The following is a 144179-nucleotide window of genomic DNA, read 5'->3' on the forward strand; positions in this document are numbered from 1 at the left end:
CAATTCAGATTTTCTTTCACTAATTGGTCTTCTGACCAATCAAACCATCTCCGAAAGAGATCTGATGTGAAGATATCTGATGTGATTGGTCAAAAGACCAATTAGTGGGAAAAGAATCTGAATTGGACTGCCTGTCTAAATGCAGCCTAACCCTAATCTACCAAGCAGACCAGATAAATGCACTGCACGGTTGTCCGTTCACATTTTCAAAAGATACTCAGCAAGTACAAAGCACCAACATATGCTCTGGGAAAGCTATTTTAAACACTAAAACATTTAGGGTAATAATGGTGCTGTTGAGCATTATGAATCATGTGTGTCTATACGATGAGCTCTTTTACAGCATCTGGATAAATCAGCACAGGTAGCCAATAGTGATATCAAATTCTGACTGAAACCGATATCAAGTATTGCTCAATAAGTTTAGGACCTGGACATCAGTATACGTATAGAGGACTGATTGAGTGCTTTAGACACATCAAATACAGGTAATGTATTTACCTGCCTACACGTACATTTCTTGTCAGTACATCACTGGGGCCACGCTTCCTGCCATCTAGGACCTCTATACCAGGCAGTGTGAGAGGAAGGCCCTAAAAATTGTCAAAGACTCCAGCCACCTTAGTTATAGACTGTTCTCTCTATCGCACGGCAAGCGGTACCAGAGAGCCAAGTCTATAGGTCCAAGAGGCTTCTAAACAGCTTCTATCCCCAAGCCATAAGACTCCTGAACACCTAATCAAATGGCTACCCAGTGTCACGCTCGTTTAGAGATGGATTGGACCAAGGTGCAGCGTGGTAGGAGTACATTTTAATTTATTAAATGAACACCGAAAAACAACAAAATACAAAACGAACGTAAAGTTCTGCAGGCTACACAGCAACTATGCAAAATCAAGATCCCACAAACTAAAGGTGGAAAAAAGGCTGCCTCTGATTGGGAACCATACCCAGCCAACAAAGAAATAGAAAAACTAGAATGCCCACCCAAATCACACCCTGACCTAACCAAATAGAGAAATAAAAAGGCTCTCTAAGGTCAGGGCGTGACACCCAGACTATTTGCTTTGTCCCCCCCCCTCTCTTTTATACCACTGCTACTCTCCATTGTTATCATCTATGCATAGTCACTTTAATAACTCTACCTACATGTACATATTACCTCAACTAACCGGTGCCCCCACACATGGACTCTGTACCGGTACCCCCCCTGTATATAGTCTCGCTATTGTTATTTTACTGCTGCTCTTAATTACTTGTTACTTTTATTTCTTAATCTTATCCATATTTTTTTTAAGTGCATTGTTGGTTAGGGGCTCGTAAGTAAGCATTTCACTGTTGTAGTCGGCACATGTGACTAATAACATTTGATTTGATATTTTCCCTGTAAAGAAATACAGTGAAAATGACACCATGTCTGGATTATTTTCTAAAAAATAATTTTATTTCCAGAGTAAAATAAATTATATTTTGCCATACAAAAAAGTGTAAGAAAAGGGACAATGCTAAAACTTTTGCTGTAGAGAAACTGTAAAAGAAGTTAGGTGTGCCATCAGGCCTTGAGGGTCTTCAAAAAAATATGTCAAGGGATAACAAAATAAGAATGCCTATTACCTTGTTGTAGGATTATCAGCCATTGCATATAAATTACTCCCAGTACCTTTTGTGTGACTTCACATGCAGATTCTGCATGCTCTGAGGTAACAAGCAGTTCTGCTCTGCCCTACGCAAAGCACTGGTGTAGTTGGCTTTGAACTTTGTTTCTTATTCCTCTCTTGTTATGACATTGGCTCCCATTTTATGTGTGATGCATATCACAACTAAACATTTTTTAAATAATTCAATCTCAAATTTCTATATTATCATCTCAGTTTAGTTAATTCTAATACAACATTCTGAACCTCACATATACAGTACAAATATATAAACTTGAATCTTCATTGTTTAGCTTGAAGAGATGTCATTATAACACACACAGAAAGACATGTTGATTTTCCAATCTTTGCTTTTCTACTATGGCGCAAAAGCCCCCCTCAAAACATAAATAATACTTCTTATCTGGATAATCCCTCATATTAAGACATATTAGGGTTAAATAAACTAAGCAAATAAAACATGTAAATAGAAAATAAAATAAACGTTTACAACATTCAGAAAGGACTCTGCAAAAAGACAGATTTATCTCTTTCACAATGATAGAAATGTATATGAATAATATAACATTTGAACCCATAGAAAGACAAACTCAATTCTATGTTTATAGTCGTAAACAGTGTCTGTGTTCCAGTAAGAGTACTGTTTTTGTACAGTGTATGCTGACATTAACACCATTTCAGCTACTACCACTGAACTTCATTCTGACACTGAATGCATACAGTAACGTTAGACCATCGTCCTATAGAAGCGCTCTACTTTCTCCACTATATAGTACATGAGAAAGCTCTCTGTTTGTTTCATCAAAATAAAACGTATATTACGCAACACAGAATGACACATCTCTTTATTTATATATTCTTGGCAACGTGGAGAAACGTCCTATCATTTATACTTATGTCTTGGTTCCATGGTGGAAGGGAACGAAATGTAACACATAGTGAAACTGACCAAACATGTCCTGCCATTTTCAGTGACTGGATCCATGTTATACTCGAGCGGGTAGAAGTATGGCGCCTATAACAGTAGCATAATATTGACCATCTAATCACCTAGGAGCAGGACAGAGCCAGACAGTAGTTGTCTTCTACTAACAATCACAACAGAGTTCACTGGTACTGAACTATACCCTTGCTGATAACACCTCTACAAACAAAATGGCCTCTATCAAAAGTTACCAAGGAGAAGAGAGCAGCAACAGTCTTCCAGGGCCTGTATAGGACTTCAGATAGAAAACATTCTAATGTTTAATTAAAAAAAATATAAAGGAGGATGATCGTCATTTATGATCTTATTTAATAATGAATGTAGCATAGTCCTTTGGATGGTTCAGAAACTATAAAACCGACTCCATGTTTTCGCACAACTCATGTTCCTCTAGGTTGTATATAAACGTTGTCCTGTTTGGGTTCTGACTCCCATCCTTCATGTTGTCCATTGTGAGACTGGAGGGGAACAGTTCGGTTGGCGTCGTATAGCCCTCATGATTTTTGATGTATTTCTTATAGTTCTTGCGTAAACAGTACCAGGTAGTGGTGTACAGAATGAAGGCGGTGACCTTAAGACCAATGGCCAGGCTCACATACAGATGTCTGTAGGCGATATTGTCGTACAGCAGGCAGGCTCCCTTATCCCCACACTCTGTACTCCAGAAAAGGCAAGTTGAGTCAATCCCAGCACCAAAGATCAGAGGAGGGGGGATGAATCCTACAAAACAGGTGAGGAGAGGAATACATCAGCAGCACAAGCTTTTCATCTCTACAACTGGAGAAATCAATACTTGAGCCTTAACATTACACCAGTACTGGTCAACAAACTGTAGCATCTGAAACCCCAGTATGTTTGATTTATAAACAAAGTAATGTAACAGTGCAACCTGACTAGTTCAGATGTAAGTGTAATGGTACTATAACTTACCAAGTAGTCGCAGCAAGAGAAACAAAACTCCAAGAGCATATGATTTCAGCTCAGGGCTCACAGTCCTAGGAAGAGAAGGAGAAACAGTATTTGTTACACACAGGAAAGAGAAAGATATCTGAGTAAAGTAAACACTCTCTACGTTTTGACTGGGTTCTATTGGGCATGTTATGGCATGGTGTTAAGGTGAATTCCAGTGGTGTTACCTAATGAGGATGATGACGGAGGGTGTCTGAGCCATGGAGCCGATCATACAGCAGGCACAGATGACACAGAGGAAGGTGAGGAAGGCCTCCTGGCAGCCTGGACTGGGACACTTCCCTGGGACAGCTGTGGCCATCTCACTGTCACTGGATATACATGTACACCCTGTCAAATTCTGAAGACAAGAGAATAGGTATTTCAGCATTAGTGTAACGGGTGTCGTCTTCCTCCTCCTCGGACGAGGAGAGGAGAGAAGGATCGGTAGACCAATGCGCAGCGAGGTGTGATGACATAATGATTTATTGAAAAAACAGACGAACACTGACACGAACTAGACTTCAGAAATACAAAATAACAAACGGACAACGTAGACGAAACCTGAACATGGAACTTACAATAAAAGACACGAAGAACTCACGAGCAGGAAACAGACTACATCAAACGAAATAACACCGAAACAATCCRGTGTGGTGCGCAGACACAAACACAGGAGACAATCACCCACAAACAAACAGTGTGAACAGCCAGCCTATATATGGTTCCCAATCAGAGGAAAACGTAAACCACCTGTCTCTGATTGAGAACCATATAAGGCTGATTAACAGTGATCTAAACACAAAACATACAATGCCCACCCCAACTCACGCCCTGACCAACTAAACATATACAAAAATAACATAAAATAGGTCAGGAACGTGACAATTAGTATTACTTTATGTGACAACAAGCCAAATGAACACAGATACAACACGGCATTCTCACATCTCTTCCATCTCTCTATATGTAGGTTGTTGGGGAAATGTAAAATTACGAATGGTGGCGACTCTGTTTGTGCAGTGATAATAACAATACAGATTTCATATGTAGAAAGGTCACTGCTCTGACTACACACAGTAACACAGAGAAAATACCTATGATTCATAAAAGTGAGAGGAGTGTGATAAAGAACATTCATCCACAGCTTGCTTGTCACAGCATGTGGCGAAGCATCTAAATACAGAGTAACTTGTAACGATGAAGACCATCTAGATGTAGGATCTCTAGATGCAACATTGCCATTGAAAAGCTATGGATTTGTCACAGTTTGATGTGCATGAAGGCCATGATGGAAGTCACTTTGGTTTAATTAAGGGTAACATAACATCAGGGTATCTGTATGGTACATGGGAGCATTGGAGACAACATATTGTACTGGTCCACCGTTGCTCATAAGACAGAACATTGTGTCCTTTCCAGGGATTCTATTTCTATGATGGCTGCTCTGTTCTTTAATGATCTAGCATTTGGGCTGTGGTGAATGCCTCTATCTATCACAGGACATAATGGGATGCAGAGCGATGAGGGTGGAAGGCTTCCAGGGTAATGACCTGAGCCGGAGGGGGGATGCCTGTGCTCACTGTTGTAGTGCAGCCTGCAAAGCAGGAGGACAGGTAGGTGACTCCATTGGAGCCGCACACTGGGCTGACTGAGGAGGTGTAGCAGTTACAGTTACTCATGCAGGGGACCTCTGGTTTCTCGCCCACCCGCAGTGTCCTGGAGAGAGAGGGAGAGAAAGAAAGAGAAGCGAGAGAGATACAAACAGCTGTTCAGACTATACTGTGTACATATAGGAATGCTACTATGTCCCTAAATAAACAAGTTAAACAGTGCAAAGCACATTTCCAGTTGGTGAGTGTAGGGTAAGTTGAGCCAAATCTGTTTCTAGGAAATCATAGACAAATGAATCATTTGACCAAATATTTAGAAAGGGGTCATCATTTCATGGAGTTTGTGAAGGAAGAAACCACAAGGACAAATTGGTAAGCAAGTTAAGTCCAAAAAACAGATTTTCACAAAGTCAAATACATTTTTTTGTGTTAGATTGTTCTATAAATCAGTTGGGGTCTCTATAAGCTTCAATATGAGGTCCTAACCCTAGCATGAAAGTGCATCCTTGTAGCTGTGTTGTAATATAATATAGTCAAAATGTTTGCCTTTGGGTAAATTGAGCCAAAGGCCATGGGCTAAGTTGAGCCAATGGTTGAGCAGATGGCAAGTTGAGCAAATTGAAGTGTTTTCTTCCCAGGCGTAATGCAAGGCATTATGAAATGAGTTGCAAAATGAATAGGAAATATAGTCAAGATGTTGACAAGGTTATAAATAATGATTTTTAATTGAAATAATAATTTGTGTCCTTCAAACTTTGCTTTCATCAAAGAATCCTCCATTTGCAGCAATTACAGCCCTGCAGACCTTTGGCATTCTGGTTGTCAATTTGTTGAGATAATCTGAAGAGATTTCACCCCATGCTTCCTGAAGCACCTCCCACAAGTTGGATTGGCTTGATGGGCACTTCTTACGTACCATACGGTCTAGCTGCTCACACAACAACTCAATAGGGTTGAGATCCGGTGACTGTGTTAGCTGGCCACTCCATTATAGACAGAATACCAGCTGACTGCTTCTTCCCTAAATAGTTCTTGCATAGTTTGGAGCTGTGCTTTGGGTCATTGTCCTGTTTTAGGAGGAAATTGGCTCCAATTAAGCGCCGTCCACAGGGTATGGCATGGCGTTTCAAAATGGAGTGATAGCCTTCCTTCTTCAAGACCCCTTTTACCCTGTACAAATCTTCCACTTTACCACCTCAAAGCACCCACAGACCATCACATAGCTTCCACCATGCTTGACAGATGGCGTCAGGTACTCCTCCAGCATCTTTAAATTTTTTCTGCGTCACACGAATGTTCTTCTTTGTGATCCGAACACAATGCATAGTCCGGGTAGCCATTTGATTAGCTCTTCAGTAGTCTTATGGCTTGTGGGTATAAGCTGTTTAGAAGCCTCTTGGTCCTAGACTTGGCGATCCGGTACCGCTTGCCATGCGGTAGCAGAGAGAACAGTCTATGACTGGGGTGGCTGGAGTCTGACAATTTTTCAGTCCTCCTTTTCCTGTAGTCAACAATTATCTCCTTTGTCTTGATTACGTTGAGGGATAGGTTGTTATTCTGGCACCACCCGGCTAGGTCTCTGACCTCCTCCCTATAGGCTGTCTCATCGTTGTCAGTGATCAGGCCTACCACTGTTGTGTCGTCTGCAAACTTAATGATGCTGTTGGAGTCGTGCCTGGCCATGCAGACGTGGGTGAATAGGGAGTACAGAAGGGGACTGAGCATGCACCCCTGAGGGGCTCCAGTGTTGAGGATCAGCGTGGCAGATGTGTTGTTTCCTACCCCTACCACCTGGGAGGGCCCATCAGGAAGTCCAGGATCCAGTTGCAGAGGGAAGTGTTTAGTCCCAGGATCCTTAGCTTAGTGATGAGCTATGAGGGCACTATGGTGTTGAACGCTGAGCTGTAGTCAATGAATAGCATTCTCACGTAGGTGTTCCTTTTGTCCAGGTGGGAAAGGGCAGTGTGGAGTGCAATAGAGATTGCATCATCTGTTGATCTGTTTGAGCGAGAATACAAATTGGAGTGGGTCTAGGGTTTCTGGGATAATGGTGTTAATGTGAGCCATGACCAGCCTTTCAAAGCACTTCATGGTTACGGATGTGAGTATTACGGGTCTGTAGTCATTTAGGCAGGTTACCTTAGTGTTCTTGGGCACAGGGACTATGGTGGTCTGCTTGAAACATGTTGGCATTACAGACTCAATCAGGGACATGTTGAAAATGTCAGTGAAGACACCTGCCAGTTGGTCAGCACATGCCCGAATCACACGTCCTGGTAATATGTCTGGCCCAGCGGCCTTGTAAATGTTGGCCTGGTTAAAGGTCTTACTCACGTCGGCTACGGAGAGCGTGATCACACAGTTGTCCAGAACAGCTGATGCTTTCATGCATGCCTCAGTGTTGCTTGCCTCGAAGCGAGCATAGAAGTGATTTAGCTCGTCTGGTAGGCTTGTGTCACTGGGCAGCTCGCGACTGTGCTTCCCTTTGTAGTCTGTAATAGTTTGCAGGCCCTGCCACATCCGATGAGCGTCGGAGCCGGTGTAGTACGATTCAATCTTAGTCCTGTATTGGCACTTTGCCTGTTTGATGGTTCGTCTGAGGGCGTAGCGGGATTTCTTATAAGCGTCCGGGTTAGAGTCCCGCTCCTTGAAAGCGGCAGCTCTAGTCTTTAGCTCAGTGTGGATGTTGCCTGTAATCCATGGTTTCTGGTTGGGGTATGTACGTACAGTCACTGTGGGGACGACGTCATCGATGCACTTATTGATGAAGCCAATGACTGATGTGGTGCGGAGTCAATCACCACCTTCCGGAGACACCTGAAACCCCACCTCTTTAAGGAATACCTAGGATAGGATAAAGTAAAATCTTTACCCCCCCCCCCCCCCCCCTTAAAAGAGTTAGATGCACTATTTGTAAATGGTTGTTCCACTGGATATCATAAGGTGAATGCACCAATTTGTAAGTCGCTCTGGATAAGAGCGTCTGCTAAATGACTTAAATGTAATGTAAATGTGTACTCCTCAATGCCATCGGAGGAATCCCAGAAACATATTCCAGTCTGTGCTAGCAAAAACAGGCCTGTTGTTTAGCATCTGCGTCATCTGACCACTTCTTTATTGACTGAGTCACTGGTGCTTCCTGCTTTAGTTTTTGCTTGTAAGCAGGAATCAGGAGGATGGAATTATGGTCAATGAGGGGGCGAGGGTTGCTGATAATGGGCCTCTGTACGCCTATGTAGATATTTCATTTGAAAAAAATCTGTAGTTTCCAGCTACAATAGTCATTTACAACATTAACAATATCTACACTGTTTTTATGATCAATTTGATGTATTTTAAAATGGACAAAACATTTGCTTATCTTTCAAAAACAAGGACATTTCTAAGTGACCACAAACTTATGAACGGTAGTGTATGTAGATATCTTTGTTAGAAAGAATAACTATATTTTCCTTGACAGAATGAGCTGAATAGCTCAACTTACCCCACTTTCCCCTACAAGCTATTATCCTATAATTGTTATTTAAAAAATTTAAATTAAAAATCGGTGAAAACAGATTTAGTAAAATGTATATTCTGACAAATGTTTCCGTAGTCAGAGTGTGGCTTTGTTCCCACTTTCATCAAACACCCTGCCCGCAACACGAGCACTGCTATTACATATGCTAAACCAGTGTATGTACAGGCTGTTCTTACTCGTTGCCATAGGGGGAACGGGTTTTTTCCCGGTTTCCCCAAAAAACCCCCAGCGACAGGCCCTGTGTCACAGCCAAGGAAGAGGAAGGAGACGTAGCAGGCGGTGGAGATCAGGTTGACCAGCATGGCCATGCGAATGGCCCCCAGGGCTGAGAGGTTCAGCTTCTTGACCAGAAGCCCCCCCAGGAATATCCCCAGACAAGCACAGGGGATGGCCGTCATACCTGGAGAGAGTTAATACCACCAGGTTAAGCTAATCTCCTTCTCATATACTGCACTGATGCTTCTCATTGTACTGCTCTCTGTCTACTGTGTGGCACCAGGGGGTCTGGGGCTGTATGTATGTGTGTGTATGTGAGAGAGAATGTGTGTGTGTCGTGCATGTGCATGCCACTCACCTAGTAGTTGATTGGCTGAAGAGGTTGTGAGGTTAAACTGCTGCTCCAGGTACTTCCCCAGGAAGGCAGCGAAGCCAGCCACTACACCAATCTCCATACAGGCAGCCAGCGTGATGCAGGTATACACTGGGTTGGACAGGAGGTGCTTGGTCACTTTAGGGATCACTGAAAAGAGAAGATCCTTAATATCAAAGCATCACATGGACACAGACATCTCTCTCTTGCTATAAATAAAAATCTGCCAGTTACACTAAACTGGTGTAAGGTTAATATAAAAATCTGAAAACATTTTGTAATTTGTATGTAGAATGTATTTTATTCTTTCCTCATAACTAGTAAAAAGCTACATCATTTCAGTGGAAGCAGAGGATTTAATTCCCTTGCTTTCTTTTCTCATAACAGACAACATATATCGTACACTACCCCAGATGACTTATCAGACAAAACAGTCCAGACTTTACAAAACAGAATCTGGAACTGTGTTTTTCAAATCGCAGTTTTGAGAATAAACATTTTCATAAAATAAAATAATCCTACAGCAATGGGAAATGTGAATTATTATGTGGATTATAATTTATTTTAAAAAGTTGTGAGGGTAGATACATTTTTCGTTAGGGCAAATCAAGTCTGACATTTTTAAGTGGAAATTACTAACCTTAGAAGCCTTTAAAAACCTTGAATATACTACAAGTTTGCATAAAATTCACAGCAAAAAAAGTGATCAAATTAAGATCCTACATTTGCACCTACAATTGAAGTCGGAAGTTTACATACACCTTAGCCAAATACGGCACAATCTCCGTGGCGGAGATCTTTGAGGGCCATACTCGGCCTTGTCTCAGGATGGTAAGTTGGTGGTTGAAGATATCCCTCTAGTGGTGTGGGGGCTGTGCTTTGGCAAAGTGGGTGGGGTTATGTCCTGCCTGTTTGCACCTGTCCGGGGGTATCGTCGGACGGGGCCACAGTGTCTCCCAACCCCTCCTGTCTCAGCCTCCAGTATTTATGCTGCAGTTTATGTGTCGGGGGGCTAGGGTCAGTCTGTTATATCTGGAGTATTTATCCTGTCTTATCCGGTGTCCTGTGCGAATTTAAGTATGCTCTCTCTAATTCTCTCTTTCTCTCTGAACCCTAGGACCATGCCTCAGGACTACCTGGCCTGATGACTCCTTGCTGTCCCCAGTCCACCTGGCCGTGCTGCTGCTCCAGTTTCAACTGTTCTGCCTGCGGCTATGGAACCCTGACCTGTTCACCGGACGTGCTACCTTGTCCCAGACCTGCTGTTTTCAACTCTCTAGAGACAGCATGTGTGGTAGAGACACTCTGAATGATCGGCTATGAAAGCCAACTGACATTTACTCCTGAGGTGCTGACCTGTTGCAACCACTGTGATTATCATTATTTGACCCGGCTGGTCATCTTTGAACATTTGAACATCTTGGCCATGTTCTGTTATAATCTCCACCCGGCACAGCCAGAAGAGGACTGGCCACCCCTCATAGCCTGGTTCCTCTCTAGGTTTCTTCCTAGGTTTTGGCCTTTCTAGGGAGTTTTCCCACTGTGTGCTTTTACACCTGCATTGTTTGGGGTTTTAGGCTAGGTTTCTGTACTGACTTTGTGACATCAGCTGATGTAAGGGCTTTATAAATAAATTTGATTTGAAATACATTTCAACGCAGTTTTTCTACTTAGTTTATTAATACTTCTGATCCACTGGAATTGTGATACAGTTTGTAAACAATTGTTGAAAAAATGACTTGTGTCATGCACAAGGTAGATGTCCTAACCGACTTTCCAAAACTATAGTTTGTTAACAAGAAATTTGTGGAGTGGTTGAAAAATGAGCTTTAATGACTCCAACCTAAGTGTATGTAAACTTCCGACTTCAACTGTACCTACCTCAATTACCTCATAGCCCTACAAATCAACTCGGTACTGGTAACCAGTGTATATGGACAAGTTGTCCTTTTCAACATTTTTCTCTCTGCATTGTTGGGAAGGGCCCGTAAGTAAGCATGTCACTGTTAGAATGGAATTAAGAAATATATAAATATTAGGATGAGCAATGTCAGAATGGCATTGACTAAAATACAGTAGAATACAGCATATACATATGAAATGAGTAAAGCAGTATGTAAACATTATTAAATCAATCAATCAATCAATTTTATTTTATATAGCCCTTCGTACATCATCTAATATCTCGAAGTGCTGTACAGACACCCAGCCTAAAACCCCAAACAGCTAGTAATGCAGGTGACCAGTGATTCCATTTCTATGTACATAGGGCAGCAGCCTCTAAGGTGCAGTGTTGAGTAACTGGGTGGTAGCTGGCTAGTGATGGCTATTTAACAGTCTGACAGCCTTGAGATAGAAGCTGTTTTTCAGTCTCTCAGTCCCTGCTTTGATGCACCTGCACTGACCTCACCTTCTGGATGATAGCGGGATGAACAGGCCGTGGCTCGGGTGGTTGATGTCCTTGATGATCTTTTTGGCCTTCCTGTGACATTGGGTGCTGTAAGTGTCCTGGAGCGCAGGCAGAATGCTCCAGGTGATGCGTTGGGCATACCGCATCACCCTCTGGAGAGCCCTGCGGTTGCGGGCGGTGCAGTTGCCGTACCAGGTGGTGATACAGCCTGACAGGATGCTTTCAATTGTGCATCTGTAAAAGTTTGTGAGGGTCTTAGGGGCCAAGCCAAATTTCTTAAGCCTCCTGAGGTTGAAGAGGCGCTGTTGTGCCTTCTTCACCACACTGTCTGTGTGGGTGGACCATTTCAAATTGTCAGTGATGTGTACTCCAAGGAACTTGAAGCATTTCACCTTCTCCACTGCGGTCCCGTCGATGTGGATAGAGGCGTGCTCCCTCTGCTGTCTCCTGAAGTCCACGATCAGCTCCTTCATGTTGTTGACGTTGAGGGAGAGGTTATTTTCCTGGCAACACTCCACTAGGGCACTCACCTCCTCCATGTAGGCTGTCTCGTCATTGTTGGTAATCAGGTCTACAACTGTTGTGTCATCTGCAAACTTGACGCGGCCCATCAGGAAGTCCAGGACCCAGTTGCACAGGACAGGGTTCAGACCCAGGGCCCTGAGCTTGATGATACGCTTGGAGGGTACTATGGTGTTGAAGGCTCAGCTATAGTCAATGAACAGCATTCTTACATAGGTATTGCTTTTGTCCAGATGGCATAGGGCAGTGTACAGTGCGATGGCGATTGCATCGTTTGTGGATCTATTGGGGCGATAAGCAAATTGAAGTGGGTCTAGGGTAACAGGTAAGGTGGAGGTGATATGATCCTTAACTAGCCTCTTAAAGCATTTCATGATGACAGAAGTTAGTGCTACGGGGCAATAGTAATTTCTTTGGTACAGAAACAATGGTGGACGTCTTGAAGCAAGTGGGGACAGCAGACTGGGATAGGGAGAGATTGAATATGTCCGTAAACACTCCAGCCAGCTGGTCTGCGGATGCTCTGAGGACGCGGCTAGGGATGACGTCTGGGCCGCAGACTTGCGAGGGTTAACACGCTTAAACATCTTACTCACGTCGGCCACAGAGAGCTAGAGCCCACAGTCCTTGAATGCTGCCATCTATCCACTGTTTCTAGTTTGGGTAGGTGTTAATAGTCACAGTGGGAACAACATCCCCTATACACTTCCTGATGAACTCAGCCACTGTGTCCGTGTATACGTCAGTGTTATTCTCAGAGAATACCCAGAACATATCCCAGTCCGCATGGTCAAAATAATCTTGAAGAATGGATTCCGATTGGTCAGACCAACGTTGAATAGACCTTAGCATGGGTACTTCCTGTTTGAATTTCTGCCTATAGGAAGGGACGAGCAGGATGGAGTCGTGATCTGATTTGCCGAAGGGAGGGTGGGGGCAGGCCTTGTAGCCATCCCGGAAGGGGGAGTCACAATGGTCGAGAGTTTTTGATGCGCGAGTACTTCAGACAATGTTTTGATAGAACTTCAGTAATGTTTTCCTCAAATTTGCTTTGTTAAAATCCTCAGCAACAATAAATGCGGCCTCAGGATATGTGGTTTCCAGTTTGCACTAAGTTCAGTGTAGTTCCTTGAGGGCCGTCGTGGTATCGGCTTGAGGGGGAATATACTCTTGGGAGGTTATACGGTCAGCATTTGATTTTGAGGTACTCTAACAAATCATGGTGGGATACAGATGGAGAACAAGTGATGTGCTACACTATATACAATACATAACAAGTGTTAATTTAACTGAACAAATACTAAATGCAATATAAAGGGACAGAAAAAAAAATCCCCCCTCACCTCTGAGCTGCTGAAAGCAGGTGGGGCCGTTGACAGGCTCATGGTTATTGTGTACGACCCCGTTGCTTGACTTGGGCATCTCATTATAGTCCAGGGGCAGAGAGGTAGAGGGGAGCATGGCCTGCTCACTCTCCCCTCCACCGTCCCTGTCCTTCTCTCGGTCTGACAGGGTTTGGGGGAAGCCAAACATGAAGAGGGATGAGAAGAAGAGCAAGGCACCACACAGGAGGAAGCCCCCCCACCAGGCTCCGATCCACCGAGGGTCATCAGAAGTGATGTCCAGCTTACCTGTGCAGACAGAACACTTTTATCAGACTAAATATTGAGAGGAAAACATTTGCCTCTTGACTTATATTCAACTACTGAGGAATTCCAATGTTAGATTCTAGAGGGAGAGTGTTAATTTAACAATTAGATTATAGGCTCATAATTCAATCATAATACTATAATGTTAATAAACCAAATTAACATTATTTTGGCTTACCTTGAATAACAAAGTACTTAGCTCTAATTATGTGTTGCTAGGTTAATGGACTTCTTAATTGCTTTTCCATAGAACAGTGTTGGGATTGATGTGAGGTTGTATTTCCCAGTAACTCACTGGTGTCGATGAAGAGGAAGTCCACATAGAACTTGGTGCAGAGGGACCCCAGGAGGAAACCACAAGCAGGCCCAAACACCAAAGTAGAGAAGACGATCCCTGGAATGACATGGAGACAAGTAGAGAGATAAGGCTTTATAGTAGTACAGTAGACAACACGTTATCCATCTCATGGATGAAATGTAACAATTCTAAACTCAACCACAAGGTGGTGAACCATGTTCACTAATCCATGGCTTTTTCCAGAGGGCAGTATGGGGCAAGCTTTATAATGCAGAGGGCCGTAACCAAGGAACTATTTCATTGTAAGGACAAATCTTGTAAAAAAAAAAAAAAAAAGCACAACCATGAAAATCTTTCAAACATGTCACTGAAGCAGAGCAAAAATGTTGTGGTATATTTCTCAAACATGGGATTTTTAAAAGCATGGGATTTCTTAAAAATGTGTAAAAATATCATAAAATGTACAAAATCAAATGAATGCTATGTAAATAATTACGCCCCCAAAAATGCGCCAGAGTCAAGGAAACTGTATTGAACTGCACTTAAACATGTGTATCACCTCTGATCCCAACCAGACAGATTTTGACAATCATCAACCCACTGATGCCATACAATAATGAGAGAAATTATTGTTGCTCATACTGTACATATCGAAGAAGAAAAAATACTTGATATAAAAGAGACCTACTATAAAACAGTCAAAATCTACAAACTGCCCAGCTCTAATAGTGTGGCCAGCTGGAGCAGGACTGTGGGACCACACATCCTCATTAAAGTGTTATCTGTCAGAGAGTGGGTGAGAGCCTGGCACACGGAGTCAGACAGACAGAGGTGGACAAAGAGCCAGCGCTCATGAGGACCTGGGAGGCTTTATTTGGTCACCTAATCTCCTTTTATCTTTCGACACATTGTCTCATTTAATGTAAACTGATTCATTGAAAGTGGAAACAAAACATCACATTTGAATGTGTTAGTGAGCCAGGCATTGGATATTATGGATAACGTGTGTTAAAGCAGTAAGCAGCTCCTGGACCAACTGACACTCCCCAGAGCCTCTGGCTGAAGCTTAGGCCAGTCAGGTCTTGTGCTGTGGAGGCTCAGAGCCCATGGCCATGTTATTACTGAAATAAAATGACACTTAGCGTAACACTGAGCTTTGGCAGGTGCTGTTTGAAACGCCTGATGGGCAGACAGACAATGGGAGGGGGTTCGACAGGCAGCACTTCACCCAACACAAGTTCATTCACAGCCAAAAAAAACACAGATACTGTAAATGTCAGAAGATAGAAGTGTGTCTCTTGTTCATCAGGCCTGCACAAGATAAAGTATGTTTGCCTTTTCCCACTAGTGCATGGTAGTCAGATTATGCATTATGGGTGCATTATGGGTTTAAACCCTAAAATAGTAATGTTTTAATCCAGCAATGAGTTTACTGGAATTACACTTTACTTTAAAATGTGCGAACAAAGGACAAACAAAATTATTACGAAACAGTGCTATTTCGGTTGAATCTATTCAGTTGTGCAACTGAATAGGTATCCCACTTCCCTTTCTAGAGTGCAGAGAACACTTAAGCAGAGGTGTGATATTACGCCCTGGTTGACTAATTGTGATGATTTAGAGATACACAAAAGCGGTAGCACTCCTTGCTATCCCAGCTCCCTTTGCAGTTGTGCTCCATTAAAGCGAGGGGCGGAGAGAGGAAGGGAAGGGAAGGGAGCAGGAGCACCACTGAGTGGAGCACCCGCCTGACATTTGCCGTGCTGGCTCCGGGTCAGCCCTAGCACCGATGGGAATCCAGCTCCAGTCAGCATGACAGATGTTATGCATATGCCTCGAGCAGCCAATTAATGAGCATGTATGGAAAAAATGAGTCAGTTTCACCATTCACTAAATTACACTGGCTTAGATCAAAGCTGTATATACTAGGGATGTACCGATATGTCATTTTTGGCCGATACCGATATTTTCCTTGCCAAAAAAAACGACACCGATAACCGATATTTAACATTTTAGCAGCGTTTTAAGCATTCGAGTACAGTTAAATAGTTGAAACACACACACACCACACACACACACACACACACACACACGCGCGCGCGCGCGCACACACACACACACACACACACACACACTGACCACAAAGTTATTTTTTTGGCATTTACGTATGTCCCCATTACCAGTAAAACATAATAAAAACCTATTTCTTTCACTTACTTGCTGTGGTGTTTCGTTGTTAATTTGTTCAGTCTCACCAGGATTTCATCATATATCAAGCAGTGAAGTTTCAGCTCTGTCTGTCTGTGGCCTCTCTTCCTCGGTGTGCACTGTCACTATGTCCGTTTCCATCCTGTCCAGCTGTCTGTAACATTTCACATAAACCCTGTTTCTTGTCTGCATCGAAGTAGCGGTCCTTGTACCTAGCGTCGCCATGGTGGCGACACAGTAGAGGCTCAGAGAGAACGCCACCGAATCGCTTGTTCACAGCCTCTAGTAGAGTACTTTTCCACGTTAACCCGACGGTCTGTGTTGGCATTTTTGTTGAGCAGGTGTTTCAACGCCATGACAGGGTATCACGTCTGCTGCAGACAGTTGAGCTTATTTCTCGAGTCAGTTGTTCGAATGGAGCTAGGAGTGTTCATGTTTCCAAGTTTCAAACATGTTCTCAAATGCCATTGAAATGTCAGCAGCGGCATGAGAACCAGCACATTCTTGAGCATACAATACGGCTTTCCTCAGTAGGAAATCCTCGTGGACCCACTGTGCTGTCAGAATCATAATGCTCATGGGGCTGACATCGCTGGTACAAATGTCAGTCGTGAAGCTAATAGCAGTGACGCCCATATCAAGTAGCTCATGGATGCTGTGTAACTCCGGTAGGGCAGCATCTGAAAAATAAAGCACTTGGTAGTGTTTACCGGTGCTCGACCAGTCGGCAAAAGCCAACATCATCCATGACAGAGAACGGTTGATTGTCAAGGGCAATGAATTGCATTATCTTGGCATTAATGGATTTCATCTTTGAGTTGTCTCGCTGAAATGTTCTTACTCTTTCAAATGACTGCTCGACTTGTTGACTGCTCAATCCACACAGCAGACATTGTGGGCTAGGTTAGGAATGCTGTGTTGCATGTGTAGCGCTATATTTTTCGTGGTGTCATTACGTCATCTATCTACGTTAGATAGGTATGCACGTCAGTTTTGACATCGGTTTTGCACATCAGCATTAAACTAGACATCGGGCCAATGACGATGTTGGCATTTTTAGCTAATATAGGCCGATTCCAATATGCTTACCGATATATCGTGCATCCCTAGTATATACATGTACATCACTGTGAATACTGACAATGAGACCCTGCTTCCTGAACATACCACCATATCACCCAAACCTAAGTAGGGAATTAACATGCACATTCAAACACATCAGTTTTAGTGGTTTTTGTATTCCATAGGCTATATGTTTCACATTACTGGCTTGTAAGGTTTTTCTCTCAGTTAATGACTGTTTCTCCTAGGCAAGGCACAGCAATAAAGTACTGCACATTGTTCCTGTCATAACACAGGACAAATCAGGTCACTTTGTCTGGAGAGGGAGGAGAGGGAGAGAGGGAGGTCTGGAGTGTTTGCTTTAGGGTTGTCAAGCTGGGAACAAAACATATTGCTTCTTCCTGAGACCTAGGAAAAACCCTGGTTGTCTGGGAGGTTGGCAGTAAGGCCAGCATGGCCTGTTGGTTGAAGGCAAATAGAGACACAGCTACAGTGAGCTCCAAAAGTATTGGGACAGTGATACATTTTTTGTTGTTTTGGCTCTGTACTCCAGCACTTTGAATTAGAAATGATATAATGTATTTGGGGTTAAAGTTCAGACTGTCAGCTTTAATTTGAGGGTATTTATCTATATCGGGTAAACCGTTTAGAAATTATATAGATGATAGTATAGATGATATAATAGTATAGATGATTTCAACGTGATGCCCGAAAAATGATAATATCGGTCCCATGACTTGAATAGGATTTGTGCCACAAAATGTTAGCATGTGGAAACAGTGCCAGGGAAACTAAACCAAAGCATGGATTGCCGTCATAGTCCATAGACTGCTTACAGGGTAAGGAAACCAATATGGCATTTTGTAATTCGGGTGAACTATCCCTTTAAATAATAACGAGTTACTATTGCAATATGATTTCCCTTTTTCTTTGTTGGCACAAATTAAAATCACTACCCCTATCCTACATTCGGCATTGTTCGCACTCTTCCTGTTTCTGCATGAACGTTGCAGCATGTAGCTGGCATGGCAGCTGGTAGCTAGATAGCTAGCAAGATGGCAGAGACAATAGCCTTTATCGTGGAAGTATTCACATTACTTTAAATTGGTAGAAGAAAAGGACAGATGTTACCCCTCAAATCTTGACTGATGCTACTTGCAGGATTCACACGCAAACACAGGATCATCGGGTTCAGGCGATTGACCCATTTATTGTCTGGTAATAAAGCAAACAACGTAGCTAGGTGATCAAATTAGGCTCAGTTGATAAGAAATTACATTTCTCCAGCTCTGTCTTCACAATAAAAGGAAGGGGCACTACAATTACACAATGTGATCGTATAGTTTTACATAGAACTCTCTGGCCAGTTCGTATGTGTGTAAAACAGTAGCCTCTTGTCCTTGTATTTGAGCTCTCCCTTTACTGCCAAGTTGGTTTTATATTATTTTTTTAAAGTATTGTAAAGGAGATATGGCGTCTGTCTTTATTACTTGAGCTGGTATAGCCCAGAGTTATTGATTAGGCTATGGACGGTAGGATATGCAAGCCATTCAAAGATAGTCAATTGGGCATAAGAATGAATGACCAACACGTGCAAGGCCTCTTCAGAGGGTTTTCTGTTTTTGGTAACTCAAAAGTAATGTAACTAGTTACTTTTCATAGTAAGTAACGGTGTAACACAACAAGTTACTTTTAAAAGTATCGTTCCCCAACACTGCTCTAGGATCAATCACTTTGTCTGTAGTCTTGAACCAGATTCCAGTAGTCTGTCATCTATTTCTCCAACCAGCTGTAACAACAATTGTTGATCTCTGACTGTGATTGAATAGCCTATAAGTCAATTCCAGTGAAACAATAACGTATGCACTGAATGATCACTCTTAGCTTCACCATGGTGTCCTACAGTAAGTCATTCCTGACAGACAAATAAAATACTACATGGAACAAAACTATTCCCAAAATAGTACACAGAGTTGTAAAAATGTAATAAAAGCAGGAGAGAGAAAGCAAAGGGAGCAGATTATGCCAATAAAGTTGTCATGCACGCTGACAGCGTTTTCAGGAGAAACTCCAGCACAGTTTCCATCTTGTGTATACACTAAATGGCCTGTTGTGCATCAAATGAGTGCTGTGCAGTCACTGTTTCAAGCCTTTCCTTAGAAACAGAGTGTTGTTTCCAAATAGCAACAACGCCACCATTGTTCTCACCACAGGAAACATCAAAGACAAACTCAGTTAGTGATATCACCTTTCAGAGGCTTGCCGGTTAAGGCGTCAGCATGCTTCAGTGCCGAACGAGTGTGCTCGCATACTCCCTTAAAAGCAGCAATAGTACTGTTTGTCCATTTTGAGACACAGTAGCCAGTATATGCTTCCTCAAAATAGTCAGAATTAATCTAAGATAACGCCAGAAATCTGTCGTTCATTTTGACGTTTTTGCCGAAGAGATCGTAGTCGTGCAATTTTACATCTAACTCCGAGCCTCGGATTGCCTTCAGAAAAAATGCTGTGTTCCCGAACAGCCGGAAAAAAAACATCACCGAAGTCCAAAACAAACAAAAACGTCACAGAATGACATCATAATATATGCACAAACTCTGTCAAACTGTTTTGGCTGGGAAGCATGCTGACGCCTTTAAAGTAAGTCCATAATCACTCACTTACAGGCTCAAAGTTTAAACCAAACTCTGTTTTCAGAAACACTATCTCCTTGGTAATCACACTCAACTATCCTACATCTGTTGCACAAGACATGTCATAAACCTAATATATTTCAACATTCAATCTTTTTAAGGACCATGCGTTCTGTGCATCTGATAGTGAGAAAATGAGAGGCATATGATTTTATTTTTATTTACCCCTTTTTTCTCCCCAATTTTGTGGTATCCAATTGGTAGTAGTTACAGTCTTGTCTCATCGCTGCAACTCCCGTACGGACTCGGGAGAGGCGAAGGTCGAGAGCCATGCATCCTCCGAAACACAACCCAACCATTCTTGACACAATGTCCATCCAACCCGGAAGCCAGCCGCACCAATGTGTCAGAGGAAACACCGTACACCTGGCAACCGTGTCAGCGTGCACTGTGCCCATCCCACCACAGGAGTCGCTAGTGAGCGATGAGACAAGGATATCCCTGCCGGCCAAACCCTCCCTAACCCAGGCGACGCTGGGCGCCTCCCCATGTGTCTCCCGGTCGCGGCCGGCTGCGACAGAGCCTGGACTTGAACCCAGAATCTCTAGTGGCACAGCTAGCAATGCGATGCAGTGCCTTAGACCACTGCGCCACTCGGGAGGCCTGGGGGGCATATGATTTTGCTGTCATCCTGCAGGTTTAAGCGTTCCAGATGAGGAAAATAATGCTGAGACTTAACATTCCATAGCAGTGAACGCAAGACATTCTTAGTGATATGAACCTGGGACAGAAGCTACCCAGCCCTGCCTGAGTCACAACAAACACAGAGCTGCAGGACTTCTACAGTGCTTCTAGCCATTCCCCCCTCATTTTGTCTTATCTGGAAGACATGACATGGCCAGCAAATAGGTCTAAGAGATGTTTTATTTTTAGAGCTGTCAAAAGAAAAGCTCACTCTAAGGACAAGCAAGAACACCCCATGTTTCTCTCTCCAGGCAGGCAGGTGCACCACATGAACCTACCCCTCCCCTACTGAGGACAAACAGGCAGCCCCCACCTACTCCCCTCTCTCTCTCTCATCCTCATCTCAGGACAGTAGGTACAAAAGCAAGTGATCATCTCCCCAGTTCCTGACATCAAGCGGATAGGCCCCCTTTCACCTTTTCCATTTCGCTCTCACACTTTTCTGAGGAGCTCAGGTTAATACACTCTGTGGGATAATGAATGTGGTGTGGCCGTATGTGAGAGGTTATTTTGCATGGTTCATTTATGAGATTTCCTGCTAGGCCACCACTGACAGGCTTGGTTGCATTTAGCATGGCCTCTGGTTATTCCCCAACCATCTTGTGGATGAATCAGTTCAAATGTTTTCAAACCTCAAGTCTTTCCACTGATCTCAGCACAACTGGAACTGAGCATTGCTAGATGACAGTGATAGCAAGCATTTTACTCTGCATGGGGAGGTTCCAGTACAAGCAAATGAGAATGAAAATAAGACATGCCTTAAACAAAAAACGACTTTCATTCATTTCAAGTTCTATAAAAACAGTTAAGACAAAACTGCTATATTATACTATGCAAGAGAAATAATGGACATTTTCATTTAATGAAATAAATCTTCATCTTAATTAAGGCCATAACCTGAGCCAAATGGTCTTGTTGGTAATCGTCCAAAATATTTCCCTTAATTGCCTCTGAAATCCCATTTTCTTCCAACAGTCCTGTTATAGAACAAGTACAAAACAAACTAATTTGTTCCTGTTGTACTTTGCTCGAGCATTTAAGTATCCCGTGAATTATACTCTCTGTAGAGCATGTCAGACGTAATTCAATAAAACCGCTGGGCTCTAGTCTTTCTGTCTTCCACTAATTTGCTTAGAGAGCAACAGAACCAGGCTGCACTTCCTGCTGTCTATAAATCACATCCTTTAGTGATATTACTTAACCCAGTGGTCCATCCCACTGACCGACAGCACAGAATGTTAGTCTCTATGCTCTGTTGTAATAAATGCTGCATCTATGAACATAAAACAGGGGAAGGTTTGCATATCCCAAGATAATACCTAGTACTGGGTAGTTCCAACAAACACAGATTCAGAAGTTCTAGATATCTGCTGAGGAGGGCTTTTCTTTCAAAGAGGTAGGTTTAATAGAGATGCAATAGAAGTGGCAATGTCATGTCAACATTGTAACCCTGATCTAAAGGCAGGAGAGGCCTTTTCCTCCACTAATGTGTGTATTGAGTCAAGCAAAGTTATATTTTACAGGCACCTGCAGTTTATAGAGCTCCCTCTAATGGACCTTCCTAACACAATACAGACATTAAACCAGAATGCAGGCCATAAAAGACAGTGACCAGCCTTGCACTGTTCCTGGCACCATCACTCCAGAGCCTAATGAAACCTCTTGAGAAAATGGTTTCAAAGCTATTCAACCCATCAAACACATAAGCCTACATACAAGCACTCCATATCACAGGTGTAATGCTACAATGTATGGCCCAATAGCATGTTCTGTGCACGGGACAGTATGCACACTATGCTATTGGCATATGCAATGAAATACAAAGTGACAGAGTTGTGTAACCATCCAAAATATATTAACCATGTATATTCTAAACAAAGACTATGGATCATTACAAGTTGCAGGAAAAGACAAGGAAGTGTGAACACAATAATGGCTGCTGAACCTCAGCCTGTATAGCATATGTCTTAACCCTCAGTTAATTTTCTTGCTTTTCTCTCTGTGCAGAGGGATTCTTTGTTCCCCTACATTAATCCTGCTCAAGTTTACTAAGCATCTAGGAGAGTAATCCTCCAGAGCCCAGTGAGAGTATAAGGACACAGTGCAACGTGGGAGGCCAAACAACTGCCTGCCCACCCCAGGCCACTTTCACAGAGGGCCAGATTGAGAGGCAGAGACCATCCTTAAACTAGTGCCAACTGCTAGGGTTTCAGAGTCTCAGACCTTTTTGGGTTACGCTACACACTGACTGGGTGTCACAAAAAACAACACCACAATGTACAGGACAGGAAGGGTAGTAGGACATTCATACAATGTAACGGGTGTCGTCGTCGGATGAAGAGGATTCGGACCAAAGCACAGCGTGGTAAGTGTTCATTACTTTTTATTTAAACTGAACACTAAACAAAAATAACAAAGTGAATAACCGAAACCGAAACAGTCCTGTCAGGTGCAAAACACTAAACAGAAAACAACTACCCACAAAACACAGGTGGGAAAATGCTACCTAAGTATGGTTCCCAATCAAAGACAACGATAGACAGCTGTCCCTGATTGAGAACCACACCTGGTCAAAACAAAGAAATACAAAACATAGAAAAATTAACATAGAATGCCCACCCAAATCACACCCTGACCAAACCAAAATAGAGACATAAATAGCTCTCTAAGGTCAGGGCGTGACATACAACTGCAGGCCTGGACACAAAACAAACGTTAGTTTACTGTAACATTGTTTGTGTTAGGCTTTGGCGGCATACAGTATATACCAAATAACCACGGGATGGTTTTTCAATACTGTTAAAACCATACAAAATATTTATTTGAATGTTTTCAATACATTTTAATATTTGTAGGTACTTTTTAAGTAAATACCTGCAGTCAATTTGTGCAATACGTTAATAAGAGATAAAGCAGATCACGTTCTTCATTTCACCTGTCAAATAATTTTACACTATGAAGCTTACCATAGTTCCCCAGAACAGTTGAGCCAGTCACATGTTTGTTTGTAAATAGCACAATGAGAGAAAGCAGGAGCAGGTGAGTCCAGCTGTGCATTGCAGGGGTTTTATATTAAAAGTCAACTCTGTTTTCTTCACTCAATAGTGTTCAGGGTTTCACAGAATATACATTAGTGGAACACAATCGGCAGAAAATAGCTTCATTTTCATCAGATGACAACAGAAGTGACGCTATTTGGCTGGCAGCCAAACAAGTAAGAGCTTACAATGAAAAAGCAAGGTATTTTTTGCAAAAACGATGCGTGGCCATCATATTTCTAATGCGTATCATAGAAAGAGTGTAGCCAGCTACATTTCCTGATGTTTTGCATTAACCTTGCATTTAATCTAGCATTTTACTGGAGAAAAGTAATCTGGCTACAACTAGAAAAGTACCAGAGAAAAGTAGCTACACATCAGTCAGATCGCTGTCTAGTGATAGAATGCCTGTTTGTGAATTCTCATCTGAGAAGGGAATTGCAACTGAAGCACAAAATGAGTCTGATGCCGAGCAGAAATGACAAAAATAAGCATTTTACATCAGCGTTTACAAAACGCAGCAAGATATTTCTTATGCATTTTATCATTTTTTCCCGTGTAAAAAAACGCAGAATTCTGTGTTATCGCGACCCCGAAGTTTAACTTGCTAGTTATATAAGTGGCTGAATTAATAAGGTGAGGGGGCATCATATTGTGTTAGCTTTCTGCCGTGTTTGAGAAGTCAAAGCCATTTGGATGAGTTATTTGTACAGCTGTCAATATCTTGATTTCCTTTAGTTTTTTCTCCCTTTGTTCTCGGCTGGTCTTCTCCTCGCCCCTCCGATCAGAGCATGAAGGCCTATTGCCCTAGCGACTCAGGACTCCATACAAACACTGTGTACACATGCTGCTCCAGAGCCAGTACGGTTCTTCCTTCAGACAAGCACGCATCAAAACTTTGTTCAAATGCACAATATCTCTCGTTCACATTCGCTTGTAAATGTCCAAACTCACCAAAAATGACATTCGGTAGCTCCCACCCATATATGTATTATTTTATGAGCTAGATTGCCTGTCTTTGTAATTTGTTTATTTTATGTTGCACTTGTTAGCATTTAGCTAATAGCCTCCATTGATATTCGCTATTACCTGTGCTAACTTTGTTAGCATTCTGGGCCGCTGCTGCCTGGAGTGATTAAAGACCAAGACCTTGGGTAGGAACCTGCTTAGACTGGGCCGTGTGCACACTGGTTCAAAACAAACATCAGATAGCCTAAAGAGAATTTAAACACTAACTAACTTGATACAGTTGAAGTCGGAAGTTAGCCATATACATTTAAACTCAGTTTTTCACATTTCCTGACATTTAATCCAAGAAAAAATTCCATGTCTTAGGTCAGTTAGGATCACCACTTCATTTTAAGAATGGGAAATGTCAGAATAGTAGAGAGAATTATTTATTTCAGCTTTTATGTCTTTCATCACATTCCCAGTGGGTCAGAAGTTTACATACACTCAATTAGTATTAGGTAGCATTGCCTTTAAATTGTTTAACATGGGTCAAACATTTCGGGTAGCCTTCCACAAGCTTCACACAATAAGTTGGGTGAATTTTGGCCCATTCCTCCTGACAGAGCTGGTGTAACTGAGTCAGGTTTGTAGGCCTCCTTGCTCACACACGCTTTTTCACTTCTGCCCACACATTTTCTATGGGATTGAGGTCAGAGCTTTGTGATGGCAACTCCAATACCTTGACTTTGTTGTCCTTAAGCCATTTTGCCACAACTTTGGAAGTATGCTTGCGGTCATTGTCCATTTGGAAGACCCATTTGAGACCAAGCTTTAACTTCCTGACTGATGTCTTGAGATGTTGCTTCAATATATCCACATAATTTTCCTACCTCATGATGCCATCTATTTTGTGAAGTGCACCAGTCCCTCCTGCATCAAAGCACCCCCACATGATGCTGCCACCCCCGTTCTTCACGGTTGGGATGGTGTTCTTCGGCTTGCAAGCCTCCCCCTTTTCCCTCCAAACATAACGATGGTCATTATGACCAAACAGTTCTATTTTTGTTTCATCAGACCAGAGGACATTTCTCCAAAAAGTACGATCTTTGTCCTCATGTGCAGTTGCAAACCGTAGTCTTGCTTTTTTTATGGCGGTTTTGTAGCAGTGGCTTCTTCCTTGCTGAGCGGCCTTTCAGGTTATGTCGATATAGGACTCGTTTTTACTGTGGATATAGATACTTTTGTACCTGTTTCCTCCAGCATCTTCACAAGGTCATTTGCTGTTGTTCTGGGATTGATTTGCACTTTTCGCACCAAAGTAAGTTCATCTCTAGGAGACAGAACGCATCTCCTTCCTGAGCGGTATGTCAAATGCGTGGTCCCATGGTGTTTATACTTGCGTACTATTGTTTGTACAGATGAACATGGTACCTTCAGGCATTTGCAAATTGCTCCCAAGGATGAACCAGACTTGTGGAGGTCAAAAAAAAAAATCTGAGGTCTTTGCTGATTTCTTTTGATTTACCCATGATGTCAAGCAATGAGGCACTGAGTTTGAAGGTAGGCCTTCATACATCCACAGGTACACCTCCAACTGACTCAAATGATGTCAATTAGCCTATCAGAAGCTTCTAAAGCCATGACATCATTTTCTGGAATTTTCCAAGCTGTTTAAGGCACAGTCAACTTAGTGTATGTAAACTTCTGACCCACTGGAATTGTGATACAGTGAATTATAAGTGAAATAATCTGTCTGTAAACAATTGTTGGAAAAATGACTTGTGTCATGCACAAAGTAGATGTCCTAACCGACTTGCCAAAACTATAGTTTGTTAACAAGAAATTTGTGGAGTGGTTTAAAAACGAGTTTTAATGACTCCAACCTAAGTGTATGTAAACTTCCGACTTCCACTGTATATACAGAACAGTGAAATAAACGAGACGACGTAGAGGCGTTGGACTATAAATCTAGAAAATGTTCAAACAATATCCTCTCTTTACACTATATCAACCCTGGCCAAAATACCCTCCCTCCTTCCCTTCTTCCTTTCCTCCAGTAAACTACACAGACGATAGGGTCTGCCCGTAAAAAGGCTTTGACGAGTCTTCTAGGGAGGATCCAAAGGAAAAGCCCTAAATGGAGAGAAGGCATTGGGTTGTCAGACTCAGCACTGGCCATTCTCTGTGTGCCCAGCAGAACAAACTGACAGGGAATAACATTCACACTGAAAGTGTATGAAATGGATTGGACAGTTCTGTGATGCCCCTAAGGAAGGGTCAGCAACTTGTTAACGCTGAGCAACGTGAGGCGACAAAGCTCAATGTCTTCTAGACATGTCACATATAGTCTACACAATGTGCTCCCTGGTCTCGCCCAACAAGTTTCCTCTTCCCTCTCTCTCCACTGAGTTCAATGTGCACTGAAATAGCACCTTATTGTTCTGTCAAGGCAACTTTTGAAGGGTAGTTTAGGATGGGGGGAAATGTAACTGAATACATTACGAGTGTTAACTTTTCTGACAAGGGAAGGCGAAGCAATGGGGAAATGGGCAGTCGGCCAAACTTCTCTATTCAACAACTGCTAAAGTTACAGTATCTCTCCAACAATGCCTTACCTATGAAGTCATATGTAGTTAAGCAAAACATCTCCACCAAGGTTATTCACATTCTGACAAGGGGAAAGAGATATTGAATTATAGTACCTAAAAAGCAACTATGACTCCTACCTTGAGTTAGAACGCTGTCCAGTGAAGGAATGCCCTTCCATGAACTCTCTTCTGAGTGAAGTGAACTGAAGCACAAAATTAGCCTGATGCCGAGCAGAAATTACAATAAGAAGCATTTTATAAGAAGAAGTGTTTCAAAATGCAGCAAGATATTTCTTGTGCGTTTTATAAATGTTTTCCTGTGTGAAAAAACAAAAAAAACTAGCAAGTTAAAGTTATGGGTGGCGTTATTCCCCCTTATCTCCGAGCAGGCAGGCTGTTGCCCTAGCAACTTCAGACTCCACACAGACACAGCATGTGTAAACATCCTGCTCCAGAGCGAGTACTGTTTTTCCTTCAGACAAGCATGGGTCAAAACTTTGTTAATTTGCACAATGTCTCTCATTCACATTGTAAATGTCCAAACTCACCAAAAATGACATTCGGTAGCTCCTACCTCTATATGTATTACTTTACGAGCTGGATTGCCTGTGTTTGCATTAAGTTTATTTTCGTTTGAGCTTGTTAGCATTTAGAAAACAGCCCCCATGAAAATTCACTATTACTTGTGCTAATTTTGTTAGCATTCCGGGATGATGGAAGGACGGTATGACAACATCAAATCTGGATACCGCCCAACCATAGTTTGCATCAGTAAAATCACTTTCTATTGACCTTCAAATAAAGCCATGTGTGTTAAGAAAAGTAGACCAAAATACCCTTCCTGCCTCCAGTAAACTGCACAGACTGTCCCTTTCCCCATTGTTATTGGATAATTGTCCTCAAACTCTCCATTTCTACCTGGCATATGCTATGTCCTGCTGCAAAAATACAGAGCAACACTGCAGTGCAATAACTTTGCAACATCTTAGGTATAGTCTATTGCCAAGAACGATAAAGCTAGTAACCTAAATGTTTAGGTAAACTTTACTTCCTTCGAACTTGGACCATTAAAGAGATGGGGGGGTTTTACAGTTGCTTGAGTCTGTTCCATTCACTGGGGATTGGGTCAGCATCAGGCCAACTGAAACATGGGTCTGTTTTCAGAGCACACCACTGTACTAATAGATGCAAATCACACTGACTTTGATTTATTGTCAGAAGGAGTGCATATACCAGTGGTCACCAACTCCCGATCGACTGGTCGATCTTCAAGATATTCCTCGTCGATCACCAAACATTTCTGTAAAAAACCCAGTGAAACAGCCTTGCGTCCTTATTTTTTTTTTATTTTTTCGTGCTGTTGGCAGTAGGTGCATTTGATTCAACAGCTCTAGCGCCGGGAATGCAGTGTTCCCATTTTGAACCTTTTCATGTGTCTGAGGATAGAACTCCGCCTACCCGGCAGGCCCAGAGAGCAAATCAAGTGCACCTCCAGGCCTACCCTTGGCCAATCAGATAGCTCAGATCACAGAGTCTGCACAGTTTCCTCGAGCCATAGACTGTAACAAGAAGCCTTGAGCGCAGCCTGCACGCGCACTTGCGCGTGCAGTGGAAAAATAAGAATGTGAACTATGATGAAGGCCATTGACAAAAATGTGTCTGAGACTTGCCGGCGCCAGGGCCTATTGTGATGATTCAATCCCAATTTATGACATTGTCCGGATGGCTGGCCATATGTTTGCTATCACAGGAGTCAAACACACCTTATCCGTGGCTTTCTCTGTGGCGGGACGCTCCCATGGAACACTGGGAGTACGGACACCGTCAGAGGTGTGAAGTCAGATGAAGACTTGAATCATCGTAAATAATGTTACTGTGTGAATTAAACTGACATGTTTGGATTGTTTCAAGACTTCATATAGAGCTGAACATTTTGATATGTTGTATTGTACTGTATGTGTTATGGATTTCTGACACAGAGGTGCGCTCCTATCATTTAGATTGAGTTGTGATGATTCAATTTGAAAATGCGTGTGATGTTTGTTTTCTTGTTTTGGGCCAAGCAAAGTGATGGTAATTAAAAGATGGGAGTTATTGAGATCGAGTTCCGCCGTAGTTAGGATAAAAAGTGTTGAGTTGTTTCATTCAGGCAGTCATTGTAAAACAATCTATAGTGTGTTTTTATACTTTAGACTTATTCAGATATTTTGTATATTTTGACATTGAAGAGTTCTGGTATGTACTATTTGAGAACTGTATTCTTATTGTATATCTGTAATAAATCTGATAACTTTTAAATTGATACGTACGGTAGTCCTCATATTTCTTTGAATTAGTCTTTGATCTAATGGTCTATGAGTAAATGTTATTACACTACACATAGTGCATCTCTGGGCTAAGGTTAACTCAATCAATTAATGCTAGGACATGATTGCAAGGTATTAGTTCTTTGTCTCTTAGACACTTAATAATTGCATAACGGTGAACCTAGACAAGTGTGACTTATAGTACTCCGAGTGGGGACGATAAGACTTGCTATCTTACTATCCATCGGATACGTTTAAAGGCCTTTAGCAATATTTACATGATAATGGAGTCAGATTGAATATTATATTATGGTCATATTCCTCCTGCACTAATTTATTTATTTAATATATTTATTTTTGTTTAGTCATTTTTCCCCCCTTTTTTCTCTCCAATTTAGGGATTACGATCTTGTCTCATCGCTGCAACTCCCCAATGGGCTCGGGAGAGGCGAAGGTCGAGTCTTGCGTCCTCCGAAACCATGACCCACAAAGCCGCGCTTCTTAACACCCGCTCACTTAACCCAGAAGCCAGCTGCACCAATGTGTCGGAGGAAACACCATTCAACTGACGACCGCCACAAGGAGTCGCTAGAGCGCGATAAGCCAAGTAAAGCCCCCCCGGACAAACCCTTCCCTAACCCGGACGACGCTGGGCCAATTGTGCGCCACTCCATGGGACTCCTGGTCACACCCCAGGCTGTAGTGACGCCGCAACACTGCAATGCAGTGCCTCCTGCACTAATTTCTGTCATCCTCAGTCAGTGTCAATTCTTAATAATCTACACACATTCACGTGCACCTCCCCCATACGCATAGCCACTTCGATCAAGCCAGCAAGGCGAAGTATAGCGAAGTGCTATCTGAACATGCACCACAATATGTTTGGAGTTTGAGCAATTTCATACATAGAATGGAGAGGTGTGCCTAATTGTGTTTGTTTGTGTCTGATTTCGAGGCTTGACACATAAAACAAATGAAATTCCTCCCAAATGAAATGTTCAACTGTAATTGAGGTTTATATCTTGTTAATTAGAATTTTTTCTTTTAATGTTTAACATGAATTGCATTATTGAAGTCACGAGTGTGTCACGAAGTTGATGGGTTTTTTGATCCCCTCGCCACTCTATGAAAGTCGTCAGCAACACGTGACAATAGAGGGCTATCCGTACAAGTTGTAAGGGGTGAGGGGCTAGTTTGTGATTCACCATGAGACTGTGCTGCCCCTAGTGAGGGAATTCAGCAGCAACACTGTTTGATAGACAATGATTTCTGATTGGGCTCTCTCTGTCTGCTGCAGTTTCGGGAAGTCTCATGGATATATTGGGAGATTCCTTGTTACTCATTAGCCATGCAAGGTTCACCCAAAGGATAGTTATTCTAATTATAACAGGAACAGAGATCTTCATCTCATGCCCTGCTCAAGGACATGGTACTTAAGAGTAGCCACGCTATCTCGCACAGTAACTTAAATGGCTTCTCTGCCTTTCTGTAACCTACTTGACCATTTTACACAAACAACCAACCTGTCTAAGAACAGACTGAGAAAGAGTCATTGAGTAGTTTGGAAAAAAGCAAAGCAGTGAATTTAGCTGTATTATGTAAACAGAGACAGCGCAGACCAACCAAACAAGACAAATAACGGACAAACTCACAGAGTAAACTTAGGTGAGGTCTATTTTCATTGAGTACACCGTGTAAGAGAGGATTAGGGGATCTGCATCCTGCCCACCAGCCACAAATAACAGCATTATCCTGCCTGGACTATAAATCCTTCAGAGCATGGTGTATCACAATGTCAACATGTTCTTCTGCAGGCATATCCGCTTCAAACAGAGATAAACACAGGTACATAACTGTACATCTTACTGATGTGTCCGGATATGCCTCCAGACACATACAGTGCATTCGGAAAGTATTGACTTTTCAAAAAATGTCTTACATTACAGCCTTATTCCAAAATGGATTAAATTGTTTTCCCCCCTTATCAATCTACACACAATACCCCATAAAAACAAAAACATTTTTGCAAATGTAAAAAATAAATAAAATGAAATATAGTATTTACAGAAGTATTCAGATCCTTTACTCAGTGCTTTGTTGAAGCACCTTTGGCAGGAATTACAGCCTCGAGTCTTCTTGGGTATGATGCTACAAGCTTGGCACAGCTGTATTTGGGGAGTTTCTCCCATTCTTCTCTGCAGATACTTTCAAGCTCTGTCAGGTTGGATGGGGAGCGTCGCTGAACAGCTGTTTTCAGGTGTCTCCAGAGACATTAGATCTGGTTCAAGTCTGGGCTCTGGCTGGGCCACTCAAGGACATTCAGAGACTAGTCCCAAAACCACTCCTGCGTTGTGTCAGGGGGACTGATAATGTCGTTGCTGACGCACTCTCTCGTGCGCCCTTTTCCTGAATGTCCACGTGACTGACCACTGTTTATTTTTGTGTTTGGTACTGTCCTGTTCTATCGCACCAGTTGGTTCCCTTCTGGTCTCGTTTTCTTCTTTCCTCTTAAAGGTTGCTTCCTGTGCGCAAAAGTTGCTGAGATCTGGGGAGGACGAGGTTGGCTGGGGCAAGTGGAAGTGTGAAACCGTAACCTCTCATGGATTTAAAAGGCATGGATGGTTCAACGTGGGATGCAGCCTGGGTTCTCTACTAGGATCCAGGGCAGTATTTTGTTATGTGTGACTGGTATGGTATTCCGGGGTCCTTGTTGGCTGTGTGCTTAGGGTCGTTGTCCTGTTGGAAGGTGAACCTTCGCCCCAGTCTGAGGTCCTGAGCGCTCTGGAGCAGGTTTTCTTCAAGGATCTCTCTGTACTTTGCTCCGTACATCTTTCCCTCGATCCTGAATAGTCTAACAGTCCCTGCCAGTGAAAAACATCCCCACAGCATGATGCTGCCATCACCATGCTTCACCGTAGGGATGGTGCCAGGTTTCCTCAAAACGTGACGCTAGGCATTCAGGCCAAAGAGTTCAATCTTGGTTTCTTCAGACAAGAGAATCTTGTTTCTCATGGTCTGAGAGTCTGGGTGCCTTTTGGCAAACTCCAAGTGGGCTGTCATGTGCCTTTTACTGAGGAGTGGCTTCCGTCAGGCAACTCTACCATAAAGGCCTGATTGGTGGAGTGCTGCAGAGATGGTTGTCTTTCTGAAAGGTACTCCCATCTCCACAGAGGAACTCTGGAGCTCTGTCAGAGTGACCATCAGGTTCTTGTTCACCTCCCTGACCAAGGCCCTTCTCCCCCGATTGCTAAGTTTGGCCGGACGGCCAGCTCTAGGAAGAGTCTTGGTGGTTCCAAACTTCTTCCATTTTAGAATGATGGAGGCCTCTGTGTTCTTGGGGACCTTCAATCCTGCCGTAAAGTTCTTCCCCCCAGATCTGTGCCTCGACACAATCCTGTCTCGAAGCTCTATGGACAATTCCTTCGACCTCATGGCTTGGTTTTTGCTCTGACACGAACTGTCCACTGAGAACCTTATACAGTGGGGCAAAAAAGTATTTAGTCAGCCACCAATTGTGCAAGTTCTCCCACTTAAAAAGATGAGAGAGGCCTGTAATTTTCATCATAGGTACACTTCAACTATGACAGACAAAATGAGAAAAAAAAATCCAGAAAATCACATTGTAGGATTTTTTATGAATTTATTTGCAAATTATGGTGGAAAATAAGTATTTGGTCACCTACAAACAAGCAAGATTTCTGGCTCTCACAGACCTGTAACTTATTCTTTAAGAGGCTCCTCTGTCCTCCACTCGTTACCTGTATTAATGGCACTGTTTGAACTTGTTATCAGTATAAAAGACACCTGTCCACAACCTCAAACAGTCACACTCCAAACTCCACTATGGCCAAGAACAAAGAGCTGTCAAAGGACACCAGAAACAAAATTGTAGACCTGCACCAGGCTGGAAGACTGAATCTGCAATAGGTAAGCAGCTTGGTTTGAAGAATTAACTGTGGGAGCATTATTAGGAAATGGAAGACATACAAGACCACTGATAATCTCCCTCGATCTGGGGCTCCACGCAAGATCTCACCCCGTGGGGTCAAAAATGATCACAAGAACGGTGAGCAAAAATCCCAGAACCACATGGGGGACCTAGTGAATGACCTGCAGAGAGCTGGGACCAAAAGTAACAAAGCCTACCATCAGTAACACACTACGCCGCCAGGGACTCAAATCCTGCAGTGCCAGACGTGTCCCCCTGCTTAAGCCGATACATGTCCAGGCCCGTCTGAAGTTTGCTAGAGAGCATTTGGATGATCCAGAAGAAAGATTGGGAGAATGTCATATGGTCAGATGAAACCAAAATATAACTTTTTGGTAAAAACTCAACTCGTCGTGTTTGGAGGACAAAGAATGCTGAGTTGCATCCAAAGAACACCATACCTACTGTGAAGCATGGGGGTGGAAACATCATGCTTTGGGGCTGTTTTTCTGCAAAGGGACCAGGACGACTGATCCATGTAAAGGAAAGAATGAATGGGGCCATGTATCGTGAGATTTTGAGTGAAAACCTCCTTCCATCAGCAAGGGCATTGAAGATGAAACGTGGTTGGGTCTTCAGCATGACAATGATCCCAAACACACCGCCGGACAACGAAGGAGTGGCTTCGTAAGAAGCATTTTCAGGTCCTGGAGTGGCCTAGCCAGTCTCCAGATCTCAACCCCATAGAAAATCTTTGGAGGGAGTTGAAAGTCCGTGTTGCCCAGCAACACAGCCCCAAAACATCACTGCTCTAGAGGAGATCTGCCGCATGGAGGAATGGGCCAAAATACCAGCAACAGTGTGTGAAAACCTTGTGAAGACTTACAGAAAACGTTGACCTCTGTCATTGCCAACAAAGGGTATATATAAACAAACTATTGAGATAAACTTTTGTTATTGACCAAATACTTATTTTCCACCATAATTTGCAAATAAATTCATAAAAAATCCTACAATGTGATTTTCTGGAATTTTTTTTCTAATTTTGTCTGTCATAGTTGAAGTGTACCTATGATGAAAATTACAGGCCTCTCTCATCTTTTTAAGTGGGAGAACTTGCACAATTGGTGGCTGACTAAATACTTTTTTGCCCCACTGTATAGACAGTTGTGTGCCTTTCCAAATCATGTCCTACCAATTGAATGTACCAAAGGTGGACTCCAATCAAGTTGTAGAAACCTCTCAAGGATGATCAATGGAAACAGGATGCATCTGAGCTCACTCGTGACACTAATTTAAAAAAGAATACAAAACTGAAATACCATATTTAGAGTAAAATCACTCCAAGCTGCAGTAGGATGAAAACAGCAGTTTATCAAATGGAACACATGAATCTGTTGGAGCTCTGGGATGTTATCATGACAATAAATACTCTTTGGATCGATAAAATGACCCTGTCTCCTGAATTCATTCACAATATGAGTCCATTGCATTAAGATCTGTGATATTAATGTACTTTGTCTGAGGCTCCCTTTAAAGGAGAATAATAAGTATACAGGCCAGAAGGATTATGTAGCACTTCTTAGAAACGGAGGACGGAAAACAGGGTAAGAGAATGTAAGCAAAGGTAAACACTGTCAATTTGAATTTACAGCTGAATTCCGTTGCACAGTGAGTAGCAGGCACCTATTGTCTATATCAAGTCTTTGCTATGATTAGAATTCACCTTAGGGTTAACATTCTAAACGATGACTGTCATTAACACTTAACAATCTTAACTACAGGGATCTTTGTTCCAGTTTGGGAGAAGGCAGAGCTTGACATCAGCAACACGGCCCTGTATAACCAGAGGCCATTTAAGGACAATAGCTTGCAGTCCTAAACCTCCCCTCCCACTTCACTGATGAAACCCAGCTAAGAAATTGGTACCCAGAATGTTTCTGTTTGGTTAGAGATAACCTTCTGTGAGACGCTGTCTTATCATCCATACACCCGGCTGAGGAACGGGAGGGATGACTGGCTGCGGAGCTGAAAATGAGTCACTGAAGTGTCATCCTGTGTGTTAATCCCTAAACACTGACCTGTATGACAGCTCACTAAATGTCAGGTGCATAACAGCAGAGCTCTGTCTTGTCTTGTGTTTATCTAGTCTACTGCCTGCCTGCACTTTAGAGGAGTTATTTCAAACAACACAGATTACCTTATCGATTGGAGTTAAGCGCATCTTTGTAATGTAGTCATCTGGAAGAGTATACATGTATACTAAACCACATACTGTAGTTCCTAACATGGTATTTAAAAAATGAGTCATACATCCATGTCATCGTTCATGTTTTTAGTGTTAATTAAATATGTGTTTGTCTATGTGTGCGTGCATACTGTATGTGTGTGTGTGTTTTTGTTTTGTTTGCCTACGTACGTGTGAAGAGGTCTATCTTTTTCCACTGCTAAACGCCGTAAGTCACCAGCATTAGTCTACCTGATCCTGACATGTAGTTGGATAATCTGTGGGTCTTAACCTTGTGTCACCACACACCATTCCAGGTAGGACAGAATCCTCATTAGCCTGAATACCTACATTAGGGAGATAAATTAGGAATCTGTGAGTGTTTGATGGAACTGACACTAGTGCAGTACTCAGTACTATGGGACAGCCTGTTCATTATAGGCTACATATCCACTTACTGCCACACAGTATTCTTGATCACAAGGAACTGCAGTACATTTTCTTTAAAACCTGATATTAAGTAACCTTAATGATGGATTCCTCAATGTGAATTTGACCTGATTGGCATTCATCCCTTTAAATCCGAGAGTGGGTGAAGCAGTGGACTGCATTCAGCTTGTCATATTTATTCATTAGTCGTCATTGTGCTTGAGAGCCAACATGGCCAGGGAAGGTCCCTGCTGAGAAATTAAAAGAGAGATATGTCTACAGTCTGTGATTTGCAATTATTTCAATAATGCTAAGTTACAGCCCTTTCATAATGGTAATGATAGCCAGGTCAGGGAGGGAGGGAGAGCAAGAAAGAGAGCAAAAAAGAGAGAGAGAATGAGAGAGAGAGAGAAGGGAGGAGGGCACAGTCTAACAGCCATAGCAACCCTGTATTGTAGGGATTAACACCGGTAACCAGGATCCAGGGATTGTCCCGAGACCACTCTTCACATTTCTCAAAATAAATTATGACAAGATCTGGAAAATTACTACATTTTCTCCCAATGTAGCACTAATGCAATTCCACAAAATACACAACATGCGCAGCAGCAGATTGGCATCATTTTTTATGGCACATTATCCAAACAGGCTGTCGCATGGAAACCTTTAGCCTAGCATATTTACATCACACAAAGTCGCCATCAATTCAAAGGTTCTTCCTTTTAAAGTTTTGAGCTTATGCCGCGATCGTTTGTGGTAAATTGCGTCATTCTGTCATTGCACCACACGATCACAAGGGGGAGTTAGAATGCTGATCTATCGGTATGAGGAAACAGCCATTGGGCCTAGAAAAAGTGCAGAGAGAGGAAAACACCTTAGTTATGATCAACTGAATTATGAAAATATTGGAATAAAGTAGGCTAATGCAATTGAAGGCATGTATCAAGCTTGAACTGAAACTCCCAAAATCATATCCAACCATTATACTAATTTAAAGCACCTAGATGATCATTTCAGCACCGTTTGATTGGAACTGTGCCATCGCGCTGCTTTGAGACAGGTGTGGGGAACTCGTCTAGATAAATCAATCAATGTCCATTTTTGTTTTCACTGAATCTCCGTTTCGATATTTGGCAACAATTAGTCTTGGGAAATGTTAGCTAAGTTGAGGTGAGTGCTAACGATCATCTTTATTCTAGTTTGCTCATATATTAGCTGATCAGAACATTTTCCTAGCATGTTTTACAAGTCTGCTTGCTCTTCACTCGTGTAGTAACCTGTCCTACTCCAGATCAAAAGACAGTAACTCGTCCGATAATCAATCAATGTGATTTAGTTTCACTGAATTTCTGTCTCTATATTTGGTTAGTTGATCTCTGGCTGGACAAGTGGAAGTGGCTAATTTATTTGTTTACTCATCTATCACTGATCAGAAACATTTAACATGCAATAATGTAGCCTAAATCAAGTGCATTATGTATCTCCTGACTCACGTAGTAGCCTTATATAGCCTTGTATAGAGCCTAGGCTATTGTATGTAGTTCTGTCTTTGAGCACTTCTTGTCTATTGATGTTCTGTTGCCCCATAGAAGGAGAGGTGGAGCCAGAGCAGGGTAAAGAGATCAGCGACTGCCTGTAGCTGGTAACAGCTCCTTCAGCAGGTGGCTTGGCCCAATTACCAGGCTAGAGACGACAACAGCAAGGCTCCTCATTCCTCAACAAGGGAAATATAATGAAGTATAATGAAATATAATATAATCTGCCACAAATAAGTCTTAATTGTTCTTAATCCTGAGGAAGTGGATAAATTGATGGGGTTTGCCAAATGTGAAGCTTGTTCAATGGAGAGGGAGAGGTTGGCAGTGATCTATAATGTGGAGAGGATTCGATTTGGAAGTGAAATATGGAAGTGATATCGTAAGAGGCAAGAACAGAATATTTTACCATGAGGCGTTATTGAATGAAAAATAGAAAGACCTACAGCTCATCAAGTTTTGTATCAGGTAATCATTTTTCTTAGAGACATAGTGATTAAACAAAGGGTGTTTCTCAATATGCTAACAATTGTGCTCCACACTCTCATGCTCCAAGTTCATTCCCCGAAGACGTTCTCTTGAGTACGTTCTTGTGAGGACGATTATGGAGAATGCATAAAAATGTACATTTGAGAAGCACTGCGCCCTCCCGTGCTACTGCATTACCTTTGACCAATACAGACTAAACAAGATAACTACACTGAACAAAGAAATAAACGCAACATGTAAACTGTGGGTCCCATGTTTCATGAGCTGAAATAAAAGATCCCAGAAATGTTCCATATGCACAAAAAGCTTATTTCTCTGAAATGTTTTGCACAAATTAGTTTACATCCCTGTTAGTGAGCATTTCACCTGGCCAGTGTGGTATATCAAGAAGCTGATAAAAACAGCATGATCATTACACAGGCCACTCTAAAATGTGCACACAACACAATGCCACAGATGTCTCAAGCTTTGAGGGAGTGTGCAATTGGCATGATGACTGCAGGAATGTCCAACATGTTGTTGCCAGAAAATTGCATGTTTATTTCTCTACCATAAGCCACCTCCAACGTCATTTTAGATAATTTGGCAGTACGTCCAACTGACGTCAGAACTGCAGACCACGTGTAACCATGCCACCCAGGACCTCCAGTACCAGCTTCTTTACCTGCGGGATCATCTGCGACCAGCCACCCGGACAGCTTGTGAAACTGTGGGTTTGCACAACCAAAGAATTTCTGCACAAACTGTCAGAAATAGTCTCAGGGAAGCTCATCTGCGTGCTCGTCGTCCTCACCAGGGTCTTGACCTGACTACAGTTCGGCGTCGTAAGCGGCTTCAGTGGGCAAATGCTCACGTTCGATGGCCACTGGCACGCTGGGGAAGTGTGCTCTTCACGGATGAATCCCGGTTTCAACTGTACCGGGCTGATGACAGAGCGCGTATGGCGTCATATGGGCGAGTGGTTTGCTGATGTCAATGTCGTGAACAGAGTGGCCCATGGTGGCGGTGGGGTTATGGTATGGTAAGGCATAAGCTACAGACAATGAACACAATTGCATTTTATCGATGGCACTTTGAATGCACAGAGATACCGTGACGAGATCCTGAGTCCGCCATCACCTCATGTTTTAGCATGATAATGCACGGCCCCATGTCGCAAGGATCTGTAGACAATTCCTGGAAGCTGAAAATGTCTCAGTTCTTCCATGGCCTGCATACTCACCAGACATGTCACCCATTGAGTATTTTGGGATGCTCTGGATCGACATGTACGACAGCGTTTTCCAGTTACCGACAATATCCAGCAACTTCACACAGCCATTCAAGAGGAGTGGCACAATATTCCACAGGTCACAATCAACAGCCTGATCAACTTTATGCTTAGAAGATGTGTCGCGTTGATGTGTCGCGCATGAGACAAATGGTGGTCACACCAGATACTGAATGATATTGTGATCCATTCATCTACTTTTTTTTAAGGTGTCTGTGACCAAGAGATGCATATTTCTATTCCCAGTCATGTGAAATCCATAGATTCGGGCCTAATGAATTCATTTCAATTGACTGATTTCCTTATATGAACTGTAACTCAGTAAAATCTTTTAAAAAATTGCATGTTGCATTTATATTTTTGGTCAGTGTACATAATGCAAACATAAGCTTGTAACTTCCTAATTATCAACTAGCTAGCCAGCTAGTTTTAAATGTAAAAAAATACCTATAAGAATGTCATGAAAGGTAGATGGCCAACGTTAGCTACAAATTATTTGTGGGTAGCTAGCTAGCAACCAATTCTTTGTCAGTTAGCCTGCGATCACAGCAAACTACAGTGGATATTTTAGGCAGGAAAACATGCCAAAGTTAACACAGGGTGTATTTATTAACGTTTCAAGATAAAATATTGTAGTCTGGCAACATATGAGACGAGAATGTTTTCACTACATTTTGTCGTTGCGTCATATTACGTCAACAATCCTGAGAATGTATTGTTAAAGCTTGCATCGATCCATGTTTCAAAATATGTACAAACGGTTTATTCACCCGAGAAGTGCCCTTCGTGCTCCGTTTCGTATTCTGTAATTTGAACTCATACACCGACCATTGCGTGCTCCAATGTGCGTGCTCAGAGCACGGTAGTCTGCATATTGAGAAACACAAATAGTAAACTCCTGTGAATTCATTGAAAACCTAGAGAATACAGGATGCCAGCGAGAGGGACCTCCTGACCCTGGCTATTTAATAAAGGTTGATTCAATCTACATCTGATTGTTTGTAATAATCACTTCTTACGCTATTGATCCAAGTCCATTTAATTAGGCAATGTTATCCTGCGCTCCACGTCAGCATTGATACAGGGATAAAGTGCTGAACATGCTACTGGGTAATCCTAGGAGCCCTCAGAGCCACTACTTATAGACCACTCAATCAGTGATGCTGGGGATTTGTGCTAATGCCAGGAGAGGAGAGTGAATCTGCACATTTTGAGCACTAAGCACAAGGTCAACCTAACCTCAGAAAATGAACAGTTACGGTGCATCCAGAAATAGTGTGGATCTTGCATTCTTCTAAAGAGGAAGGGCCAGTTCCTGGGCCTTTATTTGTGAACACTTCTCTATGTCACGGTGTTGTGATTGGAGGCTCGCCTCTCAGATCAGCCTGAGCCTTCTGACAGCTGCCTCCTTCCCAGCAGGCATAGGGCCAGAGCCGACGGCCGTGTCAGGGGAAAGGCTGAGCATCTAAATCTAATAGTCAAAACCAGCTAGACAAACAGGCCTTTCCGTGGCAATGGCTTGCTGATGTTTTTGTGTTTATGATCTGCCTCCGCCTACTCTTATTCCCTTGTCCCTCCCCTGACTGGAAAAAAATCCCCTTTTTAATCAGCGTCGACAAGGTCTGACCCAGATTTCCTTGAGAAGGTCGCACGATGCCGGGTGTACTGAGGCCACAGTGATTGGAGATAGAGAGGGAGATGAGGAGGTTATGATGACCACCCTCTGCCTAGTCCAACACACATCCACTCTACCTTCCCTAAGCATTCAGACAAACAGATAGGCCAGGCTATACAGTAGCAGGGTTCAGATTGGTACAGGAGGTGCCGGGCTGGGCCGGGCCGGAGAGGGGTGGGGTAATTTGGGGGGGGCAGTGTCTCTGGGTGGGCAGTGGACCAGGCCACTGGCCCTACTCTCTGGTGCTGCAGATGGCGGGCTGTACTGTACGGTGAGTGATATGTTGAGAGGCAGGCCACGGGCGGCAGGCAGCACACTGCTCTGGTGTTACCATGTTAAGGCCTCCCTCTGGGGCTCTGGGCCACGTCTGTTATCCAACACTGACCCACTTCATCCAGAGGTCTGACATATTTTGAGGCTTCCAAAATCAACCTTCACGTCCCTCTCTGGTGAGCCCAGCTGGAAGGAGCGGATGCACAATGCTCATCTGGCTAGCCTAGCGCCCGTGAGCCACAATGCAGCTTCTAGGCTGGGTAATGTGCTCAAAATTCTTAGAGGTCCACACTCTCCAAAACAGAGCTAAACCAAGGCACATGGGCTGCAGCATGACTGGTCCAGCTCTGCCCTCTGCTCTGATGAAACTACGCTGCCAAAGCACACACATGGGTCAGTGCTCATGGCTGCAGAGACCCTGTTAACACCAGTGCAGAAACATTCTCTAGTTAGTTAACTGTAACACTTCCTGGTTGACTAGACTCCAACGCAAATGATAGGAGCAGGTGCAAGAACTATGAGGGAAATGACAGTATCTGGCACATAGACAACTCTTTAGCATAATTCTCTAGCATAATTCTCAGGACTGATAAAGGACATGCTCAGCTTTTAGATACATCGCTACAAACATTGGCGATAAAGGTGCTGTATTATATTGGCATCAATAAAGATACTGTAAAATACTTGAATAAAGAAACCATATAGCTCTTATCCCTCACCTTTAGCTAAAGTTTCCACAGAGCACTGAGACATCACTGTTTGGGTGACAAGTTTATGCCCTCATTTGTCATTTATTCATGGCCACTCAGAAAGTATAGCCTTCACACAATGTGGTGTCACATCGGGGTCAACAGGAGAAAGCAGGTTCATATAGCGGAAACAGGCCTTACTATTGTAGCTAGCCCAGCCTTAATCACATACAGAATCTGTGTATTAATAAGTACGCAGCAATACTGTGTCCAGATGCCCAAACAGCACACAAAGGAATTTAGTGACACCATATGATATTTAACTAAGAGCAGGCAAATCAGACACATAACAACAGCGTTGTGCCATGGACAGCAGTAATGACTGGCTGGTATAACCATAGTGTTGGACAACTGAAGGATAACATGAGGAAGGCCCAAATGGAAGTTGCTACAAACTACATTAGCCTGTTCCTGCTTCACTGATATAGAGTACAGGAGATGACTCACTAGCAATGCATGGCATTTGTTTTGCTACATCAGCAGACAGCATTGATAAATGCTATCATTAAGTTTAAATAACGACAGCAGATTATAAGATCCGCCCACTATAATTTTACTACGACGCTTAATAATGGCTATCACTTATCAATCAGTGTGGTACAGGTTGCCATTTACCAGACTGTGTGCTCTTTTGGGTACAAGGTCTCCCGCATCTAATTGCATTAAACACATTATGTGATTTCTTTCCATGATTAGATTTTCCAATGCATATGCAGCTGTATTTCTCTGCACTCTCCAGACATGCTAGCTTGTTGTTGAGCAGTTAGATCCAATTGACACGGCTCAGTAAGGCCACTGTACTCTGACATGGTGTATAGCTACTATAGCTGTGCCTCTGAAGCATCCAGGGAGTTATGCTGCCAAGCAAGTGATGCCAGGCCTGCTGTCAGGCAAGTGGAGGGACAGGTCCACACACCACAACGATGAAGAGAACTTCTCTGCTGCCTGTTAATGAATCCATGTTGTTGATGGTGTTGCTAGGGCACACTCAGCTTGGAGTTTATCGCAGAGATGGAAAAACCCATTTAGAATCGAATCCTTCAAGATGACATTACAGTGCTGAGTTTAAGTAGCTTATAAACACACCTTGAAGCCACTGTTTGGAGTCATAACATTTTTGTAGAATGTTGACGGGTCTCTCGAGGATCTATGTCACTGCAACAACTACAGAAGGCTCCTTACAGAACCAAAGCTGAAGTGTCCATCCTACCCTGCCTTTCTAAAGTCTTCAAAAGCCAAGTGAACAAACAGATCACCGACCATTTCGAATCCCACCATACCTTCTCCGCTATGCAATCTAGTTTCCGAGCTGGTCACGGGTGCACCTCAGCCATGCTCAAGGTCCTAAACGATATCATAACCGCCATCGATAAAAGACAGTACTGTGCAGCCGTCTTCATCGACCTGGCCAAGGCTTTCGATTCTGTCATTCACCGTATTCTTATTGGCAGACTCAACAGCCTTGGTTTCTCTAATGACTGCCTCGCCTGGTTCACTAACTACTTCAAAGATAGAGTTCAGTGTGTCAAATCGGAGGGCCTGTTGTCTGGACCTCTGGCAGTCTCTATGGGATGCCACAGGGTTCAATTCTCGGGCTGACTCTCTTCTCTGTAAATATCAATGTTGTCGCTCTTGCTGCGGGTGATTCTTTAATCCACCTCTACTCAGACGACACCATCCTGTATACCTGTATACATCTGGCCCTTCTTTGGACACTTTGTTAACAAACCTCCAAACGAGCTTCAACGCAATACAACACTCCTTCCGTGGCCTCCAACTGCTCTTAAATGCTAGTAAAACTAAATGCTCAAGTCGAGCCACACTAGCCAGAGGAAGCTAGCTGGCTGATTATAACGTTAGCTTTGGACAACAGGGTTAAGTAGCTGGCTAGCTATTTATTTTCATGAACTGAAGTTCAATTTCAATAGGCGAACAACAACTGGCTACCTAGCTAATACTTACTCACAATGACTCCTAAATCATTGCTAAGAATAGTGAAAATGACTGCAGTTTCTACTGGTCATTGTTTTCAGGCTGGTTGTATTGGTGCTAGCTAGGTACCAAGCTAAAGCTAGCTAGCTACCCAAGAATTTGCAGTTGAACAAATAATGCTTTATTACCAACGCGGTATTGTAAACACATCTTCGTGGCCAGTGTTTGCTTGTTTGCAGACTTTTTTGTACAGCTTTGACAGTGCTACTGATAGTAGTGGTGAAGCTTGGTTTGCACGTACAAATTCAGAACACACAACATTCTATAATAGAACTGTGTTATTTGACGTGTCAAATTAAAAGCTTATTAAATGCGTCAAATAGTGTTATTTGACGTGTATCTTTTTTGACACGCAAAGATCCAAATGGCATTCCATAGTATGTCGTGAAGTTAATAGAAGTGACGCTATTACTAAGGAACTCCGGTAGGGAACAGTAACGTTAGTGTGTACCGGTGCTCGACCAGTCGCGAAAGCCAACATCACCCACGACAGAGAACGGTTGATTGTCAAGGGCAATGAATTCCATTATCTTGGTGTTAATGGATTTTGTCTTTGAGTTGTCTCGCTGAAATGTACTCTTTCAAATGACTGCTCGACTTGACTGTTCGATCCACACAGCAGACATTGTGGGCTAGGTTAGGAATGCTGTGTTGCAGGTGTAGCGCCAAATTTTACGTGGCGTCATTACGTCATGTACCTACGTTATATAGGTACGCACATCAGCTTTGACATCATTTTTTCACATCGCCGTTAAACTAGACATCGGGTTGATACCAATGTTGGCATTTTTAGCTAATATCGTCCGATTCCGATATGTTCACCGATATATCGTGCATGTTAAATAAAACAAAAACCTCTCGTCTTCATAATGATCATCATACAGTATGTAAGCATGTCCTTTTTTCTCTTTGGACATGTCTTGAAGTGACTTATCCCAGGACTTTTTGAAGTAAAGTCTTGAGTTTTAATTTCAGAAACTGTAACGTAAGGGGCTACTGTGGGAGTGTCTGCCAGTAAGCACAGGCAAATTGCATTAGGCTGCAAAACTGTTCAGGTAAGAATTGCATATTTGTGGCTTTCCAAAGGAGTGGGCACTTGTCTTGTCTCTGGCCATAATAAAAAAAGAAGGACCTTTGTGTGTTCCCCTCAGTAGCTAGTCTGTCATATATAGTTTGGATTGATTTTATGACAGATCCCAGGGTCTGTGTGTGTGTCTCTCTGTGTGTGTGTGTGTGTGTGTGTGTATGTGTATGTGTGTGTGTGTGTGTGTGTGTGTGTGTGTGTGTGTATGTGTGTGTGTGTGTGTGTGTGTGTGTTNTGTGTGTGTGTGTGTGTGTGTGTGTGTTGCCTGCACAGCTTTGTGTTGGCCAGGGAGAGACTGGAGTACTTTATACGCTGGAACATACAGAGCATTCTTCCCTTCTCCTGCTCTGCTCTGCTCTGCTGGGACCTCAGACTGTTGCCGTCGGTACATGAAGCCTCAAACGTCAAAGTTTAACACCAGAGTGCTGATAAATGGAATTGCATTTCAAAAGGCCACATCTTTGACAGACGCTTCTGTTCAAATCTTCTTTCACTATTCCTATCTTTATCAATGACAATGCAGGAAGCACTCATTTAAAATAGAAAAGATCTAGGCCTGATCAATCTATTATGGCCTCTCCCCACATCTAGGAAAACATTTCTGAAACCTGTGAAGTTAATATGATATTAAATTAGCTGATGCAGAGCAGTAATAACAATTTTCCAATCATCAAACAATGATCTGTTACAGACCCCAGATCCTAGATATACAGCCTTTTACACGGGTGGCAAAAAGCACATCAATAATTGAGCCGATCATGACCACTTCATACATTGACACTGAATAAACAAATGTGATCCTTTCAGTCTGCAGGTCCTCTCATGTTACAGGAGACTACCCAGGCTTGAAAAAGCCTTAAAAGCAGTGAGTTGGATGGGTAGGGTTAAGACCTAATGGTTTTTGGAGGGAGCGTCATTGCTGAACCACTGTATATGTATGTGCTGTATGGTTTTGCAACCTGAGGCCCTGTGGGAAGAGCCATAATTACAACTATACGGTGAAAGAGCAGTGGGAATGGAGGGAGATCCTGTTGACTAACTCTCTAATCATATTTGCTCCCTTCGGCCCAATTGAGTGCCTACGTCTAGACATGGAAAACAAAATAATCTCGTAAAACACAGTGTTTATCCGCAGCACCACTTTTAACATCAAGTCGTGATGGAAGCAATTTCACCCCTACCTAGAATAATCCTTTCAACCCTTAGTATTGCATTTGAGGAAAATAATACAATGTTCATCGCTCAACATGATTGGATCCACAAGTTCAACAGTGACAGATCCCAAAACTGAAAGTAAAACCAACTGGATCAGCAGTGGTCAGACTCTAACCTTCAAGCAGGCCTACTTCTCCTGAAAAGTCAGGCAGTTTGAGAACACTCTGTAAGTGCTGCTATATAAAAAAAATGCTAACATCGTTTCAATCTGTTTTTATCTGCCGATTAGTACTATAAGTCCTGCCTGGCAGGGAGAGACAGCCCCAGTCCTTCTGCCCAGGCCAGCCCTGTCTCCGAGTCAGTAGGAGCTGTTTTTCACATGTGGTATGCATGTGCAGTCAGGCTGCTCAGACGCACCTCATGGCTAGCTGGTTGGCATTCCTGCCTCACTCTGTAATTATGGCTTTACTCCTACAGACCACTGCTCTCTCTGCTCCTCTCTTCTCCACAGCCCACTCTCACATTTTCACAGACCTTCCACTGATGTCATACTGCCATTACCTGAACAGTTTATACCACTGGCTAATTAAAATAATATGCTATGCATGAGGCTATAGGCGGCATCTGCCATCATCTTCAACATCACCATCAACAACAAAAGCTTGTGATGATGAACAATTAGAAATGAACATATCACAGAAGAACATAAATCTGAGCAGAGACTTCTACCAACGGTGTGATAGTAGTAGTATATTAGTCTAATCACCACAGTCTCACCTCACACCCTGTGTCTCACTGCATTATACAATGAACTGCAGATGAATATTCATGCCTCCTGACACATTGATGTACAGTATGAACCTGGTTGTGTCAGAGTGAGAACACAGAGATACATTTCACAAGCAGTGTTCAAATAGTGCATACGTCTTCATCACCCATCACAAGGATCATATTGTATACTGTAGTTCTGCTCTCTATTTCAGCAGGAGTCCCATTGTCACTCATTGCTCTCTGACTGCCTATAGGCCAACTACCACTTCTTCCTGCTCTGTCAACCGTTTATGCCTTTTAAATGCACCGCACTGATCCATCCATTTTATGGACAGTATGTGAGGCTGTTATTTCAGGTTATCCTTACAGCAGTAATGCATAGTAGTGAAATATAAAGAGTCAAATCTCCCATAGCGAGCATGTAGTGGAATTATTCAGGCCGGACAGACGAAAAACAGACAGACCCCTTACGGAAAAACCACATGAATTTCACATGAAGTGTTCCAAAAACACTTTTGTACATGATTTCATGTGAAATTTTATGTGAAATCATGTGATTTGTCTGTAAGGGACAGACTGACGGCAGACTAGGAGGCTAAAGGGTAATCACTATGCTGACAGTGTCTGTTTTAGTCATTAAAAATACAGAATCAATTAGGCTACCATAACACCAGCTACTAACCTTCATCATGGGCCTTTGGGACGTATTAAGCTCATATAAAACAACATATTCAACCTCCCCAGGCATGTACAGTACAGTATGTTGGGGTGATTTTTCTTTACTAATGTATCTATGGGTGTGTTTGGCCTGCATTGATCAAAAATAATATATTTCTGTATCTGAAAATATAGAAGCATCTATTTCAGCTTTTTGAGACTGGTTATTACAAGGCAGTGGAAGTCAATGCTGTCATGCTGAATCAGGACTGTCTTGCAAAAGTGTTAGAAAAATAGTTTGCAGAGGAAAAATACTGCAAAACACAACTTAAGTACAACTTTATCTGATTACTGTCACAATGTGTACGTTCCCTGCATATAATGTTTCATGAATAATCATACAATACATTCATAGCCACGGGAGGATGTTGGGGGGGTGCTGCGAATTGTTTTTTTGGGGAGGGCTATAAATGCCCGTGGTACAGACAGCTATATCGGTCCGCTAATACAGGAATAGTAAAGGCTCAGTGCACTTCTTTTGTGGAAAAAAATGTTTCTCCCAAAAATACATAAATATTCAGATTTTTCATGGGGGTGCTACAGCAAATAAATCTTACAGAGATTCAGACAATCTCCTCCATTCATGCTGTTACCAGCACATGACATGCCATCAGAATGGGGATTAGGATGATCAGCTGAGCACATGCTCCCAACTCAATGCCACATTGTTCTCTGATGCTCACCGCTTGTTTTCCTCCAATTCTCCTTGCAGCTTATGAGGAGAACAACACCAAATCTCCCTCTATGCCTGCAAAACTTTAATCAGTCCACTTCCTACTGTACAGTGCTAACAAGGAGCTGCAGTTGTGCCTTACGTCAAAGCTGTTCTGTGCTTGTTTGCTTCTGTCGCTTCTAAACAAAGCAGAGCACATTGTGAAAAATAGCTAGGACTAAGAATGAAAGTTGGGGAGGTACAGTTGAAGTCAGAAGTTTACATACACTTAGGTTGGAGTCATTAAAACTCATTTTTCAACCACTCCACAAATTTCTTATTAACAAACTATAGTTTTGGCAAGTCGGCTAGGACATCTACTTTGTGCATGACACAAGTAGTTTTTCCAACAATTGTTAACAAACAGATTATTTCACTTTTAATTCACTGTATCACAATTCCAGTGGGTCAGAAGTTTACATACACTAAGTTGACTGTGCCTTTAAACAGCTTGGAAAATTACAGAAAAGGATGTCATGGCTTTAGAAGCTTCTGATAGGCTAATTGACATCATTTGAGTCAATTGGAGGTGTACCTGTGGATGTATTTCAAGGCCTACCTTCAAACTCAGTGCCTCTTTGCTTGACATCTTGGGAAAATCAAAAGAAATCAGCCAAGACCTCAGAAAAATTATTTTAAACATGGTTAAAAAGTCTGGTTCCTCCTTCGGGAGCAATTTCCAAACGCCTGAAGGTACCACGTTCATCTGTACAAACAATAGTACGCAAGTATAAACAACATGGGACAACGCAGCCATCATACCGCTCAGGAAGGAGACACGTTCTGTCTCCTAGAGATGAATGTACTTTGGTGCGAAAAGTGCAAATCAATCCCAGAACAACAGCAAAGGACCTTGTGAAGATGCTGGAGGAAACAGGTACAAAAGTATCTATATCCACAGTAAAACGAGTCCTATATCGACATAACCTGAAAGCCCATTCAGCAAGGAAGAAGCCACCGCTCCAAAACCGCCATAAAAAAGACAGACTACGGTTTGCAACTGCACATGGGGACAAAGATCGGACTTTTTGGAGAAATGTCCTCTGGTCTGATGAAACAAAAATAGAACTGTTTGGCCACAATGACCATCGTTATGTTTGGAGGAAAAAGGGGGATGCTTGCAAGCCGAAGAACACCATCCCAACCGTGAAGAACGGGGGTGGCAGCATCATGTTGTGGGAGTGCTTTGCTGCAGGAGGGTCTGGTGCACTTCACAAAATAGATGGCATCATGAGGTAGGAAAATTATGTGAATATATTGAAGCAACATCTCAAGACATTAGTCAGGAAGTTAAAGCTTGGTCACAAATGGGTCTTCCAAATGGACAATGACCGCAAGCATACTTCCAAAGTTGTGGCAAAATGGCTTAAGGACAACAAAGTCAAGGTATTAGAGTTGTCATCACAAAGCCCTGACCTCAATCCTATAGAGAATTTGTGGGCAGAAGTGAAAAAGTGTGTGCGAGCAAGGAGGCCTACAAACCTGACTCAGTTACACCAGCTCTGTCAGAAGGAATGGGCCAAAATTCCCCCAACTTGTTCTGTGAAGCTTGTGGAAGGCTACCCGAAATGTTTGACCCAAGTTAAACAATTTAAAGGCAATGCTACCAAATACTAATTGAGTGTATGTAAAATTCTGACCCACTGGGAATGTGATGAAAGAAATAAAAGCTGAAATAAATCACTCTACTATCACTCTACTCTACTTCTCTCTACTATTATTCTGACATTTCACATTCTTAAAATAAAGTGGTGATCCTAACTGACCTAAAACAGGGAATTTTTACAAGGATTAAATGTCAGGAATTGTGAAAAACTGAGTTTAAATGTATTTGGCTAAGGTGTATGTAAACTTCCGACATCAAATGTATATGCTGTTGGCCTGAGATCAAACAAGACACTGAAGGCCTTTGGTTTGAGTTTGACCGACACATCAGTGTTACACTAACAAATGTCATCCCCATTACTAATGTAGTAAATATATCAGGAAGGACCTTGTCTCCCAATCAGCCATTCTCACATTCTGTGGTGCTGCTTAGATATCAAACAAGGCCATGCATGTAGCAGCTGATTCATCAAGCCACGTCACCTCTATCCCATCAAAGGCTAATGTGCATCCATGGACACCACGTTACGGCCAGCCTTTATCAAACTAGGAAACCTGGCTGCTTTAATCAGGATTTGTGGCTTTATCTAACGATATAACAATGCTCTCTCTCTCATTATCAGCAAAAAATAAAGAAGAAAGAGCACATGTTGCACGGAAATGTCCAATTACCCCTCAACGATATCTCTTTGTAACCTTGACAACTGTAGGACTTTAAAGCGTTGCAATCATAGACATGATTTTTGCTTCATCTCGACTTGTGAGATGACTGTGAATTATCTCTCCAGGTGGTCTTCCTCTGGCAGCAGATTTTAACCAGCAGCCAGCATCTAGCCTAAAGGCTGTGATGTCATGTAACATGCCCTGTGTACGCCCTTCAGTCAATCAGAATAAATATTTAACAAAGTTATGGTGTGTAAACACACAAACACAGCAACACAGTCATGACGAGGGCACGATAACGCCTCTTCCCCCTTGTAAAGATTTTACATGGGCCCTCAGACCCTCAAAAAGTTCTACAGCTGCACTATCAAGAGCATTTTGACCTGCTGCATCACCGCTTGGTATGGCAACTACTCGGCATCTGACCATAAGACTCTACAGCGGGCAGTACGCACGTCCCAGTACATCACTGGGGCAAAGTTTCCTGCCATCCAGGACAACTATAGCAGGCGGTGTCAGAGGAAGGCCCTACAGATTGTCAAAGACTCCAGCCACCCAAGTCATAGACTGTTTTCTCTGCTATCGCACGGCAAGTGGTACCAGAGCTTAAAGTCTGGGACTAAAAGGCTTCTGAACAGCTTCTACCCCCAAGCCATAACTGATAAACAGTTAACCCCCTTTTTTTTTGCACTGACATTCTTGCACTGACTCTACCCACATACACACTCACACATACTACACTGACACTCCAACACACACATACACACTACATATGCTCACACACAAAACACACACACACACACACACACACACTACATATGCTCACACACACACACAAAACACACACACACACACACAATGCATATTGACGCCATACACACACTCACAGATAGACACACTTTCAAACGCTGCTGCTACTCTGTTTATTATCTATCCTGATTGCCTAGTCACTTTTACCCCTACCTACATGTACATAATACCTCAATTACCTCAACTACCTCATACCCCTTCACATTGACTCACATCATTATTGTTATTTTATTGTGTTACTATTTCCTTTTTTTTGTTATATTATTATTTTTTTTACTATTTAAGTCTGCAATATTGGAAAAGGGCTCGTAAGTAAGCATTTCACAGTAAATTCCACACCTGTTGTATCTGACGCATGTGACAAATACAATTTCATTTGATTTAATTGTGGTTATACAAGGGGGGCTCATGACACACATATACTGAATGCTCAATGTGCAAGGCAGAACAACATTAGGGTGTTGTCAATACATTGGCCTTTACAATCAGCAGAACAAATACGTCAGAGCCAGACAACCCTTAATTTTGAGAAGTTTGTTGGGATGACTGACCACAGTTTATCTTACCAAACATCAGTGAAATATATTCAAAGATGCAGTAAGGCACTGCAAAGAGACAGTATCCTCAGGGTACATTCGCAAACAATCATCTGCTATTTAAGGTTAGCTCAGAAAGTGCTTTGAATACACTGTTAAACCTTGAAAAGCTAAGTCAGCAGTTGGTCAAATACCTGTGTGAGAGCGCAAGCCAGCTGAGTGGAGACATTTTGTACTTTTATGCTCCTGTTTCCTCCCAGGCATCTGCACTTGACTGTGACTCCAGCACAAATGTAATGGAGATAATAAACCCCTCACAGATCTGCTCACCTGGCAGTCACATGGGCCAGATTGTGCTTGGGGACAAAAGAAAGACTGAGCACAACACAGAGAATACATTCATGCTGTATTGACTCAAAGGCAGGGCTGTGTACACACTGCACCTTCCGGCAGTGATCAGAAGACAAACACAACCACTGTTTGTCCTCCCACCATACAGATGGGCCAATTTGGGTAGTCTTATGAACCCGTTGGCACTGGAACAAATAGATTGTGAAATGCTAGTGTGATAACAATCTCCTTCTCTTAAATAATATTTCAATATAAAATAGCTATATGGCATTTAGTAGACACTATCCAAAGCAACTTACAGTTATGCATGTATATATGGTCCTGGGAATCAAACCCACTATCCTGGTGTTGCAAGAGCCATGCTCTACCAGCTGAGCTACAGAGGAGCACACTCAATTACAGAAAGAAATTGAATATATTGCAGTGAAATGTCCAATTATCCCTCAAAGATGTCTCTGTCACCTTGACAAAGATCTCATTGTGTCATTGTGATCCTCCATTTCTATTTAACTGTAAGGTTAAACTGTAAAGTTAAATAGAAATGGAGGCTCACAATGACACAATGAGATTCTTCCCTCCTGAACCTTTATTAAATCTCTATGGTCCACCTTTTCTGTTATATTTCCTCATTAAAATGACATGTGTGAAGTGGTCTCAGTGTGTAGTAATTCTGGTTTATAGTGTATTAACATATCCTGTAGTGTAGCAACGTATTCCCATAGTGTATTAATGCATCTAACTAACTTACCTATATACAGAGAGGAGTCTTTCCTCTTCACATGGTCGTCTATGTAGGACACACCCAGGGGCTGAACTGGGGTGGCTCCAATCCCCAGCAGCATCTGGGCCCCAATCAGCAGCAGGTACATCATGTTGGTGTTTGCCTTGTTGGAACACAACTCCTCTATATATTGCCCACCATTCCTGGTACTGTTGGCGCACCCATTCCTGCCCACCTCAGTCCTCCATGTCTGCCCTGGCTTGTTCTCGTATTGGTTGGTTAGAAACTCTGGCAGTGCTGACAGAAGAGCTCCTAGCGCCATGACGATACCCCCACAGCCAATCAACCTTGGCCGGTTTGCTTTGGCCCCGAAGTAGCTGACGAATAGGATAAGAGCTAGATTGCCAATCTCAAAGCTGCTGGCGATCACACCCACATCGGCACTTTGGAGGTTGAATCGTCGCTCCAGGGTGGTCAGGACACTCACCTGAGAAAGCAACAGCAGAGGAAATATGTTGCTCATAAATGGCAATCATAACTAACTTCCCATAACTGATTAACTTCGTAAATGACAGGGTATCATTACGAGGCTAAAATACTACCAGGCGTAAAGCCTAATTGTTTTCACACTAGCTGAGAAGTATGTAATTGAGAGGAAAATGGGGGAAAACACCTAGCTTACAAATAGCAATTAAATAAATACGGCATGGATCATGGTTACTGTTTTACCACAAGAATACTTGCAACATTTGATGCAGTTCAATGAATGGCCTTTGGTATACTGAATCACATCTCAGATGGGTGCAGTATTTTACAATTACCATTGAAAACCAAGTAACCAAGACTGTAGGCCTAAACATTGAGAAAAAATAATGTGTCCTAAATTAAGGTTATTTAAGTGACATATCATTTTGGTTATTACAGAATAAACAACTATATATAAGACAAATTACATGTTTCTATAGTAAAAATCTCTGAAAGATGTGATTTTCCCAAATGAAATACAAAATAATTACATAAAACTCTAGATATTGGAATTAAAAGGATTAACATGCCAATGGGTTTCCAAACTTCAGGTACATGCAAATGAGAAAAAATTTTGATATTGTTTTCACGGTGGAATTTTGAATTAAGTTGCATGCAAGAGGGTTCAGAGAAATATGACATGGCTATGAAAATACCATGTTATTGAGGTTGTGCCCTTGTAAATAATCCCTTTCCTTTGGATATACTGACTCACATTGAGACCTCTTTCAGATGTTTCTCATTGTGCTCTGAGTAAAATCATCTCTCTGCCAAGATGGAGCCCTGTTTTTGATTAGCTGGGCACTGCATCAGTTACTCGCATGGCTTTATGGAAAGTGCATCCTCCCCAAACGCTCTCGCTCTCTCTCTCTCTCTGAGTTAATGGTGCAGCATTTAACGCAAGTAAAAGATAAGAGCATAACACTGTCTCTAGATGGAAGTTGGGGCAGCAGGGTATTTTGCCTCCCCTCTGCCATTGTTGGTAAAATACATGGAAGTCAGACATCATGGAATGCATTTCAGTTCATCAGACAGGATCCTAACTAAGTATAACGATCCTAACTACGTCTAATGATTAAATTGATCTCTATCTAATTTAGATTTTTTCATGTGATTATGTACCCCATCACAGACTTACCAAACCCCATTTGTAACTGCTATGAAGGCAAGTTTTTGTAAGACGTAGATGATGTAGTTAGCTAGCTAGCTTTCACAACCTGGCCAGTTAAAATTACTACTAGCTAATGTTAGCTAGCTAGCTTTTTAAACTCTGATTTGCTAGCTAACGTTAGGTAACTAGCATTCGAGGGCTGACTGTTCTCATAAAAGTTTATTGTGCAGTGCAAAAATTAATGAAGGAGCCAGCTTTGGTGGTAATTTGTGCCATGTCTGACTCTGTACTGTTGTCCATGTGCTAGGTAACGGCAACAAGCTCAGACGAGCTAGCTAAACGTGGTGTCAGCATCCAGCTGTGATCAGCTGGTGGTTGCATAGTAATGGCGTCACCAACCCGAAATCTAATCGAGCTGGCATTAGTTGTGAAAATGGTCTGCGATGTTCCCGGTTTCCCCTGAATGGGCTCTAATTTGAGAATTCTATTTGAGCCAGCCCTAATTCTAAGTGCCAGTGGAAATGGGGCTTTGCTCTGTAGGAAGTACAATAGGCTGCCCCTTCTCAAAGGAGTGGATCCTCAGATGTATCAAATTAAATTGTTGAGTATTGTTTAGAGAGTTCATAAAAAATAATGTGGGTTTGCAATGTCTGGGAACCAACTGCTGAGCCATATCCCACCTGTCATATTTTCACAACTATTATCAAACTATTTTCGGATGTGTCCCAAAATGTCCTTGAAAGGGCACGGTCCTCTTCCATTTAGACAGTGATGTCCAACAGGCTAACATGCTAAACTAAGCTCCTCTTAGGAGCCGTGGGGACAGGAAAATAACAGCTAACTTAGAGAAGGATGCCATTGCCAGTAGGAAAAATGATCTTCTCTCTGTGACTTTACAAAGTGATTACTTTAAATGGCAGGTGTGACTGAGAAATAACTATACTAATTCAACTACCTACACTTTGATTACATTTGAACACGACCACAGGTTGGGCTTCTGAGTGGTGCAGTCTAAGGCACTGCATCTTAGCGCTAGAGGCGTCACTACAGACCCTAGTTCAATACCAGGCTGTATCACAACTGGCTGTAATTGGGAGTCCCATAGGGTGGCGCACAATTGGCCCAGAGTCGTCCAAGTTAGGGTTTGGCAGGGGTAGGCCGTCATTGTAAATAAGAATTTGTTCTTAACTGACTCGCCTACTTAAATAAAATAAAAAATGTTTTTTAAGTGTTATAAATCAATGTGGTGATGTCAGTCATCCTATGTACAAGGCCTATCAGCAGACACCAGCACAGACTCCTGAACCTCCACTTCACCACCACACCACAGCAGAGGAATGGCAGCCAGGCCAAGCAGACCATATCATGTCATCTCTTGCCCAGACTAGACTCGGGCACCAGTGGGCCTGACAGCAGTGAATTTAGAAGAGCACCCGTCCCCCAAATTCCATGTGTTGTATATGCACTCTGCCATCAAAGCATTTTACAAAAATATACTGCATTTCTAGACTCAATAATTGACAAAAATATTTATAGTTAGGTCTATGTTATCTAAAAAGACTGTATACATTGCAGAGAGATGAGTAACTCTAGCTACAGAAAGCTAGTTAAGATACACCTGGAATCTTGAACTCAAAAGTAAACACAGTTAGTCAGGAAGGTTTGGTGTATTTATTGCAGCATGGTTACAATGCAAACTTGTCTGGCTGTGTTTTCGTGGACAATGTGACCGATTAGCCTCAACATTACCTCACCTGTCCAGAATGAGAGGATCCAAGCCCCACACCCTTTTTTAACAAGCGGATGAGGCTTGTGTAAGCACAGTTTATGACATAACTACAGCCCTTTGCTAAATAAAACTGTTGAAGTGCGTCTCAGGTTCCTATGCTGTCTAGACGCCCTTTCAAAAGGGCAATTCAGTGTCTGCCAGAAGCCTTTACAGAACCCTGTCTAATTCCAAAATATTACGTTTTGGCAAGTTGCAAGATTGGAGAGGGCGAGGTAGTAACACCAAACTTTAACTATAGCTTAACCTGAACGCATGAAAGTCTCGAAAACTTCGTGTAGAATTAATATAATCAACTACTAATGTTGGGTTTGAAAATCTAATATATGCAGGGGAAATGATAAAGTACATAGACAGTTCAGCCTGTTTTGCCATGCGTAGATGGAGCACGTAACAGCAAACAAATTCACCACTGTCACTCATCACCACAACATTCAACGTGGGCTGAAACCACAGAGTTCTGTTGAATTTCCGAGAACTAAGAACTTAAGGTAGGTTTACACACCATTTCCAGATCATTCTCAAAATGAAACTAGGGAAGCTGAGAGTCATACCACAACCCCATAGTGTTGAGAGTAATTGTCTATGCAGGTATGTGCACTGACTGTTTACCCAGAGACTATGTTGCCTGTAAAAAAGTCCATTGTAAGCTGCTAACGTATAGCAAGAGCATAGGCCATGACCCATGACTTCCAGGCTGGCTCCCTGGTTACCAGCACACACTTTAAGTTGCTTCACCCTATCATGTATACAACAATAGCTCAGACACAGGAGGACCTCAAAAAAGGTCATGACAGGGTCATCAGCTTGTCCCTGTAGCTGGTGCCTGGTTTCCAACCCATGCAAATGGAGCAGGTGCCATGTGAAAGAGACTACCTGTGCTGACAGCGATAGAGCATGGTTGAAGGCCTGTCATGCGCTTCCCTCTCAGATCCATAATTTGCTAATCTTTACTCACCAGTATAAAGTGTACCCTTATTAGTTAAATGTGTGTTAACCTTCTTTAGAATAAACTCCTGGAAAGTGTAGTTGAAAACATTTACATAGTCAAAGTGAGACAGGGCTTTAAATGGTAGTTATACCGTAGGTGTAAACATTCTAGCTAAGCTAAGCTATAAGTGCCTATGTATAAAAGCCATCAGTGTCCCCTGCAGCCACTGCTGCAGATGAGACATCTTCCGTTTCAACTACATTCAATTCAATGAGACAAAACTAGACCAATTATCACACAGAGGTATCCTGATAGACCCATTCCTTCCACTGTGACCGGCGAGTCTGTACATAGCAGAGAGACACATCACAGAAAAATGTGTGCAATGTTCCATCCAAGTCAGAGCGAAAAGGTTGGAGACTACTGGTTGTAGGCCCAATTTGATGATAACGTTACTTGGTTCACAAGCAAGTAGTGTTAGAAAGTTAGTCCATCTAAATAGATTTTAAAAACATGTTATAACAATATGTTCTAAAAATAGAATAAAATAGATTGAAAAAACTAAGTACAAAGTACTTTGGAAAACATTCCTCTCAATAATTTGGGCTCATTAAACTTCATATCAAAGGCAGGAAGTGGTGAATTCTTGTTAATTGTACATTTGACTCAACAATCCAAGTCCACTCCTTACAGAGGAAATTCTGACTGGATACCAACATGCCTAATCCACATAGGCTACACTGTTCCCATGGTCAGGAGGAGGCTTTTGGTTCAGTGGCACAGAATAGATAACACGTTCCACTCCAAATAAGGTCAAAGCATTTCAGTTTACATCTCTGATTTCCCTGGGAAGTGGCACTAGCCCACCATACCACTTTGTGACTTAAAATACCCTACTATAAAGGAATTCATTCACTCATCCACAATTTGTTGTTTCATTCCATAAGCGAACTGTTGAACATCATCACGAGACAACTGAATTTGAGAAGGGAGTATAGAAAATATTTCTGTGAGGAGGACCTATTAGGACTAAAACGATTTAAACGGTTCAAAAGAGTAGGCCTATAGCATATCAGAAGCATCAGGTGTGAACTTGAGATAAAAGAGTTGAATAGGCTTGTCTGCTCTTCTTAAACAAGATAGCATTGCTTTCAAGCCTGGCACTCTGATAATACAGGCAGGGGCCTATAATTTCACTTATCTAGCTACATCAATAGATTGTGTTATTGCAGCATATTACATGTATATTACAGCTATATGGGCCATTTGCCGCATAAACTAACAACTCACCTGTAAATGGTTGTCCTCTACGGAATCAGTGTTATTTTGGGTACTTGGATTATTTAGGTGCGGCATTAGGAGAACAAACCATCATTAACAGGTTTGTTTTGACAGAGGGAAAATAGGCTATGTTAGCTGTGGATATATGGACAAGGTTAAACTCCTCAACCAACAACGAAAATTAGTTTCGAATTGAATATTGAGTCCACATGTGGGCTAGCCTGGCATGGGCACTGGCTACTGCGTATTTAAAACACCGGTGTATGTCAAGCCTTCTTTAAACCGGCTAAAATGTATCTCATTATGTCATTGCTTTTGCCCGTTTCATGACAGATAGCCTACTTTGCTTACATGCTCAATACTGGCACGGAGTTATAGCTAAGATAAAATGGCCCAAAGTATTAGAATTCATATGAAACCTGAGTCTGGACAGATGTTCTCATGAGAGACATCACAGACGTAATGACACAGCTTAAAATGTTTCACTTACCAGGTAGGCTCCAACAGTGCCCTGTGCCAACATCAGCGCACATTCCGATATCAAAAATATCTTGATGTTTGAGAAGCATGATGACTTTTTACGGGTACCCTCTCCAGTGCTCGTGTCCGAGCCCCTCTGTTTTTTCACCTGCATCCTTTGGAGCCGCTACTTTGTATTATAGCGAGAAAATAAATCCAGAGGGTAACCGGCCCCTGTAGGCTACATTCAGCACGTGTCTGACGCACGGTCTCTGTCTATTTTCTCGTTCAACCTATGCTTTACATCTGACTAACTATTACAGTAAATATTCAGCCATACTCCAAAGGGCTGCCCCTCCGCAAGCTCTAAACATTGCCACTTCGTCGAATAAGACACATGAACTCCACGACGATTTTCTCATATGCATACGAGAACGAAAGACGCCAGGTTTTCTCTCAAATAGCATTTTTTCAGAATCTTGACGTTCGTTCCCGAATGTTAAGCATAACAATGCGTAGATTCTAAAAACAATCGATAAGAATCTTGCCACGCTGTCGCTGCTCCACCTTTACTTGGCATGGTCTTTGGTCATGTAGCCTGCTATACAGTATTTAAGCATGCACTCACTCCCTCCACCACAACTTGTGTAGCCTATGTTCTGACTCTGCGCCTCTTCCAACCACTGACAGCCTTACAGTGGCGCTGTGTAGCATGCACCAAATTCTGGGTTGCAACATGGTCTCAGAGCATTTAGTATTATTCCGTATGTAAATCCGAGACACTTTACTTAGTATGCTATGTTACGTTTCGTATGGTATGTATTAATTTGTGGATGTCCATCACACATTTTTTATGAAATGTTACGAATTACAATTCGTATTAAGTTATGTTACGAATTGAAAAACGTATGATATGTTACGAATTCTGGCTAAGTGGCTAACGTTAGCTAGCTCGCTAACATTAGCTAGGGTTACATTTAGGAGTTAGGTTAAAGGGTTAAGGTTAGGGTTAAGGAAAGTGTTAGCTAAAAGGGTAGTTAGGGTAAGGCAAAGGGTTAGCTAAAAGGGTTAGGGGAAGGGTTAGCTAACATGCTAAGTAGTTGCAAAGTAGCTAAAAAGTAGTAAGTTGTTGGAAAGTTGCTAAAATGCTAAAGTTGTCCTTGATGAGATTCAAACTCACAACCTTTGGATTGTTAGACGTTTGCATTATATGCTTACACACCCACCCTGACCAACCACCCACTTTTAATTTTGCCTTAAGGAACCATCTGTCTTATCTAACCATACCAGACATAACATATCATACTAAATGGAGTGGCTCGGATTTACTTACAGACTCTGTCTCTCTCTTACTCCCTCTCTCTCAATTTCAATTTAAGGGGCTTTATTGGCATGGGAAGAATATGTTTACATTGCCAAAGCAAGTGAAATAGATAATAACCAAAAGTGAAATAAACAATAAAAAATTAACAATAAACATCACACTCACAAAAGTTCCAAAAGAAAAAAGACATTTCAAATGTCATATTATGTCTTTATGCAGTTTTGTAATGATGTGGAAATAGTTGAAGTACAAAAGCTAAAATAAACAAACATAGGTTATGTACATATGTTTTTAATTTAACTAGGCAAGTCATTAAAGAACAAATTCTTATTTACAATGACAGCGTAGGAAGTGGTTTAACTGCCTTGTTCAGGGGCAGAACGACATATTTTTACCTTGTCAGCTGGTGGATTCAATCTAGCAACCTTTTGGTTCCTGGCCCAACGCTCTAACCACTAACCTCTAACCTCTCTCTCTAACCACTAACCTCTCTCTCTCTAACCACTAACCTCTCTCTCTCTCTCTCTAACCACTAACCTCTCTCTAACCACTAACCACTAACCTCTCTCTCTCTCTCTCTCTCTCTCTCTCTCTCTCTCTCTCTCTCTCTCTCTCTCTCTCTCTCTCTCTCTCTCTCTCAACAAGGCACACATGCTAATTGAAATGCATTCCAGGTGACTACCTAATGAAGATGGTTGAGAGAATGCCAAGTGTGCAAAGCTGTCATCAAGGCAAATGATGGCTACTTTGAAGAATATCAAATATAACATATATTTTGATTTGTTTAATGCGTTTGAGCCAATCAGTTGTGTTGTGACAAGGTATAGGGGGTATACAGAAGATAGCCCTATTTGGTAAAAACCCAAGTGCATATTATGGCAAGAACAGCTCAAATAAGCAAAGAGAAACGACAGTCCATCATTACTTTAAGACATGAAGGTCAGTCAATCCGGAACCTTTCAAAAACTTTGAAAGTTTATTCAAGTGCAGTCTCAAAAACCATCAAGCGCTATGATGAAACTGGCTCTCATGAGGACCGCCACAGGAAAGGAAGACCCAGAGTTACCTCTGCTGCAGAGGATAAGTTCATTAGAGTTCCCAGCCTCAGATTGCAGCCCAAATAAATGCTTCACAGAGTTCAAGCAACAGACACATCTCAACATCAACTGTTCAGAGGAGACGACATGAATCAGGCCTTCATGGTCGAATTGCTGCAGAGAAACCACTACTAAAGGACACCAACAATAAGAAGAGACTTGCTTTGGCCAAGAAACACGAGCAATGGACATTAGACCGGTGGAAATCTGTCCTTTGCTCTGATGAGTCCAAATTTGAGATTTTTTGCTCCAAACACCATGTCTTTGTGAGACGCAGAGTAGGTGAACGGAGGATCTCCGCATGTGTGGTTCCCACTGTGAAGCATGGGGGAGGAGGTGTGGGGGTGCTTTGCTGTCGGTCATTTATTTAGAATTCAAGGCACACTTAACCAGCATGGCTACCACAGCATTCTGCAGCGATACGCCATCCCATCTGGTTTGCGCTTAATGGGACTATCATTTATTTTTCAACAGGCTAATGACCTAAAACACACCTCCAGGCTGTGTAAGGGCTATTTGAACAAGGTGAGTGATAGAGTGCTGCATCAGATGACCTGGCTTCAACAATCACCCAAACTCAACCCAATTGAGATGTTTTGGGATGAGTTGGACCGCAGAGTGAAGGAAAAGCAGCCAACAAGTGCTCAGCATGTGTGGGAACTCCTTCAAGAATCAAATCACATGTATTTATATAGCCCTTCGTACATCAGCTGATATCTCAAAGTACTGTACAGAAACCCAGCCTAAAACCCCAAACAGCAAGCAATGCAGGTGTAGAAGCACAGTGGCTCGGAAAAACTCCCTAGAAAGGCCAAAACCTAGGAAGAAACCTAGAGAGGAACCAGGCTATGAGGGGTGGCCAGTCCTCTTCTGGCTGTGCCAGGTGGAGATTATAACAGAACATGCCAAAGATATTAAAAATGTTCATAATGACCAGCATGGTCAAATAATAATAATCACAGTAGTTGTCGAGGGTGCAGCAAGTCAGCACCTCAGGAGTAAATGTCAGTTGGCTTTTCATAGCCGATCATTAAGAGTATCCTACCGCTCCTGCTGTCTCTAGAGAGTTGAAAACAGCAGGTCTGAACAGGTAGCACGTCCGGTAACAGGTCAGGTTCCATAGCCGCAGGCAGAACAGTTAAACTGGGCAGCAGCACGGCCAGGGGACTGGGGACAGCAAGGAGTCATCAGGCCAGGTAGTCTGAGCATGTCCTAGGGCTCAGTCCTCCGAGAGAGAATTAGAGAGAGAGCATACTTAAATCACACGACACCGGATAAGACAGGAGAAGTACTCCAGATATAACAAACTGACCCTAGCCCCCCGACACATAAACTACTGCAGCATAAATACTGGAGGCTGAGACAGGAGGGTCAGGAGACACTATGGCCCATCCGATGATACCCCCGGACAGGGCCAAACAGGAAGGATATAACCCCACCCACTTTGCCAAAGCACAGCCCCCCACACCACTAGAGGGATATCTTCAACGACCAACTTACCATCCTGAGACAAGGCCGAGTATAGCCCACAAAGATCTCCGCCACGGCACAACCCAAGGGGGGCGCCAACCCAGACAGGAAGACCACGTCAATGACTCAACCCACTCAAGTGACGCACCCCTCCTAGGGACGGCATGAAAGAGCACCAGTAAGCCAGTGACTCAGCCCCTGTAATAGGGTTAGAGGCAGAGTATCCCAGTGGAGAGAGGGGAACCGGCCAGGCAGAGACAGCAAGGGCAGTTCGTTGCTCCAGAGCCTTTCTGTTTACCTTCACACTCCTGGGCGAGACTACACTCAATCATATGACCCACTGAAGAGATGAGTCTTCAGTAAAGACTTAAAAGTTGAGACCGAGTCTGCGTCTCTCACATGGGTAGACAGACCATTCCATAAAAATGTAGCTCTATAGGAGAAAGCCCCGCCTCCAGCTGTTTGCTTAGAAATTCTAGGGACAATTAGGAGGCCTGCGTCTTGTGACCGTAGCGTACGTGTAGGTATGTGCGGCAGGACCAATTTGGAAAGATAGGTAGGAGCAAGCCCATGTAATGCTTTGTATGTTAGCAGTAAAACCTTGAAATCAGCCCTTGCCTTAACAGGAAGCCAGTGTAGACTATTGGAAAAGCAAGTCTCGGACCAAAAGGCTCCTTAATTAACAGCTTCTACCCCCAAGCCATAAGACTGCTGAATGACTAAACTAATCAAATGGCCACCCGTACTATTTAAATGGCCACCCATACTTTGTTTTTTAACTGCTGCTACTCGCTGTTTATTATCTACGCATAGTCACTTTACAAATTACCTTGACTAACCTGTACCCTCGCACATTGACTCTGTACGGGTACCCACTGTATATAGCATCGTTATTGTTATGTAAATGTATTGTGTAACTTTTTGATTGATTACATTTTTTTACTTGATTTTATTTAGTAAATATTTTAATAACTCTATTTCTTGAACTGCATTGTTGGTTAAGGGCTTGTAAGTAAGCATTTAACGGTAAGGTTGTATTCGGCGCATGTGACAAATAACATTTTATTTAATTTTATGTGATTCCCAACAATACATGGGGTAACTGCTGGCTTTTTATGAGTAAAAAAAAACAGGCTTATCTGACACTCCAGCAACTCCTAACTTCTACCTTTTCACACTGTTATTATGTGTTATACACAAGCCCCCATACAGTGGACATCTGTTTGTCCACCAGGGAGCCATATAACTCATCTTTCACATGGAGAAAGACAGGTAATAGTCTTCAAAGGAAAAATACATTCTAGATCACTGTTGGTGGTTCTATAAACCTAATGTATGTTAAGGCAATATAAATACTTGTCTATAACACACTGCATCTTGTCTATAACACATTACATAGATTCCAAGATGGTGTAGCAGTCGGACGTTTATTTGTCTTGTTTCGTCTGTTTGTCCCGTCCCATGTATATTTTTCTTCGTATATATTTCGTATATATTTGGAAATATTTTTTAAATCTCAATTTCCATCTATGGACTGAACATACTCTCCTGCAACCCGCCTCACCCAATGTGGTACGGATCTGCTATATTTTACACTTTAGAACCGGAACCCCCATCAGCAGCTATCCAGCTAACTAGCTACTAGCTAGTAGTCAGTTAGCCACTGCTAGCGGCATCACTGTTAACTTGGACATCAGCCAGCCTCATCCTGGTCAATTCCTGCCAGTCTGCACAACGCGATATCAACCCAGAGCATATCGGACTGCTTTTTCTCTACCACATCTCCGGATTCTTACCGCAAGCTCTGAACCTTTACACTGGATCATTGCAGCTAGCTAGCTGCTATCCGAGTGGCTACTCCTGGCTAACGTCTCTGTCCTAAAGCAAGAGATCCATCAGCCAATTCTTGGGCGACAATACCTATTTTGCCAATTGGCTAGACCCTTTTAACTGCCTACACGGAGCCCCACCGATCCGTCACGACTGGTCTGCCGACGTAATCGCCCGAGGGGGTTTCAACAGGCTCTTCCATTGCGACGTCCCCCGAAGAACCATCTGCTGGCTTGCTAGCCCCGGCCCGCTAGCTGTCTGAATCGTTGTGTCTTCAGCTCGCCTAGCTACTCACTGGACCCTATGATCACTCGGCTACACATGCCTCTCCCTAACGTCAATATGCCTTGTCTATTGCTGTTTTGCTTAGTGATTATTGACTTATTTTACCGTAGAGCATCCAGCCCTGCTCAATAAGCCTTAGCTAGCCCTTTTGTTCCACCCCCCACACATGTGTTGACCTCACTTGGTTTAAAAATGGTGCCTCTAGGAGACAAAACTTCTCTCATCGTCACTCAATGCCTAGGTTTACCTCCACTGTATTCACATCCTACCATACCCTTGTCTGTACATTATGCCTTGAATCTATTCTTCCACGTCCAGAAATCTGCTCCTTTTACTCTCTGTTATGAAAGGCACTAGACAACCAGTTCTTATAGGCTTTAACCATACTCTTATCCTACTCCTACTCTGTTCCTCTGGTGATGTGGAGGTTAACCCAGGCCCTGCAGCCCCTAGCTCCAATCTCATTCCCCAGGCGCTCTCATTTGTTGACTTCTGTAACCATAAAAGCTTTGGTTTCATGCATGTTAACATTAGAAGCCTCCTCCCTTAGTTTGTTGTATTCACTGCTTTAGCACACTCCGCCAAACCGGATGTCCTAGCCGTTTCTGAATCCTGGCTTAGGAAGGCCACCAAAAATCCAGAAATATCCATCCCTAACTATAACATTTTCCAACAACATAGAACTGCCAAATGGGGCAGAGTTGCAATCTACTGCAGAGATAGCCTGCAGAGTTTTGTCATACTATCCAGGTATGTGCCCAAACAATTGGAGCTTCTACTTTTAAAAATCCACATTTCCAGAGACAAGTCTCTCACCGTTGCTGCTTGTTATAGACCCCCTTCAGCCCCCAGCTGTGCCGTGGACACCATATGTGAATTGATTGTCCCCCATCTATCTTCAGAGATCGTATTGTTAGCTGACCTAAACTGGGATATGCTTGACACCCCGACCATCCTACAATCTAAGCTAGATGCCCTCAATCTCACACAAATGATCAATGAACCTACCAGGTACAACCCTAAATCTGTAACCATGGGCACCCTCTTAGATATCATCCTGATCAACTTGCTCTCTAAATACACCTCTGCTGTCTTCTCAGCAATCATTGCCTCATTGCCTGTGTGCGTAATGGGTCCGCGGTCAAACGACCACCCCTCATAACTGTCAAACACTCCCTAAAACACTTCAGTGAGCAGGCCTTTCTAATCGACCTGGCCCGGGTATCCTGGAAGTATATTGACCTCATCCCGTCAGTAGAGGATGCCTGGTTACTCTTTAACCTTTTCTCAATATAGGGGGTGCTGTTTCAACGTTACCATTTATCGTTCCCAAATTAAACTGCCTCGTACTCAATTCTTGCTCGTACAATATGCATATTATTATTACTATTGGATAGAAAACACTCTCTAGTTTCTAAAACCGTTTGAATTATTTCTCTGAGTGAAACAGAACTCATTCTACAGCACACTTCCTGTCAAGAAGTGAGATTTCTGAAATTGAGGTCTCTGTTCCAGGGTCGGTTTATAAATTCCCTTATAAGCTATGGGGCTACATGCACTGCATACGCCTTCCCCTAGATGTCAGTAAGCGGTGAGACTTTGAATGGAGCGGATAGCACCATCTGGGGGAGTATAAAACCTCTTGGAACGGAAGTACCGACCTTTTCGACGCGGGGCCTGACGCAGGAGGGACACCAAGCATGGCGTCCTGAAAAGCTTTCGGTTTAGCAGTTCCATATCTCCGGCTCTGATTTAATTAGTTTTTTGTCTTAAAAACTTCATAAGGTAGTTAATTTAAACCGAGTTATAGCAGTTTATATCAGTTTATTGCGATTTTCTGGAATTTCTTTGTCATGCGTCGTCGCGAGTTGGACACCTCTCCGGCATATGGCTAACGTTAGCTGCTAATTACACGGTTGAAGAGGACATCTTTCAACCAAAAGACGATTGTTCTGGACAAAGGACACCTTGCCCAAGATTCTGATGGAAGCTCAACAAATAGTAAGAGGTCTTTATGCTATTAATTCGTATTTATGTTGAAAAATGTGAAAGCAAGATTCAGCCATTGCAATGGTAGGCGGTGTCGGTCTCCGGCTTTAATTAAAGCGCGACTGCTGTATATTCATAGTAACGTTAATTTTTAAAAATCTAACACAGCGATTGCATTAAGAACTAATATATCTTTCATTTGCTGTCCAACCTGTGATTTTTTTGTCAAGTTTATGAATTAGTTATCGCATTAGATTAGGTGCCTCTCCAAGATGGCGCGGACAGATGCTTGAAGTTGACTACTAATCACATTGTATAACCACGATTTGTGCCGTTAAATATGCACATTTTCGAACAATCCTATATGCATTGTGTAATATGATGTACAGGACTGTCATCTGATGAAGTTATGAAGGTTGTCAAATTATATATCTTTTGCTGGTTTGTTAGGATCGCTAACCTTGCTGCTGGTAAACGCTTGTGTTTCTGGCTATTGTGGTAAAGCTAATATAATGCTATAGGTGTGTGTTTCGGTGTAAAACACTTAAAAAATGCTGCAAAATTGGCTGGATTTCACAAGATGTTGGTCTTTCATTTGCTGTACGCTGTGTATTTTCAGAAATGTTTATAGTGAGTGAGTATAGGAGGTATTCTGGTGTCTGTAATTATTCTGGCTGCTTCAGCAGCACTATTTCAGATTGCAGCTGCAATGTAGAACTGTGATTTATACCTGAAATATGCACATTTTTTAGCAAAATATGCATAACATAAATATGTTATCAGACTGTGTCATTTGATGAAGTTGTTTTCTTGGTTAGTGGCATTTCTATTCTTTATTTGGTCGAAATTGTGATAGCTAACCTATGCAGGAAAAATGGTGGGAAAAAAAGTTGTGTCTTTTGCTATCGTGGTTTAGCTAATAGATTTACATATTGTGTCTTCCCTCGTAAAAATTTTAAAAATCAGAAATGATGGCTGGATTCACAAGATGTGTATCTTTCATCTGGTCGTCTTGGACTTGTGATTTAATGATATTTAGATGCAGTATTTACTTGTGACGCTATGGCTAGGCTATGCTAGTCAGCTTTTTTTACTGATGGGGGTGCTCCCGGATCCGGGATGAGTACCAAGTAAAAGTTAAAACGTGCTTTCCTCACATCTTAAATAAGCATGCTCATTCAAAAAATGTAGAACTAAGAACAGATATAGCCCTTGGTTACAGCTCATGACTTTGACTGCCCTTGACGCAACACAAAAATCCTTGTGGCGTTTTTGCTTTAGCATCGAATGCGGTAGGAATTTTTTCTATGGCTGGCATGCTTTCCACCTGGCTACCTACCAACCGGCAACATCTCAGCACGCCTGCAGCACTTGCCCAAGCCCCCCCCTCCCATTTCTCCTACTCCGGCAAATCCAAGACAACATGATGATCATGACAGAGCTGCAAAATCTGGCATTCCCTCATCAGGTGCTGGGGCTATTCAATCTGGACCCTTTCTAAATTATCCGCCGAAATTCTTGCAACCCCTATTACTAGCCTATTCAACCTCTCTTTCATATCGTCTGAGATCCCCAAAGATTGGAAAGCTTCAAAGGGGGAGACACTCTAGACCCAAACTGTTATATCCATCCTGCAATGCCTTTCTAAAATCTTCAAAAGCCAAGTTAACAAACAGATCACCGACCATTTCGAATCCCATCGTATCTTATCCACTATGCAATCTGGTTTCCGAGCTGGTCATGGTTGCACCTCAGCCACGCTCAACGTCCTAAACGATATCATAACCGCCATCGATAAAAGACAGTACTGTGCAGCCGTCTTCATCGACCTGGCCAATGCTTTTGACTCTGTCAATCACCGCATTTTTATAGGCAAACTCAATAGCCTTGACTTATCAAATGACTGCCTTGCCTGGTTCACTGTGTAAGAGTTCAGTGTGTTAAATTGGAGGGCCTGTTGTCCGGATCTCTGGCAGTTTCTATGGGGGTGCCACAGGGTTCAATTCTCGGGCCGACTATTTTCTCTGTATATCTCAATGATGTTGCTCTTACTGCTGGTGATTCTCTGATCCACCTCTACGCAGACTACACCATTCTGTATACATCTGGCCCTTCTTTGGACACTGTGCTAACAAACCTCCAAACGAGCTTCAATATCATACAACACTCCTTCTGTGTGATAAGGTGCGTCTCGGTGAGAGGTGTAGGAGTCAGGCGCAGGAGAGCAGGGATACTGAGAAGCGTGTTTAATATAATAATTATATCTATATATAGTCCACCAATACAAAATTGGCACAGATCCCTCTATATAAGGTCTCACAGTTCATAGAGCAGATCAGTGAAAACAAAACCGAAACTCGTGCCAAACGCACGGAGGAACAAACTCAGTTCCGAAAATAAACTACATGTGCGTAAATACGAGAACAAGAAATATCAACGATAAACGAGCGCAAAACCCCCACACAAGCTTAATCCCGCACGAAATAAGGCAGGAAACAAGTGCCCTATATACACACAGAAATAAACGCAATTGAAACCAGGTGTGAAAATGAACACAGACAAAAAAAACAGAAAAGGAAAAAGGGATCGGTGGCGGCTAGTAAACCGGCGACGCCGAGCGCCGAACGCCGCCCGAATCGGGAAAGGGGTTATCTTCGGTAGAAGTCGTGACATTCTGAGGCTTCCAACTGCTTTTAAATGCAATTAAATCTAAGTGCATGCTCTTCAACCGATTGCTGCCCGCACCCTGCCGCCCGACTAGCATCACTACTCTGGACAGTTCTGACTTAGAATATGTGGACAACTACAAATTCCTAGGTGTCTGGTTAGACTGTATCTCCAATCCAAAATGTAATCTAGAATCAGCTTCCTATTTCGCAAAACAAAGCCTCCTTCACTCATGCTGCCAAATATACCCTCGTAAAACGGACTATCCTACCGATCCTTGACTTCGGCGATATCATTTACAAAATAGCCTCCAACACTTCTCAGCAAACTGGATGTAGTCTATCACAGTGCCATCCGTTTTGTCACCAAAGCCCCCTATACTACCCACCACTGCGACCTGTATGCTCTCGTTGGCTGGTCCCCACTACATATTCGTCGCCAAACCCACTGGCTCCAGGTCATCTATAAGTCTTTGCTAGGTAAAGCCCCACCTTATCTCAGCTCACTGATCACCATAGCAACACCCACCCGTAGCACGCGCTCCAGCAGGTATATTTCACTGGTCACCCCCAAAGCCAACACTTCCTTTGGCCACCTTTCCTTCCAGTTCTCTGCTGCCAATGACTGGAACGAATTGCAAAAATCACTGAGAGAGGGAGATATAAGACTCCAGCTTAACTTTAGGCATCAGCTGTCAGAGCAGCTTACCGATCACTGTACCTGTACACAGCCAATCTGTAAATAGCACACCCAACTACCTCATCCCCATATTGTTACTTATCCTCTTGCTCTTTTGCACCCTAGTATCTCTAATTGCACATCATCATCTACACATCTATCACTTCAGTGTTAATGCTAAATTGTAATTATTTCATCTCCATGGCCTATTTATTGCCTTACCTCCCTACTCTTCTACATTTGCACATACCGTACATAGATGTTTCTATTGTGTTATTGACTGTACGTTTGTTTATGTGTAGCTCTGTGTTGTTGTTTTTGTCATACTGCTTTGCTTTGTCTTGGCCAGGTCGCAGTTGTAAATGAGAACTTGGTCTCAACTGGCCTACCTGGTTAAATAAAGGTGAAATAAAAAATGTATTAAAAAACATCCAAAATTGTTATGAAACCTGCACATTGTGCATAACAAACATTTTATACACACATTGTAAGAGATAGTTGTCTTAACATCCTAAAAGTCACGTCCTGAAAAGCAGGGCTCTTAACAGGAGCATGTCATGGTAAGAGAAGTAGAAAGATGCTGGTTATTATTTTGCAACAGCATACATTTTTATCTGTATACAGTTCGTTCAGTAATATGTTGAAGCAAATGTTCGTTTCAGAGACTCAGACCAATGCTGTAATTTCAAACACATGGATTTCCTCCTTCCCTGCACTCTTTTCCTGCATGATTAACAACATCATTGAGGTAGATAGATTAAGGTAATTTGTTTCTGCCAGCGATTAATAATTGCCTGCACACCGGAAGATCACATTCTGTTGGGTGTCCATTAATTCAAATGAGGTTATGGTGTAGAACAGTGATTTCCTACATGTTTTGGTTACTGTACCACCAACCGATGTTCCCTCTCACCTGTGAACACAGCAGCCCCGAAATACAGTGTCAGCCCACCAAGAGAAACATGAGACTGAACGTCACTCAACTTTCTAAAGTTTTCCCTGTTAATTAACGCTATCAACGTTTCCCTTTACTGTGGCAATTGGGATCAAATCAACAGAATATTTGCCACTTTCAATACAACAAAATGAACTACAGTATGCAAGACTTAGTATGCGAAACTAACTCTGCAATATATTTTGTTGTAGGCAAAACGCATCAGAGTAGTACATACAATGCCGTTGGTGGTACCCAAATAAAAATAAAAATATTAAAATTTAAGGTTCACATAAAAAAACAAACATATATATATATAATTTATTTTTATTTTTAATTCTTCACATTTTCAAACAGTACATTTATATTTTCCAAAGGGGCTATGCATTTGGGTGAGTTTTTTTCTCGCCAGGGTAGCCTTGTTTCACTGCCAAAAATAAAATTAAACCATCTTGTGTTCAGAGAAATAACAACACAATGTCAAATACAGGTAGCATAGTCAAATAATTAACATCCAATCACATTAACCGTTACTCTCTCGCGAGAAACCTTCACTCTTGCGCAGACATTTAGAAACGAAACATGACAATTCGAAAAATAAGTCACAGGAGTTTTTTGAGCGAGAATAAAGATGACTTTTGAGTAGTAAGACATGTATAAAAGCAACAGATACCATTAATAAGAAGGGGCTAGAAGCATCTTATGGTGAGCTACTGAGTGGCGGAGATCTTTGTGAGCTATACTCGGCCTTGTCTCAGGATGGTAAGTTGGTGGTTGAAGATATCCCTCTAGTGGTGTGGGGGCTGTGCTTTGGCAAAGCGGGTGTGGTTATATCCTGCCTGTTTGGCCCTGTCCGGGGGTATCATCGGATGGGCCACAGTGTCTCCTGACCCCTCCTGTCTCAGCCTCCAGTATTTATGCTGCAGTAGTTTATGTGTCAGGGGGCTAGGGTCAGTCTGTTATATCTGGAGTATTTCTCCTGTCTTATCCGGTGTCCTGTGTGAATTTATGTAGGCTCTCTCTAATTCTCTCTTTCTCTCTTTCTCTCTCTCGGAGGACCTGAGCCCTAGGACCATGCCTCAGGACTACCTGGCATGATGACTCTTGCTGTCCCCAGTCCACCTGGCCGTGCTGCTGCTCCAGTTTCAACTGTTCTGCCTGCGGCTGTGGAACCCTGACCTGTTCACCGGACGTGCTACCTGTCCCAGCCCTGCTGGTTTCAACTCTCTAGAGACAGCAGGAGCGGTAGAGATACTCTCAATGATCAGCTATGAAAAACCAACTGACATTTACTCCTGAGGTGCTGACCTGTTGCACCCTCGACAACTACTGTGATTATTATTATTTCACCATGCTAGTCATTTATGAACATTTGAACATCTTGGCCATGTTCTGTTATAATCTCCACCCGGCACAGCCGGAAGAGGACTGGCCACCTCTCATAGCCTGGTTCCTCTCTAGGTTTCTTCCTAGGTTTTGGCCTTTCTAGGGAGTTTTTCCTAGCCACTGTGCTTCTACACCTGCATTGCTTGCTGTTTGGGGTTTTAGGCTGGGTTTCTGTACAGCACTTTGATATATCAGCTGATGTAAGAATGGCTATATAAATGTGATTTGATTTGATAGGCAAGCCCCATACTATTGTGGAGGACTTAATTCTTCCTGCTGCGCAGATATGGCTGGGACAATGCTGGGGGAAAAGGACAAAAAAACTATACAAGCAATGCCTTTATCAAACAACATTGTTCATGATGCATCAGTGACATGGCAGGAGATGTTTTGAAACAATTACTGCTTCACATACAAGCCAGTGAATTATATGCGTTATTGCTGGATGAGTCAGCAGACGTGGTGGGCCTGGCTCAGCTCCTGGTATATGTCCATTACCTTTATGGGGGGTCAATTAAGGAAGACATCCTCTTCTGCAAGCCACTGGAAACCAGGACAACATGAGAGGATATTTTTAAAGTACTGGACAACTTTGTGACATCAAATGGACTTTGGTGGTCAAGATGTGTTGGTATCTGTACTGATGGCGCAAAAGCCATGACAGGGAGACATAGTGAAGTGGTAATGCGCGTGCCAGCAGTTGCTCCCAACGGCACTTGGGGACACTGCAGAATCCACCAAGAGGCTCTTGCTGCCAAGGGAATGCCTGACAGCTTGAAAGACGTTTTGGACATTACAGTGAAAATTATTAACTTTTTAAAGCAAGACCCCTGAACTCTCGTGTATTTTCTGCATTATGCAATGATATGGGCAACAACCATGTAACGCTTTTACAACATACATGCGCTGGTTATCAAGGGGCAAAGTATTGACACATTTTTTTAAATTGAGAGACGAGCTCAAAGTTTTCTTTACTGACCCTAATTTTCACTTGTCTGACCGCTTGCATGATGATGAGTTTCTCACACGACTGGCCTATCTGGGTGATGTTTTTTTCTCGCCTGAATGATCTGAATCTAGGATTACAGGGACTCTGCAACTATATTCAATGTGCTGGACAAAATTGAGGCTATGATTAAGAAGTTGGAGCTCTTTTCTGTCTGCATTAACAAGGACAACACACAGGTCTTTCCATCATTGTACAATTTTTTGTTTTCAAATGAAGTCAAGCTTACGGACAATGTCAATGTCACGATCGTCGTTAGGTGAAAGAGAGGACCAAGGKGCAGCGTGATATAAATACATCTTCTTTTTAATAGAAGAAGAAACGAACACAAACACTAATACAAACTAGACAAAACAACAAACGACCGTGAAGCTATCAAACGAAAGTGCAGACACAAGCAACTAACGTCAAAACATAGACAATACCACAACCTACTAATGCCTATGGCTGCCTAAATATGGCTCTCAGAGACAACGATAGACAGCTTGTCTCTAATTGAGAACCAATCCAGGCAACCATAGACTTACATAAACACCTACACTGAACACAACCCCATGAACTCTACAAAACCCCTAGACAATACAAACACCCTAGACAGACAAAAACACACAAACATCCCCCATGTCACACCTGACCTAACTAAAATAATAGAGAAAACAAAGATAACTAAGGCCAGGGCGTGACAGTACCCCCCCCCAAAGGTGCGGACTCCGGCCGCAAAACCTGACACAGAAGGGGAGGGTCCGGGTGGGCTTCTTACGGCGGCGGCTCGGGTGCGGGACGTGGACCCCACTCCATCATAGTCAATACCTGCTTTTGGTTGCGCCTCTGCGACCCTTGCAGCGAGTCCGCGACTGAAGACCATCCTAGAGGGCGCCACTGGACGGAGGGGCCTCCGGAGTGAGGGGCAGCTCCGGAGTGAGGGGCTGCTGGGCGCTCCGGACTGAGGGGCGGCTCCGGACTGAGGGGCGGCTCGGACTGAGGGGCGGCTCCGGACTGGAGGGCGGCTCGGCTGGGGCGGCTCATGACTGGAGGGCGGCTCCATGACTGGAGGCGGCTTCATGACTGGAGGGCGGCTCTGACTGCGGGCCGGCTCTGACGGCGGCGGCCTGCGGTCGCGGCGGCGGCTCTGGCGGCTCCTGATGGCGGTCGCTTGGCGGCTCTGATGGCGGCGGCTCCTGACTGGCGGGCGGGCTCTGGCGGCTCCTGACCTGGCGGGCGGCTCTGGCGGCTCCTGACTGGCGGGCGCCTGGGGGCGGCTCTGGCGGCTCTGACTGCGCGGCTCCTGGACTGGCTGGGCATCGGCGGTCTCTGACGGCTGGCAGGCGGGCGGCGCATGACGGCTCGGGCAGGCGGGCAGTCAGACGGCTTCGGCAGGCGGCAGCTCAGAGCTCTGGCTGGCTGGCGCAGGCGCAGCAGGTTAGCATCAGATGGCTCTGGCAGGCAGGCAGCTCAGATGCGCGGGGAGTGACGGAGACTCTGGCGGCTGAGGCGCACAGTAGGCCTGGTGCGTGGTGCCGGAACTGGTGGTACCGGGCTAAGGACACGCACCTTAGGCTAGTGCGGGAGCAGCAACAGGGCGCACAGGCTCTGGAATGCACAGGAGGCTTGGTGCGTGGTGCCGGAACTGGTGGTACGGGCTGGAGACACGCACCACAGGACGAGTGCGTGGAGGAGGAACAGGTGTCTGGAGACACACGGAAGCCTGGTGGTGTGTTGGCACTGGTGGTACTGGGCTGGGGCGGGAGTTGGCGCGATATACCGGACCTTGCAGGCGTACTGGCTCCTTTGAGCACCGAGCCTGCCCAACCTTACCTGGTTGAATGCTCCCCGTAGCCCGACCAGTGCGGGGAGCCGGCTTCATGCACCTGGCTCAATGCTCAATCTAGCCCGGCCGATACGAGAGCTGGAATGTACGCACCGGCTATAAGCACGACGTACAGGGACACCGTGCGCTTTACGCATAAACACGGTGTCTGCCCGTACTTTCGGCTCTCCACGGTAGGCTCGAGGAGTTGGTGCAAGTTTCCTACGACTTCGCCACACTCCTGGTAGCCCCCCCCCCCAAATAATTTTTGGGCTTGACTCTCGGGCTTCCTACACGTCATCGTGCTGCCTCCATTCGCCGGTATCCCTCCTCACACTGCTCCAGAGAATCCAGGCGGGCTCCGGCATTCGCCCTGGGTGATCGCCCACGTAGTGTAGTCCAGAACTCTGCTCCCATGTCCATTCCTCCTTGCGCTGCTCCTGCTGCCGTGCCTGTTACCACGCTGCTTGGACCTGGTATGGTGGGTGATTCTGTCACGATCGTCGTTAGGTGAAAGAGAGACCAAGGCGCAGCGTGATAAAATACATCTTCTTTTTAATAGGATAGATAGAAATGAAATAACTGATGACAGAACTAGACAAAACAACAAACGACCGTGAAGCTATCAAACGAAAGTGCAGACACAAGCAACTAACGTCAAAACATAGACAATTACCCACAACCTACCTAATGCCTATGGCTGCCTAAATATGGCTCTCAATCAGAGACAACGATAGACAGCTGTCTCTAATTGAGAACCAATCCAGGCAACCATAGACTTACATAAACACCTACACTGAACACAACCCCATGAACTCTACAAAACCCCCTAGACAATACAAACACCCTAGACTAGACAAAAACACACAAACATCCCCCATGTCACACCCTGACCTAACTAAAATAATAAAGAAAACAAAGATAACTAAAGCCAGGGAGTGACAGTCAAATGTTATATAGCGAAGCACCTGAGTGAGCTGGGTGCGCAATTACGTAGGTACTTTCTTGAAATGGACGACACAAACAACTGGATTTGTTATCCCTTTCATGCCCTGCGTCCAGTCCACTTACCGATATCTGAATAAAAACATATAAGAAATCTGAACAAGAGAGCCTCATCGAAATTGCAACAAGCGGTTCTGTGAAAATTGAATTTAATCAGAAGCCACTGCCAGATTTTTGGATAGGGCTGCGCTCAGAGTTTCTTGCCTTGGCAAATCACGCTGTTAAGACACTGATGCCCTATGCATCCACGTACCTATGTGAGAGTGGTTTCTCGGCCCTCACTAGCATGAAAACTAAATACAGGCACAGACTGTGTGTGGAAAATTATTTAAGACTGAGACTCTCTCCAATACACCCCAACATTGCAGAGTTCTGTGCAGCCTTTCAAGCACACCCTTCTCATTAACCTTTGCTGAGTTATTTACAATTTTTTATTAACAAATAAGGTTTTATATATGTAAGATGGCTAAATAAAGAGCAAAATGATTGATTATTATTATATTATTATTTGTGCCCTGGTCCTATAAGAGCTCTTTGTTACTTCCCATGAGCCGGGTTGTGACAAACTCACACTCATTCTTATGTTTAATAAATGTATCGTATATTGTGTGTGTGGCAGGCTTATAATGATGGCAAAAAAACACATTTGAGAGTGCGCTGACCCTGGTGCTAGAGGGGGTACGCAGCTGGAGGTTGAATGTTTGAAGGGGTACGGGACTATAAAATGTTTGGGAACCACTGGTTTACAGCATGAGCGGTCGTGAGTAGATGCTCTTCTTTTGAGATCAAAGTGAGAGCTGCATGTAGCCACTTGTGCACTTTTTAAAAATATCCTTTGCTTGTTAGTGAGTCATTAGCCCAGTTATAGATCATTTGTAGTTAGCAATAGGGGAGTGATTGTTCCTACAAGAGACCTAAATATGTACATTTCTAGACATCTTTGAAAAGATAGTCAGGTGAAGAGCTTTTTGTGTGTTAAAGGGGCAGTGTTATATTTTGAGACAAGTTTGAATAAGCTAAGTAGCCAATAGGCAGAGGGTAGCATAATTTGTCTGATTCTCTGTAATAATGGCATGGGAATAATAATGCATTTTGCATCAAACAACACAACAACATTTTCAGTCACCTCCTAGTCTGAAGGACAAGTGGATAAACAGGTTCATGTCAAGCCCTGCATCTTTTTTCAAAAGTCTCATGGAATGTAGGCCTACATTGAACACGTGCTTCTACACCTGCATTGCTTGCTGTTTGGGGTTTTAGGCTGGGTTTCTGTACAGCACTTTGAGATATCAGCTGTTATGGGATGCATTTTCTCCATTGTTTTTGATGGTAGGCCACTCCGATAGGCCTACATTATGATCAAATAGCCACAGTAGCCTACTTGGCTACTTTTAAAACTGTAACTTAAAGCGGGTACAGCCTCAGTGTTCCCAGTAAATGCGCACTGGAAGATGCACCGAATTTTCACAATGTTCAAGTTTCCGCTCAGCAGACATTTGCTCAGTGCCGAAAAAAATTTGATGGAGCATTGCCACCAACTGAATTTTTGTCTGCCCGGAGTACCCCTGAAATACCCCCTCATGTGCATTTTACCAGTAAACCTATGGTCTCATGAGTCTTCTCAAGTACCCGCTGTAGGTAGGCCAAGTACCCCAAGGTGTCCTAGTACCCCTGGTTGGGAACCACTGGTGTAGGGGGCGCAGAGAGAGACGTGAACTCAGCCAAGGCTATTATAATTTCAACCAAAACACAAGTGAAGGATTTACCCTCTCTAATCAAAATTTACATGAACTCTGCTCAAATATTGGCAATTACTTGTGTGTTTTAATCACTTACTCTGGGCCAATGTTTACAACAAGTGGGCCATCCATCAACATTCGACAGAAGAACTATTCAGAATACCTTTAGAGGAATGTGTCTACCTGATTCAGGGAGTACAGTGAAGAGTTGGGAGTTGGGGACCATTTTTTGTGTTACATACAGTCTGTGAACAGTTTTAAAATGTATAAATTGATGGTTAAGATTACGGAATGCCAAGGTCATATTTTTCAATATTCTGTTAGATCTGTGGACCATACTTTTTTAATGGCTTTCTCAGAAGATGAGCTTTCCAAAAGTTGTTTATATATTATAGAGATCAGTCCTTTCGGAAGCCCAGATAATTGATTTATAAATCCCATTATTGGATGGTTCGGTAGTTGGGTTTCCCAAGGGATACATAGGCCAGCATAGCTGACCTGAGTTGTAAATATAGAGAAAAGGATTTTCCGGGTAAAGTGTATGTCTTTGAAATCTTGGAATGGGTATTGATTCCACATTTGGACATCTTTCCCTTTCCATATCCATTTAGAAAACGCACTATGGATTTTATCCCAATAGCCAGAAGGGGGAGACAAGCGAAGCATTGAACTACAGAAATTAAGTTGTGGAATATATTCATTTTGACAATAGATATTCTGCGGGTTAAAGCTACTGGGATATTAGTCCATCTACTGAGGTCGAATTGAATTGATTTTAGAATCCTGTTGATTGATTATAATCTAGATAAAACTTCCTGGTTTTATCTAAGGAAGTAAATATATCTATTCCCAGATATTTCAAATGGGAAAGGATTGGGATTCCATAAGTAGGGATGGAGTCCTCCATCGGGGTCTTGAAAGGCAGTAGGACAGATTTGTTTAGATTTATTTTATAACTTGATGGAGCTGAATTTGTCTATGATCTTCACAACTTTTGGGAGGGATTGAGATACATTGTCTAGATAAAGTAAGATATAATCGACATATAATGAATGATATGACGTGATCCGTAGAATTGAGAGATATTGGTGTAATTTCTTTCAATTGTCAAATTGCCTGAGCCAGGGGCCACATAGAAAATAAAAATAGGGGAGGTGAGATGGGATCACCAGCAAGCCAGCTTCCTCAGTTGAGAGAAGAGGACTTGTTATATAGTTTAAAAAGGACTCGATCTGCCTTAGTGTGGATTTACAATCAGAGGTGTACAATTCTTTATATAAACAGGATAATCTTTGGTTGATTAATTTGGGTTCTGAAAGTAACTCACCTAATTCAGATTCAGAAGTTGCAATAATTGATCATAACTGCGAAGCTGTAAATTACCATGGAAGTAATGGTTGAGTCTAACTCGATGGATGGCAAATTCTGCTTTGTGTGTTATCAATAGATTTAGTTCTGTCTGGATTTTCAAGAGTATTCACTACCTGGTCTGAAAAAAGTGTTTGTTGAGAATGCTTTAACATCTTTAACAACTTTTCTACTTCTGATACCTTCTTTAATTGTGATTTATTCAGTCCAGATGCAAATGCAGTTGATTTGTTTTTAATAAAACCTTTAATGACGTTCCATAAAATCTGAGGATCATCTACTGGATTTTTGTTAATCATTATAAATTAATTCAATTCTGTTTCAAAATGTTCACAGAAAGTAGGATTTTGTAGTAAGGAAATATTAAAGCGCCGTCATGTAGCTCTTTTAGGAGATTCTGATGTTTGTATCTGGTAGTAATAAGTATAATAATCAGATAGGCTCATACTTCGAATTTCTATTTCTTGATTAAAGAAAATAGAGCAGTAGATAATAGTATGAGAATGTTTTGTGCCTGTTTGAATAGAAAGTGTTCTCTTCAAATCAAAAGCAATTCAAATCAAATGTTTTGCTATCAATGAGGTTGTAATCAGAGAGTATACTGTATGTTGGAGAACCTTGGTTGCCTGTGGATTGTAGTTGGTCTTATTAGATTTGTTGCGCATGTCCAGAATGGTATTCATGTCTGTACTAATAACCAGTTGGATTTCAGTTCATTCTAACAATATGCTGTTCAGAGAATCAAAAAACTTAAGATCATATGAATTAGGAGCATACACATTAACAAAGGCAATTTTCTTTCCAATATGGATACATTTAAGGAAAGTGATTCTACCTTCTTGGTCTTCACCTTTACCAAGGATGGTGATTTTGAGTTTCTTATGTATCATTATGATTACCACTTTAGTTTTGTTTGGGGCTGATGAAAAAGCAGACAGTTTGTACAAATTGTTCTCTATTCTATATGTGTCCTTTTGGAGCATGTGTGTTTCTTGGAGCGTTGCTATATCAATATGGTTTCTTGCTACAATATCAAGACAGCTGGAACGCTTGATAGGAATATTAAGGCCTTTCAAATTACCTGAGAGAATTGCTAGTGTTGCCATTGTTTTTCTAAAATGTCATTGTTATCTAGTGTTGATAAGCCTATAGATGTAAAATAAAAAGCAGAACCCACTGGGAAACCCACCCGCTCCCCATCCAGATGTCCCTCTCTATAAATCGTTCCTCCTTCCCTTTCCTTGTTTCTTGTACCCAAAGATGAGGAGTATCCTCGTCATTGTCTTATGCTGGGTGCAGCATTAAAGCCATTGGCTAGGCTGCATGATTGTGCATGGATAGTATATCTGAATAATGAGCCAGTCATGGGGTTTCATGTGTCTGCTTGTCCCCTTGTGTGTTGGATTTGATGTTATTCCAGAAGAAGTCTTGAGCTTCCTTGGCAGTGGAAAACGGGTGTGTTGTGTCCTGGAAGGTCAAGATGAGTTTGGTGCCATTAATACAGTTAACGAGTGGAGGACAGAGGAGCCTCTTAAAGAAGAAGTTACAGGTCTGTGAGAGCCAGAAGTTACAGGTCTGTGAGAGCCAGAAATCTTGCTTGTTTGTAGGTGACCAAATACTTATTTTCCACCATAATTTGCAAATAAATTCATTAAAAATCCTACAATGTGATTTTCTGGATTTTTCCCCCTCATTTTGTCTGTCATAGTTGAAGTGTACATATGATGAAAATTACAGGCCTCTCTCATCTTTTTAAGTGGGAGAACTTGCACAATTGGTGGCTGACTAAATACTTTTTTGCCCCACTGTAGCTACTATTATTTCTGATCTCTGCATCCAATAGGCACGGATACAGCTTTCGAAAAATGTCTACAGTATTAATAAAAATGTGTTCTCCAAGAAAGTACACATCTCTGTTTACATCACAAACACTGTCAAGTTTTTCACACACGTTATTTAGATAGGGACTGTTAGCACTTGGTGGCCTATAGCAACACCCCAAAATAATAGACTTTAGATGAGGCAGGTGAACCTGGAACCACAGCACTTGACATGAGATCTTCTCTAAGCATTACAGGGATATGGCTCTGAAAAGATATAGCAACACCTCCCCCATAAGCATTCCTGTCTCTTCTATAGATGTTATATCCTTGTATTGCTACTGCTGTATCATCAAATGAATTATCTAAGTGAATCTCAGAAATGGCTAATATATCAAATCAAATCAAATTTTATTGGTCACACATATTTAGCAGATGTTTTTGCGGGTGTCGCAAAATGCGTGTGTGAATGTTTTCTGATTTTAGCAAGTTATTGATTTCATGAACCTTATTTCTAAGGCTACATATATTAAGTGAAAATGGGCTTCCATGAAGTTGGTACAAATTTTTTATGCATTCAACAATATTGCACAAGATGGCAAGGAATGGATTACATACAACAAACGTACGACATGATGGCTGTGACTGGTGTGTGGTGAGTAGTTAGCTAGCTATGATACTGTGATGTAACCAGCTAAATACAAAGCCTCTCCCTAATGTGTAACGTGATGTATCTAATATCAGAGAGGAAGATTTGCATAGCTAGCGTTGCAACTGGCAATAATGGTTGATAGGATGTAACGTTAGCCAGCTTGCTAAAGAATAATGTTTAAACTTGAAACTGGCTAGCTAAGAAGATCCTTGCTAGCTAACGTTAGCTGGCTAGCCAATTCATTTCAACTCTGACAAAGATAATGATAACATTATCCAGATTTGCAAGTTAGGTAGCTAGCTACTTTATAAAAACATTCATGTTGTTTGGGTTAGCATTTGCTCACGATATCTCAGGCCCTGGGGGCATTCTGCCTTTGCTGTACTGGAACTGAGAGTCATGATCAAGGGCTAGGTTAGAACTAGCTAGCTATCATTCACAGGTTTTGTCTGCTACTACTGTTAAAACAACATGACTGTTCTCATAAAGGTTTATTGTGTATTTTATAGGGCAAAAACAAATGCAGGCTGTTACTTTTCTAGGCTGAGTACCAGTCTCTTTAACTAACATGCTACAAATATGTGTCAGCAAGCATTCAGAAACATAATGTTACACATCTGGTTGCATAGTAATGCCATCAGCATCACTGGCCTGAATCTATTCTGTACGTACACAGTCACTCTATTAGTATAATTACTTCCAATCTATAAAAAAGTTATTTTCTCGCTGTTTTTCTCACGATCAAATTGTATTATATTCCCAGGCTACTTACAATACCTCGTGGATTTGTTGTTCAACAGTGTCGTGGGAACACCCCTACCAGAAGGCTGAGGCAATACATGGCCAGGCACCAGTCCCACTTCTGGTTGGTCACATTTGATCTGGTCATAGGTCAAAATACTATCACTTGTCTGTCCTGGAATTCACCTAACAACCATTGATAATGTATCAGTGTTGTGTGTATCAACTCTACCTTGTTTTTCTATAGATGGAGGACAGAAGAGATGGTTTGTCATGGAGCCCTCTGACTAAAAGACAGGTTGATACGGATGTCATAACTGGGTGAGACCTGGCGCTCGGCATTAAAATGATACAAGACACATCTATTACTTTCATTGTCTTTTGTTATTATTGAATTGAATGGTGGCGGTGTATTCTTGAAATGTGTATTCTTCAAACATGTCACTGTCTTATATGGGACACCATACGAAGGGATGAAGACTAACATGTACCATCATACAAAATGCAGATAGGTACAGTATCTGTCTTGGCTGTGAATGATAACAAAATATGAAAGACAAGTGTAATATAAAGCACATTGTTGATCTACACTACAGCTGGCCATGTTTGTGCAATGTCCACATGCAGCCTAAACCTGCAGGGATATTAGTTCAGCCAGGAAAGATCTGACAGCGGACATAAGGAGAGGAGATGAGACAAAACTAGCCAGTTATATAATATTGTGTTGACAGCTGAGCTGACTGAAGACCAGGCATTCAACTCACAGTTGTTGATATCGTTTCCACGGTAACATGTCTTTACATGATGTGATAAAACGTAAAGTTGCAAGCTACTTTCATAGCAAGGTGTTGTAAAACAAGTGTTTCATGAAACAGACACTGGTACTTCTTACTATTTTGGCATAACTGTGATTTGACAGAGAAATATCAGCTAGATAGATAGGCTAGCCAGCTGTAGCTATCCCCAAGAAATGCTAGCTAGCTGCTGTCAGGTTGGCTAAACAAATTAAATTAAATTGCATTTGTCACATGCATTGTAAACAACAGGTGTAGACTAACAGTGAAATGCTTACTTACCCAACAATGCGGAGAGCTAAAAGAGAAATAATAGAAAAATAATAACACAAGGAATAAATACACAATGAGTAACGATAACTTGGCTATATACACAGGGTACCAGTACTGAGTCGATGTGCAGGGGTACGAGGTAATTGAAGAAGATATGTACATATTGGTAACAATAAAAGTGACTTAGACAACAGGATAGATAATAAACAGTAGAAGCTGTTCAGGGCCCTGTTGTTTCCAGACGTGCTGCATCGGTACTGCTTGTCGTGCCGGAGCAGAGAGGGCTTTCCTTTGACACCGCCTGGTATAGAGTTCCTGGATGTCAAAGACCTCGGCCCCAGTGATGTACTGGGCTGTAGGCATTACCCTCTGTAGCGCCTTGTAGTCGGTTGCCAAGAAGTTGCCATTGTAAGCGGTGATGCAGCTAGTCAAGATGCTCTCAGTGGTGCAGCTGTAAAACTTTTTGAGGATCTGAGTACCCATGCCAAATCTTTTCCGCCTCCTGATGGGGAAGAGGTGTTGTCGTGCCTTCTCCACAACTGTGTTGGTGTGTGTGGACCATGATAATTACTTAGTGATGGAACTTGAAGCGCTCAACTCCCTCCACTACAGCCCTGTTGATATGAATGGGGGAGTGTCCGGGACTCCGTTTCCTGTAGTCCATGGTCATATCCTTTGTCTCCATTGTCTCCTTTGACCTCCTCCCTATAGAATGTCTCATCGTTGTCGGTGATCAAACCAAGCACCGTTGTGTCATCAGCAAACTTACGGATGGTGTTGGAGTCGTGCACGGCCACACAGTCGTGGGTGAACAGGAAGTACAGGAGGAGACTAAGCATGCACCCTGAGGGGCCCATGTGTTGAGGGTCAGTGTGACGAATGTGTTGTTGTTTACTCTCTCCCCCTGGGGGCGGCCTATCAGGAAGTCCAGGATCCAATTGCAGAGGGAGGTGTTCAGTCCCAGGGTCCTGATCTCAGTGATGAGCTTGGAGGACACTATGGTGTTGAGCGCTGAGCTATAGGCAATGAACAGCATTCTCAGCTAGGTGTTCCTCTTGTCCAGGTGGGAGAGGTCAACGTGGAGTGCAATAGAATTCCATCATCTGTGGATCTGTTGGAGCGGTATGTGAATTGGAGTGGGTCCAGGGTGTCTGGTATGATGGTGTTGATGTGAGCCATGACCAGCCTTTCAAAGCATTTCATGGCTACAGATGTGAGTGCTACGGTGCGATAGTCATTTAGACAGGAGAACTTGGCATTCTTGGACACAGGGACTATGGTGGTCTGCCTGAAACATGTAGGTATTACAGACTGGGTTAGGGAGAGGTTGAACATTTCAGTGAAGACACTTGCCAGCTGGTCAGCGCATGCTTTAAAGGTCTTACTCACATCGGCTACGGAGAACGAGATCACACAGTCGTCCGTAACAGATGGGGCCCTCATGCATGGTTGCTTGCCTCAAAGCAAGCATAGAAGGTATTTAGCTCATCTGGTATGCTCACTTCACCGGGCAGCTCGTGGCTAGGTTTCCCTTTGTAATCCTTGATAGTTTGCAAGCCCTGCCACATCTGATGAGTGTCAGAGCCAACGTAGTAGGATTTGATCTTAGTCTTGTATTGATTTTTTGACTGTTTGATGGCTTGTCAGAGGTCGTAGCGGGATTTCTTATCAGCGTCCAGATAAGTGTCCCGCTCCTTGAAAGAGGCAGCTCCAGCCTTTGGCTCAGGGCGGATGTTGCCTGTAATCCATGGCCTCTGGTTGGGATATGTACGTATGGTCACTGTGGGGACGTTGTTGTCAATGCAGTTATTAATGAAGCCGGTGACTGATGTGGTAAACTCTTCAATGTTATCGGAAGTATCCCGAAACATATTCCTGTCTGTGGTAACAAAAAAGTCTGCTTCATCGTACCACTTCCATATTGAGCGTGTCACTGGTACTTCCTGTTTGAGTTTTGCTTGTAAGCAGGAATCAGGAAGATAAAGTTGTGATCAGATTTGCCAAATAGAGGCCGAGGGAGAGCTTTGTGTTTCTGTGTGTGAAGTAAAGGTGATTTGTCAATATAATTTGTCAATATGTCCAACTGGCCTCAAAGCTGCAGACCATGTCTAACCACACCAGCTCAGGACCTCCACATCCGTCTTCTTCACCTGCGGGATTGTCTGAGACAAGCCACCAGGAGAGCTGATGAAACTTTGAGTTTGCACAACCAAAGAATCTCTGCACAAACTGTCAGATACCGTCTCAGGGAAGAGCATCTGCATGCTCGTCATCCTCACCAGGGTCTTGACCTGACTGCAGTTCGGTGTTGTAACTGACTTCAGTAGGCAAATGCTCACCTTTGATGGCCACTGGCATGCTGGAGAAGTGTGCTCTTCACGGATGAATCCCAGTTTCGACTCTACCGCACAGATTGCAGACAGCGTGTATGGCATTGTGTGGGCGAGCGGCTTGCTGATATCAACGTTGCCAACAGAGTGGCCCATAGTGGCGGTGGGGTTATGGTATGGGCAGGCATAAGCTACGGACAACAAACACAATAGCATTTTATTGATGGCAATTTGAATGCCCAGAGATACCATGACGAGATCCTGTGGCCCATTGTCGTGCCATTCATCCTCCGCCATCACCTCATGTTTCAGTATGATAATGCACGGACCCCTGTCACAAGGATCTGTACACAATTCCTGGAAGCTGAAAATGTCCCAGTTTTTCCAAGGCCTCCATATTCACTAGACATGTCACCCATTGAGTATTTTTGGGATGCTCTGGATCCGTTTTTCCAGTTCCCGCCAATATCCAGCAACTTCACACAGCCATTGAATCAACAGCCTGATAAACTTTATGCTTAGGAGATGTGTCGTGTTGCATGAGGAAAATTATGGTCACAGCAGATACTGACTGGTTTTCTGATCCACTCACCTACAGTTCTTTTTTTTTAAGGTATCTGTGACCAACAGATGCATATCTGTATTCCCAGTCATTTGAAATCCATAGATTAGGGCCTAATGAATTAATTTCTATTGACTGATTACCTTATATGAACTGTAACTCAGTAAAATATTTGAAATGTTGCGTTTATATTTTTGTTCAGTGCAGTATGGTCTGCAGCTAATCATGAGGTATTTTAACTCAGGTGTGAAAACCTTGAGACTTCCTTAACATTAGAGATCGTGCACCAGCTGTTGTAAACAAAGGCCCACACACCTCCCCCTTAACCTTACTCAAAGCTGCCGTTCAGTCTTGATGCATAGAAAACCAGTTAGATGTATATTATCCATGTCCTTGTTCAGCCACGACTCATAGGATATTACGATTCTTCGGGTCCCGTTGCTAGGATAGTCTCGAATGGAGCTCGTCCAGTTTTTTCTCTAGTGATTGTTCATTCACCAATAGAACGGAGGGTAGAGGCGGTATATTTACTTGCCAACGTAGTCTCATTAGGGAGCCCGCTCGTTTGCCTCTCTTGCCCTGTCTCTTGGAATGAGCAGTATATCCACAGCTGCTGACTCATTGAAGTAGAAATCTTCATCCAAATCACGGTTAGTGATCACTCTTCTGATGTCCAGAAGCTGTTTTTGGTCATACAGTAGGAAATTGTAGCGGAAATGTTATGTACAAAAAAGTGCTTTTTTTTGTTGTTGCAGAATTGGTCAAGAGCCCGTAAGACAGCAGCTATCCACTGCAGCGCCATCTTCCCATTCCCAAACACAAGGTCAGTGCAGGCTTTAGCCTACACGTCGGATTGAATTAGCAGATCATCTTGAGATGGCGAGTCAGCCAGGAAGGGAGAAGTCCTCAATTTCAACATTTCTCTCCATAGCAAATCTAGCTTAGGTTACCTTACTGTCACTAAGTTACTCACTACTGCCCTTGTTTGTTTAATGTGATTGAATGGCAAAGACACACCCAAGAAACATCCACATTAAAACACACCCCAAAGACAACTCTTGTTTGGGCTTCAGTAATGGCCATTGCATTTCATAATGAGCACCGGAAGAAACACATGCGGAATAGGTGAGTGCAGTTCACATTTAACAGCATAAAAACCAATGCTATGTCCTTTTGATGGTAGTTTGTGTTAAACATCGAAAGGGACATTTTTCTGACTACACCATAAAATATGTACTTAAGTAAGGCATTGTGATTGCCACATTACTGTCATTATCTGCACCTCTCAGGCTGATGCTGCAGAGAAGGCAATTTAACGCAGTGCCTTTTGGGGTATTTTTTAGGAGCAGCATGACCCTGGAGATATGGAATGATAGAAGTTAATGCATCTGCAAAACACACTCTGCTTCTCAAGGGGTTTCTTATTGACACACCATCCTAGGGACTGTAAAAGTAGTGCCAAGAAAAGCATTCACTGCTCATGGCTTCAGTTGTTGTGGTCAATGTGCACGCTTAAACCACGGCCATACCTGTAGGATGAGGCATAACATTTCCTTCGACTATTTATCAAATCAACATTACACAGGCAGGTACATTTTAATTCATAATTCATATTCAATTGCACAATATGAACTATAGATAAAGTCAGGATTGAGAGGCTATGAGATGTACTGTAACAGTCACTAATCTATATTTCTGAGAGAATCCAATGTGGGGTCTAGCTTATGCATGCATGAATACTGTATCTTAGTATATCACGTTAGAATGTTCACACTTCTGTGTAGGAATGAAAAGGTCAGAGTAAAGAGGAGACCTTCTCAAAATAACCTCAGCAAACTTTTGATGATGCGCCATATGACACATGCATTTTTTATGTGAGTTGGAAGAGGATGTGACAAAGATTTTGTCAAAGAGATGACAAAAAGCTTTCAGTGTCTGGGGTACAAGTAATCGAATCCTGTCCTCACACATCCTGGCTTTTACCTCCTATTTCCAATGGAGATGGTGAGTCATACACAGCAATGGAGCTACTCACATACAGTATCATTATTCTTGACTGACATGACTCATGATGTACACTGAGTATACCAAACATTAGGACACCTTCCTAATATTGAGTCACCCCCCCTTAAGAATCCTTCTTTAACCTACCCCCTCCATTCATCTACACTGATTGAAGTGGATTTAACAAGTGACATCAATAAAAGATCATAGCTTTCACCTGGATTCACCTGGTCAGTCTGTCATGAAAAAAATCAGGGGTTCTGAATATTTGGTATACTCAGTGTATAGGCATTCATATTCATAGTGCTCTCATCTAGTAATATCACCGAGAATCTATTGGCATTATTTATTTGATTGTCATTCGCATTCACAGAGTAAGATAATAATGTAAAGTGTAAAGTCTCTGGAAATATGCTTAACACTTTCAATGAAGCAGTGTCCACAAGAGAAGCCTAAAGTCCCTACATACTATGCCACTGCCCATTCCCTCCTAGAGCTGTCTCCATGGCAACTGCTGTGGCATTAGAGCAAGCTGAAGATTTTTGGGTGGATGCTGGGATCCTTTGACAGATGAGATGCGGATTATGGAGCATTCACTTGGTTGTTAAATATCTCAGAGGCAAAAATCCATACAGAACAGAATACAGCTTGGAAATTACAGCTTGTACTATAAAATTCCCCTAATTGACCATCCGGGCTTAATGCTGCAAAAGTTAGACTCAAATTACTGTAAATCAAATGTATTTATAAAGCCATTCTTACATCAGTTGATATCTCAAAATGCTGTACAGAAACACAGCCTAAAACCCCAAACAGCAAGCAATGCAGGTGTAGAAGCACAGTGGCTAGTAAAAACTCCCTAGAAAGGACAGAACCTAGGAAGAAACCTAGAGAGGAACCAGGCTATGAGGGGTGGCCAGTCCTCTTCTGGCTGTGCCGGGTGGAGATTATAACAGAACATGGCCAAGATGTTCAAATGTGCATAGATGACCAGCATGGTCAAATAATAATAATCACAGTGGTTTTCGAGGGTGCAACAGGTCAGCACCTCAGGAGTAAATGTCAGTTGGCTTTCATAGCCGATCATTCGGAGTATCTCTACCACTCCAGCTGTCTCTAGAGAGTTGAAAACAGCAGGTCTGGGACAGGTAACACGCCCAGTGAACAGGTCAGGGTTCTATAGCCACAGGCAGAACAGTTGAAACTGGAGCAGCAGCACGGCCAGGTGGACTGGGGACAGCAAGGAGTCATCAGGTCAGGTAGTCCTGAGACATGGTCCTAGGGCTCAGGTCGTCCGATAGAGAGAAAGAAAGAGAGAAAGATAGGAGAGAGAGAATTAGAGAGAGCATACTTAAATTCACACAGGACACCGGATAAGACAGGAGAAATACTCCAGATATAACTGGAAATACTCCAGATATAACTATGACTGACCCTAGCCCCCTGACACATAAACTACTGCAGCATAAATACTGGAGGCTGAGACAGGAGTGGTCGGGAGACACTGTGGCCCAGACAGGAAGATCACGTCAGTGACTCAACCCACTCAAGTGACACACTCCTCCTAGGGACGGCATGGAAGAGCACCAGTAAGCCAGTGACTCAGCCCCTGTAATAGGGTTAGAGGCAGAGAATCCCAGTGGAGAGAGGGGTCCTCCTCTTTGTCTGAAACCTAAACATAGAAACACATAACATAGACTGCCCACCCCAACTCACGCCCTGACCATACTAACTAAAGACAAAACAAAGGAAAATAAAGGTCAGAACGTGACACCTACTGAAGAGACGAGTCTTCAATAAAGACTTAAACGTTGAGACCGAGTCTGCATCTCTCACATGGGTAGACAGACCATTCCATAAAAATGTAGCTCTATAGGAGAAAGCCCCGCCTCCAGCTGTATGCTTAGAAATTCTAGGGACAGTTAGGAGGCCTGTGTCTTGTGACCGTAGTGTATGTGTAGGTATGTACGGCAGGACCAAATCAGAAAGATAGGTAGGAGCAAGCCCATGTAATGCTTTGTAGGTTGGCAGTAAAACCTTGAAATCAGCCCTTGCCTTAACAGGAAGCCAGTGTAGGGAGGCTAGCACTGGAGTAATATGATTACATTTTTGGTTCTAGTCAGGATTCTAGCAGCCATGTTTAGCACTAACTGAAGTTTATTTAGTGCTTTATCCGGGTAGCCGGAAAGTAGAGCATTGCAGTAGTCTAGTCTAGAAGTGACAAAAGCATGGATTAATCTTTCTGCATCATTTTTGGACAGAAAGTTTCTGATTTTTGCAATGTTACGTAGATGGGAAAAAATCTGTCCTTGAAACAGTCTTGATATGTTCGTCAAAAGAGAGATCAGGGTCCAGAGTAACGCCGAGGTCCTTCACAGTTTTATTTGAGACGACTGTACAACCATCAACAATAATTGTCAGATTCAACAGAAGAACTCTTTGTTTCTTGGGACCTATAACAAGCATCTCTGTTTTGTCAGAGTTTAAAAGTAGAACATTTGCAGCCATCCACTTCCTTATGTCTGAAACACAGGCTTCCAGCAAGAGCAATTTTGGGGCTTCACCATGTTTCATCGAAATGTACAGCTGTGTGTCATCCGCATAGCAGTGAAAGTTAACATTATTTTTCCGAATGGCATCACCAAGAGGTAAAATATATAGTGAAAACAATAGTGGTCCTAAAACGGAACCTTGAGGAACACCGAAATGTACAGTTGATTTGTCAGAGTACAAACCATCCACAGAGACAAACTGATATCTTTCCGACAGATAAGATCTAAACCAAGCCAGAACTTGTCCGTGTAGACCAATTTGGGTTTCCAATCTCTCCAAAAGAATGTGGTGATCGATGGTATCAAAAGCAGCACTAAGAGCATGAGGACAGATGCAGAGCCACGGTCTGACGCCATTAAAAGGTAATTTACCACCTTCACAAGTGCAGTCTCAGGGCTATGATGGGGTCTAAAACCAGACTGAAGCGTTTCGTATACATTGTCTGTCTTCAGGAAGGCAGTGAGTTGCTGCGAAACAGCTTTTAATTTTTTTTTTTGAGGAATGGGAGATTTGATATAGGCTGAGTTTTTATATTTTCTGGGTCAAGGTTTGGCTTTTTCAAGAGAGGCTTTATTACTGCCACTTGCACATACTGTACATTTCAAATATTTTAGTTGACAGAATAGGAGTGGTCATACAACAAGAGTATCAAGATATTTCCATGGAATTTTAATGCTGAATTTCAAGTTGAACCAAAAAACAGATACTGGTATGCTTTTTTCTCATCTATTTCCGCCATGAAGTTGGCAGTAAAAGTCTCAATAGGTTTCAATAGGCCACTCAATTTATGAACTTCTCCACAATAAAAGCATCTAGACATTATCTCACATTTCTTATAGACTAACATTTAGTTTTTAACAGAGGAAATTTGTATAAACCTTCCTGTCTGTCACTCCAACATTTGCAACATTGTTTCAATATTAAAATTCGGCCCCCAGCTGTCCCATAGTAATGAACGTGTCGGGAGTCGGGACGAGACAGACAGGCAGGCAGCGTTTCTCAGCCAGTCGAAAACATGAATCAGCTGGCATCATTTTTATGGATATATACAAAGAAATGTCAATTGAAAAAAGGTCAAACAAAACCAAGTGCAGCTAGTTTGCAGTCTTTTCAGCTTCAGTTTGAAGTGATTGTGTTCTATGCCAGGCGAAATCGCGCCTCATTAGCTCATTGTTGTATGTATTTGGATGTATCCAAATAAATGCCACTAGAAAACAGCTTAAACAAATGCAAATGCAGCTACTGTTGTTATTCTGGCTGCGCTGTTTGATGTGACTGTACGTTAACCGTAGTTGGCTAGCTAGCAAGCAAGGGATAAGAATGTTGCCAGCCAGTATGGCAATGGAACATTTAGAACGAATGACTGCATCGCATCAATTGATACAGAACAAAAAGACTGAACGACTGGATCGCGTCTCTGGCAACCGAACCGATAGAATGAACGACCATCCGGCTTGGATAGCAACCCTATATTTATGTCGGGATTATATATTGTGGAAGGATGTTATAGTATGATTCAATTCATCAAAATAACTTTAATTAAAATATGTCAATCATTATTTAAATATTTTGGTAACCTGTTGTATAAAAGTGATAATGCCCTCGAAGCTGGTGTTTAGAGGATATATTGGCACGGTTACTGGAGTTCTGAGGAGCAACTGCTAAACTAGTGGCCTTGGATTGCAGTTCACAAACAAAGATCACTGAGTGTGGTGTACAGTGTGCATGCCCTTTGGCACAGCACTCGTGAGAGTGCGAAAGAGGGTGACGACAGGTCAGGCTTGTAATCTAACATCAAAGCAGGCAATGTGTAACACAGACAATAATATCAGATTCATAGTACAATGGGCTGCTCTGCCTTTGTACCCAATTGTATAATATACAGTTCTGACCAAAAGTGGAGTTCAGCTTCATTCTTTCAGAAATCAGAGAGTTCTGCTATGGTGCATAAATACTGCATGATTATAACAGTCAAATGGTATTTGCAGCTACTTTAATAGTAGTTCAGGTTTTTTGCGCCACAGCAGAACTCTCTGATTTATGTTAGGATTTTCTGAAGGATGCCCTTTATCTATTTCCCCAGAGTCAGATGAACTCATGGATACCATTTTTATGTATCATTGCCAAAATCTTTTTGTTCTGTATCCTGAACTATCCCTTTAAAAATGTCAAGAGGCTCTTTTTGCTCAGTGATTGTGGCCTGTCTAAAAATAGTGTAACAGTGTCTGTTCTATGTTCAAACCATCACACGCTGAGGCTTTGCTGTCTATTTTTACACTGGTATCAATATAAGGGGCAGCATGTGGTTTTCAACTGTTATCACTTGCACTGCTAAGAGTGTTTCAAACATTGCACATATGAACTAGCAATAGAGCCCCACAGTGGAGGTGTCATAATACCCATAAAACCTAGTGGTCAAGCAGGGAATTTTACCCATAGGGAATTTTAGAAACACAGTGTGTATGTATGTATGTATATTGTTTTACTGCTCTCGGGATGAAATTTACTATTATGTATTGATTTTTACCTTATTTTTTTCTTATTTATTCTTTACTCTTTATGCGATGCGCAATGCAGAGAACACCGGAATAAGAATTATAATTGAATTACCATAGTGAATTATTGTAACGTTTGTTTATGTGTCAATTAACCCCAATTGGCAATTTGACACAAAAATAACATTTCATTCATTCACTTAAAATAAGGGCTGTGTTTCATGTAGGCTTACCCTGGCGTGACGTTTTGATAACCATGTAAACTTTTATCAATATATTCGGCTCTTCTCTGATTTGAAAATGCTAATTGGCATCAAAATGAACATCATGCAAGACTACAAATCCCTGCAAGCTACTGCACGTCAAATCTAGCTGGAACCTTTGCTAACAGGTACATTTAAATACATTTTGCCAATTTTTTCATTACTACATTTAGCTAACATTAGATAGTAAATCCATATATTCTAACCTTTGTCTCGATTCATCAGTCTAGTCCAGATCATCATGGCATTTGTAGTTCTTTATGATATCCACATTAGCAGATAATTAGCATTTCATTTGTTGGGGGTAAATACAGGCGAATATATTGATAAAAGTCACCTTGCCCGAGAGTGTTTACATGGTTATCAAAACGTCACACCAGAGTAAGCCTACACGAAACTCAGCCCTTATTTAAGTGTTTCTAAAATCCCCTATGGGAAAAATGAATGGTGGAAAAACGATTGAAACCATTTCTTTGTTTGACCGCTAGGTTTTATGGGCATTATGACTCATACTGTGGTACTCTATATGGTCATTCAGTGCTTATTTCCAGATGCAGGTCAGCTCCACAGAGATTTGACGGTCTGCTATTTACTCATCCCAGCTCACAGTGCTCTGGCTGGGCTACTGAACCCTGACCGAGCCCTCTGATGTCAGGCTACACTCACAAACACCTTGTTTTTGTACTTACTGCTAAATGGGTGTGATATGCTATAAGCCAAAATATTAAACAAAGTGCTTGTTTGTCTTACTTTATTTGGATAGACCGGATTGTCCTTCTGTAATGTAGATGCTCTACAGATGGTCACACTATCAACAAATTATCTGTTGATAAGTATCTGCTTGATAAGGTTAGGGTTAGGTTTAGAATAAGGGTTGACATAAGGTTTACATTTAGGGTTAAGATTAGGGTTATAGATAGATAGTTAGTTGAAATGTTACTGATAGCATATAGATAGTCTGTAGAGCATCTACAGATGGACTATCCAAATAAAGTGCTACCTTTGTTTGTTTTGGCTCATAGCCAATGCTCATGGGGACCACACCTTCTAGTTTAACACATACATATTCAATGGAAATGGGAAATTACAATAATACAATAAAGCAGCCAAAAGAAAATGTAAAATGCAAAGCCACTGGACCAGAAGGACAAGCCAAACTGCATACTATGTATTATGTAAGGAGTCAAAGGAAACTGCTAATCTAAGAGGAAAGTCCAGGACCTGGGAATAAATATGTTTGTGTGATACTGTACCTTTAACAGGGTTGGGGAGTAATGGATTACATGTAATCCGTTACATGTAAGGGATTTAAAAAAAGTTAACTCTAATCCTTTACGTTACCAGCTAAAATATTGTAATCAGATTACCGATACTTTTGAAAAACTAGATGATTACTTTGAGGATTAATTTTAAAATCAGAAAGGATGTTTGCGAAAAAAAATCTTTGACACTTCTCTGTTTTCTCAATGACATTCAAATCAGCATTGAAAAAAGGCGCACATTTAAATTTGTTCCACCTGAGCGAGTCTGACCACAAGTCAGAGACCACTATGATGACACACAAAATGTGTTTGATGGATCACAGGAAAAGAGCAGGAACTAGGCTTTTTTAGGCTACAGTCCAAGCTATGGCTTCCAATGGTGCGACTGCTGTCGGCATCCAAAGATTATCCCACTTGAATAAACGCTTAGCGGTAAGGATGACAGTAGTGGTGTAGTCTACGGCGATACGGATATCACTTATTATTGATATCTACATAGCGCATTGATTGATGTGAATCACACTGCTGCTCTCTCATTTAGCAATTTGCGCATTACGGATTGTGGATGGCTGTTCACAAATCTAGATGTCTATTTGAACCCAATAATTGTTAAATTCAAGAAGTTTAAGCTGCCTATCAATTATTGTTTCTGAAACCAGTGGACAACCAGTGAAAAATGCCCTCTTGCAACAGCTGCATAGTGCGAATCCAAGCCTATGGAATAAAAGTTGGGCTTTTATTGCTCAATCCAATTCATACTGATAAATGTTTTTCATCCATAGGCCTAATGGACACATGCTCAAACTGGCACACTTTTGATAGACTTAACTTCTTGACGCACGGATCCCTTTAGCGGGATCATTTTCATCAACAACCGCTGAATTGCAGAGCGCCAAATTAAAATAAAATTGCTACAAATATTTATATTCATGAAATCACAAGTGCAATATAGCAAAACACAGTTTAGCTTGTTGTTAATCCACCTGTCGTGTCAGATTTTGAAAATATGCTTTACAGCGAAAGCAATCCAAGCGTTTGTGTGAGTTTATCGATCACTAGACAAAACATTAAGAACACCTAGCAGCAGTGTAGATTGGTCACGAAAGCTAGAAAAGCAATGAAATGAATCCCTTACCTTTGATGGTCTTCGGATGTTTGCACTCACGAGACTCCCAGTTACACAATAAATGTTCCTTTTGTTCGATAAAGATTATTTTTATATTAAAAAAACTCAATTTGTTTGGCGCGTTATGTTCAGTATTCCACAGCCTTAGACAGGTCATCAAGGCTTGACGAAAATTCCAAAGAGTATCCGTAAAGTTCGTAGAAACATGTCAAACGTTTTTAATAATCAATCCTCAGGTTGTTTTTAACATCAATAAACGATAATATTTCAACCGGACTGTAAACTATTCAATACTGGAGAGAAAGAAAATGTCGAGCAACCTGTGTCGCGCGCGTCAACTAATGGAGGGACATCCGTGTATCCACTGACGCGTTTTGATAAATCTGGCTCATTTTTCAAAATAAAAGCTTGAAACTATGTCTAAAGACTTTTCACACCCCGAGGAAGCCACAGGAAAAGGAATATGGTTGATATCCCTTTAAAAATGGAGGAAAGGCAGGGAGTTATCAAAATAAGAGTCACTTCCGGGTTGGATTTTCTCAGGTTTTCGCCTGCAAAATCTGTTCTGTTATACACAGACAATATTTTGACCGTTTTGGAAACTTTAGAGTGTTTTTTATCCTACTCTGTCAATTATATGCATATTCTAGCATCTGGACTTGAGAAATAGGCAGCTTACAATGGGAACGTTATTTTTCCAAACATAAAAATTCTGCCCCCTAGCTTTAAAGGAGCAATCTGTAGTTGCTACATCAATTCTTGGACTTAGAAATTATATACAGTTGAAGTCGGAAGTTAACATACACCTTAGGCAAATACATTTATACTCAGTTTTTCACAATTCCTGACATTTAATCCTAGTAAAAATGCCCTGTCTTAGGTCAGATAGGATCACCACTTTATTTCAAGAATGTGAAATGTCAGAATAATAGTAGAGAGAATGATTTATTTCAGCTTTTATTTCTTTCATCACATTCCCAGTGGATCAGATGTTTACATACACTCAATTAGTATTTGGTAGCATTGCCTTTAAATAGTTTATCTTGGGTCAAACGGTTCCACAAGCTTCTCACAATAAGTTGGGTGAATTTTGGCCCATTCCTCCTCACAGAGGAACTGGGTCAGGTTTGTAGGCCTCCTTGCTCGCACACGGTTTTTCAGTTCTGCTCACAAATTTTCTATGGGATAACTTGACTGTGTTGTCCTTAAGCCATTATTCCACAACTTTGGAAGTATGCTCGGGGTCATTGTCCATTTGGAATACCAATTTGCGACCAAGCTTTAACTTCCTGACTGATGTCTTGAGATGTTGCTTCAATATATTCACATAATCTTCCTCCCTCATGATGCCATCTATTTTGTGAAGTGCACCAGACCCTCCTGCAGCAAAGCACCCCCACAACATGATGCTACCACCCCCGTGCTTCACGGTTGGGAAGGTGTTCTTGCAAGCCTCCCCCTTTTTCCTCCAAACATAACGATGGTCATTATGGACAAACAGTTCTATTTTTGTTTCATCAGACCAGAGGACATTTCTCCAAAAAGTCCGATCTTTGTCCCCATGTGCAATTGCAAACCGTAGTCTGGCTTTTTTAATGGTGGTTTTGGAGCAGTGGCTTCTTCCTTGCTGAGCGGCCTTTCAGGTTATGTCGATATAGGACTTGTTTTACTGTTTTACTATATTTTTTGTACCTGTTTCCTCCAGCATCTTCACAAGGTCCTTTGCTGTTGTTCTGGGATTGATTTGCACTTTTGCACCAAAGTATGTTAATCTCTAGGAGACAGAACGTGTCTCCTTCCTGAGCGGTATGACGGCTGCGTGGTTCCATGGTGTTTATACTTGCGTACTATTGTTTGTACAGATGAACGCGGTACCTTCAAGTGTTTGGAAATTTCTCCCAAGGATGAACCAGACTTGTGGAAGTCTATAATTTCTTTTCTGAGGTCTGGGCTGATTTCTTTTGATTGAAATACATCCACAGGTACACCTCCAATTGACTCAAATTAAGTAAATTAGCCAATCAGAATCTTCTAAAGCCATGACATCATTATCTGGCATTTTCCAAGCTGTTTAAAGGCACAGTCAACTTAGTGTATGTAAACTTCTGACCCACTGGAATTGTGATACAGTGAATTATAAGTGAAATAATCTGTCTGTAAACAATTGTTGGAAAAATGACTTGTCTCATTCACAAAGTAGATGTCCTAACCAACTTGCCAAAACTATAGTTTGTTAACAAGAAATGAATGGTGTGGTTTAAAAATGAGTTTTAATGACTCCATCCTAAGTGTATGTAAACTTCCAACTTTTTCTTTATTTTACTATTTTCTACATTGTAGAATAATAGTGAAGACATAAAAACTATGAAATAACACATAAGGAATCATGTAGTAACCAAAAAATTGTTGAACAAATCAAAATATATTTTAGATTTTAGATTCTTCAAAGTTGCCACTGTTTGCCTTGATGACAGCTTTGCACACTTTTGGCAAAGCATGCCATTCCATGAGCGCAGCATTTATTTTTAAACTCGAATCAATGAGCCCAATCAGTCCTCCATGACAACAAAACATAAACAACAGAGTAGGGCTGGCTAATAACTCCTTAGTTTTGGGGTCATGCTAAGGTAAAACAATTTGGCTAATATTTCAAGTCCTATTCTTGAAAATCAAGGGATATAACATTTATAGGAATGACTGGAATTCTGATAGACTTTGGTTTTTAATGTAAATATATATTTTAGTCACATTATTGTATGTAGTAGAAAGCGATGGGTTAGATTAGAAGAAGCCTACATAACCAACCCATAAAGTAAAATGTAACATAAAAATATGGCCAGCTATGTGAATTTAACATTGATTTATCCTGCAATAGATGCCGTTCAATTGGTAATATACATTTTTATTTTCTTCTAAAGTAATCTAAAGGTAACGGAATGTAATCAGATTACGTTACTGAGTTTGGGTAATCCAAAAGTTACGTTACTGAGTTTTGGACAGGTAACTTGTAACTGTGAAGGATTGCATTTAGAAAGTAACATACCCAACCCTGACCTTTAATTACCTGAGGAAACAATATTTAATTTTAATTTAATTAATTAATTTATTTTACCTTTATTTAACTAGGCAAGTCAGTTAAGAACAAATTCTTATTTACAATGAAGGCCTACACCGGCCAAACTCGGACGACGCTGGGCCAATTGTGCGCCGCCCTACGGAACTCCCAATCACGGCCGGTTGTGATACAGCCTGGATTCAAATTAGGGTGTCTGTAGTGACGCCTCCAGCACTGAGATGCAGTGTCTTAGACCGCTGTGCCACCTGGGAGCGACGGACAGCTTTGGCAGTCCCTATATGTAATCTCTGTCACATGGTTGTAGATCTGTCATATATTTCTGTCACCAATATTAATTATACAGACACAACTCAGGTCGATGGTAAAACAAAGACTGATGCGTGCACAATGGCCCTCAAGGCTCTCTTACCATGACTGTTCCACTTGATTCAGGTGGCAATACATGCATATTACTGGACTGAAGTCAATACATCAGTTGTATTTCTTATAACATTTTAAAGCAATTAATTAGAAACAAATCTGTGTTAATTACCATTCAATTACCATAAAAGGTAAGTGTTCCTTGGAGAAAACCCCCATGCTTTGTGACTTAAATACCAGGGATCATCTCTTTTGAAGTGCTGTAATTGCTGCAGAATTAAAGGAGTAAACGATGTCCCAATCAACAATATTGTTCTATGCTTTTGTGTACATTTCCAGATTAAATGGCTGCAGTAATGAGACATCAGAAGGGTGTAGCAGAGCTCTGGATAAAAAAATACTAGGCGTTTACTGCAGTAATGACACTTCCACAACATGGATCTTGGACATATTCATATTTTTTTTTAAATGGGCCAATAAACCCGTTAATTAAACCTTCCCCAACCAGCCCACTGAGCACAGTTATAACTGGCAACTGTGGAGAAACAGACTAATAAATCAATTGTCTCCTCAGCCATCCAAGGGATTTAGAGGGGAACTTAGAGCTCAGCTTTTTGTGAGAATGAGGACACTATCCACCAAGTGGGTGGGATTTCAGTCTCTCTGGGAAGAGGTGGCAAACTATCACTGCCACATGTGATATAGTGTCAGATCATAAGAGGGTATAAAATAACGGTAACATTTTTGAGTTTTGAAAGGTTAATCATCACCTCGATGAGAGGAGATTCCATGTCCTGTGTAGGGTATATAAGTCAGCCACTGACAGGCCGTACACATTTGGCGGGTGACATGAGGGGGTGATCATTAATGCAGAAATAGCTGTGTAGCCCTTTCCTGCAGTCAATGACCAAAAGTGCCCTCTTTAGCCTCATGGGTGGAATGTTATTAATATTTTTCATAATTTTATAATCGGGTGTTTCTATGTCAAACAGTTTTGTTATATTTCAGTCTTCTGTGATGTATATAAAGTTTAATATTGGGATGCAAACTCAAAATGTAATACATTTCAACTCTATATCTGACATGGTAGAGGTGTCTTTTTTTAAAGCCCATAACCATGTCTTTGAGGTATATACTTTTGTTTCAAAGTAGATTTGTTTAAGACTACCAAGAATCACTCTGTGTTACCCTGATTTAGCCCACTGCAGTAAAAGGTTAAGAGGACACCAGATCCAAAAAGCCCTCTGTCACAGGAGACACCTAACCCTGCAGGCTGTCCAAGGTGCTGCTTAATGTTTCATGAGGCTATACAGTTTAACAGATATTATTTACTTGACTCCTAATTTTGCTAAGCTGCAATCCATTAAAAATAACTGGAAATGTATTATGTATGTCTAATTACTAGCTTTGTTGCTATTCCTGGACTTTGTGGTGTCAATAATATTCTAGATGTGTTACTGTGATGCCAACCTTGACAATGGCTGTGTGTGTGTGTGGGTGTGTGTATATGTGAGTGTTGGGGTATCAGTGTAAGTATGTGTGAGTATGTGGGTAGGGTCCAGTGTGTGTGCATAGAGTCAGTTCAAGAGAGTTAGTGCAAAAAAGGTTCAATGCAGGTAGTCCGGGTAACCATTTGATTAGCGATTTAGCAGTCTTGTTGCTTGGGGGTAGAAGCTGTTCAGAGTCCTGTTGGTTCCAGACTTGGTGCATTGGTACCGCTTGCCATGCGGTAGCAGAGTGAACAGTCTGTGGCTTGGATGGTTGGAGTCTGACAATTTTTTGGGCCTTCCTCTGACACCGCCTGGTATAGATCTCCTGGATGGCAGGGAGCTCGGCTGAGATACCACATTGTGAAGTGTATAATGAACTTTTGTTTCCCATAGAAATACAAATAATTCCCACAGACTTAACGTCCAGTTGGTAGGATTGCTGCTGGCATTCAACATGGACTAGACCAAGAGGCAAACAACATGCTTAGAGATTCAGGACATTCTCGTTCCAGAAAATTCACTATAAATTTAAAAAGAGCTTTAAAACCCGCTGACTGTGCTCGCTCTTTCTCTCTCTCCATGACTACAGTGCAGAGAGGATTGTCAACCCAATCCATTCAAAACCCATTTAAATAAAATTATAAACGGGAAGGCATGCAAAGAGACCAAGGAGCCTCCATTGTTTACAGTGTGACAGGAGTCCAGGCTGCCTTCCATCCACCATAACTCCTCAGCTGTTTTATTATCAAGTTCAGTGATGCCTGGCTGGGAAGACAACATCGAACATTTCATTACTCCTTTCATGACTTACTGTAATCTAGTTTGTGGTAGTTAAATTAGCCTCTTCCTTTTATTCACCGTGTCAACTTTTTCTATAAATAATTTTGAAAGCATTTGACATGGCTTTCAAATAATCAATTTTGATTGGATTGCAATGGATTGTATTGGCTCGGACAAGGGCCTTTTATACAAAGCTGTGCACACAAAGAAAGCTCTCTATGCTGGACAGGAAAGGAAAACACTTGGGGAAAAGGGCAGTGTGAGTAATCTTTATTTTCTTGACTGCATTGAGTTTCCTGATTATCTGTCAAACATCTATGCATGTTTCAGTGAAACTGATAGCATTCAGGTTTGCACCCCTGAGAATGTCAAACAGTAATAGTTGAGAGCGGTGTTGTTGCAGTAAATCCATCACATAGGCTGTCTGACAATATGCAACCTGAGAGGGTACGTAGGGGTGAAGGAAAGTGCCTTATGGGTAATTTTAGGGACCGTTTAGGGACCATTACAAACCACTTACCATATTTATGCCATAAAATATTCATTGGTTGCTTTTCTCAGACTGCACACAACCATTCCTGAAGGCAAGTGCAACTGAACTAAAAGCAACACGTGAAGTCAGCCAGGGAGAGGTTGAAAGCCTGGAAGGGGGGTTTCCCTAAGGACATTTCAGACTACATCAGTAGCAGTGTTCAACAGTCTTCAGGCATTCTGACTTCATATTATCTGTAATTACAATGTCAGGTAAAATTGTCCACTTCATTGCTGAAAGTATTAATTATTTCATTGTATGTACATTATCTACTGCATTATTGCTTGACAGTATAACCATTCTAATCTTACCAGGTACATGTAAATGGTTCTATCTGTCTGCAAGTACTTAAATGGCCCTTGATTAGTTTTCTATGAACAATCAGAATCCCTCAGCTATTGGACTCATCTACATATGAGTGTTGCCGTAAATAAGAAAGTGCTCATTGCCACACATTCAGGGTGTGAGAGGCTACACACCAATGATACTGAAATGTCAATCTGCTATTTTCAGCTGTATATGAAAAGACAGGGTGTTCCAGTCCTCTCTGCTCAGTCAGCCTGTAATCCTGAAGCTGCCAGTTCTAGAGCTTCCTTCCTGATGGGGAAATGACACGCTAATAGCCTCCTCTTCCCTCCCTCACATCCAACCCTGCACATACTGCAGCTGTCTATTGAAAGCATCAGTGCATAAAAGCTATCAGTGGTCCTAAGAGCTGTCCCTTAGATTAAGTGTGAAATGCATTGCCTAGTGTACTAGAAGCGCAGAGACCTTAATTTTGACATCATGTGAATTTAAAATTGAAATATCTCTGCCGTTTTTAAAGTCATGCCCCCCCCCGAATTTTGAACATAGAGCTTACAGTAACATAAACAATTAAAAATGCTATTGTGTTCTTTGAAATAATATTTTTTTCTGCATTCTTATGTACAGGAAGAAGGAAGCCATGGCATTTGGATGGGGTACCGTCATATTTATCTGGGAGGGACAAACAGGCATCACTGACCTGAGCGGGTTGCTGAATGGGCTGTTGTGCTGGCTCACTGGGTCGGCTAGTTGTATCATCCGGTAGTTGAAGGCAACGCCTCCCGGGCGTGATCGAGACGTTGAAAACTGCGAAGAACCTCTCCATAGCCATCCCCAGTTGTGCCAGCTGGTCATGGTGTTGACGTAGAAGGTAACCCTGCTCGTCAACCGTCTGAGAGATATTCGGTTTTCCTGCTTCCATTGTTTGATTAAAAACAGAAATATCACATTTAGACCCTTTACTCAGTACTTTGTTGAAGCACCTTTGGCAGCGAGTCTTGGTAAGGGCTATTTGACCAAGAAGGAGAGTGATGGAGTGCTGCATCAGATGACCTGGCCTCCACAATCACCCAACCTCAAACCAATTGAGAAGGTTTGGGATGAGATGGACCACAGAGCGAAGGAAAAGCAGCCAACAAGTGTTCAGCATATGTGGGAACTCCTTCAAGACTGTTGGAAAAGCATTCCTCATGAAGCTGATTGAGAGAATGCCAAGAGTGTGCAAAGCTGTCATCAAGGCAAACAGTTATATTATATATTGATTTGTTTAAAAGTATTTAGTTTTTTTGCAGACGTTTACAGACACCGGCCATAGTCAACGAGGGTTGTACACATGTCTCGTAACCTTAGCTAACGAGCCAGCCAGCTAACGTTAACCTCTGGACGCTAGGGGTCAGATTTATTTATTTTTTCTTAAAATAACGTTCCCAAGGTAAACGGACTATTTCTCAGGTCCAGATCGTAGAATATGCATATAATTTACAGATTAGGATAGAAAACACTCCAAAGTTTCCAAAACTGTCAAAATATTGTCTGTGAGTATAACAAAACTGATTCTGCAGGCGAAAACCTGAGGAAATCTAACCCGGAAGTGATTATTATTATTATTTTTTAAATCTGTGTTTCCTTGCCCGTCTTTCTTCCATTTAAATGGGTATCAACCAGATTCCTTTTCCAATGGCTTCCTTAGGCTGTGACCAGGCTTTAGACATAGTTTCAGGCTTTTATTTTGAAAAATGAGCGTGATTTTTCAAAAGTAGTCAGGTGTCCTCCAAATAGTTCCTGCGCGCGCGAGAGGAGCTCTCCATTTTCCTTTTCTCTCTTAATGAATAGGTTATGGTCCGGTTGAAATATTATCGATTATGTTTGTTAAAAACAACCTGAGGATTGATTATAAAAAACATTTGACATGTTTCTACGACCATTACGGATACATTTTGGAATTTGTCGAACGGAACAAGGCTTTGGTTTTCTGAACATAACGTGCAACCCAAATGGCGTTTTTTMGTGATAAAATTAATATTTATCGAACAAAAATAACATTTGTTGTGTAACTGGGAGTCTCGTGAGTGCAAACATCCGAAGATTATCTAAGGTAAGCGATTAATTATTGCTTTTCTGACTTCGTGACCATGCTAATTTGGGGCTAGCTGTTGTAGCATTGATTGCTACACTCACAAAAGCTTGGATTTCTTTCGCTGTAAAGTATATTTTCAAAATCTGACATGATAGGTGGATTAACAACAAGCTAAGCTGTGTTTTGGTATATTTCACTTGTGATTGCATGATTATAAATATTTTTTGTAATATTTTTGCATTTGGCGCCCTGCAATTCTAGCGGTTGTTTAGGAAAGTGATCCCGCTAACGGGATTCGTAGCGCAGAGAAGTTAACCAACAAGGCTTGTAATTCAACAATTTTATTTGTATTTACAGATGGTAAACACGTTTGTTATGAAGGCACCTGCAAGTTCACATGTTCGAGAAGGCATTTCTGCCCAAAAAATTTGATAAATTTGATAAACATTTTGATAAAAAACTTTTTTATTAATGTTCAAAACGGCTCTCCTGTGAAGTAGTGACTTGCAACATGCGCCTAGTTTCCTGAATTGAATCGCATATGTAAAAGAACACCAGATCTCATACTCCTGGCCCTCTCTAAATAAGTCCCTACAGACCCTCTCAGATCGAGGTTTTACAACAGTATGTTGGCTGAATTCCAATATAGCGGAGAGGGAAGCCACTAGCTTGAGGGTAATAGGAATCAGATATAGGCCTCAATATATGAGATTCAAATGCCTAATAAATGATACTAAAGACATTAATCAAGAGAAAAGCTTGTGACTTATGTATGGATGACCAGTCACCAGAGCATCTCAGCCAAGGTCTCTACGGTGGCCTGGGAGAAAAAGTGGGGCTGTCATTCACATTACCTGCTTGAAGCTCCACCTTTCAGGAGGACAGATGGCCCTAGCCAGGGCTGCAATGATAAAGAACACCCTCTAGTTTATGGCTCTGCCTGTGTACAGTGCAGTCAGGGACCGAGCAGAAGTGTAAAGTATAGCAAGGGGCCACACTAATTTGTCCTGGCTTCATGTAAAATAGTCCAATAATTCAGCATAATGCACCGTCCATTATGGCAGCCGTTAGATCAGTTTGTAAAGACGGGCAAACACTTTGCTTTCCCTAGCCGCATATTTATCTTAAAGGCACAGGCCTAACCCCTTCATACATTGCAATATTTCAGATAAATCAATGGCTCCTGCAATTCGGCTGGCAGAGAAACCCTGATGAAAACGTCATAGAAAATATACAATCTAATCCAAGGCACCAGAGACCACCACAATGCACACTGTTCATTCTTACAGATCTAATCTTTGTCATCAAAAGTGTCAATTGCAAGACAGACCATAACTACACTACAAAAATATTGTCAGGGAAATGTCTGTGTAAATATAATGTGTATGTTGATCAAAGTCTGATTTTTTTACACAGCCAGTCAGGTGAGTAGCCTACAATGGCAGATAAATGTGGAATATCTGAATAAGCATTGCCTGGTTTAAAAAGAATATCAGTGTCTCGCCCTGACTTTAGTTATATTTGTTTTCTTTATTTTTTGGTTAGGTCAGGGTGTGACAAGGGTGGTGTTTTAGTTTTCGTCTTGTCTAGGGGTTTTGTCTATCTATGGGGATTTGGTATGGTCTAGGGGATTGTAGGTTTATGGTGGCCTGGATTGGTTCCCAATCAGAGACAGCTGTTTCTCATTGTCTCTGATTGGGGAGCCTATTTAGGTTGTCATTTCCCATGATGGTTTTGTGGGTAGTTGTTTTCTGTTTTGTGTTGTTGCACCTTACAGGACTGTTTCGATTTTCGTTTATTCACTTTGTTATTTTGTATTTAGTGTTCAGTTTTAAATAAAGCATGAACACTTACCACGCTGCGTTTGGTCCGATCCTTCCTGTTCATCAGACGAAGAAGATTGTTACAATCAGGACTGTAAAATTGCTTTGTTAAAGCCAAGGCTATACAGTACCTCTAAGAAATTAGTATGGCATCATATCATCGCTGCAGTTGGCTCAGTCTCTTTTATTTGCAGCAGGAGAATTGCAAATCCAATGTACATTTCAAACAGCCTTGCCACTGTAGGCTTTTCATCCAGGGATTTTTTTTCAGTCTGTTTCTTAACACACCCTTGAATCAGGAGTAAGTGTAATTATCAAACATGTAAAGGGAGTGTGAGTTAAGTCCGCGAGAATAATTATTTGCATAAGCGGACACACAGCGCAGGGAGAGTGGAGAGTAGGAGGTAGGCTATGTGCTCACTGTTGATAGTTGCATACTGTATGTGACAATTTCTTAAACCTCTGAAAAAAGCAAAATTACCATACTGATTTGAATGTTAACCATATACAGTGCCTTCAGAAAGTATTCACAACCCTGGACTTTTTCAACATTTTGTTGTTATAGCCTGAATTTAAAATTGATTTAATTGAGATTTTTTGTCACTGGCCTTCACATAATGTCAAAGTAGAATAATGTTTTTCGAAATGTTTACAAATTCCTTAAATGAAAATCTGAAATGTCTTCAGTCAATAAGAATTCAACCCCGTTATTATGGCAAGCCTAAATAAGTTTAAGAGTAAAAATGTGCTTAACAAGTCACATAATTAGCTGCATGGACTCCCTATGTGTGCATTAATAGTGTTTAACATGACTTTTTAATGACTTCCTCATCTCTGCATACCACACAATTATCTGTAAGTTACTTGGTCGAGCAGTGAATTTCAAACACATATTCAACCACAAAGACCAGGGAGGTTTTCCAACGCCTTACAAAGAATGGCACCTATAGGTAGAGGGGTGGAAATAAAAAAGCAGCCATTGAATATCCATTTGAGCATGGTGAAGTTATGAATTACTCTTTGGATGGTGTATCAATACACCTAGTCATTTGATACAGGCGTCCTTCCTAACTCAGTTGCTGGAGAGGAAGGAAACCGCTCATTGATTTTACCAGGAGGCCAATTGTGACTTTAAAACAGTTACAGAGTTTAATGGCTATGATAGGAGAAAACTGAGGATGGAAACTGGGGATACCTAGTCACTTGAACAACTGAGTGCATTCAACTGAAATGTGTCTTCCCCATTGAACCAAACCCCTCTGAATCAGAGAGGTGTGGGGGGTTGCCTTAATCGACATCCACGTTATCGGCGCCCAGGGAACAGTGGGTTAACTGCCTTGCTCAGGGGCAGAATGGCAGATTTTTACCTTGTCAACTCTGGGATTAGATCCAACAAACTTTCGGTTACTGGCCCAACACTCCTACCCGCCAGGCTACCTGACACCCCATATGGATCAACAACATTGTAGTTACTCCACAATACTAACCTAATTGACAGAGTGAAAAGGAGGAAACATGTACAAATATAAATACTAGCTTTTTGTCCTGAATACAAATACAACACATTACTGACTACCACTCTCCATATTTTCAAGCATAGCGTGGACTATATCATGTTATGGGTATGCTTAAGGACTGGGAGTTTCAGGATAAAAAAGAAACAGAATGGAGCTAAGCACAGGCAAAATCCTGATTCAGTCTGCTTTCCACCTGACACTGGGAGATTAATTCACCTTTCAGCAGGACAATAACCTAAAACACAAGGCCAACTCCACACTGGATTTGCTTACCAAGAAGACAGTGAATGTTCCTGAGTGGCCAAGTTACAGTTTTGACTTAAATCTGCTTGAAAAATGTATGGCAAGACTTGAAAATGGTTGTCTAGCAATGATCAACAACCAACTTGATAGAGCTTGAAGAATTTTAAAAATTGGCAAATATTGTACAATCCAGGTGTGCAAAGCTCTTAGGAACTTACCCAAAAAGACTCACAGCTGTAATTGGTGCCAAAGCCGATTCTTCTAAATTGCATTGACTCATGGGTGTAAATTAGCTATTTCAATCCATTTGCAGAAATGTCAAAAAACATGTTTTTACTTTGTCAACATGGAGTATTGTGTCTAGATGGCTGACCCCCAAAAGATATTTAACACATTTTGAATTCAGGCTTTAACACAACAAAATGTGGATTAAGTCAAGTGGTATGAATACTTTCTGAAGGCACTGTATGTAGATATGCATAATTAAGCTGTACATATCTGTATGTTGGTTCAGAAATCTAAAATAGCAGCAGCAGCCATTTCCCAAGAACAGAGCCAAACACAATCAGTGGGTCTATATTCACAAGGCCGCGGGGCCAGATGGATTACCAGGACGTGTACTCCGAGCATGCACTGACCATCTGACAAGTGTCTTCACTGACATTTTCAACCTCTCCCTGTCTGAGTCTGTAATACCAACATGTTTCAAGCAGACCAACATAGTCCCTGTGCCCAAGGAAGCGAAGGTAACCTGCCTAAATGACTACCGACCCGTAGCACTCACGTCTGTAGCCATGAAGTGCTTTGAAAGGCTGGTCATGGCTCACATCAACACCCTTATCCCAGAAACTCTAGAACCACTCCAATTTGCATACCGCCCCAACAGATCCAGAGATGATAGAATCTATATTGCACTCCACACTGCCCTTTCACACCTGGACAAAAGGAAGACCTATGTGAGAATGCTATTCATTGACTACAGCTCAGCGTTCAACACCATAGTGCCCTCAAAGATCATCACTGAGCTAAGGACCTGGGACTAAACACTTCCCTCACAAGTGTTTAGTCCCAGATGCCTCACAAATCCTCAACTGGCAGCTTTATTAAATAGTACCCGCAAAACACCAGTCTCACTGTCAACAGTGAAGAGGCGACTCCAGGATGCTGGCCTTCTAGGCAGAGTTACAAAGAAAAAGCCATATCTCAGACTGGCCAATAAAAAGAAAAGATTAAGATGGGCAAAAGAACACATACACTGGACAGAGATATGGCTTTTTCTTTGCAACTCTGCCTAGAAGGCCAGCATCCCGGAGTCGCCTCTTCCCTGTTGACGTTGAGACTGGTGTTTTGCGGGTACTATTTAATGAAGCTGCCAGTTGAGGATTTGTGAGGCGTCTGTTTCTCAAACTAGATACTCTAATGTACTTGTCCTCTTGCTCAGTTGTGCACTGGGGCCTCCCACTACTCTTTCTATTTTGGTTAGAGCCAGTTTGCGCTATTCTGTGAAGGGAGTAGTACACAGCGTTGTACGAGATCTTCAGTTTCTCGCATGGAATAGCCTTCATTTCTCAGAACAAGAATAGACTGACAAGTTTCAGAAGAAAGTTTTGTTTCTGGCCCTTTTGAGCCTGTAATCGAACCCACAAATGCTGAGGCTCCAGATACTCAACTAGTCCAAAGGCCAGTTGGATTGCTTCTTTTATCAGCACAACAGTTTTCAGCTGTGCTAAAAGGGTTTTCTAATGATCAATTAGCCTTTTAAAATGATAAACTTGGATTAGCTAACACAACGTGCCATTGGAACACAGGAGTGATGGTTGCTGATAATGGGCCTCTGTACACCTATGTAGATATTCCATAAAAAAATCAGCTGCTTCCAGCTACAATAGTCATTTCCAACGTTAACAATGTCTACACTGTATTTCTGATCAAGTTGAAGTTATTTTACTGGACAAAAAAATGTGCTTTTCTTTCAAAAACAAGGACATTTCTAAGTGACCCCAAACTTTTGAACGGTAGTTTATATATTACCTCAATTACCTTGACTAACCGGTGCCCACGCACACTGACTCTGTACCGGTACCCCCTGTATATAGCCTCGCTATTGTTATTTTACTGCTGCTCTTTAATTATTTGTTACTTTATTTATTATTATTTTTGTGTATTTTTCTTAAAACTGCATTGTTGGTTAAGGGCTTGTAAGTAACCATTTCACTGTAAGGTGAATGTGACAAATAACATTTTATTTGATATATGTTAGATAAAACAAATACTCATTAAAGCAACCAATCCTCTGTTACCACTTCTCTCAGCTTTTACCATAAAGCAATCACCTCAGAAACAATGTGAAGGAGAGAATATCTTATACTACTTCCTCAATCTCTGCCCAAAGTACTGTTAACCGTAAGAGACCATTAGCCCTTACAACCATAAATTAATTATGAGCTCATGCTTACGACATGAGTAGTTTCCATATGCTAAATTACCATGTTGCCATGGGCTGTCTTTTACATTCCAAATAGAACCTGTCTAAAAGGCATACAATAGTATGACATGCGTGGTCAGAGAGTGGATTTACCAGCTGAAATTAAATGCATGTCTTTATTGCAACATTGCTTTTTCAAGAGAGTCATACAATATTTAATAACCAGTTTTTCCATTTCTAGGCCTTTGTTGCTACAGTTAACTGTTGTTATAAATAATTGTATCACAACAGACTGTAGGCCTTAACAATAACACTGCCACCCAGGTCAGAGAATACAGATCCACTGTCAGATTATTCAAGTTTGATTTTCAAGCCGCCACCTCTGTCCCTCTACATTTTCCCCTCACCTTCAGGTCTGCTGTCTACACAGATTCCAATCATTGCACATCATGCATCACGTTGGCTGTGCCTGATGAATGTCACACTAATGACTAATCAGCATTATGCCATTTAAGTGCTTCACTTGACTTCTTGAGACAAATCTGACAAAAATAGACTGCGACTCGCAGGGGTTCACAGTTAAATGAACTGTGGCATGCTAAATTCTGGAAATCTATTTTAGTAAACAAACATAAAACTTAAAGATCATAAATAAAATCATGGGTTTGTTTTTATACAGTCGTTACACAATTATACAGTGATTTTCTACATGATTTTATCTGCAGTCACACCCACTGATTACATTAGATTCAGCATTTACAATGAGAGGTCTATTGTGACGTGATGTCAGACCCTTTTCAAAATCTACATTGACTCATATCTTTTATGTGGGGCGGCAGGTAGCCTAGCGATGAAGAGCTTTGGGCCAGTAACCAAAAGGTCAGACAGAGAGAGAGAAAGAACACAAAGTGGCTAAGCTCTGGTGCCCAAACACTAGGCCTGCCCTGGACCTGTTGTCAGAGGACAGACTAGGGTCCCCCAGCCACATCATAATTCACACAGGCACAAATGACCTGAGGGCCCAGCAGGAAAGGGTGGCCACAGCACTCAAGGGAATGATTGAAAAAGCTTCTTCCACGTTCCCCTATGTACAAGTGGTTAACCCCTTAACCCTTTCACACCTGGTAGTTTGGTGGATGGGACTACCAGCTCTCTGTAGCCTAGAGGACAACCAGTGGGTCCGTCTCCTTTATACCATGTTTCTTGTAGGATGACAATGTCTGTTTTTCCAATTTCTTTGAAGTCTGGGTTCCTGCTCTTTAGGCCAAAGGCAGATGACCTCAGACCTTGTATATTCCAGGATGAGATAGTAAAAGCTTTGTGTTCCATAGTGTCTAGTGTTGTTTTTGTGTGGTTTAGGTCCAGACTATCACAGTAGGTGTGAGCAGAGCATGTTGAGCAGGATGGGGCTTAGGCGGGTGTAATAGTGGGGGTTGGGCCTGCTCTGCTCACGGCCTGGGCATATGTCCTGCTGTCATGTTGAGGTCCTTGCCGCAGGGGCGGGGAGCATGGGGTGGGCGGAAGGGGCATAGTTCTGATATGGGGGGGCCTATAGAGTGTGGCCAGGGTTTGCTTGGGGTGGTCTTAGCTGGTTGTGGTGTGGCTGGTGACGCTGTGGTCTGGGTGTAGGTCCTTTTGGCATGGGTTCCCTCGGTGCATGTCCTTCAGGAGGAGGTCTTGCAGGTCTGCGAGGGTGTCTCACTGGTCTGGGCAGGGTGTCCGTTGCTCTGTTACTCCTGTGAGGTGCTGGGGCTACGGTTGAGGTCCTGGCAAAAGTTGGGATTGCTGCCTTGTAGAGGTGGACCTGGTCGTAAAGGCTGTTCAAGTCCAGGGTGGAGTGGTGGGCCAGGTAGACATTAGATTTTGAGTCTCGCGAAATGCTTGGATTCACCCGCTGTATGGTGGCAGGGGGAAAGTCTTTTCATGGTAGCAGGGTGAAGTTAAGCTCATCTGGTATAGAGCAGACCTAACCCACTCTATTAAATTAGTCAAAACAGGAACATTTTACATCTGGCTAGAAATTAATAAGAACATTTTCTCAAAAGAGAAACATTTCCTTATGAGTGCTACCTGTATCCCCCCAATAGAATCCCCATATTTTAACAATGACATCTTCTCCACCCTAGAGGGGGAGATCAATAATTTCCAGGCCCAGGGACATGTACAAGTCTGTGGCAACCTAAATGCCAGAACTGAACAAGAACCTGACACCCTCAGCACACAGGGGGACAAACACCTACTTGAAGGTGACAGCATTCCCTCCCCCACATGCCACCCTATACACAACTATGACAACATAACCAACAAAAATGGGTCACAACTCCTGCAGCTCTGTTGGAGGCTGGGTATGTACATAGTCAATTTTTAGGCCTCGAGGGGACTCCTACGGTAGGTACACATAGCTCATCTCTTGGCACTAGTACTGTAGACTACTTTATCACTGACCTCAAACCAGAGTCTCTTAGAGCGTTCAACGTCAGTCCACCGACACCCCTATCAGATCATAGCAAAATCACACTCTACTTGAACAGAGCTTTGCTCAACCATGAGACATCAAAGCCAAAGGAACTGAATAATTTTAATAAATACTATAGATGGAAGGAAAGTAATGTGGAAATCTACCAAAAAACTATTAGGCAACAACAAATTCAATCCCTTCTAGACAATTTCCTGGACAAAATGTTTCACTGTAATAGTGAAGGTGTAACCTTGGCAGTAGAAAATCTAAACATTATATTTGACCTCTCAGCTTCCCTATCAAATCTAAAAATGTCAAGCAGACAGCCTATGAAAATGAACAACAATGACAAATGGTTTGATGAAGAATGCAAACCCTAAGAAAGAAATTGAGAAACCTATCCAACCAAAAACATAGAGACCCAGAAAACCTGAGACTACGCCTTCACTATGATGAATCAATAAAACAATACACTACGGAAAAAGAGGGAACAGTACGTCAGAAATCAAATCAATGTAATTGAAGAATCCATAGAATTTAACCTTCTGGGAAAATTGGAAAACTCTAAACAAACCACAACACGAATAGTTATCTATCCACAACAGAGATGTTTGGATCAACCACTTCTCCAATCTTTTTGGCTCTATAACAAGGAACAAACAGCAAAAACATATATGATCAAATACAAATCTTAGAATTAACTATTAAAGACTACCAGAACCCACTGAATTCTCCAATTACATTGACCTTCCAACCCAAAAAGGACTGTGGGGTTGATGGTATCTGAAATTAAATGATAAAATATACAGACCACAAATTCCAATTGACTAAACTTAAACTCTTTAACATCCTCCTCAGCTCTGACATATTACCCAATATTTGGAACCAAGGACTGACCACCCCAATCCACAAAAGTGGAGACAAATTTGACCCCAATAACTACCGTGGGATATACGTCAACAGCAACCTTGGGGAAATCCTCTGCATTATCATTAACAGCACGAGAGCCTGCTATACAAATTGATGGAAAGTGGTGTTGGGGGAAAAACATTATTAAATCTATGTCAAACATCAAGTTTGGGGGGTGAGACAGGGATGCAGCTTAAGCCCCATCCTCTTCAACATATATATCTACGAATTGGCGAGGGCACTAGAACAGTCTGCAGCACCCAGCCTCACCCTACTAGAATATGAAGTCAAATGTCTACTGCTGATGATCTGGTGCTTCTGTCCCCAACCAAGGAGGGCATACAGCAGCACCTAGATCTTCTGCACAGATTCTGTCAGACCTGGGCCCTGACAGTAAATCTCAATAAGACAAAAATAATGGTGTTCCAAAAAAGGTCCAGTTCCCAAGGAAACGAATTCCATCTATACACCGTTGCCCTAGAGCACAGAAAAAACGATACATACCTCGGCCGAAACATCAGCACCACAGGTAACTTCCACAAAGCTGTGAACGATCTGAGAAACAAGAAAAAAGGAACAAAATTTGACATACCAATTAGGATCTGGCTAAAAATACTTGAATCAGTTATAGAACCCATTGACTTTTATGGTTGTGAGGTCTCGGGTCCGCTCACCAACCAAGAATTCACAAAATGGGACAAACTGTAACGATTGTCGTCGGGAGAAGGAGAAGAGGACCAAGGTGCAGCATGGTAAGTGTCCATATAAATACTAAACACTTGAAAATAAATAAATACTAACACTTGAACAAAAACAACAAACGAACAGTTCTGCAAGGTGCACTACACTAAACAGAAAACAACTACCCACAAACACAGGTGGGAACTGGCTACCTAAGTATGGCTCTCAATCAGAGACAACGATTGACAGCTGCCTCTGATTGGGAACCATACCAGGCCAAACACATAGAAATACAAAACATACAACAAAACATAGAATGCCCACCCCAACTCACACCCTGACCAAACCAAAATAGAGACATAAACAAGGAACTAAGGTCAGGGCGTGACACAAACACAAAATTGAGACTCTGCATGCAGAATTCTGCAAAAATATTATCTGTGTACAACGTAAACACCAAATAATGCATGCAGAGCAGAATTAGGCCTATACCGGCTAATGATCAAAATCCAGAAAAGAGCTGTTAAATTCTACAACCACCTACAGTGGTTCCTCCTTTTAAAGTTGCGTCATACTGCAGCACATCTTGCGTGCTGCCGCAGAATTCTATGGCACGTTATTTAATTGTCAGCCATTGTTACCATTAATGCTAGTTAGTGTTAGTTTGACCACCAGAGGACATCTTTGAGAAGAATTTGACAGCCTTGATAGAATTTAAGACTTTTTATGGTAAGAACATTGTATATGGGATTGATTTTAAGAAATGTTGCTTAATTAATTAGATTAATATTATGGTGATTCTATTCCAAGAAAAACTAAAAACTAAACCCTTAGGGTTTCCATTAGCTTGGAATGGAAAATATGGCGCTGTACAACATAACTGTCGGGAGTAGGCTACAGAACTAAGACATAACATTTCCACAACTTAATTGTAGTCTAACCAAAACCCAAATGGAGATTCAGTGAAAATAAAAATCTCATTGATTTATCAAGACCAGTCCCCATGCTTGTCTCAAAGCAGCACGAAACACATAACTTTCAACAGCACATTACTCAACACTAGTGAGACTCATGTCACCTACAGTAGGCCTACGGTATATAAAAAAAAAAAGTTGACTCTCCGCAAATAATTACATTTAGAGGATTGGATGATTCTAAATTAATATCTAAGGGGCATTTTTCATTAGGGCAAATCTGATCTGTGATAATATCTAAGGGGCTTTTATATAATTCTTAATTAATTAATTAATTAATAATAATAATCATCACTTTGTTTAAAAAATAACAATATTTTGGAGATTATTTCATTGTCATTTTCTAGAGTGAGTGAGAAAAAGGCCATTCTTGAACATGGGATGAGACATTCTCACTGATTTGTAAATAAAGCCAGTTTGTTATTTAGAATTATTTATCTTTTTAGAGGGAGAGAAACCAAATTCCGCCTCTTGGGTCTCCCGGTGGTGGGTGGCACGTGTATCGAACCAGCATCTGTAGCAGCGCAGTTAGCACTGCGATGCAGTGTCTTAGACTGCTACGCCACTCAGGAGGCCACATCCACAAAGTTTTTAATGGTTTTCACTAGTAAGCCACATTTACCTCGGGATCCATCCCAGTTGGTATTCTGTGTCCACTCGTGGCATCTCTCTTCGGTTACACATCCTTGGAATAGCAGAACAGTATAACGGTCCGGACGGCCAATGCTGTGCCTGGTGAGCAGTTGGTCAAGTTCTGTTGTTAGAAGAGGAATGGAAATGTCAGGGTGAACCGATGACCTGACGAACCCGCCACCTCTGACAGACTCTGCCTGTCGGAGGTGGAGTTCCAGAGCTCACAGGTGTGCCTGGCATGGATTGTGACTCCATCTCGTTCCTCGCCTTCTTCAACGCGTCATTCTCCGCCTGACTCTCCGCCAATGCCGCCTGACTCTCTGCCAATACCGCTTGGCTCTGGACCAAAAAAATGTAGTTTAAATAAACATCTGCATTTTGAATGTCTTTTTTCTCGTTATTTTATTAACGAAAGCATAAAGATGTTGATGAAGAAATACAAAATGCTTCCAGCTGTCCATCACTACTGTAAATAAAAATACATCTTGTTTACATTTTTTATTGTAACCACAATGTCACAAATTATTTGTATCTTCCTTTCCAATTACTTTTAGAGTTTGGGATTTACAAATGTGCGCTTTTCATGTCATTTTAATTAAATCCAGTTCGGATTTATGTATAACTTTTTTACTGACGCCTTTAGTGAGAGGTCTAATGCTTTAATATTTAATCCTTTCTGCCCTCCGAATTCATATCTAAGGGGCATTTTTTGCGCCATTATTAGTTAATTTGTTTTAGTTTGAACGTGCAGAGAGGCACTAAGAACAGCGGGAACGTTTCCCTAGTCAGCAGCATTATTAGTGCAATGCCCCTTAAAGTGTTGCCCTGTGCTACCCAGTGGGGCGAGGGTCTCCACACTCCTCCTTCCTTCCCCATGGGCTAGGTCCATCTTCTGTGCACTGCTCTACGGCCCATCCCGTGCCCCCTGCCCTGTGCCTTGAACCCTAAAGCTGGAGAACTGCAAGGCAATCCCATTGTGCGCCACTCGGGAGCCATGACTAATTTGACCAACATATATTGTCCTGCTTATAGCCCATCCTAGAAACATTGTTTGCAGAACTTTGTTTGCATGCTACGCATGCTACGCCTGTGAAAAGCAGGGTTAATAATATATCTGTGAGAATATCTAAAGGGTTTTTATAAATTCTAAATTAAATAATAATAATAATAACGACTTTGTTTAAAAATAACGATATTTTGGAGATGATTTCGTTTTCAAATAACGTAAAGTGAGTGAGAAAATGGCCATTCTTGAACATGGGGTGAGAGATTGTTGCTAATTTGTAAATAAAGCCAGTTTGTTATTTCAAATTATTTATTTCTGTTTTTAGAGGGAGAGAAACGAAAAAAAAACTAATGGGTCTCCCAGCCACAGCCAGCACGCAACCAGCATCTGTAGCAAAGCAGTTTGCACTGCACTGCAGTGAGTTAGACCACTGCGCCACTTGGGAACTGGACAATGTGACCGGTCTGGAGTAGGCTACAGTACTACAGTAAGAGCTAAATAATCCTAACATTTCCACACCCTAATTGTAGTCTAAGTTTCTCTTAGAATAAAAACCTTTAGTGTAAGAACAATTTTAATAAGTAATATGGAAGTTGTGCAGAATTATCAGTTTCTATTTAGTTTATGTCACCCATTCATTGTCAGTTAGAGACACAATGCTCTAACTCCCCTTTGCACTGGTCTGGAGTGATGAAGTAGTGACGCAGGGTACCGTACTAAACCACAAATTACCTCTAAATCCTGCAGCATAATCGCAAAACTATTAGTTGAGTAACCACTGTAAAAGGAAGCGATTCCCAAACCTTCCATAACAAAGACATCACCTACAGAGAAATTAACCTGGAGAAGACCCCCCTAATCAAGTTGGTCCTGGGGATCTGTTCACAAACACAAACAGAACCCACAGAGCCCCAGGAGAGCAACACAATTAGACCCAACCAAATCATGAGAAAACAAAAAGATAATCAAATCAAATTTTATTTGTCACATACACATGGTTAGCAGATGTTAATGCCAGTGTAGCGAAATGCTTGTGCTTCTAGTTCCGGCAATGCAGTAATAACCAACGAGTAATCTAACCTAACAATTTCACAACAACTACCTTATACACACAAGTGTAAAGGGATGAAGAATATGTACATACAAATATATGAATGAGTGATGGTACAGAACGGCATAGGCAAGATGCAGTAGATGGTATCGAGTACAGTATATACATATGAGATGAGTAATGTAGGGTATGTAAACATATAAAAGTGGCTTTGTTTAAAGTGGCTAGTGATACATGTATTACATAAAGATGGCAAGATGCAGTAGATGGTATAGAGTACAGCATATACATATGAGATGAGTAATGTAGGGTATGTAAACATTATATTAATTGACATAATAGAAAGAATTAACAAAGAAATTGCAAACTAGAATGTTATTTGGCCCTAAACAGAGAGTACACAGTGGCAGAATACCTGACCACTGTGGCTGACCCAAAAATAAGGAAATCTTTGACTATGTACAGACTCAGTGAGCATAGCCTTGCTATTGAGAAAGGCCTCCGATGGCAGACCTGGCACTCAAGAGAAGACAGGCTACGTGCACTGCCCACAAAATGCCCACAAAATGAGGTGGAAACTGAGCTGCACTTCCTAACCTCCTTCCAAATGTATGACCATATTAGAGACACATACTGTACGTCCCTCAGGTCACACAGACACAAAAATAATTTGAAAACAAATCAAATTTGGATAAACTCCCATATCTATTGGGTGAAATACCATAGTGTGCAATCACAGCAACAATATTTGTGACCTGTTGCCACAAGAAAAGGGCAACCAGTGAAGAAAAAACATAATTGTAAATACAACCTATATTTATGTTGATTTGTTTACCTTTTGTACTTGAACTATTTGCACATCATTACATTGTATACAGGTGAAGTCGGAAGTTTACATACACTTTGGTTGGAGTCATTAAAACTCGTTTTTCATCCACTCCACAAATTTCTTGTTAACAAACTATAGTTTTGGCAAGTCGGTTAAGACATCTACTTTGTGCATGACACAAGTAATTTTTCTAACAATTGTTTACAGACAGATTATTTCACTTATAATTCACTGTATCACAATTCCAATGGGTCAGAAGTGTACATACACTAAGTTGACTGTGCCTTAAACAGCTTGGAAAATTACAGAGAATGATTTCATGGCTTTAGAAGCTTCTGATAGGCTAATTGACATCACTTGAGTCAATTGGAGGTGTACCTGTGGATGTATTTCAAGGCCTACCTTCAAACTCAGTGCCTCTTTGCTTGACATCATGGGAAAATCAAAAGAAATCAGCCAAGACCTCAGAAAAACATTGCAGACCTCCACAAGTCTGGTTTATCCCTGGGAGCTGTCACGACTTCCACCGAAGTCGACCCCTCTCCTTGTTCGGGTGGTGTTCGGCGGTCGACGTCACCGGCTTTCTAGTCACCACCGATCCATGTTTCATTTTCGTTTTGTTTTGTCTGTATTACACACACCTGGTTTCAATTCCCATTTAACCCTCTGGCATACCTTTCTGTTCTGTCCGTGATTGTTGGTGTCTTAGTGATTTGTTGTAGGTGTTAGTTTTGTATTTTCCTTGTTGGAATATTCCGTGTTTGTTTTATTGAGTAAACTCAGTTGTTTTACTCTAAACTGTGTTCTGCGCCTGACTCCGCTACATCTCTGCACCCAATCACTGACAGGAGCAATTTCCAAACGCCTGAAGGGTACAATTCATCTGTACAAACAATAGTACGCAAGTATAAACACCATGGGACCACGCAGCAGTCATACCGCTCAGGAAGGAGACGCYTTCTGTCTCCTAGAGATGAACGTACTTTGGTGCGAAAAGTGCAAATCAATCCCAGAACAACAGCAAAGGACCTTGTGAAGATGCTGGAGGAAACAGGTACAAATGTATCTATATCCACAGTAAAATGAGTCCTATATCGACATAACCTGAAAGGCCACTCAACAAGGAAGAAGACACGGCTCCAAAACCACCATAAAAAACCCAGACTACAGTTTGCAGCTGCACATGGGGACAAAGACCGTACTTTTTGGAGAAATGTCCTCTGGTCTGATGAAACAAAAACAGAACTGTTTAGCCATAATGACCATCGTTATGTTTGGAGGATAAAGGGGGAGGCTTGCAAGCCGAAGAACGGCATCCCAACCGTGACGCACGGGTGTGGCAGCATCATGTTGTGGGGGGGCTTTGCTGCAGGAGGGACTGGTGCACTTCACAAAATAGATGGTATCATGAGGACAGAAAATGATGTGGATATATTGAAGCAACATCTCAAGACATCAGTCAGGAAGTTAAAGCTTGCTCGCAAATGGGTCTACCAAATGTACAATGACCCCAAGCACACTTCCAAAGTTGTGGCAAAATGGCTTAAGGACAGCAAAGTCAAGGTATTGGAGTGGCCATCACAAAGCCCTGACCTCAATCATATAGACAATTTGTGTGCAGAACTGAAAAAGCATGTGCGAGCAAGGAGGCCTACAAACCTGACTCAGTAACACCAGCTCTGTCAGGATGAATGGGCCAAAATCCACCCAACTTATTGTGGGAAGCTTGTGGAAGGCAACCGAAATGTTTGACCCAAATTAAACAATTTAAAGGCAATGCTCCAAATACTAATTGAGTGTATGTAAACTAGGAATGTGATGAAAGAATCAGTCTCTCCGTTATTATTGTCAGGAATTGTGAAAAACTGACTTAAATGTATTTGGCTAAGGTGTATGCAAACTTCCGACTTCAACTGTATATACATAATACGCCATTTGAAATGTCTTTATTATTTTGGAAGTTTTATAAGTGTAATGTTTACAGTTCATTATGTTTTCACTTTTGTTTATTATCTATTTCACTAAACATATGTTTCCCATGCCAAAAAAGCCTTTCAATTGAGAGTGAGAGAGAGAGCGAGAGTGTGTGTGTGTGTGAACCCAGCCTAATCCCAGGACTACAGTTCATGTCCATGAATACCTCTAAATAGGACATTTTTTCATCTGATAAAGAATGTAGCACTTCACTGACAGGGAAACAAAAGTGCCTCTGACACCAGTGTTGTATTTTACACACAGGTGCAATAATAATAACTATTGTTATGGCTTCTGACAGCATGGGAAATTAAAGAATTTGTTTCAGGGGGAACACAATAGCAACTAAATTCTCCAAGGTGATCGTCAGCATATATGTCCAATAAATCAATTTACTGTTTCATAAAATACCTCTGGGAGTTCTGTTTTTTTAATGTTTTTTTCTAATCCTATTTTCGGTATCCATTTGCCCTCTGCCTTTTTGAGTGCACAGAGTATTATTCGATTTGTTATTGAGCTACTGCTTTAAAGTATTCTGGATTTATTGTGTGGCAGTAAGCAGTGTCAGACTGGTGACACCATTTTTAACACCTTTTTTCAAACTAAAATACATTTGATCCAGTACATAACATGTTACTCTTACTTACCTGAAATAAATTATTCATAATTGCATGCCCTGTGTTGATTGACTCCATCTGTTGGCCTAATTTCCACTTGACTATCAAATCTATGCCAAGAGGATACAGTTCTGAAGAAAGTAACATATTGCAACTGCATATTATCATGAATGACTATTTGATACAGCTAGCCTATGACCTTTTCAAATAAAGGCTTACAATCTCAACTGAAGAACACTCTTAGAAAAAAAATCCTGTCTAAAACCTAAAAGGGTAGTCCCTCGTTGATTATCCCTTACATCATAGTACCCAGCTTTCTGATAATGGAATTAATTACAGCAAACTATCAGTAAACTATCACTGTGCCTCTCATGATTTGATTTGATCTAACATAAAAACATAACTACACCTTCATACAACCTGAAATTTCAACATTCTTTCCTTGCTACATTATAAAGCAGTCAATGAGAAGCCCTGTTATTGTTCTAAGATCAAAACCACGCCTCCTTCTTAAAGAGAAAGCAAAATAAATTCCAAGTACATTACAGCTATTACATATATCTTCCAATTTCAAAGCAGCAACATAACTCACATTTTTATTTTTTACATAAAATATACAAAATATATACTTTTTCTTTTATTTATTTCACCTTTATTTAACCAGGTAGGCTAGTTGAGAACAAGTTCTCATTTACAACTGCGACCTAGCCAGGATAAAGCAAAGTAGTGCGACACAAACAACAAAGTTACACATGGAATAAACAAACATACAGTCAATAACACAATAGAAAAAAGGTATATATACAMTGTGTGCAAATGAGGTAAGATAAGGGAGGTAAGGCAATAAATAGGCCATAGTGGCGAAATAATTACAATTTAGCAATTAACCACTGGAGTGATAGATGTGCAGAAGATGAATGTGCAAATAGAGATACTGGGGTGCAAAGGAGCAAAAAAATAAATAACACTATGGGGATGAGGTAGTTGGATTGGCTATTTACAGATGGGATATGTACAGGTGCAGTGATATGTGAGCTGCTCTAACAGCTGGTGCTTAAAGTTAGTGAGGGAGATATGAGTCTCCAGCTTCAGTGATTTTTGCAATTAGTTCCAGTCATTGGCACCAGAGAACTGGAAGGAAAGGTGGCCAAAGGAAGAATTGCCTTTGGGGGTGACCAGTGAATTATACCTGCTGGAGCGCGTGCTACGGGTGGGTGCTGCTATGGTGACCAGTGAGTGTCACATGGAATGACGCTGGAGAGACGAAGCAGGTACAGGGAGTAAAACATTTAATGAAGAAACGGACATGGAATGAGACAGGAACAGCGTCAGCATACAAGAAAACAAAGACAAAAAACAATCAATGCAGTAGCGGGGAACAGAGCTGGGGAACTGACAAATATAGGGGAGGTAATAACAGGTGATGAGTGGGTCCAGGTGAGTCCAATATCGGTGATGCGCGTGATGAGGGAAGGCAGGTGTGCGTAATGGATGGAAGGAGTGCGTGATGCAGTGCAGCCTGGCGGCGTCAAGCACCAGGGGGGTGAAGAGTGGGAGCAGACGTGACAGTGAGCTCAGATAAGGCGGGGCTTTACCTAGCAAAGACTTATGGATGACCTGGAGCCAGTGGGTTTGGCGACGAATATGAAGCGAGAGCCGGCCAACGAGAGTATACAGGTCGCAGCAGTGGGTAGTATATGGGGCTTTGGTGACAAAACGGATGGCACTGTGATAGACTGCATCCAATTTGCTGAGTAGAGTGTTGGAGGCTATTTTGTAAATGACATTGCCGAAGTCAAGGATTGGTAGGATAGTCAGTTTTACGAGGATATGTTTGGCAGCATGAGTGAAGGATGCTTGATTGCGAAATAGGAAGCTGATTCTAGATTTAATTTTAGATTGGAGATGTTTGATGTGAGTCTGGAAGGAGAGAGTCTAACCAGACACCTAGGTATTTGTAGTTGTCCACATATTCTAAGTCAGAACCGTCCAGAGTAGTGATGGTGGACGGCGGGCAGGTGCTGGAAGCGATCGGTTGAAGAGCATGCATTTGGTTTTACTTGCATTTAAGAGCAGTTGGAGGCCACGGAAGAAGAGTTGTATGGCATTGAAGCTGGTCTGGAGGTTTGTTAACACAGTGTCCAAAGAAGGGCCAGAAGTATACAGAATGGTATCGTCTGCGTAGAGGTGGATCAGAGAATCACCAGCAGCAAGAGTGACATCATTGATGTATACAGAGCAAAGAGTCGGCCCGAGAATTGAACCCTGTGGCACCCCCATAGAGACTGCCAGAGGTCCGGACAACAGGCCCTCCGATTTGACACATTGAACTCTGTCTGAGAAGTAGTTGGTGAACCAGGTGAGACAGTCATTTGAGAAACCAAGGCTGTTGAGTCTGCCGATAAGAATGTGGTGATTGACAGAGTCGAAAGCCTTTGCCAGGTTGATGAATACAATTGCACAGTATTGTCTCTTGTCGATGGCGATTATGATATCGTTTAGGACCTTGAGCGTGGCTGAGGTGCACCCATGACCAGCTCGGAAACTAGATTGCATAGCGGAGAAGGTGCGGTGGGATTCGAAATCGTTTGTTAACTTGGCATTCGAAGACCTTAGAAAGGCAGGGTAGGATAAAGGTCTGTAGCAATTTGGGTCTAGAGTGTCTCCCCCTTTGAAGAGGGGGATAAGCTTTCCAATCTTTGGGGATCTCAGACCATACGAAAGAGAGGTTGAACAGGCTAGTAATAGGGGTTGCAACAATTTTGGCTGATAATTTTAGAAAGAAAGGCTCCAGATTGTCTAGCCCTGCTGATTTGTAGGGGTCCAGATTTTGCCGATCTTTCAGAACATTAGCTATCTGGATTTGAGTGAAGGAGAAATGGGGGCGGCTTGGGCAAGTTGCTGTGGGGGGGTGCAGGGCTGTTGACCAAGGTAGGGGTGGCCAGGTGGAAAGCATGGCCAGCCGTAGAAAAATGCTTATTGAAATTCTCAATTATTGTGGATTTATTGGTGGTGACAGTGTTTCCTAGCCCGAGTGCAGTGGGCAGCTGGGAGGAGGTGCTCTTATTCTCCACAGACTTTACAGTGTCCCAGAACTTTTTGGAGTTTGTGCTGCAGGATGAACATTTCTGTTTGAAAAAGCTAGCCTTTGCTTTCCTAACTGCCTGTGTATATTGGTTCCTAACTTCCCTGAGAAGTTGCATATCGCTGGGGCTATTCGATGTTAATGCAGTACACCACAGGATGTTTTTGTGGTGGTCAAGGGCAGTCAGGTCTAGAGTGAACCACGGGCTATACCTTTTCCTGGTTCAACATTTTTTGAATGGGGTATGCTTTTTTAAGATTGTGAGGAAAGATCTTTTAAAGAATAACCAGGCATCTTCTACTGACGGAATGAGGTCAATATCCTTCCAGGATACCTGGGCCAGGTCAATTAGAGAGGCCTGCTCGCTGAAGTGTTTTCGGGAGCGTTTGACAGTGATGAGAGTTGTTCGTTTGACCGCAGACCCATTATGGACGCAAGCAATGAGGCAGTGATCGCTGAGATCCTGGTTGAAGACAGCAGAGGTGTATTTGGAGGGCAGGTTGGTTAGGATGATACCTATGAGGGTGCCTGTGTTTATGGATTTGGAGTTGTAGCTGGTAGGTTCATTGATAATTTGTGTGAGATTGAGGGCATCAACCTTAGATTGTAGGATGGCCTGGGTGTTAATTAAGCATGTCCCAGTTTAGGTCACCTAACAGCACAAGCTCTGAAGATAGATGGGATAGAAGATAGATGGTTACTGGTTAGATGGTTACTGGTTACTAGAAGATAGATGGTTAAAGATAGATGGTTACTGGTTACTCTTCTGAACTATTATCTGTCATTCACTCATGTCAATTAGGATGGTAAATAATGCACCTCCTTTTCATTTAGAAAATAATGGTCTCTCGTAATGTCCTCAGGTTATCTTCGAAATGTGTGTCCTCATATTCTCTTTAAAGAGAACTCTCTCTTCAATACTGGGAATCAGAGGCCTTCTTGTGGCTCACTATAGACGTGACTGAATGTGACAACAGATACATGTTCAAAACAAATTATGAATTACAAGCTATTCTGCCAAGATGGGTTGAGTCATGAAGTGTTGGATGCCAATTCATTATGCACAGACAGCTAATTATTCAGTGGCAAATAATCTAGATATCAGAGGTTGTTTGGACATTATACTGTGCACTTCTTTTAAAGGCAAATATCTGTTATCACTGATAACTAGGAGACCAAAGTGCCCAATAATAATCCATTCACAATGTAAATGTAATGGCTTTCGTCGGTAGAAGGAGAGGAGGACCAAAGCGCAGCGTGGTGCGTATCCATAATTTATTAGAATACTTCTCAATATGAACAAAAACAATAAACAGACGAAAAACCAACGAAGCTACAGTACCGAACTAGTGAACACAGAAAAAAACAGGAACACACGAACAGGAACAATCCCCCACAAACCAACAGTGAAAACAGGCTACCTTAATATGGTTCCCAATCAGAGACAATGTAAAACACCTGCCTCTGATTGAGAACCATATCAGGCCAATAAGACAAACCTAAACAAAGAAACACATAACATAGACTACACCCACCCAGCTCACGTCCTGACCAACTAAACAAAGACTAAACAAAGGAAATAAGGTCAGGAACGTGACAGTAAACCCCCTGCTGACATATTTGACAGCACTTTATGTGTACTTTCATGATAGATTATCAAGTGAATGTGTGACAGTCAAACCAAAGTTAATGTTCTCTTCTCAAGAGCAGAGCCTTTCAATGTCAAACTATTAATATCTCTAGAGTAAATGTGTAATCTGTCAAAGCAGCATAAAAAGGTCACATCCATCTTAGATGAAAGTGGTCTCAGTCTGAATTGATTCGATTTTGGGTGTAGGCCAAATATCTGTCATTTTCTGAAAAAATACTGACCTTCACATATTTGTTCGGTTATCATGAGAGATAAATTGAGTATATATTGGTTAAGTATAAAATCAACGTCTTAGTGCAATAGTGTTTCCTTTGAGTCCTGATGAGGGTCTTGTAATGTGATCAAAGTAAAGCACAAATTGATGCTACTTATGGTTTTCTGAATTAAAACCATACAATGCCCTTACCCTCCTGTTGCTTACTGTTGTGTCTGTTTGTGCAGCTGTAGAAAACAACACGTTCTACAACGGTATGCTACTGAGATGTCCTCCCTGTGGAGAACGCACAGGATGCCTCAATTAGCATACAGCAGAGAATAGATGTTATTAAAGCTAGAATCCTTAGTTGCTACATCCATTTTATGACTTATAAATTAATAATATATACCCCAGTGGATGCTCCTCAGATGAGGAAGGGGAGGACCATCCTCCTCAGTGAATTTCATAAAAATAGTGAAGCTTTTAAAAATATATATTTTTTTAGGAAAAACTATACAAAATATATTCACGTCACCAAATAATTGATTAAAACACACTGTTTTACAAAGGTCTACAGTAGCCTCAACAACACTCTGTAGGGTAGCACCATGGTGGAGCCAGAGGACAACTAGTTTCCGTCCTCCTCTGGGTACAGTGACCTCAGTACAAAACCTAGGAGACTTGTGGTTCTCCACCCCTTCCGTAGACTTACACAGTAATTATGGCAACTTTCGGAGGATGTCCTCCAACCTTTCAGAGCTCTGGAACATGAACTGAAATGTTGTCCACCCAATCAAAATATCAGAGAATTAATCTAGTACTGAAAGCATAAGCTACAGTTAGCTAGCTCTGCAGTGCATAAAATGTTGTGAGTTGTTCACTGAAAGAGAGAGAAAGACAATAGTTTTGAAAAAATGATTGTCTTCATAAATGAAGGAGAAGCAAGAGAGAGAGACAGTGAGAGAGAGCTAGCTATATTTTGTTGTATTTTTTTGTTCACTTTCTCTTTCACTTACCTAGCGAATGGAGCTAGCTAGTTTAGCATACTCAAACACCCGGCTCAAACAGAGGGATGCTATGTTAACTAGCTGGCTATGGATATCCAACACTGGAACACTTCCAAGTCAAGGTAAGTGTTAAGTTTTATAAATGTATTGCCATTGGGGCAGCTGATGTAACTGCTAAACTGCTTGCTGACCAGTGTACACACTGTAGTTTTAGTAGCTATGTTGACTTTGACATTAGCTAATATGGTGGCAACGATGTAGGCTGTGCGTACTTATGATAGGAAGGTTTGGCTTGGAAAGGTTTTTTCACCTGGTCTCAGACAGCTTATGTGTTGTACACTGAAGTCCACAAGCAAAGGGAAAAGGTGAGCGGCGGAGAGCCCGTAGACGTGAGAAGGAATCATAGCTACAACAATCAAAAGGATTATGCTGTTTGTATGTGGCTGCTATGAAAGTGAACTGTGTTTGCATGTGTTATAAGGGGTGTATTCATTCCCCCGATTCTGTTGATTGGAGCCTTAAATGGAAGCAAACAACGAAACAGTGATAAACATACTTGAATTTGTTCAACAGAAACTCTACTGTTGGACTAAAGATTACAACCTAGATCTGCTATAGTGCCTTCGGGAAAGTATTCAGACCACTTCATTTTTTCCAAATGTTTTGTTACATTACAGCCTTATTCTAAAATTTATATATTTTTTATATTTCGACACACAATACCCCATAATGACAAAGCGAAAACAGGTTTTAGAAAGTTTCCATTGATCATCCTTGAGATGTTTCTAGAACTTGATTGGAGTCCACCTGTGGTAAATTCAATTGATTTGGTCATGAATTGGAAAGGCATACACCTGTCTATATAATGTCCCACAGTTGACAGTGCATGTCAGAGCAAAAACCAAACCATGAGGTCGAAGGAATTGTCCGTAGAGCTCCGATACAGGATTGTGTTGAGGCACAGATCACAGATCACAAATGCACATGACAACCTGCTTGGAGATTGCCAAAAGGCACTTAAACATGAATCTCTGGTCTGAGGAAACCAAGAATGAACTCTTTGGCCGGAATGCCAAGCATCACATCTGGAAGAAACCTAGCACCATCCTTACGTTGAAGCATGGTGGTGGCAGCATCATGCCGTGGGATTTCTTTTCAGTGGCAGGGACTGGGAGACTAGTCAGGATCGAGGCAAAGATGAACGGAGCAAGGGACAAGTCTCTTAATGTCCTGAGTGGCCCAGCCAGAGCCCGGACTTGAACCCGATCGAACATCTCTGGAGAGTCCTGAAAATAGCTGTGCAGAAATACTCCCCATCCAACCTGACAGAGCTTGAGAGGATATGCAGAGAGGAATGGGAGAAACTCCTCAAATACAGGTGTGCCAAGCTTGTAGTGTCATACCCAAGAAGACTTGAGTCTGTAATCGCTGCCAAAGGTGTTTCAAGAAAGTACTGAATAAATGGTCTGAAAACTTATGTAAATGTGAAATTTCAGTTTTTGAACTGTTTTTGAACGTTTTTTGCTTTGTCATTATGGGGTATTGTCTGTAGATTGATGAGGGAAAAAAACCTATTTAATCAATTTTAGAACAAGGCTGAAACGTAATAAAATGTGGAAAAAGTCAAGGGGTCGGAATACTTTCCGAATGCACTATACATGCAAGCATTGTGCAAAGCATTAATGAATGTGTCACTGTCTGTCACCTTGATTACTCAAATGTCTCTTGACCTGTGCACCTACGTTGTAAACTTTCATTCTTAGGCTAATTTGTAGCAACATCATGATGGGTAGAGGAAAAATGTGAGAATCATGTAGTAGCCTAAACCTATAGATGTAACATTGATCTGGGTGAATGGAATATGAATGACAGTCATCCAATATGCTGTAATAGAAATAAGGCCATGCTCATAAAAATAATAAATTGTCCTCCCTCATCTGAAACGGCACAAACTGCCACTGATAAACCCATTGTTTCATTCCCCATAAGCTTAGTTTAACTGTTGTACCTCATCAGAACCCATAATATATGCTTGTTTTACTCCAATGTTTGTAAACAAAGTTAATATAAACCAACACTTTATAGCCTTAAAACATGGATGGTGAGCCCACTCAGACAGTAGAACATGGCACTTACGGGTTCGATTCCCGCTGGGACAACCCAATATGTAAAATGTATGCAAGCATGACTGTAAGTCGCGTTGGATAAAGCATCTACTAAATGGCATATATTATACTATGAATTTGAGAGTGGTTACATTTCTTCAGACCCATCCCTCAGCTTCTTACCAAAACAAACTTTGGGTGACCACTTCGTTATTGCTTCAATTAAGGATTCTAGGTTTAAGCATCTGTCCATGGCCTAAGGCCGATGTAAATGATCAGGGAAAATAAAGTATTATACAGGTCCCCAAACCATAAAGAAAACTGATATACACTGGGCTGGTCATGTAACTGATTATTTAAATGTTCTACTTCCATCTAGTGGTTGGTTATAATATCACACCACACTTTTGGTTACATCCCACTTGGCACATTGGTTGAATCATGGTTGCTTTCACGTCATTTAAATGAAATTACGTTGAACCAACGTGGAATAGACGTTGAACTGACGTCTATGCCCAGTGGGAGAGTACTTTAGCTGTTACAAACAAGTCAATAGTTTAATTGAGTTGTTGTCAGCTAGTTACATAGGAACTAAAATCACATTCAGATAGTAAGTGTACAGTATACATAAAATGATTACTGTAGGCCTACTGTATGATTTACGCACACTTGCAAGATATTAGTTCCCACTTTCTGCACGCAAACGCGTTTTTACTTTGCCATTTAATTCAATGATTATCCTTGGTAAGTAATCAGGACCTTAAAGCTGCACTGCCTAACTAAGTGTGTACAGGTGTTTTTGGAGACTACAGCCAATCTGTGCTACATCTAGTTTTTGGAGACTAGTTTACACCACACGATACTAAATGAAAACAGCTTCCCTAATACTGTATGCAAATCTAGGATCCTCACCAGACATTAGCTATTGCCTCATGCTTATGCATAATTTCCATTTGGAAGATACCATTTGCAAATCTACAAGTTTAAAAAAGAATGTGAGGTAAATGTTTGTTGAAAAGGTGTTTGTTATTCAAAAGTCGGCAAAAGTATGCCGACTATGTTTACGCTAAAACAATATTTTTCTGCATAAACAGTCAGTAGGCCGTGCTCAATACAATTGCATATTTCGGATTTGGATGGTGCAGAGTATATTTCCACGCCCCTTTAACTAGTGTGCGCACCACTCAATGCGGCATAAAACTTCTCTCTGATGCTCTCAACATTGTGTAAATAGTCCTGATCGAGTCTGACCAATAAACAGCCGCCAGAATCATGACAGGACTGAACGCTTTAAAAGTGGATGCTAATGTAGTAGTTCTTGGGACAGACAGGGTTGGTAAATCTGGTAAGACCAAATCTCTAATCATTCTCATTATTTATAATTTGTGCAATGTATTCAAAAGTCTTCAGTGATCAGTGGTCCATTTTAGTCAGGATTAGTTTTTCCTTAATTGGCATTGCTGACTGAATCCATTATTTTCCTCAAAATACAAATGGTAAAAATGATGATGATGATAATTATTTCACAGCGCTGACAGTCCGCTTCTTAACTAGAAGATTCATTGGAGAATATGGGGATATTGGTAAGTTTAGTTGGTCTGTCATCACCAGCTATTGTAGTATCAAGTAAACTTTTTACTACTATATACTGTTCAACTAAATTAATACTTATGTTAATTCCTTTCAGAATCAATCTACAGCCACAATGTTATCGTGGATGGAAGGGACATAACTTTTAACATCTGGGATTCACCATATTGTCAGGTATTACAAAATGTTAACATTTATTCTGTTTCATGTGCTATCATAATGATGTCTGATACTGTATTTTGGTTTTACATGGCATTGGGCAAAGCTACTGTATTCAGTCTTCTGAAATGACTGCAGGCATTGGGCATATTTGTCAACTTAAACACAGCACTTAAGTTAGTCATAGGCTACTTTATAAGTGCCTGTATGGGACACAGATTTATGATGCTTCCATTTCCCTGTACTGCAGTGAGTATTACTGCCAAAAAGTGCCTGGTTGTCTTCGACATGAATCCCATTTTACCAGTGGTGGAAAAAGTACCCAATTGTCATACTTGAGTAAAAGTTAAGATACCTTAATAGAAAATTACTCAAGTAAAAAGGAAAGTCACCTAGTAAAATACTACTTGAGTAAAAGTCTAGAAGTATTTGGTTTTGAATATACAGTACCTAAGTATAAAAAAAATGTATACTTAAGTGTATACTGTATACTGTAGTATATACTTAAAATATACTTAAGTGTCAAAAGTAAAAGTATAAATAATTCAAATAATTCAAAATACTTATATTAAGAAAACCAGATGGCACAAGTAATTTTATTTATTTATCGATAGCCAGGGGCACCCTCCAACACTTAGACTTCATTTATTTACAAACAAAGCATCTGTGTTTAGTGAGTCTGCCAGATCAGAGGCAGTAGAGATGACCAAGGATGTTCTCTTGATAAGTGCAGGAATTGGACCATTTTCCTGTCCTGCTAAGCATTCAAAACACTTTTGGGTGTCAGGGAAAATGTATGGAGTAAAAAGGACATTATTTTCTTTAGGAATGTAGTGAAGTAAAAGTAAAAAAAAAATATAAATAGTAAAGTACAGATACCCCCAAAAACTACTTAAGTAGTACTTTAAAGTATTTTTACTTAAGTACTTTACACCACTGCATTTTACTAGCACCCTGCAGGGCCACAGTGACTGGACACCATCTCTATCAGCCCAGAGAGATAGGGCTTACATGGACTAACTTATCCCACGATTGGGCCTTTCCCAAATACAAAATCGATCATTCTTTGATACAAGCAAGCCTATTTGATACAAGCAAGTATATATTATTTTAACCTTTTCCAGGACCGGTCCAGGGAGACCTCCCTATATGAGAAGAGAGTCCAGTGGGCAGACGGTTTTGTCCTGGTCTACAGCATCTGTGACAGGGCCAGCTTCAACGCTGTCACCAAGCTGATCCAGTCCATCAAGGCCACCAAGGACTACCTGGGCATGGACAAGGTGCCCATAGTGATCGTGGGCAACAAGAAGGACCTGAATCACAGACGGACGGTCCTCAGTGAGGAGGGCAGACTGCTAGCCCTCACCACAGCCTGCCAGTTCTATGAGGTTACAGCTGCTGAGAACTACCACAGTATCCTCATGGTGTTTCACGGACTAATACACAGGATACGGGCGTCCAAGTCATCCATTAAGAGGCCAGCTGGAATCAAGGGTATAGTGAAAAGCATGTCTGCAGTTTTTACCAGGAAACGAACAGATTCGCTGTGATACTATGGCACAGAGAGGAATACATTATACAGTGCATTTGGAAAGTATTCAGACCCCTTTACTTTTTACACATTTTGTAATGTTACGGCCTTATTCTAAAATTGATTAATACTTTCCCCCCCTCAATCTACACACAATACCCCATAATGACAAAGTGAAAACAGATTTTTAGAAATGTTTGAAAATGAATAAAAAAATTAAATACAGAAATACCTTATTTACATAAGTACTCAGACCCTTTGCTATGAGACTCGAAATTGAGCTCAGGTGCATCCTGTTTCCATTGATCCTCCTTCAATTGATTGGCAGTGCATGTCAGAGCAAAACCCAAGCAATGAGGTGGAAGAAATTGTCTGTAGAGCTCCTAGACAGGATTGTGTTGAGGCATAGATCTGGGGAAGGTACCAAAAAATGTCTGCAGCATTGAAGGTCCCCCAAAACACAGTGACCTCCATCATTCTTAAATGAAGAAGTTTGGAACCACCAAGACTCTTCCAAGAGCTGACCGCCCGGCCAAATTGAGCAATCAGGGGAGAAGGGCATTGGTCAGGGAGGTGACCAAGAACCTGATGGTCACTCTGACAGAGCTCCAAAGTTCCTCTGTGGAGATAGGAGAACCTTTCAGAAGGATTACCATCTCTGCAGCACTCCACCAATCAGGCCTTTATGGTAGAGTGACCAGACGGAAGCTACTCCTCAGTAAAAGGCACGTGACAGCCCGGTTGAAGTTTGCCAAAAGGCACCTAAAGGACTCTCAGACCATGAGAAACAAGATTCTCTGGTCTGATGAAACCAAGATTGAACTCTTTGGCCTGAATGCCAAGCATCACATCTCAAGGAAACCTGGCACCATCCCTACGGTGAAATGCAGGTGTGGAAATGGAGATTAGTACCCAAAGTTATTGCTATAGTTGTGGCTGGCTGTTGTAGGACAGGACTGACTTGGATGGAGCAAACTATCCACAGGGATTGTATTTCTTGTATATTCCATACAAGGAAACAATTCATTACTGTAACTGTCCTAAAGCTGCTCCTTACACTGAATACTTTTGCAAAGAAATGCATGTGAATGTGATGGCCGGAGTACAATGAAATTCCGTGGCTGTCTGGTAAAAGGTGCCAAAGTTGGCTCACAAAGAGCAAAATGATTTGATGAAATTACTATTATCCTCAACCCTCAATCAACCTTCATAGGGCAAGCACTTAATCATTTCTTTCATACACACACATCACCTTTTTTTTGTACGTGAGTTCTTTTCAAGATGGGAGACAAGGATCCAGGAAATTAATACACTTGTAATATATTGCAATCATTGTACTGTACAAAACACTTGAGATAAGTATAAATGTATGTATATTTTCCTATACAGAAATTAAATACTCATGACAAAAAAAATCTTATGAGCTGAATAAAACCCCTTTAACCTTCATCTTATTCAATTTATGTAAGATGGTGAAACTGGAATCAATATTGGGCCGTTTAGTATGTGAATTACTTTTCTTGTAACGGCAGCAACTAGTACAGTAGCACGTTTAGCCACAATCTAAATCACCAGTCAGTCAAGAAACAAACACCTCTAAATACAAGGACATGTAGGAACATTTGACCATGTTGATTAGAAAATACCAGCCTCCCCTAGACAAAATGAGCAGTACATGACAGATGGAACAAATAAAACAGTTCCGTTCAGATGAAATACCTACAAAATGATTCATACTACCAATTCAAGGCAGGTAAGGATTTAATGCAAAGTGAGGGTGTAAACAAAAACATGTGCTATCAAGAAACAGTAATGAAAGAATATTCTTTATGGTTTAAATTCATGCATGTCCCTCCTTGTGATAAAATATGGGTTATTTCTTCAAGACTATCTTTTGTTCAACATTTTCCCATGGTATGTAGTTACGAAGAAAAAAAGGATTCACAGAGTCGGATTTCTCCTCAAATCCAATTTATTAATCCCACTAATGACAGAAAGAGAGCTCAAGGTGGACAGGATCAAGGCACTTCGCGTCATTGGAATGTCTGTAGCCAAAGCTAATGAGCACAGTCATATTGTTTCAGACATGCTTTTAAATCTTCTATTGGATACCTGTCAACAGAATAGGAGGCATGCTTTCAAGCAAAGCTTTGGCCCTTTTCTTATTTTTACAATTTCACAAAGAAACACATCATATAAGTACTAAAGTATCATATAAGTACTAAACATATCATATAAGTACTAAACACCAGAGGTGGGACCAAGTCATTGTTTTACAAGTCACAAGTAAGTCTCAAGTCTTAGCACTCAAGTCCCAAGTCGAGTCCCAAGTCAAGACAGGCAAGTCCGAGTCAAGTCTCAAGTCAAGACCGACAAGTATCAAGTCTCAAGTCCTAAACAAGTCATAATGTTCTCTTCACCAAATGTAATACCATTTCATATTTTTAACAAGAGTAATAGTTAGTATATTACATTTACGCAAATCATGAATGCTTTTAAAAATATATTTATTTATTTCCAAATAAACTTTATATTTCCATGGAAATACATGGGTAGCCATGAGAAAGACCCCCCCCCCCCTGCAATCGGGTGATGTGGGCGCAATCGGGTGATGTAGGCTTGTACACAATCGCCCAACCTTAACACACACACACTCTCTCTCTGTGTGGTTACAGTAGGCTAGCATATGTCAATGGCTTTAGGAACAGCAGTAACATCAGGCAGGATTTAGGCTCCCAACTGCGTAACCAGTTGTAGCTCAATCTTGGGTGCAATGATCACGTTCCCGCACTGACTGACTGTGTGGAGGTTCATTGATTTAAAGTTACGTTAGCCAACATGCTACACTGGCAAAGTTATGAATGATATACCTGTCTGCTATATTAGCCACGACTTACCGTTCTTTGTATAGCTTCAAATGTCGAACAATTTGGAAGTTGTTGCGCCTCCGTCTGTCATTTTCTTCCCGCATGTTTTGCAAGTTGCAATCTGTTTTTTATTGATACAGCAGAGTCTTTATATCCGAAAATAATAATTCTGGGTATCATCTTTCCAAGGGCTCCATCTGAATTCACTCGACGACGTTCCTCTGCACTGCCATGCAAAACTTTTTCTCAGCTGGCACAATTTGATTGGCTGCTGTCTGATTCAAACTGTAATCCATTAAATTAAGAGTTGATGCACTGCACACTTTTTTTAATAGCATAATTATTTATATTTGGGCTTGGGGAGGGTATCAAGTCAGTTCGAGTCAAAAGGCTCAAGTCCAAGTTAAGTCACGAGTCATTGGTGTTAAAGTCAAAGTCATCATATTTGTGACCCGAGTCTGACTCGAGTCCAAGTCATGTGACTCGAGTCCACACCTCTGCTAAACACACATCATATAAGTACACTGGAACTTCGACACACCTAAATGCACTTGCTATTATTGCATAAAGCTCTACAAATGATGTTGCAATGTTTGAATCACAGCCTTGTTGTACGCTAATTTTAAATTGCTGCTAGTTGAAACTGTTAGCCATGCATTAGAGTTGTATCCTTCTGCATGATCTCCACAGTGACAATATATTTAGCGGTGGGGCCGTAGCGGTTGGTACAGTATGCACAGAGTGTGAAGAGTTGTGGAACCTCACAGCGATCTCTCCTCTCTGTGGGATGCGCTGGCTGGAGACAGAGGTGTAGGACTGGACCAGTATCCTCCTCTGCTTTTGGGGATCTTCCTCAGGAAGAGATCTGGCGATCCCTGTCCTCATCCCCAGCACTGCAGACAGAAGGAGGATAACCCTGGTATTGCTTGGTGGTATTGATGATTGTTCTGTATGCATGGCAACCTATACAACTGGTAGATGTTAGTTACTAGCATTCAAAATCACATATTAACCATTGCAACTACAAGGATACCATTCTTACAAATGAAGAGTTCATGGAATATGCTTAACATTGTTATCCCCACAGATGTGGTTGGTCTTATACTAACAGTCCTGTTCCAACACGGCTCCTGACTCAGACATTGTATACCTATTATTTCCTAAATGGTTTTAGGGTCTGCTCATTGCACAGGACTCTTTCTCATGGGGGAGGGTTGTTACATTTCCGTCGTCCTAGGCAGACGATGGATTCCATTTCGGTACCAGGAGACCATTCTCCTGTTCAATTCCTCTAGTTCACTACTGTTGTGTGGAGTGTGCTTGTGAACTTGGTCTGACCCTCCATACCAGCAAGATTCCCTCACACCTCCTCAGCACAGAGGACTCCCAGGGGACTGCCTAATTGTGCAGACAGACAGAGACACTAGCCTGGGAGGCTGCATGGCAGGTAAGCTGGTGCCAGACCCATTGGAGTCCCCCGTCTGTCTGGGTGTGCGGAAACATGCCAGAGCTTAATGAAGCAGACCTGAGTCTGTCTGTGGCCCAAACAGCTCACCATCACATTCTATGACCCCCTGAAGGCCATGCCTCAGCAGGATTCTGGTGTTATAAAACAGCCTGATGGAGACATCTCACCTGTCAGACCCTTCTCTGAATTTATGCAACAGAGGATAATAGTGTACTGTAACAGAACTACCATCAGAAATACAAACAGGGAATATGTATTTTTGTAAGAGGACATTTTTTAATAACAAATTAAACTACTACATTTGAGAGAGATATGTGAGTATGTGCCTATGAACATCAATCCCAAAACAAGTATGGTGTGCATGGGATGAGCAGTTGGCTTTCATTCTGTTTAATACCAACAGATAGAACCACACACTGTACTGTAGATGTCAGTGATGTCCTTGTTCCACATGGCTAGATCTTTAGAGAGCTATTCTTATTAAGGATGTGCACATGCAGGCTATTCCAAGCCTCTGCACACCCTAATCTCGCCTAATTTTACAGATACACTTTCATTACTGGGGACAAAGACACTGGAAGTCTAAACACGAGACTATTAAGTTCAGTTCCTAAACATGTTTGAATTTATCTGTCACACACCACAGACTTAACCAGCAGCTTTGTTTTAAGCCACCAGACATGGTCAAAGCAAGTAAAGAGTTCATATCAATGTCTGAGGTAATCTTCAAAATAACCTGCCCTTGCGAATTTGAGACACGTGTTATCTGAGAATGCAGCAAATTAGAATTTCAGATGGTGTTTTCAAAGAAAAGACAACTAGACCTGCCTGCTGTTTGTTCAGGGGATCAGGAGATGTATGATGGCAGGGAGATATTGAATGACATTCTGATTGATGCATTTGCAGTGTCTAAAATCTGGCTTGCCTACTACTTACTTGAACTGCATATTGTGCACTACTCGTAAGCAACAAATATCAGCATACTATGCTCATCTTACTGAGTGTAACGGCAGCCTTCCTCCTCTTCACGAGAAGAGGTGTAGCAGGGATCGGACCAACAAGCAGCGTAGCCAGTGCTCAACATGTTTAATAGACGAAACCGTGAACACTTACAAAAATACAAAATAACAAACGTGGCAAAACGAAACAGTCCTATCTGGTGCAGAGAAACACAAAGACAGGAAACAACCACCCACAAATCCCAACACAAAACAGGCTACCTTAATATGGTTCCCAATCAGAGACAATGACAAACACCTGCCTCTGATTGAGAACCACATCAGGCCAATTGACAATCCCCACATAGAAACACAAAACATAGAATGCCCACCCAGCTTACATCCTGACCAACACAAAACAAGGAAAAACACACAAGAACTATGGTCAGAACGTGACACTGAGAATGTGATATCTAATGCGCAATTGCGTTGTTTCCCGCCATTCATTTTTTTGGTACAGTGTGTCCCCTCAGCTGATTATCAGCTGTTATCTGACACACATGGGTCTCGAAAGATGATCGTGTGCAGAGAATTCTACTAGATAAAAAGCTGAAATAAGTATCACATCCTTGCATTTAAAGCAAGGGTGTCATGCGACCCAAAATCTCAGGGGGCACAAAGTAAGTGAGGATAGCTTGCTTTTCTAAAGTCTACCATCCTTGCCAGCAGGCAAGCTAGCTACTCTAACTTCATTAATAGCCTGAAATGGCTTCTTGGTAGCAAGGATGGGAGATTGGGGACCTCTATGGGACTAGATAAAGCCAACTTCCTAAAATTGCTAGGTGGCTAGTAGTATTACTGAGAAACAAAAATCTAAATTTTTACCACCCCAAAAAACATTTTCGAAATGTCACGTACTACAAAACATAATTTTTTCACATACCCAAAATGACTTATTTAGAAGGCAAGTACGGGTTTTCGGACACGGCCACAATATTTCATTAGGAAGCTCTTTGAACAGACAGGCAATTGAGGCCAAACACACTCTGGTATGATCTATTATGGGCAGAATCCATGCAGGCCTTTAAATCTGCTGACATTAACCAGAAAGCATTGGCTCACCTTCAGGCGAATTTGAACGTACATCAAGGTATAGTCTTGCCCTCATCTGTAATTTTTGAAACAATATACCCTATGTACAAACCCAGTAAAGATGATAAGAAAAGATTAGGCATATCACTGTCATACTGGCCTGGCACATGATACCTATTTGGTTCAGATGAATGCGGTCTTTTGTAATGTGATTAAAAAGATAAATTAACTGATTGTAAGTATTTTGTTCCACAGCTGACACAAAGCATCTAGTTCTAACCGTGTTGTTGCTTTGTCCATGTGGAGCTTACGTTGGGTTTTTGGTCATCTTTTTGCCCCTCAGGTTTAGAGGGTCAATGGCAATGCCACAGGAGTGAAATGGGTATTTTCTCCCTGCTTGTCATCATGGCACGTTTTCCTAAGCCACACTGATCAATTCCCACAGACAATGTAATTTCCCTGTTCCTTTTGAATACAACCTGCCTTTATCTCATTACTGAGGAAGCAACTGAATCAGGTTGGATTATAGGTTCACTCAATGTGCAGTAAACCTGGGCAACACTGGAAAACAAGATGACAAGACACTGAAGATTAATAAAACAAGTGTGAAAAGTTTGGAATAACTAATCGATTTTGGTCACAGAAAAAGTCACTAAATTAAATAAATAATGTTGGTAGTTTGACTGAATCCAGTATACAGTACATATTGTTCTGTTTAGGCCTCATCATTTTTATATAACAAGATCATATTACTGCATACACAAATAAGGACTAGTGTGGGGAAAGAATGTCCACTGCCTACTGCAGACAGTTACACAACAGTAATAAAACATCATTCTTGGACCATGGTGCTCCAAATAAACATCACCCCACATCCTGCTTGACAAGTTACCAAGGGAACCCTAAGGTATTAACTTTTAAAGACCCATGATAGGTGCTTTACAGAAATTTCCAGTGCATAAACATTTTTGCAACAGAAATTGAGAGGGTGGAATTTATGAGTAAGGGCACTATCAGTATAGGTGTGCCATTGAGCCAACATTGAATGCACTCACCTTCACCAGGTGAGTCAATACAGCCATACCGTGTACGAAACAACTACCGTCTAACCACTAGATGAACACACCTAAGAGTGTGCATTTTCAAACTGCAAGGTGCAAAAAATGACTTTTATATGTATAAAATTATGTATACCATTATATAACAAACTAGCCACAAATTTATTTGGCCACATCTAATGAAGTGCAATCAAACTCTCCTGCTGAGTCCAACATTAAGGCACTGTATGCCAACATGTCCTGACATTGACTTTAAACCTCCCAATAAAGGAGTTACCATGGTCAGCTGGGGGGCTGGAATGTGTGAACTGTAAAACTGTTAAGGCTAAGTGGACATTTTTGCTAAAGAAAAAACCTGAAGAAATACGTGAACTGTTCAGAAATCCCAGCTATCCAATATCCCTTTGCCATTCCTGAACTCCTCAGCAGAGTATTAAGGCCCCTGCAGAGTTGCTCTCCAAAAGTCCTCTTTTGGAGAGGACGTCGAAATTTGCTATGCAGAGCACTCTCACTGCTGGTCACTTAACTTCAGTACTCCTCCAGGATTTTTCCTTTGCAAGTCAAACTCAAAACATGATGATAAACTTAAGTCAATAGTGGACTACCACTATACTGGCAAGTCATTTTTGGCTAGCATCAATCAAGGTAAACAGGATAGATTCCACTCGTTAGCCTTTGGGTTTCAGGTGTTCTGTGCATATTGCTTAATTTGCTTGTGAAATAATCTGAAGTCTCTTAGTCAGGTGACAGGAGACGGATGCCTCTGGTCTGGAGCTGTCTGTCAGTGAGCGCTACACTACTGTATTGTGACAGCTCTGTAAGCCATCTCTCTTTGCACAGGGTGATAATGAGGGCTATTTTACAGACAGCAGACATGGTCAGGGGTCTGCCTGGCTCTACTGCACAGAGATTTTAGGAAATTACACACACACACACACACACACACACACACGCACACACACACACACGCATGCATGTGCACGCGCACACACACACTTGAGTACATGATGAGAGACCTCACTTTGATCATGAAATCCTTTCCCTGTGAACACATTACCTACCAAAACAACAACATCTAATTCTGTCATGGCTATATACCCAAGTCAGTATTAGAAACAATCACTAAATAACCAGTGTCTAATATCAAGCCCCATCAAGGCTTCTCCAGGGAGGGAATATACACTAAACACCAATAAAGACATTGGGGAATGTTAAATAGTACTTATAGCAGGGGGCCCCTCTGAACAGAATGTGCCTTTAGTTTACATACAACAATGATGAATTTAACAAAAATATCAACCACTTGTGCCAGTGGTCAACTGTATTGTACCCATACATTTGTGACTTAATTTCCTGAACAAGTAAAAAACATTTTGTTTATGTTTATATAGTGTTTTATGTGCAATATACTACCGGCGTGCAGGACAGATGTTTAAGGTACAGGTGCACATGGTCACTAACCGGTCGATTGCAATCGACTGGTCGATCTCCAAGGATTTCCTAGTCGATCGCTAAACATTTCTGTACATAACCCAAATATAAAGCCTTGCGTTCCAATATATATATATATTTTTTCGCTGTTTAAGGTAGGTGCACGCAGGTGGTCGTCGAAGCGTTCCCATTTTTAACCATTTCATGTGTCTGATGGGCGTCTTTCTTTTTCCCAACGCAGTTAAGCCAAAACCACACCCCGTTATTCAGACGGACGTTCTACTACGCTCCCATTGACTAGCTAGCGTTGTCTCACTCACAGGCAATCAGCGCAGAGACAGTGATCTTGCAAGGTAAGGATGGAAAGTGTAATTTAACAATTAGCTGCCTACCGTAATAAAGGCCTATTATTATTCAATGAGTTGTAAAAATGTCTCAGAACTCCGCAGAATCCCCTCAATTGAAGGTCAGCTATGTTAACCTAGGCTACTTAACATTACTAGCTCAGTATTTTAAGTTGTTATATTATCATTAGTAGTCTATCAGGTAAAGCATACGCTTATTATTACTAATTTCTCAAATATTTATTAGCTAATCATTCAGTCGAATACGCTATGCGTTACGGCCATTGAATCTGTCTGAGCGTTAAGGGACGTTAATGGCTAGCTCCGTCCACGCATTCTGTTATTATATTTCTTGAAATACAAGGGCAAATGTTATTAATCAGTGACTGAAATTTTGCGCTTGGTGATATTCACTTCCGGACTTGGAGCGCTCAAAGCGTTGTAGAACGCCTCTCTGAATAACGGGGCGTGGTTTTGGCTTAACTGCGTTGGTACAAACTACTCCTATGCGGAGGGCCCGGAGAGCAAATTAATTGCACCTATAGCTCAGATCGCCATGTCTGCAGCTCCCATGAGCCCACAGCTAAGTTGATAGCCGTCTGTGTGAGATTTCAAAAGGTAAAAAATCATGACTAGAGACTGTCAACGAATACAGCACAGAGCTGCTGTTTTTATGAGCGAGTTCAAGTTAAAGATTTTACTCAGCAATGTCAAAACTTTATTTAGCACTTTTATAAGCCATGAAACGCCCTCTACCTATCCACTCGAGCTACAAAGTGTAACGATAGACTTACGTTGTTATTATTATCGATAGACTTGAGTTGTTATTAGCGGCTTGTCTTTCTAATATTGAGGAGTATTTCAGGTTCTCTGGTCATAGGAGTAACAACATGAATTGGAGTCTGAAATAAGGACGTGCGACTCGACTTTCG

At 41.8% G+C, this 144179-nt stretch overlaps 2 protein-coding genes and 1 long non-coding RNA gene across 3 annotated transcripts; 2 read left to right on the forward strand and 1 right to left on the reverse strand.

Moving 5' to 3' along the window:
- Positions 1–1422: 1422 nt before the first annotated feature.
- On the reverse strand, positions 1423–60186 carry LOC111962410 (solute carrier organic anion transporter family member 3A1-like). The gene is made up of 13 exons (XM_023985483.1): positions 59536–60186; positions 53439–53898; positions 14187–14285; positions 13586–13873; positions 9296–9460; positions 8945–9121; positions 7925–7933; positions 6966–6985; positions 6766–6780; positions 5172–5288; positions 3777–3949; positions 3571–3635; positions 1423–3360 (listed from the first exon to the last, which is right to left on the reverse strand). Exons 1-13 carry the CDS (start codon positions 59677–59679, stop codon positions 2990–2992), a joined length of 2103 nt encoding a protein of 700 aa, XP_023841251.1. The 5' UTR covers positions 59680–60186; the 3' UTR covers positions 1423–2989.
- A 22160-nt stretch (positions 60187–82346) lies between these two features.
- On the forward strand, positions 82347–83667 carry LOC111961169 (uncharacterized). The gene is made up of 3 exons (XR_002876964.1): positions 82347–82564; positions 83325–83426; positions 83550–83667. It is a non-coding gene; the product is annotated as an uncharacterized lncRNA (long non-coding RNA).
- A 48354-nt stretch (positions 83668–132021) lies between these two features.
- On the forward strand, positions 132022–134177 carry LOC111961170 (ras-related and estrogen-regulated growth inhibitor-like protein). Its single transcript, XM_023983265.2, has 4 exons — positions 132022–132114; positions 132299–132352; positions 132457–132533; positions 133643–134177. Exons 1-4 carry the CDS (start codon positions 132042–132044, stop codon positions 134066–134068), a joined length of 630 nt encoding a protein of 209 aa, XP_023839033.1. The 5' UTR covers positions 132022–132041; the 3' UTR covers positions 134069–134177.
- Positions 134178–144179: the final 10002 nt, after the last annotated feature.

This window comes from Salvelinus sp. IW2-2015, linkage group LG4q.1:29 (assembly GCF_002910315.2).
Source record: "Salvelinus sp. IW2-2015 linkage group LG4q.1:29, ASM291031v2, whole genome shotgun sequence".
Taxonomy (NCBI): Eukaryota; Metazoa; Chordata; class Actinopteri; order Salmoniformes; family Salmonidae; genus Salvelinus; species Salvelinus sp. IW2-2015.

What these genes read in the sequence shown, in the direction of transcription:
- LOC111962410 (XM_023985483.1), bottom strand. Translation starts at nt 59,679, where the DNA reads ATGCAGGTGAAAAAACAGAGGGGCTCGGACACGAGCACTGGAGAGGGT. An exon ending in AGACTCCTCTCTGTATATAG is followed by an intron (nt 14,286 to 53,438) that starts GTAAGTTAGTTA and finishes ATGTCATTCCAG; the next exon opens with GGATCGTCTTCTCTACTTTG. An exon ending in CTTCCTCTTCATCGACACCA is followed by an intron (nt 13,874 to 14,186) that starts GTGAGTTACTGG and finishes CTGTCTGCACAG; the next exon opens with GTAAGCTGGACATCACTTCT.
- LOC111961170 (XM_023983265.2), top strand. Translation starts at nt 132,042, where the DNA reads ATGACAGGACTGAACGCTTTAAAAGTGGATGCTAATGTAGTAGTTCTT. An exon ending in AGACAGGGTTGGTAAATCTG is followed by an intron (nt 132,115 to 132,298) that starts GTAAGACCAAAT and finishes ATTATTTCACAG; the next exon opens with CGCTGACAGTCCGCTTCTTA. An exon ending in TGGAGAATATGGGGATATTG is followed by an intron (nt 132,353 to 132,456) that starts GTAAGTTTAGTT and finishes AATTCCTTTCAG; the next exon opens with AATCAATCTACAGCCACAAT.